Genomic DNA, 144179 nt, shown 5'->3' on the forward strand with positions numbered 1-144179 from the left:
GCACAGTGCTCTTGAGATGTTTAAAACTTGGGAAATCTTTTAGTATCCAAATCCGGCTTTAAACTTCACCACAACAGTATCTCAGACCTGCCTGGTGTGTTCCTTGGTCTTCATGACGCTCTCTGCACTTGAAACAGAACCCTGAGACTATCACAGAGAAGGTGCATTTATACGGAAACTTGATTACACACAGGTGGATTCTATTTATCATTACCAATCATTTAGGACAACATTGGATCATTCAGAGATCCTCACTGAACTTCTGGAGTGAGTTTGCTACACTGAAAGTAAAGGGGGCCGAATAATATTGCACGCCCCACTTTTCAGTTTTTAATTTGTTAAAAAAGTTTAAAATATCCACTAAATTTCGTTCCACTTCACGATTGTGTCCCACTTGTTGATTCTTCCCCAAAAAATTAGAATTTTATATCTTTATGTTTGAAGCCAGAAATGTGGCAAAAGGTAGAAAAATTCAAGGGGGCCAAATACTTTCACAATGCACTTTAAATACAAAAAAAGAAATAAAAGTCTAGGCTGACCAGGTTGAAGCACGGGTACAGAACACCTCGATCTATGTAATCCTTACCCATCTGTGGTGAGTTGGGCATCCATGAAAAGTCGTGTTGTATCTGCAAAAAATATTCATAAAAGTGCAGAGTAACTTCCATATTAGTGACAAATGCAACCCTGTATAGGGGAATAAATGCATTACAGGCTCTAATAGTGATTCTTCCCCCAGAGATCTTCAGCAGGGTTATAGGATGGGTGAAAGTCTGTTAATACGGGCGTATTTCTGAATTTGGTGAACTGACAGGCGTAACTCATAGTGGACGCCACATATGTAGGACTGCTGTTACAACTGTTCCAAAGAAAAATAAAGTTCTCCTGTTAAACTGCAATTTCTGCATCATTCTTAAAGACAATCTACCTTACATTTATATCATACCTGCCAACTCTTCAGAAAAAAGGGAAGAGCTTTTGAGCTGCAAACAAATCTCCCAAACACATGTCAAATCCTCTAGGGCAAAGTTTTATTCCATTGATGGTGAATGGTAAAGACAAATATACAGTAAACTGCTTTAATCCCTTCATGCCATTTTCCGTTTTTGCGTTTTAATTTTTTGCTCCCCTTCTTCCCAGACCATAACATGTATAGGTTCTTTTTTATTTAAGTGGTAAAAAAAATCCAAAGTTTGTTAAAAAAAAAATGGCGCCATATTCCAAGACCTGTAGCGTCTCAATTTTTCAGGATCTGGGGCCAGATGGAGCTTATTTTTGTTGCGCGCCGTGCTGATGTTTTTATTGATACCATTTTGGGGTAGATCCGATGTTTTGATTACCTGTTATTGCATTTTATTGCAATGTTGCAGTGACCAAAAGAATATAATTCTCGCGTATATATTTGATTTTTTTTTTATTGTTTTATTTTGAATGGGGCGAAAAACTTTTATTTAAACTTTTATATTTTTTAAATTTTTTTATTTATTTTTACTTTTTGCATGCTTCAATAGTCTCCATAGGAGACTAGAAGCTGCACTTGTATGATCTGCTGTGTTGTGCTACACACAGGCTATCATCACAGCAGAAATGCTCACTTGCTATGAGCACCGACTGCTGGGCGGCGCTCATAACAATCTGGCAATGACAGCCACAGGGGTCTCCTGCAGTCCCCAGGTTGTCATGCCAACCCATCAGCAACCCAAGATCATGTGACAGAGTCGCTTATGGGCGGAGCCAACAACGTGCTTCCGGTAAGCGCAAGTTAAATGCCTCTGTCAGAGATTGACAGCGGCATTTAACTAGTTAACAGTTGCGGGTAGATTGTGATTCCACCCGCGGCTGTTGCAGGCACATGTCAGCTGTATAGATCGCCGGAGCCCGCATGAAACAGGGGAATATGACATGTGTCGTACTATTACGGCACACGTCATAAAGGGGTTAAGCACCATATATATATATATATATATATATATATATATATATATATATGTGTGTATTTATGTGTACATGTACATATATAAATGATGGAAAGAGTAAAACTAAACTACAAAAGGTTGTCTTCATATAGTTTTATAGTGATCAAATTTGAGACTATAATGATGTTTAGCTAGATGCCAAATTTAAACTTCTAGAACAGATGGGTTTTCCATCCAGGCAAATACAAGTACAAACCAAAACTAACAAGTGAATAGGTATTATTTCCCCCTCATTTATAATTCTGCTGCACTAAGATTAATTTAAAAGCTTGTTTCCCCACTCGGTGTAAATTCCCTTTGGGTGGATTTTATTTTATACACATTGTAATGGTATGCTTTTTCTTTTCTAATTAGCAACTATCTTCTGGATATAATCAGTACATCTCCCAAATTTATGTACATATTTGCAGTCCATTTATACATATTGTTTATATATTAACAAAAATTGACTCTGAAATATCTAGAACACATTAGGATTTACCGCTTTGTCTAAATTAACCTGATAAAGAAATATACATATGACTAAACACCATGAATCAATATTTAGAATTCATGACCTATTTTGAATGAAAAAAAATAATAATATAAAAATGTATTACTTTTGTAGGTGCTTTGCAAATTGAAAGACGCCATATGCAACATTAATGATTCAGACACCATCAATTAGAGGCTTAATATATGTTGTGTCCTGGTAAAAAAAAAAATGGTGATTCTGTCAGAAGGCTTTTGATATTTAATCTGAAAGGAGCATAATGTAGGGACAGAGGGCCTGATTCCAGGGATGTATCACTTGTTTCGCGGCTTGCTGTAGTCTCAATACAATCAATAATTTATCAGCAGGACATTATCACTGACAATGCACAGTGTCACGTACACTCTTCCAAGGTGTGTCTACAAGGGTTAATTTATCTCCTCTCACTCAATCCAGCACTCAACCTCTGTTACAAGCTATAAAGTAAATATAAATCACACCCCCAACACAGACTACACAACACGGATATGGATATGCAATACACTGCCACCACTCATCAAAAACACGGGGTGAGGAGTCCCTGAAATATATTGCTGTCAGACAATCAAAAAAAGGCCACACACTCTCTAAAAGGCTATGGATTCTTTAGAGCATACAAGGATCGAACTTAAAGATTTTAAGCTTTAATTTAAAAATACAATGCTTACAATAAAAAGATAGAAAAAAGGTAAAAATAAAATAACACAAATATGCAAAACAGTTATAAAATAAAAAAAAGGAGAAATAACAGACATACCTAAGCTTTTCCATCTACAGTTATCTTCTGTTTCCTTGAGGGAAGGAGAAATGAATTATGCATCACAATCAACAGACGCTGATCCCCACATGTGAATAACTTTCTTTTGTGCAACCCAGCTTTTATATGCTTAACCCTTGCTTGATTTTCCAGGATTGGACTAATTAAAAATTGCTGTTTGTGACTGGACGGTGGGCTAATTTAGGGGCCAGGGCCTTGCATTTCAAATATCCTGTGGCTCAAGCTACAGTATATAGGAACTTGGCCAATTCATGTGTACTCGGCAGCCACGGTAAGGCTTTCTCGTTACCAGGAGCCTACCTAATGTGAATCCTCTCTTAGAAACTAAAGTCTGCATGTGTATGAGAAGGTAATATCCTGCTGGAATGGGCCAATTTATGACATAAGATTTCTAAGTTATTTCTATTTTCTAGAGCAGTAATGCAATTCAAATTTCAAATATTTCATGTTTGCATATTTAGAGTTGCAGAGTGCTACTTTATTTGTTAGTTATATATGGAGATGGCTACTCTTAATAAGCACCTGTAGAAACCTGTTCTGTTTTGGAAGTGACAATCAGTCTTTTGATATTTGTATACATAGGCTTTCTGATTGAGCACTTCTTCCCTAGGAGTCAGATGGTTAATTAGAGCAGGATCTTACCTTTACAAACATAAGCAGAATTTAGTCTCTAAGAGAGGATTCACATCAGATAGGTTCCTGGCAATGAGAAACGCCTTACCGTGTCTAACGGGTACACATGAATTGGTCAATTTATGCGCTAAGATTTCTCAGTTATTTCTATTTTCTACAGCAGTAATGCAATTCAAGCTTCATATATTTCATGTTTGCATAGTCAGCGTTGCAGAGTGCTACTTTATTTGGTAATTGTATTTGGTGTTTGGTTCTTAATAGCCCTGGTCTTATTCTAAAATTATAGCATTATTCTGAATTTTTGGAAAGACTGAGAAACGGTCTGTTTTTCCTAGGCTCGTGGATTAATAATATTTTGAACCCTTTACTCAAGGTGTACCTTTTAATATGGATGGTCCCTAACCACTAAATATCCTACTTCTCTATGTGTCAAACCAGGCCTCATCTGAATGGGGAGTAAAAAGGATACCATCCATATTAAAAGGTACACCTTGATGTGGTTGGATGGCTCTTTGATCAAAAATTGCTAAGTAGTGCGAATTTACCCTAGTTCTAACCTAAACCTAGTCATAACCCAAACCCTAGTCCTAATCCTAGTCCTAAACCTAAATCTAGTTCTAATTCTAGTCTTAATTCTAACTACAAACCTCATCCTAAACCTAACCTTTGTCTTACTACTAGTTAGGGCCTGTGCACATGATCGATTATATCGGATGAATACTATCTGTGGTTTTCACAGATAGCACTTGTACCCATGATATTCTATGGGGCTGTGCACGTCTGATTTTTTTCATCAGACCAAGTTGTCAGAGGAAAAAATCAAAGACATATCCGATTTTGATCTGAGTGTTGGATTAAAATCTCCAATGCAATGAAAACCATGAGACCTTATTCGGATGACATCCAAGTGCGATCCAATTTTCATGGACTGACAGAATGCAGAAATTTTTTTTTCCTCTCCACCTCCAAGTAAAACTGATGTCATTCTGATCAGAATAATTGTAGCGTTTTTCTCAGATGGAGAGAAAATGGTTGTGTGCACTTACACTTAGGGTTACAAAAAGTATGAAAAATTCTAAATTTGTTATAATTTTATTTTGTTTTTCAAGGACAGCTCTCCCAGTAGGTCCCTATCTCATCTCTCACAAAATTACAAATGAGAAGAAAGGCAACGAACTGTGCAAGAACACAATGCAGTCTTTGAAAGCTCGGTCTCTGCAGGTAGTGCCTCTGCAGAGTGCAGCAGTTGAGATGAGTTTGTCATCAGTTCCTGCACTTTGCAGTGGGAGCTCCCAGGATGACAAAGCTTTTAGTATAAGGAAGTTAGCTTTGTCAACCTCCTCTTATGCTTCAAAGACTGTTATTTTTTTAATGGGGGCACCATTTGTAATAGCTGTAACATGCCAAAATATTTAATTTTCATGATTTCTGCAGTTTTAACAGTAGGGTATGTGGTGGCACATCGCCTTTGACCGCAATATATATTTACTTTCGAATCTGTACTTACCACCCTTACATCTGTCTGAGATGTTTTAGTGAATCCTGTATTGAGCAGGGGGTTGGACATAATGACCCTGGAGGTCCCTTCCAACTCTAACAAAAAAAAAATTCTAGCACTAGTCCTAAACCTAACCCTAAGTCTAATTCTAGTCCTAATTCTAACTATAAACTCCATCCTAAACCTAACCTTTGTCTTACTACTAGTTAGGGCTCGTGTACATGATTGATTATATCGGATAAGTGCTATCTGCCACTTAACAAAGACAGAAACATGATACGCAAATACCCTGCAATAAATAAAGAAATAAACAGCAATACCGCATGAAAATAATATAGGGTACTTCGTTAACATAATTTTGATCAAAATAATGCAAAAGCCATCCCACCTCGCCACGGTGACCCTATTTGGGACAGTCCTAACTCTAATATTTAAAACCTTACTGTTTGTCAAGTGACATGCATGTGGATAAAGGCTGAGAGACTGCATGCTCAACAATTTATATTCCAGTTAATTTCTTTAGTTCTTTTTCAGTTAAGTGTGCACAAGTGCATATAAAGGTGTGGCCTGCCTTTTCCTTGAGCTGGAAAGTCTATTCATCTTGCTCCCCATGTTTGTATGTCCACTAGCTGGGCTCTCAGACCTTATCCACATGCATGTCACTTGACAAACGAGGTTTTAAATATTAGAGTTAGGACAGTCCCAAATAGGCTCATCGGGATGTGGTGGAGTGACTTTTGCATTATTTTGATCAAAATTAAGTTAACTAAGTACCCTTTTTTATGTTTCGCCACCTGTCTACACAGAGATGTTCAGTGAACAAACACACTCCTACCATTGTATTCTATGGCCCTATCGGAAATTCGTCTGATTCAGTTGGACTCCTCGGGACGCCTTGCTGAAACGCAATGTGAACGAGCCTAAGTTTATCCGCATAAAGTACTTTCGGCTATGTATTTCTATGGATGAAAGAGCATTCTCGATATCTGACTTCAGCCTCTATTTTGTATCATTTCAAAGGTAGCAATCAGTAGACTGGAATAGTCTAGTCGCTAATAAATCAATACTGCAGAAATGTGGGATAAAATTACACGAATATTAGAAATAGACCAAGTTAAAACAAAGATATTCTTCTATGTTGATATATGTTCTAAAGTATAATATATATATATATATATATATATATATATATATATAAAAAATAAAAGTTTAAATATCTTTTTAGATATTATCAGTGCATCATTATTATTAGAACTAGAAAGGTTTTGATTATTATAGTATTAACTGTCCTTGGTATTTAGTATCATCCAACTTTTATGATGGTGGCCTGTGGACTAGGTCAGCTCCAGGATTGCCATTTGTCCATAAATTACTGTACAGTGATTTAATGTCCATAACAAAATGTGATATAGCTATGATTTTTTTTAAGCTGGAGGAGCTTGTACGGGTAATTGTGATAGTAATTATCTTAATTTCACATCAGTCCTTTGGGCTATAGATTTATATATATAAAAAAAATTGGTTTTACATCATTTTTGGATAAGCTTTTCAGAAAAAATATAAAATCTGGTTGACAACTCTGGTCAGTTTCACATGTTTTCTGACGTGTAAGTGTGGCACCCCAGGGGTCTGGTTTCCACAGTAACAAGCAATGTTATGTCTGAGAGCAGGTGGGAGGTCTCTTGGCCAGGGATCCTGTGCATGCCACACCTCCTGCCCAGTCTTGGGAGGGGAAGACCTTCCCCTATATAAACCCGGGGCTGAAGCAGGGTTAGTCAGTCAAGGAGAGTAGAGACAAGAAACAGTCACAGGAAGAAACAGCAGAAGCTCAGTGGGAGCAATACTACTACAAGTCAGGGGCTGGCAGCTGCAGAGCTCGCCCTGACTGAGAAGCTTTCTTACCGGACCCGGCGTCCGAGGCTGTGGGGACTAACTCTTACCCAGCAGCAGAAGCCGACCGGCAGGGGATTTCAGGTCCTCAGGCCCAGAAACCCGAAGGCACGGTCACACGCGTGGGACCAGCACCGCCATCGTGGAGCGGAAGCCATTAGAAGGCCCCGAGTCACCGGCCATACGGGTGAGCACCACACGGTACACTCAGGGACGTGGGCTACTTATATCCGCTTCTAGCAAGGTAGCCAGAAGAGTACAGTCAGTTTGGGAGGCCTACAACTCCGCCTGGCCAGGGGAGATCCCATCTGCTCAAGGACTGACCAGGCCCCGTTCACTAGCAAGTACTCCGGGAGGGTCTATCGTTGTTACCAGTAAAGACCCTGAATTACACCGCACCGTCTCTGAGTGGTTCCTGCTACCCCCATCATCCACATCTGCTGCCCTGAGGCCATACCCCTCCCGTTGGGGGTTATACCATCTACGCTGCACCATCCATCCACCGGCCTCAGCGGACTGTCCTGCAGCGGCAGCTCCATAGCTGCATTCAACGGGTGGCGTAGTCGTCCAACATCTACCGCTAAAACAGCGCCACTTAGTCTGACTCCCTGGGCACGGACCGGATCACCGCCACGAGACTACAACCCTCAACAGATCCGGCTCCGGGTAAGCTCCCGTGTGCGCAACGCAGCGCGACACAGGCCCAGGGGCGCGTCAACTTTGGCATAGTCGGCAGGATTTCGTGCCCGCAACCACCGGGTACTGCGTGCCTGAAAAAGAGACTTTTAAAACTTACCATCCGTGAAGTTTTCCCGCCATCGGTGAAGATTCCCGCCATCCGGTGCCATTTTCAGCCTTCTTCCCGCCATCTGTGAAGATTCCCGCCATCCGGCGCCATCTTCAGCCTTCTTCCCGCCATCCGTGGAGTTTTCCCGCCGTTGGACGCCATCTTGAGGACGCCGCGCGGGAAGAAGAGGGGCGTGGACTCCGAAAGCGTGCGAGAACTGAAGCCCCGCCTCAGGTACGGACGTTGCGTAAGGTCCTGGAAGGAGCCCAGCAGACGCCGACGTCACCGGAGCGTGACGGAAGGTCCTCAACCCTGACGATCTACTGCGGAGCCGCGGCCTACGGAACAGGATCATCGCAAGGTAGGCCACGGTCCACTAGGGGGGAGGAAGATGTCGGATGCGGAGGAGAGCTTCATTGCCTCAACCCCCGCCAGCGCCACCGCTGCTGCAGTTATGCCCTTCACCATGCCCTATATCCCGGGAGCAGCTTGGCTACCCCAGTACTCAGGGGAGTCACATACCCTGCATGACTTTAGAGAAAAGCTGGATAGCCTCTTCCAGGTGTACCCCCTCACAGAAGAGCAAAAAGTGAGCATCCTGGTGGCCCAACTAACCGGGGCAGCCAAAAGGGAAGTAAAATCCTGGCCACCTGGGATACTAACCCGGCTGAAGGATACCTTTGATACCCGCACTTCAGCCGAGATTAAGCTTAGATTCTACGGGTGCAAGCAGCGAGCGCATGAGAGTATAAGGGACTATGCACTAAACCTACAAGAGGCCCTGAGGGCCATTAAGCAGACCGACCCTGATGGAGTGGGAAACGAGGACAGGCTGTTGACCGAACAATTTATAGAGGGACTATATTGTAATGCCCACCGAACCCAGTTGCGGGCGATGGTCTTACAGGATCCCCATCTGGGCTTTGCACAGTTCAAGGACAGAGCCATCCGGGTGCTCCGAGAACCGGCACCGGGTGGCGTTGTGACCCACAGGCGCCCAGCTATCACTTACCACCAGGAGGCGGCGCCCTTGTCGGCAGGGCCTGTGGGAGCTGATGCGCAGGCTTTGGACAATGACCCGGCTCCAGACCTACACCATCAGGTCCAAGAGCTAGCTAAGAGCGTTGCTGCGCTAACCCGAACTGTGCAGTCTTTACAGGTTTCCACCCCAGGGAAGATCCAGCTGGCATCCGGACCGGAGGACATCCCGTGGCGTCGACCAAGGAGGACCCCACCGGCCAGAGGAAGACCCAGTGACCGATACAGCGAAGACGGACGACCCATCTGCCGCCGCTGCAATCAACCCGGACATATGGCAAGGTACTGTTCTTTAAACGGGCACAACCTGGGGTAGAGGGCCAACCCCCAGGAAAAAGATCACCAGGCCCATCGAACTGGCGCGACAGATATGTGGGAGGACGTCCAGTCTTGCCTGTGGTACTGGATGGCATTCCCATGAGTGCCCTACTGGACACCGGGTCACAGGTCACCACCATCCCGTACGTGCTCTTTAAGCAGTACTGGAATGACTCGGATATTACCCGCTACCCTGACGACGACTTGAGTATCATCGCCAGCAATGGCCAGCCCGTGCCACAGATCGGATTTAAAGAGGTGACCATCAAAATCGGTAGAGTCGAACTGGCAGCACAGGGACTGATCATTGTAGATATTGACAAACATGAGAGTCACCCAAAAATAACTCTAGGAACTAATGTAATTGAAAATTGTCTTGCAGAGGTGATTTTCCTTTTACAGCAGGTTGCCAAGAACGCCAGCTCCGGAGAGCAGCGGGTGCTCCAGAAAGAGATCCGGGCACTGATGCGACGGCAACAGGTGGAACTCTCCGGCGGTGAGATTGGTAGCGTAAGAATGTGTGACCCTTTTCCTATTGCCATGCCCCAAAAAGTGAAATGATGATTTGGTGCCGGGCAGCTATTGGTCTGAGAGGTAGAGATTACCAGGCAATGGTAGAACCAGTTTAATCAGACAGTAGGCCCACCATCTTGACAGCACGGGGGGTGGTTAATGTACGCCATGGGAGGGTGCCCGTTCGCATAATCAATATCGGGAAGAGGGAAGTGTACCTGCCCCGGTATGCCACGCTAGCCAAATTATATACCATTAACCAAAATGCTATACAATCTGTGGAACCCTTGCCTCCATCTCACCCGGAGGAAGGTAACGGCTCTAAGAAAACAATGGAGGACTGGTGTCAGCAACTACATTTGGGTACTGACTCCACTCCCTTACATCAGAAACAGGGAGTCTATCGGGTGGTTCAAGAGTACGAGAGAGTGTTTAGTAAACACCCGTTAGACTTCGGGCGAGTCAAGGGGGTAGAACACCACATCCCCACGGGAGACCATCCTCCCATAAAAGAGAGGTATCGACCCGTACCCCCTGCACACTACCAACACGCCAAGGGGATGCTTAGAGACATGAAGGAGGCTGGGGCGATCAGGGATAGCTGTAGCCCCTGGGCAGCTCCACTAGTCTTAGTCAGAAAAAAAGACAACACCATGAGGATGTGTGTAGATTACCGGAAAATCAACCGTATCACACACAAGGATGCGTACCCCTTACCAAGGATAGAGGAGTCATTGGCTGCTCTAAGATCTGCTAACTTCTTCTCTACCTTGGATCTCACTAGCGGGTACTGGCAGGTTCCTGTAGCAGAGGCGGACCGGGAGAAGACCGCATTCACCACCCCGATGGGACTTAGCGAGTTCACCTGCATGCCGTTCGGACTCTGCAACGCACCAGGAACCTTCCAACGACTAATGGAGTGTTGTCTGGGCCACAGAAACTTCGAGACGGTCCTGTTGTACCTGGACGATGTCATCGTATATTCCAAGACGTATGAGGACCACCTGAAACACCTGGCGGAAGTGTTCGAAGCTCTGGCGAGTTACGGCTTAAAGGTGAAACCCTCCAAGTGTCACCTCCTGAAACCAAAGGTGCAGTACCTGGGACACATGGTGAGCGCTGACGGAGTGGCTCCCGACCCTGATAAGATCACTGCAATTAAGGAATGGCCAAGCCCCTCCAGCGTAAAGGAAGTGCGGCAGTTCCTCGGGTTGGTAGGCTACTACCGAAGGTTTATTCCCGGTTTCACCAAAAAGGCAGCACCTATGCAGGACCTCCTGATAGGCCAGTCCCGGAAGGCCAAGAACCAGAAGCCGCCCTTCAAATGGGAGGAGCTGGAAGAAGAGTCCTTCCGCCAGCTGAAGATGGCCCTCACGGGGGACGAAATCCTGGCGTACCCGGATTATAGCCAGCCCTTTATCCTCTACACCAACGCCAGTAACATCGGGCTAGGAGCCGTACTGTCCCAGATCCAGCAGGGGAAGGAACGAGTAATCGCCTACGCCAGCCGAAAGCTGCGACCCACCGAAAGGAACCCCGAGAATTACAGCTCATTTAAGCTAGAGTTCCTGGCCGTAGTATGGGCAGTCACCGAGCGCTTTAAGCATTACCTCGCTTCTTCCCGGTTCACCGTGTACACGGATAACAACCCGTTGACACACCTGGACACGGCAAAACTCGGTGCCCTGGAGCAGAGGTGGATGGCCCGTCTGTCCAACTACGAGTTCACAATCAAATACCGGGCCGGACGCTCCATTACCAACGCGGACGCCCTGTCCAGGATGCCCAACCTGCCGGACGAAGGAGAAGATCCGGAGGGACTGGAAGAAGTTGAACTCCCTGCGTTCCACCGTCATGGGACTATCCAGTACTCCCACCGGGTAAGGAGTAAGCAGGCTGCTACGTTGAACCCCTTACCTCACTACAACTGGGCGGAAACGCAAGACAGCGACCCTGCCGTCCGACTGGTGAAGGAGATGCTGACTCGCCCGGAGGCTTGCCTTGAACCAGACGCTCCGGAGGAAGCCAAACAACTATGGGCAGAGAGGAGTCGACTGTTCCTTTACAAGGGGAAGTTGTGCCGCAGAATGGTTAACTCCCGGACGCATGAACTACTCTGGCAAGTAATGGTGCCACGAAGAGACGCAGCCATGGTGATGGAGGCATACCACGACGGAGCTGGACACTTCGGGTGGAAGAAGCTGGAGTTCCTGCTGCGCGAGCGATTCCACTGGGTAGGCATGAGGGGAACCATTGAGAAGTGGTGCAGAGACTGTGGCCCGTGCAACCTAAGAAGGAAGGACCGTGCCAGCCAGAAGACTCCCCTGCAGTCCATCGTCACCCGGCAGCCGTTGGAACTGGTAGCCTTGGATCATGTAAAACTGACCCCAAGCAGAAGTGGCTACGTCTACGCACTAACCATCGTGGATCACTACTCCCGGTTCTTGGTTGTCGTCCCCGTCAAGGACTTAACAGCTCGAACAGCAGCGAGAGCCTTCCAGCAGCATTTCTGCCGTCCACACGGGTACCCGGACCAAGTGTTGACAGACCAGGGACCTGCCTTTGAAGCGGAGGTCTTCCAAGAATTCTGCACTCTGTATGGCTGCCGGAAGATAAGGACGACACCCTATCATCCGCAAACTAATGGACTTTGTGAGAAAATGAACCAGGTGGTAATGGATCTTCTGAAAACGTTGCCCCTGGAAGAACGCAGTCTGTGGCCTGAGAAGCTGCCCGATCTGGTGGACCTATACAACCACATCCCGGTAGGTTCCACCAACTGTACCCCGGCTTACCTAATGAGGGCAAGACCTGGTAAGTTACCTGTTGACCTGGAAATGGGAGTCCTGACACCCGAGGACACTTCACCAGAAGCAGACTGGGACACAGAGAGGCAGCAGCAGTACCGGAGAGTACAGGAGAGCGTGGAGCGAAGTCTCTGTCAGGCTAGGGAAAGACAAGAGAAAACTTACAACCAGTATGCTCCCGCTGTTCCCCTGGTACCCGGAGAGCAGGTCTTGAAGAGGAAGAGACGGCTCCACAAGTTGGACGACCAGTGGGAGAAGGACCCGTACACCGTACTGCCCTCAAGCCACGAGAACCCGAAGGTTTGTACCATCAGTAAAGACGGAGGGGAAACTACAGCCATTGTATCCCGGGACCACCTGAAGAAGTGTCCCGAACAACTGAGGAACCCTGAAGAGGAACAAGAAGACCATCGACCCGTAGAGGAAAGGGAAGATATGGTTAGTACTGTGCTCGGGGACTTCCCTCGGTCTTGGACTCAAGTCGATGGTGCGGTTGTGGTACCCGTACTCACCTTCCTCCAACCAGCATCCCAAGCACCTACGGAGCAACAGGTAGAGCTGGAAGAACAGCCGGTCCAGGAGGCAGAAGACCCCACACCCGCAGACCAGGAGGATCAACCCTCTGCTTGCAGTGAGCCTGCCATATCCCTAGTGAGCCAAAGAGCCGGTAGACAGCTGCCCAGTTTACCCTTGACAGCTCCTACACCCTGTAGTTCAGGGCTAGACAGTCAGCTCCGTAGGTCCACTAGGGCCACTAGAGGCCAGTTACCCGCACGCTGGAGGATTTAAAGTGTATAAATTGTTTTATTTATGTTTACCTGTGTATTGTTGCTTGTGTATAATTTTGTGTTTCTAGTTATTTTTAGGAATCCTTGGTGGATCTACCGGGAATCCTTGTACAATTAGTTGGAGCGTAACCCAGGATGGACTAGAGACTGTTAAGGACTCGGGGTAGGACAGACTCCTACCTGGTTACGTCTCCCTGTTTTGGTGAAATGGACACCTTTGTTTCTTCAAAGACTGCACCCGGTTACGGACATGCCGTGACCACCTTTATGTGTTTCTTTATTGTATTGTTATTGTTATATCTTGTTATGTTTTTCTAAAATATGTTTAGTCCCGGAGTACTAAATTTCACTAGGGGGGAATGTGGCACCCCAGGGGTCTGGTTTCCACAGTAACAAGCAATGTTATGTCTGAGAGCAGGTGGGAGGTCTCTTGGCCAGGGATCCTGTGCATGCCACACCTCCTGCCCAGTCTTGGGAGGGGAAGACCTTCCCCTATATAAACCCGGGGCTGAAGCAGGGTTAGTCAGTCAAGGAGAGTAGAGACAAGAAACAGTCACAGGAAGAAACAGCAGAAGCTCAGTGGGAGCAATACTACTACAAGTCAGGGGCTGGCAGCTGCAGAGCTCGCCCTGACTGAGAAGCTTTCTTACCGGACCCGGCGTCCGAGGCTGTGGGGACTAACTCTTACCCAGCAGCAGAAGCCGACCGGCAGGGGATTTCAGGTCCTCAGGCCCAGAAACCCGAAGGCACGGTCACACGCGTGGGACCAGCACCGCCATTGTGGAGCGGAAGCCATTAGAAGGCCCCGAGTCACCGGCCATACGGGTGAGCACCACACGGTACACTCAGGGACGTGGGCTACTTATATCCGCTTCTAGCAAGGTAGCCAGAAGAGTACAGTCAGTTTGGGAGGCCTACAACTCCGCCTGGCCAGGGGAGATCCCATCTGCTCAAGGACTGACCAGGCCCCGTTCACTAGCAAGTACTCCGGGAGGGTCTATCGTTGTTACCAGTAAAGACCCTGAATTACACCGCACCGTCTCTGAGTGGTTCCTGCTACCCCCATCATCCACATCTGCTGCCCTGAGGCCATACCCCTCCCGTTGGGGGTTATACCATCTACGCTGCACCATCCATCCACCGGCCTCAGCGGACTGTCCTGCAGCGGCAGCTCCATAGCTGCATTCAACGGGTGGCGTAGTCGTCCAACATCTACCGCTAAAACAGCGCCACTTAGTCTGACTCCCTGGGCACGGACCGGATCACCGCCACGAGACTACAACCCTCAACAGATCCGGCTCCGGGTAAGCTCCCGCGTGCGCAATGCAGCGCGACACAGGCCCAGGGGCGCGTCATAAGTGAAGCCAGATTGTAACCTAAAGCTCTAGACCTCCAATGCAAAATATGTAAAAGAATCGACCATGTTACATTTATGATAGTATCTTCTTATGCAGTAGGACGGCCTTTTGACCACCTTTGTCACCATGACCCAAGTGCGCCTGCTACCTCTGCACAGCTTACAACAATGCATATTAAAAATATTATATCATGCAAACTGTAAAACATGCAGGAAATTATGGAATAAGTACTAATAACAGAATTTTTAATAAGGTCTTCTTCGCTGCTCTCCTTACACTCATGCTGGGAGGTATATGCATCTTGGGGCCTATAGTAAAGTCATCACTAGAGAATGGTTTAATTGCTTAATCATATAAATTACAGTCACTTAATCATTTTAATCACCATCATCTAATTAGTACAGAGTTATGGCCTCAAAGCTAACCGTTATGCAAATGTTTGCTCCACTCCATGCTATTACCAGCCATATTTCCCAATTCGTGGCTGACAGTGAGGGATGACTGGAAGAAGTGAAGGTCGGTAGTGTTCTCGTTAGTCTGGTAGGATTTGTGCAAATATCACATATGAAAGATTTGATTGGTAATTAATTACTTGTACATTTTCTAATATTCATTAACTAGCAAAACATTGTATAATTTACAGCAAATTGTCGGGTAATATAAAGAGTGGATAATGCAGATCTACAACAGCTGTAGGCTGAGAACCAGATCTCTGAGCAAACACTACCTGAACGTATTTCAAGTATGAATAATAAAATGGCCGCTTTTCCTTCATGGACAATAGTAAGGTTTTCCTACCCAACTGCTTTAGTTTACTCAATTATAAAAATTGTAATTTAGTGACTGTGAATTATTTCCACATTAGTAAAGATGGACAAAAAGAAAAGGTAAAAATAAACATAATTACATGTATGATTAACTTGGACCTTTCATAAATCACAGCATGCAGGGGATAAGCACTTATTGGTAGGTAGTTGGTAACTACCTGCCTGCTCTGCCATGCGACAATCTCTACTGGCTCAGTGAGGTCACAGGCCACTCCAGGCTGCGAGTCTCCTACTTTATGTGATGTCACATTGACAGAGCAGTTCCTTCTCTACCATTCTGCTTTGTCGTTGAGGCGTCACTCTCAATGTCATGTTGATTGACAGCCAGCTAAGCTTAATGCAGCAGGGAGCCGGCAGTCAATCAATATAATGTTGGCAGTGACGCCTCGTCAAAGAGGCAGAGGGAAAGAGACAGAACCACTCTGTCTATGTGTCATGACAGTGAGTAGGAGAATCACCACCAGGAGCATTCTGTGATCGCTCTGTGCCAGGAGAGATTGTCGCACGGCAGAATAGGCAAATAGTTAGCAACTTCTTGCTAATAATTCTTTAGCTTTATAGAAAAAAAAAATAAGTCCCCGAAAACCCATTTGTTCAACATTGGTCAACATTGGTCAGAGTAAAAAAAATTTCTACAAATTCACATTTATCTCAATGAGTAAACATAGTACAACAATGTTTCACTATTGACCCATTACTATGCCTAATGTTAATCATCACTGGGAGCCAGAAACTGGAATGGACACTGTTTATAGGGAATACAGGACAAATATATCTGCAAACTGAAGGTCAACTTTGTAAGTATGCACTTACTAAGGATTCGATAATGGCTATTTTATAGGTGAATTGGCAACCAAAAAGTAATGTAAACCTATTACATGACCAGGAGATAAAGTTACAGGTGCCCAAAAATATAGGGCTACTTTACATACGCATGTGTGCAGTCTGTGCATTTATTAAACTTTTACAAATATTGCGTTTGGATTTTAGTAAAGAAAGTATGCAAAACCTTGTCCAAAATAAAGGTTTTCTTACTTCCCGCTGTTATGGCTGTGTCTGAATATGAGATGCACAAGTCATAGTTTCCCATAAACTAACAATTCATTTGCATATCCTATAAATCCTGAGAATAGACAACCATTGTCCTGAACATCCTGACCACATGAGATTGGGCATTTACACTGTACCAGCAGGAACCCAGGAGGAACCCAGGACCCACTGCACAAGCGTATGGTCTGACAATGGCTCTGAGGATTTTATCCCGGGACCTAACAGTAGTCATAATATTGTTGGCTATCACTTGGAAGTTAAGCGACCTGCCAAGGATTTTCCTTTGGTTTGCAAAGTGAGACTTCCATTACAAGTAAGAAAATAAAAATTAAAGTGTAAATTAGGCAGAGTCTCTAGATTTCCATGTATAATGTTTGTTTTCATGGGTATAATACACAAGAACAGGGCCATAATGTACTGGGGCTATCATCAACTGTTGAGAAATCTGTTTGTCACCAAACACAAGATGCACTGGTCTTGGAGTAAGGAAAAATGACGAGTAAACCAGGCAGAGAATTTCCAATATGTTGTAAATGTGTATGATATTGATTACCATTTCAGATGTTACCATATGACCCAAATAGTAACCTGAACAAAAGATGGATGGCAAACTCAATCCACTCAAAGATTACTTTTCTGTTGTCTTACAATGGACACTGATGCCTAAAACCAGAGGTGGCTTTCCTGTGATCAAGTGAATTAAGTTGACATCTATCAAGTTATTTAGATGTTTTGGGATATTCTAAGTATCTGGAGAGATCATTTTATAGTTTTGCCTCGTTTCACTCTGATCTTTGTAATTTTAGGCCCCAGTTCATTAAGACTGGCATTCTACACGAGTCTCAATGAAGGGGCGTGGTGGAGTAAGAGAATGTAATTCATTAATGAATCGCCTCTCCAGAAATCTTACTCCAGTCAGGGGTCTGGCATAAGGTATGCCACAACTGACCATGAATTAGATGAGTGGCCAGTGCTATGCCCTTGTCCCACCCATGATCTCCTTCTGTAGTGGAGCTGGCTGGGAATGGCTTGAGGAAAATGTAGAGTCCCTGTGGGTGGAGATAAGGGGAGGGGGAAAAAATAAAAAATTACTGATAGGAGTTTGTTATAAGTCTCCAAAAATAATGGAAGTAGCGGAGAATATCCTCGTAAAGCAAATAGATGAAGCAGCGACTCAAGGAGAAGTCATTATTATGGGAGACTTCAACTACCCTGAAATACATTGGGGGACGGAAACATGTAGTTCAAGCAATGGTAATAGGTTTTTGACAACTATGAGAGACAATTACCTTTCACAACTGGTTCAGGACCCAACAAGAAGAGTTGGGGGTCACTTGGGTAATAGTGATCACAAAATAATACGTTTTCATGTAACCTTTAATAAGATGTGTAGTAGAGGGGTTACAAGGACACTAAACTTCAGGAAGGCTAATTTCCAACGGTTAAGAGATGATCTTACTGCAATGAACTGGGACGATATCCTGAGACATAAAGCTACACAAAGCAAATGGGAGACATTTATTAACATCCTAAATAGGACCTGTGCACAATATATACCCTTTGGGAATAAACATGCTAGAAATAGGAGGAAACCACTTTGGCTAAATAGAGCTGTAAGGGGCACAATAAGTGATAAAAAGAAAGCATTTAGAGAACTAAAGCAAGTAGGTAGTGATGAGGCATTAAATAAATATAGAAAATTAAATAAATTATGTAAAAAACAAATCAAGGCAGCAAAGATTGAGGTAGAGAGAATCATTGCCAGAGAAAGTAAAAATAACCCCAAAATATTCTTTAACTACATAAATAGTAAAAAGCTAAAAAATGATAGTGTTGGCCCCCTTAAAAATAGTCTGGGTGAAATGGTGGATGAGGAAAAAGCCAATATGCGAAATGATTTTTTTTCAACCGTATTTACACAGGAAAATCACATGACAGAAAACATGATTAGTGATAACAAAAATTCTCCATTAAATGTCACTTGCTTAACCCAGCAGGAAGTACGGCGGCGTCTAAAAATCACTAAAGTTGACAAATCCCCGGGCCCGGATGGGATTCCCCCCCCCGAGTACTGCAGGAATTAAGTAACGTCATAGATAGACCATTATTTTTAATCTTTAAAGATTCCATAATAACAGGATCTGTACCACAGGACTGGCGTATAGCAAATGTAATGCCAATATTCAAAAAGGGGACAAAAACTGAACTTGGAAATTATAGGCCAGTAAGCTTAACCTCTACTGTGGGTAAAATCCTGGAGGGTTTCCTAAGAGATGCTATACTAGAGTATCTGAAGAAGAATAACCTCATGACCCAATATCAACATGGGTTTACGAGGGACCATTCCTGTCAAACTAATCTGATCAGTTTTTATGAGGAGGCAAGTTCTGGACTAGACCAAGGAAATGCAATGGATGTTGTGTATATGGACTTTTCAAAAGCTTTTGATTCGGTTCCACACAAAAGGTTGATACATAAAATGAGAACAATGGGGATAGGGGAAAATATATGTATGTGGGTTAAGAATTGGCTCAGTGATAGGAAACAAAGGGTGGTTATTAATGGAAAACACTCAGACTGGGTCTCAGTTAACAGTGGGGTACCACAGGGGTCAGTATTGGGCCCCCTTCTTTTTAATATATTTATTAATGACCTTGTAGGGGGCATACAGAGTAATATTTGAATTTTTGCAGATGACACTAAACTCTGCAGGGTAATCAATACAGAGGAGGACAATTTTATATTACAGGAGGATCTATGTAAACTAGAAGCTTGGGCTGATAAATGGCAAATGAGCTTTAATGGGGATAAATGTAAGGTAATGCACTTGGGCAGAGGAAATAAAATGTATAATTATATGCTTAATTGTAAAACACTGGGCAAAACTGTAACTGAAAAAGACCTGGGTGTATTGGTGGACGACAAGCTCACGTTTAGTGGCCAGTGTCGAGCAGCTGCTGCAAAGGCAAATAAAATAATGGGATGCATTAAAAGAGGCATAGATGCTCATGAGGAGAACTTAATTTTACCTCTATACAAGTCATTAGTGCGATCACACTTAGAATACTGTGTACAGTTCTGGTCTCCGGTGTATAAGAAAGACACAGCTGAACTAGAGAGGGTGCAGAGAAGAGCGACCAAGGTTATTAGAGGACTGGGGGGTCTGCAATACCAAGACAGGTTATTACACTTGGGGTTATTTACTGTGGAAAAAAGAAGGCTTAGGGGTGATCTTATTACTATGTACAAGTATATGAGGGGACATTACAAAGACCTTTCTACTGATCTTTGTACTCTGAGGCCAGAGACGGGGACAAGGGGGCATCTTTTACGTCTGGAGGAAAGAAGGTTTAATCATAATCACAGACGCGGATTCTTTACTGTAAGAGCAGTGAAACTATGGAACTCTCTGCCGCATGATGTTGTAATGAGTGATTCACTACTAAAATTTAAGATGGGCATGGATGCCTTTCTTGAAAAGTATAATATTACAGGGTATATATATTGGATTCCTTGATAGGGCGTTGATCCAGGGAACTAGTCTGATTGTCGTATGGAGTCGGGAAGGAATTTTTTTCCCCAATGTGGAGCTTAATGTTTGCCACATGGGTTTTTTTGCCTTCCTCTGGATCAACATGTTAGGCTATGGGTTGAACTAGATGGACTTAGTCTTCCTTCAACCTTAAAAACTATGTTACTATGTTACAAAGTAGCTAAATATTGATGAAACTCCACTTTCCACAAAAACTCAGCAACCTTTTAAAGCATTTTATGGTCTGGCTTAAAAACTTTGATGTATCTGCCCATTAGTCTTCTGTTGTTTAAGTCACATTAAACTATAGAAACCATTATTTAAAGGGGTTTTCCCATGAATACACGAATAAAAGTTAATTTTAATCAATAGATCTTGTAATGATAATAAATTCCACAATTGGATGTGTTTAAATAAAATGTTCCTGTGCCGAGATAATCTTATAAATGTGTACTGCTGTGTACTGTGTAATGGCTGTGTCTGACCGTATACGGAACATGGTCTGATCATACCACAGCTCCTGGGCGAAGACGGGGAGGACGCAAAAGAGTATACAGACATTACAGCACAGGATGATAGCTGATTCTTTCTTTGAAGTTTAAAAACAGGCAGTGAAATGTTTTACCCCACAAAAACAATCAGCTGTGATTCTGTGCTGTAATGTCTGTATATTCTTTTGCTTCCTCCCCTGCCCAGGAGTTGTGGTATGATCAGACAGTATTCAGTACACGGTCAGACTCGGCCATTACACAGAGGAACATTTATAAGATTATCTCAGCACAGGAACATTTTATTTAAACATATCCAATTGTGGAAATTATTATTATTCCAAGATCTATTGATTAAAATGAACTTTCATTCATGGGAAAACCCCTTTAAGCCTGAACCCATCTCTTAGCATTTTCTTCCATCCCATGTCTCCTTTGGGTTTGATGATTAACCTGAGTAAATGGTTTCCCTTGTAATTAGTGAATGTTACTATTGGATGTCAGGAGTGTCCAAGTGATGGACCTTGGGCTATATGTAAACTATGTATAGGAAGCTGTGTTATGGTAATTTGTATCTGAACCTCTGCAGTCAATTTATACAATTCTGCAATGTCCCTATTAGGCTAGATATGGTATATTCATGTATACTATAAAAACATTGAATATGTTAGGCATCAGCTGTACAATGAGAAATAGCAAGTCCAATTTACAAAATTGCTGATTTCTTTGCCATTATGCTCTGCACAATATAAATGACCTTTCCATACTGCTCATTAGAAATGCTATCTCCTGTGCCAGTATTGTACTGTACACTATTGTGCATAGATCACATAATAAATGTGCCTCTTGGAAAATAGTATAGCAGCAGAACGAGTGCTGTAGAGAACGCTGCTATATCTTTTGCCATTTTCCAGATGAAGCCTGAGCTGTGATATAATATTTAAATGAGCCCCCGTATCTCCATGTAACTCATTACTTGACAGCGGCAACTTGAAGTCGCAGATAATTCTGAAGCTGGAAACAGACATTCTGCTTGGTCCTGAGAGGACCTCTTGATCCTCTCTACATTCTTCCCAACATACATCATTAAAATATTCATGAGTAAAGTGATTGCTGAGGGATTGCCAAAGTTAGCATACAACAGCGCTTGATGAATGCTTCAATGAACACAAGGACCCAACACTTCCTTGCTGTCCAAGAGAAGGATAGGGAAGGAATACAAGCACTGAGGCTTATCAGGAGGCAGCACCAGAACTGTAATAGCCCGATGTGCATCTTATTCACACACTGACAGTACAGATGTACACCACTCGTAAGGTGTTAAAACATACACACATGCTTGTGTATGTATATATATATATATATATATATATATATATATATATATATATATATATACACATATATATATTTTATATGTTTTTACAGTACATACATAAATACACTGCTCAAAAAAATAAAGGGAACACTTAAACAACAGAATATAGCTCCAAGTAAATCAAACTTCTGTGAAATCAAACTGTCCACTTAGGAAGCAACACTGATTGACAATCAATTTCACATGCTGTTGTGCAAATGGAATAGACAATAGATGGAAATTATTGGCAATTATCAAGACACCCTCAGTAAAGGAGTGGTTCTGCAGGTGTGGACCACAGACCACATCTCAGTACCAATGCTTTCTGGCTGATGTTTTGGTCACTTTTGAATGTTGGTTGTGCTTTCACATTCGTGGTAGCATAAGACGGACTCTACAACCCACAGAAGTTGCTCAGGTAGTGCAGCTCATCCAGGATGGCACATCAATGCGAGCTGTGGCAAGAAGGTTTGCTGTGTCTGTCAGCGTAGTGTCCAGAGGCTGGAGGCGCTACCAGGAGACAGGCCAGTACACCAGGAGACATGGAGGGGGCCGTAGGAGGACAACAACCCAGCAGCCGGACCGCTACCTCCGCCTTTGTGCAAGAAGGAACAGGAGGAGCACTGCCAGAGCCCTGCAAAATGACCTCCAGAAGGCCACAAATGTGCATCTGTCTGCACAAACGGTTAGAAACCGACTCCATGTGGGTGGTATGAGGTGGTATGAGGGCTTGACGGTCCACAGATGGGGGTTGTGCTCACAGCCCAACACCGTGCAGGACGCTTGGCATTTGCCACAGAACACCAGGATTGGCAAAGTCGCCACTGGCGCCCTGTGCTCTTCACAGATGAAAGCAGGTTCACACTGAGCACATGTGACAGACGTGACAGAGTCTGGAGACGCAGTGGAGAGCGATCTGCTGCCTGCAACATCCTTCAGCATGACCGGTTTGGCAGTGGGTCAGTAATGGTGTGGGGTGGCATTTCTTTGGAGTGCCGCACAGGCCTCCATGTGCTCATCAGAGGTAGCCTGACTGCCATTAGGTACCGAGATGAGATCCTCAGACCCCTTGTGAGACCATATGCTGGTGCGGTTGACCCTGGGTTCCTCCTAATGCAGGACAATGCCAGACCTCATGTGGCTGCAGTGTGTCAGCAGTTCCTGCAGATGAAGGCATTGAAGCTATGGACTGGCCCGTCCGTTCCCCAGACCTGAATCCGATTGAGCACATCTGCGACATCATGTCTCGCTCCATCCACCAATGTCACATTGCACCACACACTGTCCAGGAGTTGGCGGATGCTTTAGTCCAGGTCTGGGAGGAGATCCCACAGGAGACCATCCGCAGCCTCATCAGGAGCATGCCCAGGTGTTGTAGGGAGGCCATACAGGCACGTGGTGGCCACACACAATACTGAGCCTCATTTTGACTAGTTGTAAGGACATTACATCAAAGTTGGATCAGCCTGTAGTGTGTTTTTCCAATTTAATTTTGGGGGTGATTCCAAATCCAGGCCTCCATTGGTTAATACATTTGATTTCCATTGATGATTTGTGTGATTTTGTTGTCAGCACATTCAACTTTGTACAGAACAAAGTTTTCAATGAGAATATTTCATTCATTCAGATCTAGGATGTGTTATTTGAGTGTTCCCTTTATTTTTTTGAGCAGTGTATATATTCCATACATATAACTATGACGCGCCCCTGGGCCTGTGTCGCGCTGCGTTGCGCACGCGGGAGCTTACCCGGAGCCGGATCTGTTGAGGGTTGTAGTCTCGTGGCGGTGATCCGGTCCGTGCCCAGGGAGTCAGACTAAGTGGCGCTGTTTTAGCGGTAGATGTTGGACGACTACGCCACCCGTTGAGTGCAGCCAGGGAGCTGCTGCTGCAGGGCAGACCGCTGAGGCCGGTGGTAGGATTGTGCAGCGTGATAGTATAACCCCCAACGGGAGGGGTATGGCCTCAGGGCAGCCGACGTGGATGATGGGGGTAGCAGGAACCACTCGGAGACGGTACTGTGTAGTTCAGGGTCTTTACTGGTGACAAAGATAGACCCTCCCGGAGTACTGGCTAGCGATTGGGGCCTGGTCAGTCCTTGAGCAGATGGGATCTCCCCTGGCCAGGCGGAGTTGTAGGCCTCCCAAACTAACGATACTCTTCTGGCTACCTTGCTAGAGGCGGGTATAAGTAGCCCACGTCCCTGAGTGTACCGTGTGGTGCTCACCCGTATGGCCGGTGACTCGGGGCCTTCGGGTTTCTGGGCCAGAGGACCTGCAATCCCCTGCCGGTCGGTTTCTGCTGCTGGATAGGAGTTAGTCCCCACAGCCTCGGACTCCGGGTCCGCTGATAACTTCTCAGTCAGGGCAAGCTCTGCAGCTGCCAGCCCCTGACTCCTTGTAACACTGCTCCCACAGAGCTCCTGTTGTTTCTTCCTATATTTGCTTCTTTTCTCTGCTTCTTCTCTACTCACTCACCCTGCCTCAGCCCTAGGTTTATATAGGGGAAGTTCTTCCCCTCCCAGGACTGGGCAGGAGGTGTGGCATGCATAGGATCCCTGACCAAGAGACCTCCCACCTGCTCTCAGACATAACATTGCTGTTACTGTGGAAAACCAGACCCCTGGGGTGCCACATTCCCCCCTAGTGAAATTTAGTACTCCGGGACTAAACATATTTTAGAAAAACATAACAAGATATAACAATAACAATAAAGAAACACATAAAGGTGGTCACGGCATGTCCGTAACCGGGTGCAGTCTTTGAAGAAAGCAAGGTGTCCATTTCACCAAAACAGGGAGACGTAACCAGGTAGGGGTCTGTCCTGCCCCGAGTCCTTAACAGTCTTTAGTCCGTCCTGGGTTACGCTCCAACTATGTACAAAGGATTCCCGGTAAATCCACCAAGGACTCCTAAAAATAACTAGAAACACATAATTATACACAAGCAACAATAAACAGGTAACCACAAATAAAACAATTTATACACTTCAAATCCTCCAACGTGCGGGTAACTGGCCCCTAGTGGCCCTAGTGGACCTACGGAGCTGACTGTCTAGCCCTGAACTACAGGGTGTAGGAGCTGTTAAGGGTAAACTGGGCAGCGGTCTACGGGCCCTTTGGCTCACTAGGGATATGGCAGGCTCACTGCAAGCAGAGGGTTGATCCTCCTGGTCTGCTGGTGTGGGGCCTTCTGCCTCCTGGACCGGCTGTTCTTCCAGCTCTACCTGTTGCTCCGTAGGTGCTCGGGATGCTGGTTGGAGGAAGGTGAGTACGGGTACCACAACTGCACCATTGACTTGAGTCCAAGACCGAGGGAAGTCTCCGAGCACAGTATTAACCATGTCTTCCCTTTCCTCTACGGGTCGAGGGTCTTCTTGTTCCTCTTCAGGGTTCCGTAGCTGTTCGGGACACTTCTTCAGGTGATCCCGGGATACAATGGTTGTGGTTTCCCCTCCGTCTTTACTGATGGTACAGACCTTTGGGTTGTCGTGGCTTGAGGGCAGTACGGTGTACGGGTCCTTCTCCCACTGGTCGTCCAACTTGTGAAGCCGTCTTTTTCTCTTCAAGACCTGCTCTCCGGGTACCAGGGGAACAGCGGGAGCATACTGGTTGTAAGTTTTCTCTTGTCTTTCCCTAGCCTGACAGAGACTTCGCTCCACGCTCTCCTGTACTCTCCGGTACTGCTGCTGCCTCTCTGTGTCCCAGTCTGCTTCTGGTGAAGTGTCCTCAGGTGTCAGGACTCCCATTTCCAGGTCAACAGGTAACTTACCAGGTCTCGCCCTCATTAGGTAAGCCGGGGTACAGTTGGTGGAACCTACCGGGATGTGGTTGTGTAGGTCCACCAGATCGGGCAGCTTCTCAGGCCACAGACTGCGTTCTTCCAGGGGCAACATTTTCAGAAGATCCATTACCACCTGGTTCATTTTCTCACAAAGTCCATTAGTTTGCGGATGATAGGGTGTCGTCCTTATCTTCCGGCAGCCATACAGAGTGCAGAATTCTTGGAAGACCTCCGCTTCAAAGGCAGGTCCCTGGTCTGTCAACACTTGGTCCGGGTACCCGTGTGGACGGCAGAAATGCTGCTGGAAGGCTCTCGCTGCTGTTCGAGCTGTTAAGTCCTTGACGGGGACGACAACCAAGAACCGGGAGTAGTGATCCACGATGGTTAGTGCGTAGACGTAGCCACTTCTGCTTGGGGTCAGTTTTACATGATCCAAGGCTACCAGTTCCAACGGCTGCCGGGTGACGATGGACTGCAGGGGAGTCTTCTGGCTGGCACGGTCCTTCCTTCTTAGGTTGCACGGGCCACAGTCTCTGCACCACCTCTCGATGGTTCCCCTCATGCCTACCCAGTGGAACCGCTCGCGCAGCAGGAACTCCAGCTTCTTCCATCCGAAGTGTCCAGCCCGTGGTATGCCTCCATCACCATGGCTGCGTCTCTTCGTGGCACCACTACTTGCCAGATTAGTTCATGCGTCCGGGAGTTAACCATTCTGCGGCACAACTTCCCCTTATAAAGGAACAGTCGACTCTTCTCAGCCCACAGTTGCTTGGCTTCCTCCGGAGCGTCTGGGTCAAGGCGAGCCTCTGGCCGAGTCAGCATCTCCTTCACCAGTCGGACGGCAGGGTCACTGTCTTGCGTTTCCTCCCAGTTGTAGTGAGGCAAGGGGTTAAACGTAGCGGCTTGCTTACTCCTTACCCGGTGGGAATACTGGATAGTCCCATGCCGGTGGAATGCAGGGAGTTCGACTTCTTCCAGTCCCTCTGGATCTTCTCCTACGTCCGGTAGGTTTGGCATCCTGGACAGGGCGTCCGCGTTGGTATTGGAGCGTCCTGCCCGGTATTTGATTGTGAACTCGTAGTTGGACAGACGGGCCATCTATCTCTGCTCTAGGGCACAGAGTCTTGCTGTGTCCAGGTGTGTCAACGGGTTGTTATCCGTGTACACGACGAACCGGGAAGAAGCGAGGTAGTGCTTAAAGCGTTCGGTGACTGACCACACCACTGCCAGGAACTCTAGCTTAAATGAGCTGTAATTCTCAGGGTTTCTCTCGGTGGGTCGCAGTTTTCGGCTGGCATAAGCGATTACTCGTTCTTTCCCCTGCTGGATCTGGGACAGCACGGCTCCGAGCCCGATGTTACTTGCGTCGGTGTAGAGGATAAAGGGCTGGCTGTAATCCGGGTACGCCAGGATTTCATCCCCCGTGAGGGCCATTTTCAGCTGGCGGAAGGACTCCTCTTCCAACTTCTCCCATCTGAAGGGCGGCTTCTGGTTCTTGGCCTTCCAGGACTGGCCTATCATGAGGTCCTGCATAGGAGCTGCCTTTTTGGTGAAACCGGGGATGAACCTGCGGTAGTAGCCTACCAACCCGAGGAACTGCCGCACTTCCTTTACACTGGAGGGACTTGGCCATTCCTTAATTGCGGTGATCTTATCAGGGTCGGGAGCCACTCCGTCAGCGCTCACCACGTGTCCCAGGTACTGCACCTTTGGTTTCAGGAGGTGACACTTGGAGGGTTTCACCTTTAGGCCGTAGCTTGCCGGAGCTTCGAACACTTCCGCCAGGTGTTTCAGGTGGTTATCATAAGTCTTAGAATATACGATGACATCGTCCAGGTACAACAGGACCGTCTCGAAGTTTCTATGGCCCAGACAGCACTCCATTAATCGTTGGAAGGTTCCTGGTGCGTTGCAGAGTCCGAACGGCATGCAGGTAAACTCGCTAAGTCCCATCGGGGTGGTGAATGCGGTCTTCTCCCGGTCCGCCTCTGCTACAGGAACCTGCCAGTACCCACTAGTGAGATCCAAGGTAGAGAAGAAGTTAGCAGATCTTAAAGCAGCCAAAGACTCCTCTATCCTTGGTAAGGGGTACGCATCCTTGTGTGTGATACGGTTGATTTTCCGGTAATCTACACACATCCTCATGGTGTTGTCTTTCTTTTTGACTAAGACTAGTGGAGCTGCCCAGGGGCTACAGCTATCCCTGATCACCCCAGCCTCCTTCATGTCTCTAAGCATCCCCTTGGCGTGTTGGTAGTGTGCAGGGGGTACGGGTCGATACCTCTCTTTTATGGGAGGATGGTCTCCCGTGGGGATGTGGTGTTCTACCCCCTTGACTCGCCCGAAGTCTAACGGGTGTTTACTAAACACTCTCTCGTACTCTTGAACCACCCGATAGACTCCCTGTTTCTGATGTGAGGGAATGGAGTCAGTACCCAAATGTAGTTGCTGACACCAGTCCTCCATTGTTTTCTTAGAGCCGTTACCTTCCTCCGGGTGAGATGGAGGCAAGGGTTCCACAGATTGTATAGCATTTTGGTTAATGGTATATAATTTGGCTAGCGTGGCATACCGGGGCAGGTACACTTCCCTCTTCCCGATATTGATTATGCGAACGGGCACCCTCCCATGGCGTACATTAACCACCCCCCGTGCTGTCAAGATGGTGGGCCTACTGTCTGAGTAAACTGGTTCTACCATTGCCTGGTAATCTCTACCTCTCAGACCAATAGCTGCCCGGCACCAAATCATCATTTCACTTTTTGGGGGCATGGCAATAGGGAAAGGGTCACACATTCTCACGCTACCAATCTCACCGCCGGAGATTTCCACCTGTTGCCGTCGCATCAGTGCCCGGATCTCTTTTTGGAGCACTCGCTGCTCGCCGGAGCTGGCGTTCTTGGCAACCTGCTGTAAAAGGAAAATCACCTCTGCAAGACAATTTTCAATTACATTAGTTCCTAGAGTTATCTTTGGGTGACTCTCGTGTTTGTCAATGTCTACAATGATCAGTCCCTGTGCTGCCAGTTCAACTCTACCAATTTTAATGGTCACCTCTTTAAATCCGATCTGTGGCACGGGCTGACCATTGCTGGCGATGATACTCAAGTCGTCGTCAGGGTAGCGGGTAATATCCGAGTCATTCCAGTACTGCTTGAAGAGCACGTACGGGATGGTGGTGACCTGTGACCCGGTGTCCAGTAGGGCACTCATAGGAATGCCATCCAGTACCACAGGCAAGACTGGACGTCCTCCCACATATTTGTCGCGCCAGTTTGATGGGCCTGATGATCTTTTTCCTAGGGGTTGGCCCTCTACCCTAGGTTGTGCCAGTTTAAAGGACAGTACCTTGCCATATGTCCGGGTTGATTACAGCGGCGGCAGATGGGTCGTCCGTCCTCGTTGTATCGGTCGCTGGGTCTTCCTCTGGCCGGTGGGGTACTCCTTGGTCGACGCCACGGGATGTCCTCCGGTCCGGATGCCAGCTGGATCTTCCCTGGAGTGGAAACCTGTAAAGACTGCACAGTTCGGGTTAGCGCAGCAACGCTTTTAGCTAGCTCTTGGACCTGATGGTGCAGGTCTGGAGCCGAGTCATTGTTCAAAGCCTGCGCATCAGCTCCCACAGGCCCTGCCGACAAGGGCGCCGCCTCCTGGTGGTAGGTGGTAGTGGGGCGTCTGTGGGTCACAACGCCACCTGGTGCCGGTTCTCGGAGCACCCGGATGGCTCTGTCCTTGAACTGTGCAAATCCCAGATGAGGGTCCTGTAAGGCCATTGCCCGCAACTGGGTTCGGTGGGCATTGCAATATAAGCCCTCTATAAATTGTTCAGTTAACAGCCTGTCCTCGTCTCCCACGCCGTCAGGGTCGGTCTGCTTAATGGCTCTCCGGGCCTCTTGTAGGTTCAGGGCATAGTCCCTTATACTCTCATGTGCCCGCTGTTTGCACCCGTAGAATCTAAGCTTGATGTCGGATGAGGTGCGGGTATCAAAGGTGTCCCTCAGCCGGGTTAGTATCCCTGCGACAGTCCTCCCCCCAGGTGGCCAGGACTTTACCTCCCTTTGGGCTGCCCCGGTTAATTGGGCCACCAGGATGCTCACTTTTTGCTCCTCTGTGAGAGGGTACACCTGGAAAAGGCTATCCAGCTTTTCTCTAAAGTCATGCAGGGTATGTGACTCCCCTGAGTACTGGGGTAGCCAGGCTGCCCCCGGGATATAGGGCATGGTGAAAGGCATGACCGCAACAGCGGTGGCGCTGGCGGGGGTTGAAGGGGTGAAGCTCTCCTCCGTATCCGGCATCCTTCTCCCCCCTAGTGGACCGTGGCCTACCTTGCGATGATCCTCTTCCGTAGGCCGCGGCTCCGCAGTGGATCGTCAGGGTTGAGGACCTTCCGTCGCGCTCCTGTGACGTCGGCGTCTGCTGGGCTCCTTCCAGGACCTTACGCAACGTCCGGACGTGAGGCGGGGCTTCAGTTCTCGCGCGCTTTCGGAGTCCACGCCCCTCTTCTTCCCGCGCGGCGTCCTCAAGATGGCGTCCAATGGCGGGAAAACTCCATGTATGGCGGGAAGAAGGCTGAAGATGGCGCCGGATGGCGGGAAAACTCCACCGATGGCGGGAAGGAAGCGGAAGATGGCGCCGGATGGCGGGAATCTTCACCACAGGTAAGTTTGAACAGTCTTTTTCAGGCACGCAGTACCCGGTGGTTGCGGGCACGAAATCCTGCCGACTACGCCAAAAGTTGATGCGCCCCTGGGCCTGTGTCGCGCTGCGTTGCGCACGCGGGAGCTTACCCGGAGCCGGATCTGTTGAGGGTTGTATTCTCGTGGCGGTGATCCGGTCCGTGCCCAGGGAGTCAGACTAAGTGGCGCTGTTTTAGCGGTAGATGTTGGACGACTACGCCACCCGTTGAGTGCAGCCAGGGAGCTGCTGCTGCAGGGCAGACCGCTGAAGCCGGTGGTAGGATTGTGCAGCGTGATAGTATAACCCCCAACGGGAGGGGTATGGCCTCAGGGCAGCCGACGTGGATGATGGGGGTAGCAGGAACCACTCGGAGACGGTACTGTGTAGTTCAGGGTCTTTACTGGTGACAAAGATAGACCCTCCCGGAGTACTGGCTAGCGATTGGGGCCTGGTCAGTCCTTGAGCAGATGGGATCTCCCCTGGCCAGGCGGAGTTGTAGGCCTCCCAAACTAACGATACTCTTCTGGCTACCTTGCTAGAGGCGGGTATAAGTAGCCCACGTCCCTGAGTGTACTGTGTGGTGCTCACCCGTATGGCCGGTGACTCGGGGCCTTCGGGTTTCTGGGCCAGAGGACCTGCAATCCCCTGCCGGTCGGTTTCTGCTGCTGGATAGGAGTTAGTCCCCACAGCCTCGGACTCCGGGTCCGGTGATAACTTCTCAGTCAGGGCGAGCTCTGCAGCTGCCAGCCCCTGACTCCTTGTAACACTGCTCCCACAGAGCTCCTGTTGTTTCTTCCTATATTTGCTTCTTTTCTCTGCTTCTTCTCTACTCACTCACCCTGCCTCAGCCCTAGGTTTATATAGGGGAAGTTCTTCCCCTCCCAGGACTGGGCAGGAGGTGTGGCATGCATAGGATCCCTGACCAAGAGACCTCCCACCTGCTCTCAGACATAACATTGCTGTTACTGTGGAAAACCAGACCCCTGGGGTGCCACAACTACATATATGTAAAGCAATTAACCCCATCCCAACATGGCCAATTTCCATTTTTGTGTTTTAGTTTTTTCCTCCCCTTCTTCCAACAGCCATGACTTTTTTATTTTTCTGTCCACATAGATGTAGGAGAGCTTTGTTTTTTTGTGGGACGAGTTTTATTTTTGAATGACACCATTCATTATACTAATACTGGAAAACAGGAAAAAAAATCCAAGTGCAGTGAAATTGCAAAAACTGTTCTTTGGGAATTGTTTTTACGGTATAGATTGTGTGGTAAAAATCCAAGACCAGTAATGTTTTCATTTTTTGGTCGATAGAGCTGTGTGAGGGCTTATTTTTTTGTGAGGAGTGATGTTTTTATTGATACCATTTTGGGATAGATATTTTTCATTTTGATGACTTCGAACAGCATTTTTTGCAGGATTGCAGCGACAAAAAAAAAATTGCAATTTTGGAATTTAAACTTTTTTTGTTTATGATGTTTACTGATTTGTAAATGATTTTCTGATTTTGATAGATCAGACTTTTATGTATGCAACGATACCACATATGTATATTTTTTAGGATCTTTATTTTAACAGTGGAAATGGGGGTTGACGCGCCCCTGGGCCTGTGTCGCGCAGCGTTGCGCACGCGGGAGCTTACCCGGAGCCGGATCTGTTGAGGGTTGTAGTCTCGTGGCGGTGATCCGGTCCGTGCCCAGGGAGTCAGACTAAGTGGCGCTGTATCAGCGGTAGATGTTGGACGACTACGCCACCCGTTGAGTACAGCTAAGGAGCTGCTGCTGCAGGGCAGACCGCTGAGGCCGGTGGTAGGATTGTGCAGCGTGATAGTATAACCCCCAACGGGAGGGGTATGGCCTCAGGGCAGCCGACGTGGATGATGGGGGTAGCAGGAACCACTCGGAGACGGTACGGTGTAGTTCAGGGTCTTTACTGGTGACAAAGATAGACCCTCCCGGAGTACTGGCTAGCGATTGGGGCCTGGTCAGTCCTTGAGCAGATGGGATCTCCCCTGGCAAGGCGGAGTTGTAGGCCTCCCAAACTAACGATACTCTTCTGGCTACCTTGCTAGAGGCGGGTATAAGTAGCCCTCGTCCCTGAGTGTACCGTGTGGTGCTCACCCATATGGCCGGTGACTCGGGGCCTTCTAGTAGCTTTCGCTCCACGACGGCGGTGCTGGTCCCACGCGTGTGACCGTGCCTTCGGGTTTCTGGGCCAGAGGACCTGCAATCCCCTGCCGGTCGGTTTCTGCTGCTGGATAGGAGTTAGTCCCCACAGCCTCGGACTCCGGGTCCGGGTCCGGTGATAACTTCTCAGTCAGGGCGAGCTCTGCAGCTGCCAGCCCCTGACTCCTTGTAGCACTGCTCCCACAGAGCTCCTGATGTTCTTTTCCTATATCTGCTTCTCTTCTCTACTTCTTCTCTACTCACTAACCCTGCCTCAGCCCTAGGTTTATATAGGGGAAGTTCTTCCCCTCCCAGGACTGGGCAGGAGGTGTGGCAAGCATAGGATCCCTGACCAAGAGACCTCCCACCTGCTCTCAGACGTAATATCTCTATCACTGTGGCAACCAGAACCCTGGGGTGTCACATTCCCCCCTAGTGAAATTTAGTACTCCGGGACTAAACATATTTTTAGAAAAACATAACAAGGTATAAACAATAATAATACAATAAGAAAAACACATAAAGATGGTCACGGCGTGTCCGCAACCGGGTGCAGTTTTTGAAGAAAAGCAAGGTGTCCATTTCACCAAAACAGGGAGACGTAACCAGGTAGGGGTCTGTCCTGCCCCGAGTCCTTAACAGTCTTTAGTCCATTCCTAGGTTACGCTCCAACCATGTACAAAGGATTCCCGGTAAATCCACCAAGGACTCCTATAAATAACTAGAAACACATAATTATACACAAGCAACAAGAAAAACAGGTAACCACAAATAAAACAATTTATACATTTCAAATCCTCCAACGTGCGGGTAACTGGCCTCTAGTGGCCCTAGTGGACCTACGGAGCTGACTGTCTAGCCCTGAACTACAGGGTGTAGGAGCTGTCAAGGGTAAACTGGGCAGCTGTCTACCGGCTCTTTGGCTCACTAGGGGTACGGCAGGCTCACTATAAGCAGAGGGTTGATCCTCCTGTTCTGCTTGTGTGGAGTCTTCTGCCTCCTGGACCGGCTGTTCTTCCAGCTCTACCTGTTGCTCTGTAGGTGCTTGGGATGCTGGTTGGAGGAAGGTGAGTACGGGTACCACAACTGCGCCATTGACTTGAGTCCAAGACCGAGGGAAGTCTCCGAGCACAGTACTAACCATGTCTTCCCTTTCCTCTACGGGTCGAGGGTCTTCTTGTTCCTCTTCAGGGTTCCGTAGCTGTTCGGGACACTTCTTCAGGTGATCCCGGGATACAATGGTTGTGGTTTCCCCTCCGTCTTTACTGATGGTACAGACCTTTGGGTTGTCGTGGCTTGAGGGCAGTACGATGTACGGGTCCTTCTCCCACTGGTCGTCCAACTTGTGGAGCCGCCTTTTCCTCTTCAAGACCTGCTCTCCGGGTACCAGGGGAACAGCGGGAGCATACTGGTTGTAAGTTTTCTCTTGTCTTTCCCTAGCTTGACAGAGACTTCGCTCCACGCTCTCCTGTACTTTCCGGTACTGCTGCTGCCTCTCTGTGTCCCAGTCTGCTTCTGGTGAAGTGTCCTCGGGTGTCAGGACTCCCATCTCCAGGTCAACAGGTAGCTTACCAGGCCTTGCCCTCATCAGGTAAGCCGGGGTACAGTTGGTGGAACCTACCGGGATGTGGTTGTATAGGTCCACCAGATCGGGCAGCTTCTCAGGCCACAGACTGCGTTCTTCCAGGGGCAACATTTTCAGAAGATCCATTACCACCTGGTTCATTTTCTCACAAAGTCCATTAGTTTGCGGAAGATAGGGTGTCGTCCTTATCTTCCGGCAGCCATACAGATTGCAGAATTCCTGGAAGACCTCCGCTTCAAAGGCAGGTCCCTGGTCCGTCAGCACTTGGTCCGGGTACCCGTGTGGACGGCAGAAGTGCTGCTGGAAGGCTCTAGCTGCTGTTCGAGCTGTTAAGTCCTTGACGGGGACGACAACCAAGAACCGGGAGTAGTGATCCACGATGGTTAGTGCGTAAACGTAGCCACTTCTGCTTGGGGTCAGTTTTACATGATCCAAGGCTACCAGTTCCAACGGCTGCCGGGTGACGATGGACTGCAGGGGAGTCTTCTGGCTGGCACGGTCCTTCCTTCTTAGGTTGCACGGGCCACAGTCTCTGCACCACCTCTCGATGGTTCCCCTCATGCCTACCCAGTGGAACCGCCCGCGCAGCAGGAACTCCAGCTTCTTCCATCCGAGGTGTCCAGCCCCGTCGTGGTATGCCTCCATCACCATAGCTGCGTCTCTCCGTGGCACCACTACTTGCCAGATTAGTTCATGCGTCCGGGAGTTAACCATTCTGCGGCACAACTTCCCCTTGTAAAGGAACAGTCGACTCTTCTCAGCCCACAGTTGCTTGGCTTCCTCCGGAGCGTCTGGGTCAAGGCGAGCCTCTGGCCGAGTCAGCATCTCCTTCACCAGTCGGACGGCAGGGTCACTGTCTTGCGTTTCCTCCCAGTTGTAGTGAGGCAAGGGGTTAAACGTAGCGGCTTGCTTACTCCTTACCCGATGGGAATACTGGATAGTCCCATGACGGTGGAACGCGGGGAGTTCAACTTCTTCCAGTCCCTCTGGATCTTCTCCTACGTCCGGTAGGTTTGGCATCCTGGACAGGGCGTCCGCGTTGGTATTGGAGCGTCCTGCCCGGTATTTGATTGTGAACTCGTAGTTGGACAGACGGGCCATCCATCTCTGCTCTAGGGCACAGAGTCTTGCCGTGTCCAGGTGTGTCAACGGGTTGTTATCCGTGTACACGGTGAACCGGGAAGAAGCGAGGTAGTGCTTAAAGCGTTCGGTGACTGCCCACACCACTGCCAGGAACTCTAGCTTAAATGAGCTGTAATTCTCAGGGTTTCTCTCGGTGGGTCGCAGTTTTCGGCTGGCGTAAGCGATTACTCGTTCTTTCCCCTGCTGGATCTGGGACAGCACGGCTCCTAGCCCGATGTTACTTGCGTCGGTGTAGAGGATAAAGGGCTGGTTGTAATCAGGGTACGCCAGGATTTCATCCCCCGTGAGGGCCATCTTCAGCTGGCGGAAGGACTCTTCTTCTAACTTCTCCCATCTGAAGGGTGGCTTCTGGTTCTTGGCCTTCCGGGACTGGCCTATCAGGAGGTCCTGCATAGGAGCTGCCTTTTTGGTGAAACCGGGGATGAATCTGGGGTAATAGCCTACCAACCCGAGGAACTGCCGCACTTCCTTTACACTGGAGGGACTTGGCCATTCCTTAATTGCGGTGATCTTATCAGGGTCGGGAGCCACTCCATCAGCGCTCACCACGTGTCCCAGGTACTGCACCTTTGGTTTCAGGAGGTGACACTTGGAGGGTTTTACCTTTAGGCCGTAGCTTGCCAGAGCTTCGAACACTTCCGCCAGGTGTTTCAGGTGGTCCTCATACGTCTTGGAATATACGATGACATCGTCCAGGTACAACAAGACCGTCTCGAAGTTTCTGTGGCCCAGACAGCACTCCATTAATCGTTGGAAGGTTCCTGGTGCATTGCAGAGTCCGAACGGCATGCAGGTAAACTCGCTAAGTCCCATCGGGGTGGTGAATGCGGTCTTCTCCCGGTCCGCCTCTGCTACAGGAACCTGCCAGTACCCACTAGTGAGATCCAAGGTAGAGAAGAAGTTAGCAGATCTTAAAGCAGCCAAAGACTCCTCTATCCTTGGTAAGGGGTACGCATCCTTGTGTGTGATACGGTTGATTTTCCGGTAATCTACACACATCCTCATGGTGTTGTCTTTCTTTTTGACTAAGACTAGTGGAGCTGCCCAGGGGCTACAGCTATCCCTGATCACCCCAGCCTCCTTCATGTCTCTAAGCATCCCCTTGGCGTGTTGGTAGTGTGCAGGGGGTACGGGTCGATACCTCTCTTTTATGGGAGGATGGTCTCCCGTGGGGATGTGGTGTTCTACCCCCTTGACTCGCCCGAAGTCTAACGGGTGTTTACTAAACACTCTCTCGTACTCTTGAACCACCCGATAGACTCCCTGTTTCTGGTGTGAGGGAGTGGAGTCAGTACCCAAATGTAGTTGCTGACACCAGTCCTCCATTGTATTCTTAGAGCCGTTACCTTCCTCCGGGGAAGATGGAGGCAAGGGTTCTACGGACTGTATGGAATCTTGATTGATGGTATACAATTTGGCTAGCGTGGCATACCGGGGCAGGTACACTTCCCTCTTCCCGATATTTATTATGCGAACGGGCACCCTCCCATGGCATACATTGACCACCCCCGTGCTGTCAAAATGGTGGGCCTACTGTCTGAGTAAACTGGTTCTACCATTGCCTGGTAATCTCTACCTCTCAGACCAATAGCTGCCCGGCACCAAATCATCATTTCACTTTTCGGGGGCATGGCAATAGGGAAAGGGTCACACATTCGCACGCTACCAATCTCACCACCGGAGAGTTCTAGCTGTTGCCGTCGCATCAGTGCCCGGATCTCTTTCTGAAGCACTCGCTGCTGGCCGGAGCTGGCGTTCTTGGCAACCTGCTGTAAAAGGAAAATCACCTCTGCAAGACAATTTTCAATTACATTAGTTCCTAGAGTTATCTTTGGGTGACTCTCGTGTTTGTCAATGTCTACAATGATCAGTCCCTGTGCTGCCAATTCGACTCTACCGATTTTAATGGTCACCTCTTTAAATCCAATCTGTGGCACGGGCTGACCATTGCTGGCGATGATACTCAAGTCGTCGTCAGGGTAGCGGGTGATATCCGAGTCATTCCAGTACTGCTTGAAGAGCACGTACGGGATGGTGGTGACCTGTGACCCGGTGTCCAGTAGGGCACTCATAGGAATGCCATCCAGTACCACGGGTAAGACTGGACGTCCTCCCAAATATTTGTCGCGCCAGTTCGATGGGCCTGGTGATCTTTTTCCTGGGGGTTGGCCCTCTACCCCTGGTTGTGCCAGTTTAAAGGACAGTACCTTGCCATATGTCCAGGTTGATTGCAGCGGCGGCAGATGGGTCGTCCGTCCTCGTTGTATCGGTCGCTGGGTCTTCCTCTGGCCGGTGGGGTCCTCCTTGGTCAACGCCACGGGATGTCCTCCGGTCCGGATGCCAGCTGGATCTTCCCTGGAGTGGAAACCTGTAAAGACTGCACAGTTCGGGTTAGCGCAGCAACGCTTTTAGCTAGCTCTTGGACCTGATGGTGCAGGTCTGGAGCCGGGTCATTGTTCAAAGCCTGCGCATCAGCTCCCACAGGCCCTGCCGACAAGGGCGCCGCCTCCTGGTGGTAAGTGGTAGTGGGGCGTCTGTGGGTCACAACGCCACCTGGTGCCGGTTCTCGGAGCACCCGGATGGCTCTGTCCTTGAACTGTGCAAATCCCAGATGAGGGTCCTGTAAGGCCATTGCCCGCAACTGGGTTCGGTGGGCATTGCAATATAAACCCTCTATAAATTGTTCAGTCAACAGCCTGTCCTCGTCTCCCACGCCGTCAGGGTCGGTCTGCTTAATGGCTCTCAGGGCCTCTTGTAGGTTCAGGGCATAGTCCCTTATACTCTCATGTGCCCGCTGTTTGCACCCGTAGAATCTAAGCTTGATCTCGGCTGAGGTGCGGGTATCAAAGGTGTCCCTCAGCCGGGTTAGTATCCCTGCGACAGTCCTCCCCCCAGGTGGCCAGGACTTTACCTCCCTTTGGGCTGCCCCGGTTAATTGGGCCACCAGGATGCTCACTTTTTGCTCCTCTGTGAGGGGGTACACCTGGAAGAGGCTATCCAGCTTTTCTCTAAAGTCATGCAGGGTATGTGACTCCCCTGAGTACTGGGGTAGCCAGGCTGCCCCCGGGATTTAGGGCATGGTGAAAGGCATGACCGCAACAGCGGTGGTGCTGGCGGGGGTTGAAGCGGTGAAGCTCTCCTCCGTATCCGACATCCTTCTCCCCCCTAGTGGACCGTGGCCTACCTTGCGATGATCCTCTTCCGTAGGCCGCGGCTCCGCAGTGGATCGTCAGGGTTGAGGACCTTCCGCCGCGCTCCTGTGACGTCGGCGTCTGCTGGGCTCCTTCCAGGACCTTACGCAACGTCCGGACGTGAGGCGGGGCTTCAGTTCTCACGCGCTTTCGGAGTCCACGCCCCTCTTCTTCCCGCGCGGCGTCCTCAAGATGGCGTCCAATGGCGGGAAAACTCCACGTGTGGCGGGAAGAAGGCTGAAGATGGCGCCGGATGGCGGGAAAACTCCACCGATGGCGGGAAGGAAGCGGAAGATGGCGCCGGATGGCGGGAATCTTCACCACAGGTAAGTTTGAACAGTCTTTTTCAGGCACGCAGTACCTGGTGGTTGCGGGCACGAAATCCTGCCGACTACGCCAAAAGTTGACGCGCCCCTGGGCCTGTGTCGCGCAGCGTTGCGCACGCGGGAGCTTACCCGGAGCCGGATCTGTTGAGGGTTGTAGTCTCGTGGCGGTGATCCGGTCCGTGCCCAGGGAGTCAGACTAAGTGGCGCTGTATCAGCGGTAGATGTTGGACGACTACGCCACCCGTTGAGTACAGCTAAGGAGCTGCTGCTGCAGGGCAGACCGCTGAGGCCGGTGGTAGGATTGTGCAGCGTGATAGTATAACCCCCAACGGGAGGGGTATGGCCTCAGGGCAGCCGACGTGGATGATGGGGTAGCAGGAACCACTCGGAGACGGTACGGTGTGGTTCAGGGTCTTTACTGGTGACAAAGATAGACCCTCCCGGAGTACTGGCTAGCGATTGGGGCCTGGTCAGTCCTTGAGCAGATGGGATCTCCCCTGGCCAGGCGGAGTTGTAGGCCTCCCAAACTAACAATACTCTTCTGGCTACCTTGCTAGAGGCGGGTATAAGTAGCCCACGTCCCTGAGTGTACCGTGTGGTGCTCACCCGTATGGCCGGTGACTCGGGGCCTTCTAGTAGCTTTCGCTCCACGACGGCGGTGCTGGTCCCACGCGTGTGACCGTGCCTTCGGGTTTCTGGGCCAGAGGACCTGCAATCCCCTGCCGGTCGGTTTCTGCTGCTGGATAGGAGTTAGTCCCCACAGCCTCGGACTCCGGGTCCGGTGATAACTTCTCAGTCAGGGCGAGCTCTGCAGCTGCCAGCCCCTGACTCCTTGTAGCACTGCTCCCACAGAGCTCCTGATGTTCTTTTCCTATATCTGCTTCTCTTCTCTACTTCTTCTCTACTCACTAACCCTGCCTCAGCCCTAGGTTTATATAGGGGAAGTTCTTCCCCTCCCAGGACTGGGCAGGAGGTGTGGCATGCATAGGATCCCTGACCAAGAGACCTCCCACCTGCTCTCAGACGTAATATCTCTATCACTGTGGCAACCAGACCCCTGGGGTGTCACAGGGGTGATTTGAACTTATGTTTTTTTCATATTTTTAAAAACGTTTTCTTTCCTTTTTATTGTACTTATTAGTCTTATTAGTTATTATCTCCTTAGGGCACTTGAACCTACAATCGTGTGATCACTTTTACTATATACAGTAATATCACAGTATTTCTGCATGTAGTAAAAATCACGGTCTCCTTTGAAGCCTGGCCACAGGCTATGTTTCAAAGGAGCTATGTGATGACAGGCACAAAGGTCTTCAATAGACCCTCGGCTGTCAAAGACACCCCTTTGGTGCCCCGCAATTGCGTTACACGGGCGCCAATGGGCACATAGTAGAAAGCGCTCCCATTCTGGCGCTCTGTTAATGCCACTGTCAGAGTTTAACAGCGGCATTTAGCAGGTTAACAGTCGCGGGTAAAGCAGAGCTGTTAGAGGCAGGTCCTGGCTATGTGTCATAACCATTATATTCAAGGTATAAGGCGGTCTCAACCCGTGAGCCTGCTCCAAACACCTGCTGCTGACTTACGTCATACATGTACGGCGGATGTCGGAAAGGGGTTAACAGCATTTGGGCCTCGTTCAGACGTCTGTGATTTTTCATCAAAGCAAAGAAAGGTTCAAGTGTCATTAGTGTTTTGGATCAGAGTTTCATCAATGTTTGGTCAGTGTCAGTTTTTACTATCAGTGATTCATCAGTGATTTTAGTGTATGGAAAAATGAATGTATAAATTACAAATCTTCTCCTTTCCATTATAATGATAATCATGGACAGCACATGGATACCATCAGTGTGCTGTCCCTAATTTTCATGGATCCATAGACTTGTATGGGTGGTAACCCAATGTGGCACCCCAGGAGTCCGGTTGCCACATTGGCATTGCCTCCCTCACAGGGGGTGATCCAATGCCTAGAAGCAAGGAGGGGTCCCCTTATCAGCTAACACCAGCATCCAACACATTTCCTGGCTCCAGACCAGAAGGGGGAGCTCTAACCCGGTTTCAGGGGAGCTTCCCCTTTAAATTGGAGCCTGGAGGCGGGGTTTAAAAAAGTCGGTTGGAGTGAGAAAAGTCAGTTGGAGACAGGAGAGAGACGAGGGAGAACCTTGGGAGGGGAGCTGTGACCAAGCTTGCCCCAGAGAAAAGTGCCAGAAACCGGATACCGGAGTCCATGGTTGTTTGGGTACTGAAGTCCCGGCAGCTAAATCCGGAGGGCAGGAGACTGCAGGTCTCCTGTCCCCACAAAACACTCGGTGGCTCAGCAGCATACTAGAGCCCGGAGCCGCCACGACGAAGCAACGCCTGAAAAAGGCTCGAGCTGCCTGCCATACGGGTGAGGATTTAATAATTGCTCAAGAAAGAGGGCCGCATCATAGCCTTAGGCAGCAGGGCCAAAGAGGACAGCGCAGAAGGAAGGCCTACAACTCCACCTGGCAAGGTGGATCCCCAAATTGCTTCTAGGCTGCCCGAATCTCCATTACTTTCTGTGATCAGTGCCCCGGTCTGCTCCAGCAAACCTCAAGTATAGGTAGAGGAAACCGCCATTCTTGTGTCGTCTGGTCATTATCTGCACCCTCAGTCCTGAACCACAACATCCATCCAATATACTGCCCTGGGGCCTAGCTCTGCCCGTGGAGAGCTGCACTATCTCAGCTGCGTCACCATCAGCCCCAGTGGATCTGAATAGCAGCGGCAGCCCCCTATAACCACACACCACGGGTGGCGTCACAAACCTTTTCCCCTAAACAAACTGTCCTAGTTCTTTTTATTGACCGCCCCGTGACAATCCCAAGGAACCGACCGACCTGGTGGCGAGTACCCCATAGTCCTAGGGGGCGCATCATTTTTGGCATCACAAACAGGATTGTCGTAGCCCGGTATAACCGGGTGCTGTGTGCCATAGACTTTGCTGAACTGTATAATCACGTCATTTGACATCAGCCGAGGGGAAGCAGGAGGCCCCGATCTGGAACCGCTGGGTAAGCGATCCTTCTCGCCTGCAGAGCAGCATACTGATACGCCAGCAGAAACCCAGGACCTGGCTGAGGTTCACTAGGGGGGAAGGAAGATTCCCAACCTAGAAGAGGGCCAGCTGCAGGCGCGGCCGCAGCAACAGTAATGCCTTTATCCATGCCATATATCCCAGGGGCGGCGTGGTTGCTTCAGTACTCAGGAGAGTCGCACACCCTGAGCTAATTTGAGGAGAGACTGCAAAGTGTACCCCCTGTCTGAGGAGCAAAAAGTCAGCATCCTTATAGGTCAGCTAATCGGTGCAGCCCAGAGGGAGGTGAAGTCCTAGCCGGGCAGGGACAAAAGAACTGTTAAGCAAATCCTGGCCAGGTTGAAGGATACCTTTGACACCCACACAGCAGCGGAGATTAAAATGAAGTTCTACGGGTGCAAACAAAGGGTGCAGGACAGTGTACAGGACTATGCTCTAAACCTGCAGGAGGCACTGCGGGCCATTAAACAGGTAGACCCCGACAGTGTGCGAGACGACGACAGATTGCTAACCGAACAGTTTATTGAGTGGCTCCTGTCTAACGCTCACCGGACACAGCTGCCCATTATGGCTCTGCAAAACCCTCATCTAGACTTTGCGCAATTTAAAGACCGGGCCATCCGGGTGCTGCGAGAATGAACCCCAAGTGCCACTGCACCCCTCCGGCGCCCAGCTATCACATACCACCAGGAGGCGGCGTCCTTCTCCCCGGCACCTGTGGAGGCTGAAGCGCAGACCCTAGATAATGACCCCTCTGCAGACCTACGAGCTGACCAAAAGTGTGGCTACAATAACAAAAACCATGCAGGCCATGCAAGTGTCTCCAAAGGAAAGAATCCAGCTGGCTTCCAGTCCAGATGACATTCCGTGGCGACAGCAGAGAAAAATTCCACTGACCAGAGGGAGAGACAGTGATCGCTACGACCAGAAGGGACAACACATCTGCCGCTGTCAAAAGGCGGGGCACATCGCAAGATTCTGCAATTTAAATGAGCAACCTCTGGGGCAGAGGGTCAACCCCCAGGAGTAAAACGACCAGGCCCACAAAGCTGATGAGACAAGTACGTGGGAGGACGACCAGTCCTGCCTGTCGTGCTTGATGGCATCCCGATGAACGCGTTACTGGACACAGGTTCCCAGGTGACAACGATGCCATATATCCTTTTTAAACTGTACTGGGCTGATTCAGACATTACCCGCAGTCCAGATGAACACTTTAACATCTTTGCCAGCAATGGTCAGCCCTTGCCTCAGGTGGGGTATTAAGAGGTGACCATAAAGGTTGGCCGAGTAGAACTGCCATCACAAGGGTTGATTATTGTAGATATTGATCGCCGAGAAAGCCACCCTATGATAACCTTAGGCACAGAGAATTGCATTGGGGAAATTATTGTTTTTTTGCAACAGGTCGCAGAGACTGCCAGTTCTAGTCAGCAGCGAGTTCTGCAGAAGGAGATCAAAGCCCTGATGCAGAGACAACAGGTAGAGCTGTCTGGTGGAGAAGTCGGCAGTATCAGAGTGAGTGATCCATTCCCCATTGCAATACCCCCTAAAAGTGAAATGTTAATATGGTGTCGGTCAGCAATAGGTCTCAGGGGTCAAGATTATCAGGCCCTGGTAGAACCCGTGTACTCTGATAGTAGGCCCACCATCTTGACGGCCAGGGGGGTAGTTGATGTCCACAAGGGAGAGTATCGATACGCATCCTGAATTGTGGGGAGAAAGAGGTCCATTTACCCCGGTATGCCACCCTTGCTAAGCTGTTCACTGTCAGTAACAACACAATAAAGGCAATGGAACCCTTGCCTCAGTCGGAACAGGCGGAGGACAATGGCTCCAAGGGGCAGAAGGAGGATTGGTGTCAGAAGCTACAAGTAGGCACTGACTCCACCCTTTTGCCCCAAAAGCATGGGGTGTACCGGGTGGTCCAAGAATATGAGCGAGTCTTTAGCAAACACCCACTAGACTTTGGACAGGTAAAATGGGTCCAACATCATATCCCTACAGGAGATCATCCGCCCATTAAAGAGAGGTACCGGCCTGTACCCCCAGCTCACTATCAATGTGCCAAGGGAATGTTATGGGAGATGAAGGAGGCTGGGGTGATCAGAGATAGTTGTAGCCCCTCGCCAGCTCCATTAGTCCTCGTTAGAAAGAAAGATGGTACAATGAGGATGTGTGCTGATTATAGGCAGATTAACCGCATTACACATAAGGATGCCTAACCATTACCCAGAATTGAGGAATCATTAGCTGCACTGAGATCCGCTAACTATTTCTCCACTTTAGATCTCACCAGTGGGTATTGGCAGGTTCCCGTGGCAGAGGCGGACAGAGAGAAGACCGCGTTTACGACACCAATAGGCCTCTGCAAGTTCAACTGCATGTCATTGGGGGTCTGCAATGCCCCGGGAACATTCCAGCGGTTAATGGAGTGTTGCCTAGGACACAAAAACTTCGAAACCGTTCTGCTGTACTTGGACGATGTAATTGTTTACTCAAAGACGTACGAAGACCTCCTGGAGCACCTGGCCGAGGTGTTCGAGGCCTTATCCGGTTTTGGCCTGAAAGTAAAGCCATCCAAGTGCCACCTGTTGAAGCCCAAGGTGCAGTACCTAGGCCATGTGGTAAGCGCCGAAGGTGTAGCACCAGACCCTGAAAAAGTCACCGTGATCAAGGACTGGCCAAGACCCTCCACTATCAAGGAATTGCGTCAGTTCCTCTGGCTGGTAGGCTACTACAGGAGATTCATCAAGGGTTTCACAAAGATAGTGGCACCCATGCAGGACCTCTTAGTGGGCCAGTCCAAGAAGGCCAAGAACCTGAATCCTCCGTTCAAGTGGGGTAAAAAAGAAGAAGAATCCTTCACTCGACTGAAGGTGGCTCTTACGGGAGACGAGGTCCTGGCCTACCGCGACTATGGCCAACCCTTTATACTCTATACGGATGCCAGCAACGTGGGACTGGGAGCGGTGCTGTCCCAAGTATAGCAAGGCAGAGAGAGAGTGATTGCCTACGCCAGCAGGAAGCTCCGTCCCACGGAAAGGAAGCCCGACAACTATAGTTACTTCAAGTTGGAGTTTCTAGCCTTAGTCTGGGCTGTAACGGAGTGCTTCAAACACTACCTGGCTTCAGTGAAGTTTACCATTTTCACAGACAATAATCCGCTGACCCACCTTGAAACGGCGAAGCTAGGTGCGCTGGAGCAGTGATGGATGGCCTGGCTGTCCAACTGCGAGTTTACCATCAAGTATCGGGCGGGGCATAAAAATGCTAGTGCTGATGCGCTGTCCAGGATGCCCAACTTGCCAGATGGGGGAGAAGACCCGAAAGAGCTGGAGGGGATAGAGCTACCGGCTTTCCATCGTCACGGGGTGACCCAGTGCTCCCACTATCTGAGGGACAAGCGCTCCGCCAACAGAGAGGCCACGTTTAACCCATTGCCCCACCATGGATGGGCAGAGACGCAGGATAGCGACCCGGCTGTCCACCTAGTAAAGGAGTTGCTGACACAAGCTGACTCGCACCCTGGTCCAAATGCTCCACAGGAGACCCAACAGTTGTGGAAGGAGAAAGGCAAGCTGTTCATCTACGAGGGAAAGCTGTGTCGGAGAAGCATCAACTCCCGGACACACGAACTGGTCTGGCAGGTGGTAGTCCTGAAGCGGAATGCGCCAATGGTCTTAGAGGCATACCACGATGGAGCAGGACACTTCGGGTGGAAGAAGTTGGAAGTCCTGCTACGTGAGCGATTCTACTGGGTTGGCATGAGGAAAGCAATCAAGAGATGGTGTCGAGAATGTGGTCCATGCAACCTGAGACGGAAAGACCTTGATAGCCAGAGGGCTCCCCTGCAGCCCATAGTCACCCAACAACCACTTGAACTGGTAGCCTTGGACCACGTGAAGCTAGCCCCAAGCCGGTCAGGCTATGTTTACGCTCTCACCATAGTAGACCACTACTCCCGGTTCTTAGTAGTAGTGCCAGTGAAGGATCAGACGGCTAAGACGGCAGCCAACACTTTTGTCACCCGCACGGTTACCCTGACCAAGGGCTTACCGACCAAGGCACAGCCTTTGAAGCAGAAGTGTTTCAGGAATTCTGTAACTTGTACGGCTGCAAGAAAGTAAGGATGACACCGTATCATCCCCAGACCAACGGGTTATGCGAGAAAATGAACCAGATAGTAATAAACCTGTTGAAGACGCTGCCCCTTGAACAGTGTAGCCTGTGGTCAGAGAATTTACCGGATTTGGTAGACCTATATAACCACATCCCGGTGAACTCCACCAACTGTACATCCACCTACCTGATGAGGGCAAGACCTGGCAAGTTATCCATTGATTTAGACATGGGAGTTTTAACACCTGAGACGACATCACCAGATGCAGACTGGGAAACGGAGCGGCAGCAACAATACCGCAAGGTGCAAGAATGTGTAGAGAGAAGTTTGTCCCAGATGAGACAGAGGCAGGAAAGAACTTATAATCAGCATGCACCTGCAGTTCCCTTGTCACCTGGAGAACAGATACTCAAAAGGAAGAGACAAGTTCACAAATTAGACGAACAGTGGGAAGTTGAGCCATACACCGTCTTAACTTCAAATTTCGACAACACCAAGGTATGCCTCATCAGTAAAGATGGAGGATAGACTTCGGCGGCAGTCTCAAGAGACCACCTAAAGATATGCCCTGATCAATTGAGACACCAAGAGGAAGACCAAAACAGCCCCCAGCGCACAGAAAAGGTGGAAGAGACGGTCCAAACCATCCTTGGAGAATTTCCCCAGTCTTGGACGCAGGTGAACCAAGCAATCGTGGTACCTGTCCTGACCTTTCCCCAAGTAGCTTTACCAGAAGCCGCAGAGACTCTAAAACAGCTGAGAAACCAGATAGCCCCAGCAACAGATGCCACAACTGCAGTGGAACGAGTAAATCATTCCCCTGCTAGCAGTGAATCTGTCAGTCTCATGGCGAGTTTAGGAGTTCACAGAAGGCAATCTGGTGTACCAGTACTACGTAGGTCCACAAGTAGTGTAGTGAATAGTGCACCCACCAAACCAGCGGTAGACACTAGAGACTCGGGTAGGTCATTAGCAATAACTGTACTGCGTAGATCAACCCGTAGTACCAGATGTCAGCTCCCTACCCGTTATAGGGACTAAAGTGTAATAAGATAATAGTGTATAGTATATTATTGCAACCGTTAAGCATGAGAGCCTACAGAGACTTCCTGTAAGAACTTTTAAGCAATCGTGAGTGTATATAGTTATTATATTTATGGACAAATGGACCACAGGACTAGATGTGGTCAGAACAATATTGAGCAAAGTTAATTGTTAGCCTTGAAAATAAACTGAAGGCGTGGCCGAAAACCAGACCCACCGACAGAGTGCCCTGAAGCCACGCCCAGGGACGATAAACGAAGTGGGTTAAGGCGGTTCCCACCAACCAACCTTCAGGTGCCCCGAAAGAGACAATTCCCGGATAGCGGCGTAAAGAATAAGCGCCGCAATGACTGCTCCCAGTTTTTGTTTGTTTTTTTGTTGTTCTGCAATTTTTGCCTTTTTTGAGACTTTGAAAATTTTTTGGAATATAAATCGTTATTGTTGTTAATTGTTTAGCTCTAAAGGTGTCCTCAGTCCAGGAGTACTGAATTTAACTAGGGGGGAATGTGGCACCCCAGGAGTCCGGTTGCCACATTGGCATTGCCTCCCTCACAGGGGGTGATCCAATGCCTAGAAGCAAGGAGGGGTCCCCTTATCAGGTAACACCAGCATCCAACACATTCCCTGGCTCCAGACCAGAAGGGGGAGCTCTAACCCGGTTTCAGGGGAGCTTCCCCTTTAAATTGGAGCCTGGAGGCGGGGCTTAAAAAAGTCGGTTGGAGTGAGAAAAGTCAGTTGGAGACAGGAGAGAAACAAGGGAGAACCTGGGGAGGGGAGCTGTGACCAAGCTCGCCCCAGAGAAAAACGCCAGAAACCGGACACCGGAGTCCATGGTTGTTTGGGCACTGAAGGCTGCTAAATCTGGAGGGCAGGAGACTGCAGGTCTACTGGCTCCACCAAACACCCGGCGGCTCAGCAGCATACTAGAGCCCTGAGCCGCCACAACGGAGCGACGCCTGAAAAGGGCTTGAGCTGCCTGCCATGAGAATTTAATGATTGTTCAGGAAAGAGGGCCGCAGCATAGCCTTAGGCAGCAGGGCCAAAGAGGACAGCGCAGAAGGAAGGCCTATAACTTCACCTGGCAAGGTGGATCCCCAAATTGCTTCTAGGCTGCCCGGATCTCCATTACCTTCTGTGATCAGTGCCCCAGTCTGCTCCAGCAAACCTCAAGTAAAGGTAGAGGAAACCGCCATTCTTGTGTTGTCTGGTCATTATCTGCACCCTCAGTCCTGAACCACAACATCCATCCAATATACTGCCCTGGGGCCTAGCTCTGCCCGTGGAGAGCTGCACAATCTCAGCTGCGTCACCATCAGCCCCAGTGGATCTGAATAGCAACGGCGGCCCCCTATAGCCGCACACCACGGGTGGCATCACAAAACTTTTCCCCTAAACAAACGGTCCTTGTCCTTTTTATTGACCGCCTAGGGCCCTGGACCAGGTCACGCCCCGGGACAATCCCAAGGAACCGACCAACTTGGTGGCAAGCACCCCATGGTCCTAGGGGGCGCGTCACCCAACCATCAAGATCAACACTTGTATGGGTGGTAACCCAACCATCAAGATCAACACTCATAATCCTTCTCATAATGCTGTATCTGTACCCGGGACTTTCTATTGAGCTAGTACATTACACGTTCTGTAACCCTTCATTTTGGTATTTGGTGGGGTCTCAGGATCAGGATCCATACCCAAACTTTACACAGTCGCAAAATACAGTAACAAGTATGGAACAAATTCCATAAATGTGCATATTTAAAAAAGCCATCCTCTATTGCCTATATGTGCTGTTCCCAGATCTGCAAAGCTATTGGAATAGTGGAAGAGGTAATATAACTTAGCTACTGCAAAATTCGTTAACACTGTTGGTGAGATAAGTGATAGCAATCAATGAGTTTGTAAAAAAGAGAATGATGGCATTAAGTCTGGGCTGCTTTGTGGGGTAGCTACATGGGAAGAGTATGGAGTGGTTGCAGTTTTGCTGCAGGTTATTAACCCCGTCACGACCTTGGACGTACCCAGTATATCATGGTTGGGAAGTCCTTCCCGACCTTGGACGTACTGGGTACGTCCTAGCAATTTTGTGTGCTCAGGAGCTGTGCGTGCACAATCGCCGCCGAGTGTTCAGCTAATATCATAGCTGATACCCGGCTCTCACTACCAGGAGTGGTGTCCACACTGCTCCCGGCAGTTTAACCCTCTAAATCCTGCAATCGATATTGATTGCAGCATTTAGAAGGCAGAGAGAGGGAAGGGGCCCCCTCTGCCTTCCAATCGGCGCCCCTGCAACGTCATCACGGGGACACGATCGTTGCCTTGGTGACCCGACGTTGTTATGACGACATCCAGGTCACCAGGCTCTAGCAAGCCTGTTAGACCATGCTGAGGGTATGGTCTAAGAAGATTGTGTGAGAGCAGAACTGACAGTTAAAATGCATTTATAACAGTGATCAGACTGCAGAAAGTGAAAGTCCCATAATGGGACTAAGTAAATAAATGTAAAAAAATATTTGTTAAAAATTCACAAAATAATAGTACGCGTATATGTTTTTATACATATATATATATATATATACAGTACAGACCAAAAGTTTGGACACATCTCATTTAAAGATTTTTCTGTATTTTCATAACTATGAAAATTGTACATTCACACTGAAGGCATCAAAACTATGAATTAACACATGTGGAATTATATACTTAACAAAAAAGTGTGAAACAGCTGAAAATATGTCTTATATTCTAGGTTCTTCAAAGTAGCCACCTTTTGCTTTAATGACTGCTTTGCACACTCTTGGCATTGTCTTGATGAGCTCCAGTCCCGGTCGCAAGGCCTGATGTCCCCAGGCGCCTTCCAACAACGAGCGCCCGCGGTCCCAACACTACCACCACTGGGGACAGACTTATACAGTCAACTTGCCGGTCCTGAGGGAGAGCCGGTCCCCCTGCTACGCGGATGGGTTCACCCTTGCCATCGGAGGGACCTGTCCGCAGGGGCCAAAGCCCCACTTCCACCGCTCCTGCCCGCTCCGCAGCCAGTCACCATCCCCCAGCTCCCGGATGAAGAGGTCCAGATGGAGTGGGACCAGACCGGGGAGGACCTGATGGGGTTCTCACAGGAGACGCGGGTGGACGCAGCTCGCAGGCGGGAATTCTGTCACCGGGAAATAGAGCAGCTGGAGAAGGAGAAGCGGGCGCAGCGCCAGAGGCAAGAACAGCTACAGGCGCGGAGGAAAAGACCGGACCCGCCGAGACACCCAGGCTGCACGCGGTCCCACAGTCACCGGGATCGTGGTCAGGTTCCACCAGGAGAAGGGGTAGGGGTTCATTCTGGACTCGACGATGGACACCGACCTCTTTGTCAATCGGAGGGATGTGGAGAGTCGCCTGCCCGTGGGTAACTGAAGACGGGATCTGTTCCCAGGGGACCAGGTATTATACACCCGACACCGAGGTCTGCGAGGGTGGTACGCCCTCAATGTTCGGAGGGTGGAGGAGCACCGCTACCCTGAATCCCGCTATGCGGAGGACCCGGATGAGCCTGAAGAGGATGAGGCGCAGGGATACCGCTACTAAAGCGCAGCAATGGAAACTGTATATAGTTACCCGCCAGGGTGAAAAAGTTTCAAGACACGCCGTTTACGGATTATAAAGAGTTTGCTAAAGTTACCCGAAAAGGGTCTGTGAATTATCCGGCTGAGGACTGGGAGCAGCCAACCCTTTTCTATCCGGCTGAGGACTGGGAGCAGCCAACCCTTTTCTATCCGGCTGAGGACTGGGAGCAGCCAAATTTTGTAAATAGTTGCACTTCTTAAGGTGCCCCCTATTGGTTTTATAAATGCCTACCTCAACGGACACCTGAAGGTGTTTGAAAATTTGCACTTAGTAAAATTGCATCTTGTTGGGTGACATGGACACCTGGTCGCGGCAAGGACTGTGACCTGCTAAAGAGACTTCGTCGCAAGAATGCTGCTGAGAATAGTTTTCATTTTCTACTTGAAGAAATGTTTTATATACATATATATGCTGAGAGTTATATGTTTGAAAATTTTATATATATTAAAAAGTAAAGTTTAATAATGCTGAAAGTAACAGGAAAAGTTGTCTCCCATAAAGGGAAAAAGAAAATGTTGAATTGCTTTTATATGGTTCCATTTAAAATGTTTTTGCATGTCTTGCAATCAATTGTCTTTTGCTCTGTTCCAGCCCGCGGACGTGCTGTGATTTACCAGGGGGGAATGTAGCGCCCCGAGGGTTCGGTTGCTACAGAGGTATTGCAGCTCACCCAGAGGTGCGATATCTCACTTCCAGGTAAGGATGGAGTGTGGCTCAGGACCCTAACACCCACATGCATTACACCACATTTCTGGGGGACAGGGCAACAATGCTCCCGGGCGTGAGCACAACTGCCCCTGTCCCTGGCTGGAGTGGGGGGAGGGAACACCTAGAAAGGGGGAACCTGGTAGTGTATGGGTGGGTAGAGTAGATCCTGGGTGCACTGGGTAGAAGGTATATAAGGTGGGCACCATCTTAGATCAGGGTTCAGTTCAGTCAGAGAGAGCAGAGAGAGAAGGAGGCTGGGAGCAGAGGCTCTGCTCCGCAGGCAGGCATAGTCTTAAGGCCTGAGCCTGGAGGAGAAGAAAGTAGAGGAGAGGAATAGAGGAGGCTCCAGGAGTGGAGTGAAGGGACTCCAGGGGTGCGGACCGGCCAGCCGCCACCGCACGCCCGCCGCTACCCAAGTAGGGGGGTCAGGCCGAGAAAGGGAACCGGATCCCTCATCTAGTGGAGGAGAGCAACTACCCTCAGCTAGTAACAGGAGGCCGTGGCATTGCACGTGTTATGGCCCCTCACTACACCCGTTAGGAAGGCACCATATAGGGCCCAGGGAAATGGAACATACTTTTGCCCGCCAAGGCCCGAGGCAGCAGGACAGAAACGTGGTCAATTGTGGGGTACGACGGGCCAGAGAAAGGACACACGAAGGGGGTCCTGAAAAGCATTCCAAAGGTACCTGGGAGTTGGCCGAGCCCCTCACCTGGTGAGCACAGTACGACGTGGGCAGCCATTACCTGCAGGAGTGGCTTGGAGTGTAAAACTGTGAGTAAAGACCCTGGACTGCATCACTGGACTCTGAGTCATTACTGTTGCTCCCGCGCACCATAACCCCCACCATCTGCACTCACTGCCCTGAGGCTATACTCCTCCCGTGGGGAGTTATACTACCCCCTGCTGCGCACACAACATCAGCCTCCGCGGTCTGCCCCGCAGCGGCGGTTCTCAATGACCGCAATCCACGGGTGGCGTTGTCGGACATTTAAACATTAAAACCCAAATAAACAGATCCGCCACTGGTTTGACCACCCTGAGCCACAGGACTGGTTCACTGCCACGGAGACTACAAACCCCAAGCATTACACAGAGACCCGGCTCTGGGTATTCCCACACACACTGCCCAGGGGGCGCGTCATATACGGCAGAGAAATATCGGTATAGTACACAAGGCCCAGGCTGTCCCCTCGTCCTTCACATATGCAAACATGCACACACAGTACGCAGATATGCACACACACACAGAGTACGTAGACATGCACACACACAGAACGCAGACATGCACAAGCACACACACAGTATGAAGATATGCATGCACACACAAAGTATGCAGACATGCACGCACACACACAGTATGCAGACACGCACGCACACACACAGTATGCAGACACGCACGCACACACACATTTTGCAGACATGCGCGCACACAGTATGCAGACATGCGCGCACACGGTATGCAGATGTGCGATCATACACACACGGTACGCAGACATGCGATCACACACAGTACGCAGACATGCAATCACATACAGTACGCAGACATGCGATCACACACACAGTACGCAGACAGACACACACACACGGTACGCAGACATGCGATAACACACACAGTACGCAGACATGCGATCACACACACAGTACGCAGACATGCGATCACACACACAGTACGCAGACATGCGATCACACACACAGTACGCAGACATGCGATCATACACGGTACACAGACATGCGATCACACACGGTACGCAGACATGCGATCACACACGGTACGCAGACATGCGATCACACACGGTACGCAGACATGCGATCACACACGGTACGCAGACATGCGATCACACACGGTACGCAGACATGCGATCACACACGGTACGCAGACATGCGATCACACACGGTACGCAGACATGCGATCACACACACACCGTACACAGACATGCAATCGCATACACAGTACACAGACATGCGATCACACACACAGTACGCAGATATGCACGCGCACACACAGTACGCAGACATGCACACACAGTACGCAGACATGCACACACACAAACACATACACAGATACAGTATGTACACATACAGACATACACACATATTTGAACACATTCTTAAAAACACATAAAACAGACAAATATATATACACAGTCATGCACACACACACACACAAGACACATTAGAAATATATTGAAAATGGGGATTGGGGAATCTGGCGACAAGCCTCACTTACCTGCCCCCGGCCTGTCTCCCGTTCAGCTGTGCAGGGCCGCCGGCATGTGTAATGGCCATCACAGACATGGCCCTGGACCATCAGGGGGGCTCGTTCGTTGTCGGGGCCCTGGACCATCAGGGGGGCCTCCTCACTGTCGGGTCCCCTGGACCATCAGGGGGGCCCCTCACCATCGGGGCCCTGGACCATCAGGGTGATCCCCTCACCGTCAAGGCTCTGGACCATCAGGGGGGTCCCCTCACCGTCTGGGTCTGGGCCGCTCCCCCAACATCTGTACAGCCAGGACCTCATACCAGTGCTGCAGCTTGTCTGCCGGCACTTCCCCAGACTTGGCCGTGCTGTGTGTGGCTGTGTCTGCTAGTAATGACGCGGCAGGGGCGACATACAAGCACAATTAAAGGTGCAGTGTTGCCCCTGCATGTCATTACTACCATACACAACCTCATAGCTCGCAGCTATGTCTGAGGAAGTGCCGGCAATCTAGTTACAGCCTTCAGCGCCGGCGGATCAGGGGGGCAGGAGCGGGGGGGGGCCGATGCAAGGGTGGCGGGAATCCAGATGCAGGTACACGGTGCAGGCGACTGCTATGGAGCCCCCCCGGCTCACGGGCCCCATAGCAGTCGCGTGGCCTGCCGCCATTGGCGGTACGCCACTGGTCCTCGGCTAGTCTGAACGAAGACCTATAGCATAAGGGGAGAGGTCCCTAAAAGAACTAAGGACTGGAACAAAAATGAGACACCTCCTGAACAGAGAAGGTTGTTGCAGAACACAAAAAGACAAACAGACAAAAAGGTACTAGAGGTTCCAGAAGGACCAAGCAAACTGACAGAGATAGGCACAGAAGCACCTGGCTAGCAAAACAGTCAAACACTGAAGTCCAGCACAGCCAAAAGGGCGGAGCTGGAATATATAGGCAGATGGTCACGTGACCGCAAAACATAGGAAGGAAAAAACAAACAGGAGGGTTTCTAACAGTATCAGTGTACTCAGGAGAAAATGCACAACAAATTTTGAGTTCCATTTTCTCCAGCTATCCTTGTGAAAATGAAAAAATTTGGGGCTAAAAACATTTTTGTGGGAAAAACTATTTTTGTTTCATTTTCACAGATCAATGTTGTAAAATTCTGTGAAGCACCTGTGGGTTCAAGGTATTCACCACATGTCTAGATAAATTCATTGAGGCGTCAAGTTTCCAAAATGAGGTCACTTGTTGGGGGTTTCCATTGTTTAAGCACATCAGGGGCTCTCCAAATGCGACATGACACCGGCAGACCATTTCATCAAAGTCTGCATTCCAAAATGTCACTCCTTCCATTCTGAGCCCTGCTCCTTCTTGTGGGTAGATGTTCCGCTGATGGGTATTCCTGGTGGTTGTAAAGGAGGTTGGGAGTGAAGTCCTGGCCAGAGACTAGTGTTTCTCGCGACTCCTCTAGTGAGTCCCTGATGAATGATGAAGGAAACCAATTGATTTCTGATACACATTGGCTTTTGGTCCTATTCGCCTCCTGTACCGGTAGCTATCACGTGTTAACACACTAGTCACAGTCCGGGACTCCACTCCCAACCTCCTCTACATTCACCGGGAATACCCATCAGCAGAACATCTACCCACAAGAAGGAGCAGCTGATCTCCTCACCGCAGATCTGGTAAACCCTGGGAACCAAGCAGCAAGACGGGACTCCGCTCCAGCAGGTAAACCTGTGCCGATTTTTTTCAGCTGATACAAACCCTGCACAAATAATAACCACCCACCTTTTTACCTACCCAGCCAGAGCCGACTCTAGGTTTTCGTGGGCCCCGGGTGAAATAGTCTCAGTAGGCCCCTTTAGCACATACCACGATTCATGATGTACAGATACGGCGGAGAAATATACAGTTAGGTCCATATATATTTGGACAGAGACAACATTTTTCTAATTTTGGTTCTAGACATTACCACAATGAATTTTAAACAAAACAATTCAGATGCAGTTGAAGTTCAGACCTTCAGCTTTCATTTGAGGGTATCCACATTAAAATTGGATGAAGGGTTTAGGAGTTTCAGCTCCTTAACATGTGCCACCCTGTTTTTAAAGGGACCAAAAGTAATTGGACAGATTAAATAATTGTAAATAAAATGTTCATTTCTAGTACTTGGTTGAAAACCCTTTGTTGGCAATGACTGCCTGAAGGCTTGAACTCATGGACATCACCAGACGCTGTGTTTCCTCCTTTTTGATGCTCTGCCAGGCCTTGACTGCGGTGGTTTTCAGTTGCTGTTTGTTTGTGGGCCTTTCTGTCTGAAGTTTAGTCTTTAATAAGTGAAATGCATGCTCAGTTGGGTTGAGATCAGGTGACTGACTTGGCCATTCAAGAATATTCCACTTCTTTGCTTTAATAAACTCCTGGGTTGCTTTGGCTTTATGGTTTGGGTCATTGTCCATCTGTAGTATGAAATGACGACCAATCAGTTTGGCTGCATTTGGCTGGATCTGAGCACACAGTATGGCTCTGAATACATCAGAATTCATTCGGCTGCTTCTGTCCTGTGTCACATCATCAATAAACACTAGTGACCCAGTGCCACTGGCAGCCATTCATGCCCAAGCCATCACACTGCCTCTACCGTGTTTTACAGATGATGTGGTATGCTTTGGATCATGAGCTGTACCACGACTTCGCCATACTTTTCTATTTCCATCATTGTGGTAGAGGTTGATCTTGGTTTCATCTGTCCAAAGAATGTTCTTCCAGAACTGTGCTGGCTTTTTTAGATTTTTTTTTAGCAAAGTCCAATCTAGTCTTTTTATTCTTGATGCTTATGAGTGGCTTGTGACGCGCCCCTGGGCCTGTGTCGCTCTGCGTTGCGCACGCGGGAGCTTACCCAGAGCCGGATCTCTTGAGGGTTGTAGTCTCGTGGCGGTGATCCGGTCCGTGCCCAGGGAGTCAGACTAAGTGGCGCTGTATTAGCGGTAGATGTTGGACGACTACGCCACCCGTTGAGTACAGCTAAGGAGCTGCTGCTGCAGGGCAGACCGCTGAGGCCGGTGGTAGGATTGTGCAGCGTGATAGTATAACCCCCAACGGGAGGGGTATGGCCTCAGGGCAGCCGACGTGGATGATGGGGGTAGCAGGAACCACTCAGAGACGGTACGGTGTAGTTCAGGGTCTTTACTGGTGACAACGATAGACCCTCCCGGAGTACTGGCTAGCGATTGGGGCCTGGTCAGTCCTTGAGCAGATGGGATCTCCCCTGGCCAGGCGGAGTTGTAGGCCTCCCAAACTGACTTTACTCTTCTGGCTACCTTGCTAGAGGCGGGTATAAGTAGCCCACGTCCCTGAGTGTACCGTGTGGTGCTCACCCGTATGGCCGGTGACTCGGGGCCTTCTAGTAGCTTCCGCTCCACGACGGCGGTGCTGGTCCCATGCGTGTGACCGTGCCTTCGGGTTTCTTGGCCAGAGGACCTGAAATCCCCTGCCTGACGGATTCTGCTGCTGGGTAGGAGTTAGTCCCCACAGCCTCGGACTCCGGGTCCGGTAAGAAATCTTCTCAGTCAGGGCGAGCTCTGCAGCTGCCAGCCCCTGACTCTTTGTAACACTGCTCCCACAGAGCTCCTGTTGTTTCTTCCCATAGCTGCTTCTCTTCTCTGTCTCTACTTCTGGCATGGCCCAGGAGCTGGGCCCAGCCGGAGCCACAGCTCCCTGTCAGCCCTCCTGGCTGAACTCTCCCTCTGAACTCTCTAACCCTGCCTCAGCCCCAGGTTTATATAGGGGAAATTCTTCCCCTCCCAGGACTGGGCAGGAGGTGTGGCATGCACAGGATCCCTGACCAAGAGACCTCCCACCTGCTCTCAGACATAACATTGCCGTTACTGTGGAAACCAGACCCCTGGGGTGCCACACTTGCACCGTGCTGTGAACCCTCTGTATTTACTTTCATGCAGTCTTCTCTTTATGGTAGATTTGGATATTGCTACGCCTACCTCCTGGAGAGTGTTGTTCACTTGGTTGGCTGTTGTGAAGGGGTTTCTCTTCACCATGGAGATTATTCTGCGATCATCCACCACTGTTGTCTTCCGTGGGCGCCCAGGTCTTTTTGCATTGATGAGTTCACCAGTGCTTTCTTTCTTTCTCAGGATGTACCAAACTGTAGATTTTGCCACTCCTAATATTGTAGCAATTTCTTGGATGGGTTTTTTCTGTTTTTGCAGTTTAAGGATGGCTTGTTTCATCTGCATGGAGAGCTCCTTTGACCGCATGTTTACTTCACAGCAAACCTTCCAAATGCAAGCACCACACCTCAAATCAACTCCAGGCCTTTTATCTGCTTAATTGAGAATGACATAACCAAGGGATTGCCCACACCTGTCCATGAAATAGCCTTGGAGACTATTGTCCAATTACTTTTGGTCCCTTTAAAAACAGAGTGGCACATGTTAAGGAGCTGAAACTCCTAAACCCTTCATCCAATTTTAATGTGGATACCCTCAAATGAAAGGAGAAAGTTTGAACTTCAACTGCATCTGAATTGTTTTGTTTAAAATTCACTGTGGTAATGTCTAGAGCCAAAATTAGAAAAATGTTGTCTCTGTCCAAATATAAATGGACCTAACTGTAGATATACAACACAGGGCCCAGGCTGTCCCCTCATCCTTCACATATGCAGACATGCACATGCACACACAGTACACAGACATGCGCACGCACACGGTACGCAGACATGTGCATGCACACGGTACGCAGACATGAGCATGCACACGGTACGCAGACATGCACACAGACAGTATACAGACATGCACACACATACACATGGTACACAGATATACACACATACAATACGCAGACACGCACAGATATATACACATACATATTTGAACACATTCTTAAAAACACATATAAAACAGACAGATATATATACACAGTCATACACACTGACATACACAGACATTCACCTCATACATGCGGACACACATTAGAAATATTTTTAATATGGGGATTGGATTGGGGAAGCCTCGCTCAGCTGCCCCCTGGCCTGTGTCCAGTCCAGCTTCTCAGTCATGTGGCTGTGCAGGGCTGCCGGCATGTCACATGGCCCTGGACCATCAGGGGGGCCCTCTCGCCGTCAGGGGCGACACACAGGGGCGACACACAAGCACAAATAAAGGTGCAGTGTCGCCACTGCGTGTAATTACTACCAGACACAGCCGCACAGCGCACAATGCACAGTGCACAGCGCGCAGCCATGTCTGGAAAGTGACAGCACTGGGCGTGATTGGCGGAGCAGCAGCACACTGACCGCACACTGACTGCTGCTGCATGAAGCAGAGCAGGGCTCGGACAGCATCGACGGTCCTGCACAGATGCCTGGGAAGCGGCCCGGGCCCCGACGGCGAGTGGGCCCCCCTGATGGTCCAGGGCCCCAGCACTTGCCCGGGTATGCCGGGTGCTGACGCCGGCCCTGTACAGTGCTATTGAACAAGCCTTGTCCTATTGCTATTGAAGCACGTTGGTCTAGTGCTACTGAGCATAATCTGATCCACTGCTACCACCTAAACTATACAGGTACCCTCATAGCACTCTGTTTTATGTGCCATTGCTTATCCTCTGATACCAGATGCCTTATTCTTTTTTCTTTACCATAGGGGATGGCCTTATATGTGCCAAATTTACAGACCATCTACTTATTAACAGACCACCTACGTCTTAAGATCTACAATTGTTCATCATATACAGTACTAATCCAGTCCATCTGTTTACATGGACTAGAAGTATCATTATCTTCTCTCTATTTTTAGAATTAATATTTTTATAAATAAAAAAATGTTTTAATCACACTCTAATATTCTGCCTCTTATAGCTTTTCCCTAACCTATTAGCCCAGCGCGAATACCTAAATTATTATTTAGATCTCTAAACTAGCATGCGGGGGACTGGAGTATATTTTTGGAGTAAGTTACACCACAAAAGTTTTCATGAATTAGTTGGGCAAGCGTAACCATCCAACACCCGCCCATGCTGCCCCCATAATGGCATAGCTGGGCATGAAAATGTCAAAAGTTGCAATATTTTCGAGCAACTTCAGAGCTGCAAAAAAAATATTGCACCTTATTAAGGCATTTTACTCCAGAATTCTGGCATAAACACCTTAATGAATCGGCATCATTTATTCAATCAGTTATTTATTTTTTTATTTATTTTCTAAGTTTAATTTTCTTTTAATATAGTCTATTTTTTTCATGAAATATCCTTATGTTCTGCTGTGTTTTTATGACATCATGTTTCTATATAGTTGGATCATTTTACCATACTGGAAAAATATACTGCAGTAATCCTTGTCAAACATATGCCTTTCAAATATAAAAAGGCTGAATAGAAACTAAAAACTCTATATGTAATGAAAAAGCCAACCAGCATGTTTCCATTTCTGCTCTTTAATATACTGAGACCAGACTAAAGTAGAACTTAATATACTGGGAGACCACCAGATGTAGTAATGGTCAGAGCTCTGTGCAAACGTGTGAAATGGATATGATTTCTGACATGCCTGGAAAACTCCTTTTGCCAAGTTGTAATTTTATTTTTTATTTTACTACTACTTGGAAAAATTGGATACAGACTCACACTTAACACAGAGACACTTACGATGCCAGGTTTACCAACACGGGAACAGCAAAATATGTACCACCACTAATATCATCACCTTAAGGACTATATCTACCTCTGCAATCTTAATAATTCTTCTAAAATTAAAAAAAGCAATTTTCAAAAAGTTTTCATAAAATATTTTAAGCCATTTTGTGACTACAGCTCCAAGACAGATGTATATATGTGACACCCCAGGGGTCTGGTTGCCACAGTAATAGAGATATTATGTCTGAGAGCAAGTGGGAGGTTTCTCTGGTCAGGAGCCCTAAGCATGCAACACTGCCCACCCAGACCTGGGAGGGGAGGAATCTGCCCTTATAAACTGGGTCTGGGGCGGGATTAGGTTAGACAGAGCCTGCAGAACAAGCAGAGGAGTCAGAGCCTGGAGAGGGAAAGTGAGAACAGGAGCTCTGTAGGAGCAGCAGCTGAAGGCCAGGGGCTGTGAGCAGAGATATAGCTCGCCCTGGCTGAAGTTACTAAAACCGGACACAGGAGTCCGAGGCTGTGGGGACTGATATAAACCCAGCAGCAGAAACCAGCCGGCAGGGGATTCCAGGTCCTCTGGCCATAGAAGCCCAGAGGCTCAGTCACAAAGAAGGGACCAGCGCCGCCATCCAGGAGCGGAGGCTAACAGAAGGCCCCAAGTCACCAGCCATACGGGTGAGCACCACACGGTATACTCAGGGACGTGGGCTACTTGTAACCGCTGACAGCAAGGTAGCCAGGAAGAGTGCAGATAAACGGGGAGGCCTACAACTCCACCTGGCCAGGGGAACTCCTGCTTGCTCGCAGACTGACCAGGCCCCTTATACTAGCCAGTACTCCCGGGAGGGTCTGCCTTGTACCATCAGTAAAGACCCTGAACTGCACCTCACGTCTCTGTGATTCCTTGCCGCACCAGCACCATAAGCACTGGGACCCTCACACCATCACTCCCATCATCTCTCACATTAGCTGCCCTGAGGCAATACTTCTCCCGTGGGGAGTTATCCCATACTCGGCTGCGCAAACAACATCAGCCTCAGCGGTCGGCAGCGCAGCGGCGGTCCCCACTGACTGCAATCCACGGGTGGCGTAGTCGGACATTTGCTATACATTAAGACTGCCACTGGTTTGACCACCCTGGGCACGGACCGGGTCACCGCCACACGGAGACTACAACCCCCAGCATTCTACAACAGGCCCGGTTCCGGGTTCCCCTGCACAACACAGGCCCAGGGGGCGCGTGATATATAAAAGTCAAAACAGACACGAAAAAAACACACTGTGCATAATGAGAGTCATAATTGATTTCCTATGTCTCCTAGTTATTGCTAATGATTGTAGGATCAGACTACATAGGGTTTGTTTGTTGTCTGTTACCATGGAGACACACAGGCCTACATAGGAGCAATAGCCACAAAATGGTAAGTCAATGTTTAACCAAGATTATTTGCAAAGTTGTTTCATTTTAGTTGTTATAGGCCATTAGACATGAATTTTACCAAAGTAGTAGGGGATCCAGCATACATGAGTAGATAAAATAAATGTTTATTACAAAAAATGGTTAAAAACATCTTCATCAGTGTATATTCCATAACAAGATTATGGAAAAAGATCATATAAATTGGCATATGATATGGGAGTTATTATGCGTTTCGAACCTTTGAACACCCTGCTTCTTAGTCAGAACTAGTCATTATAGGAGAAAGATTGTGGTTTTATAGCATCAGGTACAGTATATGGGTGTGGATCAATAACCCCATGTATACCAGATTGGGACACATTCCACTAGACTTAATAAAGCAATAAACAAAATAGTGATATAACGAAAAAAAAAAACTTGGAACCTCCTGTGTGGGATTGATTCTGCCAAGTGCTCTGGTGCACGATGTTTTCTGAGATTGCTGACCGATGAGACCATGAGTTGAATAATTTTTCTCCTCCACTTTATGAGTTTTACAATGTGCATGTGACGCGCCCCTGGGCCTGTGCTGAGTAGCGTTGCGCACGCGGGAGCCTACCCGGAGCCAGATCTGATAGGGGTAGTAGTCTCGTGGCGGTGACCCGGTCCGTGCCCAGGGAGTCAAACTGTGTGGCTGAGTATTAGCAGTAGATGTAGGACGACTACGCCACCCGTTGAATGCAGCTATGGAGCTGCCGCTGCAGGGCAGACCGCTGAGGCCGGTGGTAGGATAGTGCAGCGTAGATGGTATAACCCCCAACGGGAGGGGTATGGCCTCAGGGCAGCCGACGTGGATGATGGGGGTAGCAGGAACCACTCAGAGACGATGCGGTGTAGTTCAGGGTCTTTACTGGTGACAAAGATAGACCCTCCCGGAGTACTGGCTAGCGGTCGGGGCCTGGTCAGTCCTTGAGCAGATGGGATCCCCCTTGGCCAGGCGGAGTTGTAGGCCTCCCCAACTAATCGTACTCTTCTGGCTACCTTGCTAGAGGCGGGTAAAAGTAGCCCACGTCCCTGAGTGTACCGTGTGGTGCTCACCCGTATGGCCGGTGACTCGGGGCCTTCTAGTGGCTTCCGCTCCACGACGGCGGTGCTGGTCCCACGCGTGTGACCGTGCCTTCGGGTTTCTTGGCCAGAGGACCTGAAATCCACTGGCGGGCGGTTTTTGCTGCTGGGTCTGGGTTAATCCCCACAGCCTCGGACTCCGGGTCCGGTAGTAACTCTTCAATCAGGGCGAGCTCTTCAGCTGCCAGCCCCTGATTCCTTTTAGCCTGCTCCCACAGAGCTCCTGATCTTTCTTTCCTATGCTGCTTCTCTTCTTCTCAACTCTTCTCTTCTCACTAACCCTGCCTCAGCCCCAGTTTTATATAGGGGAAGTTCTTCCCCTCCCAGGACTGGGCAGGAGGTGTGGCATGCATAGGATTCCTGACCAAGAGACCTCCCACCTGCTCTCAGACATAACATTGCTATTACTGTGGAGACCAGACCCCTGGGGTGCCACATTCCCCCCTAGTGAATTTTAGTACTCCGGGACTAAACATACTTTTGTAAACATAACAAATTATAAACAAAAACAATGCAATAAAGAAAAACATTAGGATGGTCACGGCGTGTCCGCAACCGGGTGCAGTTTTTCAAGAAAACAAGGGTGTCCATTTCACCAACACAGGGAGACGTAACTGACGCGCCCCTGGGCCTGTGTCGCGCTGCGTTGCGCACGCGGGTGCTTACCCGGAGCCGGATCTGTTGAGGGTTGTAGTCTCGTGGCGGTGACCCGGTCCGTGCCCAGGGAGTCAGACTAAGTGGCGCTGTATCAGCGGTAGATGTAGGACGACTACGCCACCCGTTGAATGCAGCTATGGAGCTGTCGCTGCAGGGCAGACCGCTGAGGCCGGTGGTAGGATAGTGCAGCGTAGATGGTATAACCCCCAACGGGAGGGGTATGGCCTCAGGGCAGCCGACGTGGATGATGGGGGTAGCAGGAACCACTCAGAGACGATGCGGTGTAGTTCAGGGTCTTTACTGGTGACAAAGATAGGCCCTCCCGGAGTACTGGCTAGCGATTGGGGCCTGGTCAGTCCTTGAGCAGATGGGATCTCCCCTGGCCAGGCGGAGTTGTAGGCCTCCCAAACTGACTGTACTCTTCTGGCTACCTTGCTAGAAGCGAGTATAAGTAGCCCACGTCCCTGAGCGTACCGTGTGGTGCTCACCCGTATGGCCGGTGACTCGGGGCCTTCTAGTAGCTTCCGCTCCACGACGGCGGTGCTGGTCCCATGCGTGTGACCGTGCCTTCGGGTTTCTTGGCCAGAGGACCTGAAATCCCCTGCCTGACGGATTCTGCTGCTGGGTAGGAGTTAGTCCCCACAGCCTCGGACTCCGGGTCCGGTGATAACTTCTCAGTCAGGGCGAGCTCTGCAGCTGCCAGCCCCTGACTCCTTGTAACACTGCTCCCACAGAGCTCCTGATGTTCTGTTCCTATATTTGCTTCTTTTCTCTGTCTCTACTTCTTCTCTACTCACCAACCCTGCCTCAGCCCTAGGTTTATATAGGGGAAGTTCTTCCCCTCCCAGGACTGGGCAGGAGGTGTGGCATGCATAGGATCCCTGACCAAGAGACCTCCCACCTGCTCTCAGACGTAATATCTCTATCACTGTGGCAACCAGACCCCTGGGGTGTCACATTCCCCCCTAGTGAAATTTAGTACTCCGGGACTAAACATATTTTTGGAAAAACATAACAAGGTATAACAATAACAATACAATAAAGAAACACATAAAGGTGGTCACGGCATGTCCGTAACCGGGTGCAGTCTTTGAAGAAAGCAAGGTGTCCATTTCACCAAAACAGTGAGACGTAACCAGGTAGGGGTCTGTTCTGCCCCGAGTCCTTAACAGTCTTTAGTCCGTCCTGGGTTACGCTCCAACTATGTACACAGGATTCCCGGTAAATCCACCAAAGACTCCTATAAACAACTAGAAACACATAATTATACACAAGCAACAAGAAAAACAGGTAACCACAAATAAAACAACTTATACATTTCAAATCCTCCAACGTGCGGGTAACTGGCCTCTAGTGGCCCTAGTGGACCTACGGAGCTGACTGTCTAGCCCTGAACTACAGGGTGTAGGAGCTGTCAAGGGTAAACTGGGCAGCTGTCTACCGGCTCTTTGGCTCACTAGGGGTACGGCAGGCTCACTATAAGCAGAGGGTTGATCCTCCTGTTCTGCTTGTGTGGAGTCTTCTGCCTCCTGGACCGGCTGCTCTTCCAGCTCTACCTGTCGCTCCGTAGGTGCTTGGGATGCTGGTTGGAGGAAGGTGAGTACGGGTACCACAACTGCGCCATTGACTTGAGTCCAAGACCGAGGGAAGTCTCCGAGCACAGTACTAACCATGTCTTCCCTTTCCTCTACGGGTCGAGGGTCTTCTTGTTCCTCTTCAGGGTTCCGTAGCTGTTCGGGACACTTCTTCAGGTGATCCCGGGATACAATGGTTGTGGTTTCACCTCCGTCTTTACTGATGGTACAGACCTTTGGGTTGTCGTGGCTTGAGGGCAGTACGGTGTACGGGTCCTTCTCCCACTGGTCGTCCAACTTGTGGAGCCGTCTTTTTCTCTTCAAGACCTGCTCTCCGGGTACCAGGGGAACAGCGGGAGCATACTGGTTGTAAGTTTTCTCTTGTCTTTCCCAAGCCTGACAGAGACTTCGCTCCACGCTCTCCTGTACTCTCCGGTACTGCTGCTGCCTCTCTGTGTCCCAGTCTGCTTCTGGTGAAGTGTCCTCGGGTGTCAGGACTCCCATTTCCAGGTCAACAGGTAACTTACCAGGTCTCGCCCTCATTAGGTAAGCCGGGGTACAGTTGGTGGAACCTACCGGGATGTGGTTGTATAGGTCCACCAGATCGGGCAGCTTCTCAGGCCACAGACCGCGTTCTTCCAGGGGCAACGTTTTCAGAAGATCCATTACCACCTGGTTCATTTTCTCACAAAGTCCATTAGTTTGCGGATGATAGGGTGTCGTCCTTATCTTCCGGCAGCCATACAGAGTGCAGAATTCTTGGAAGACCTCCGCTTCAAAGGCAGGTCCCTGGTCTGTCAATACTTGGTCCGGGTACCCGTGTGGACGGCAGAAATGCTGCTGGAAGGCTCTAGCTGCTGTTCGAGCTGTTAAGTCCTTGACGGGGACGACAACCAAGAACCGGGAGTAGTGATCCACGATGGTTAGTGCGCAGACGTAGCCACTTCTGCTTGGGGTCAGTGTTACATGATCCAAGGCTACCAGTTCCAACGGCTGCCGGGTGACGATGGACTGCAGGGGAGTCTTCTGGCTGGCACGGTCCTTCCTTCTAAGGTTGCACGGGCCACAGTCTCTGCACCACCTCTCGATGGTTCTCCTCATGCCTACCCAGTGGAACCGCTCGCGCAGCAGGAACTCCAGCTTCTTCCATCCGAAGTGTCCAGCCCCGTCGTGGTATGCCTCCATCACCATGGCTGCGTCTCTTCGTGGCACCACTACTTGCCAGATTAGTTCATGCGTCCGGGAGTTAACCATTCTGCGGCACAACTTCCCCTTGTAAAGGAACAGTCTACTCTTTTCTGCCCACAGTTGCTTGGCTTCCTCCGGAGCGTCTGGGTCAAGGCGAGCCTCTGGCCGAGTCAGCATCTCCTTCACCAGCCGGACGGCAGGGTCACTGTCCTGCGTTTCCGCCCAGTTGTAGTGAGGTAAGGGGTTAAGCGTAGCGCCTTGCTTGCTCCTTACCCAATGGGAATACTGGAAAGTCCCATGACGGTGAAACGCGGGGAGTTCAACTTCTTCCAGTCCCTCTGGATCTTCTCCTACGTCCGGTAGGTTTGGCATCCTGGACAGGGCGTCCGCGTTGGTATTGGAGCGTCCTGCCCGGTATTTGATGGTGAACTCGTAGTTGGACAGGCGGGCCATCCATCTCTGCTCTAGGGCACCGAGTCTTGCCGTGTCCAGGTGTGTCAACGGGTTGTTATCCGTGTACACGACGAACCGGGAAGAAGCGAGGTAGTGCTTAAAGCGTTCGGTGACTGCCCACACCACTGCCAGGAACTCTAGCTTAAATGAGCTGTAATTCTCAGGGTTTCTTTCGGTGGGTCGCAGTTTTCGGCTGGCGTAAGCGATTACTCGCTCTTTCCCCTGCTGGATCTGGGACAGCACGGCTCCTAGCCCGATGTTAAATGCGTCGGTGTAGAGGATAAAGGGCTGGCTGTAATCCGGGTACGCCAGGATTTCATCCCCCGTGAGGGCCATCTTCAGCTGGCGGAAGGACTCTTCTTCCAACTTCTCCCATCTGAAGGGTGGCTTCTGGTTCTTGGCCTTCCGGGACTGGCCTATCAGGAGGTCTTGCATAGGAGCTGCCTTTTTGGTGAAACCGGGGATGAACCTGCGGTAGTAGCCTACCAACCCGAGGAACTGCCGCACTTCCTTTACACTGGAGGGAATTGGCCATTCCTTAATTGCGGTGATCTTATCAGGGTCGGGAGCCACTCCGTCAGGGCTCACCACGTGTCCCAGGTACTGCACCTTTGGTTTCAGGAGGTGACACTTGGAGGGTTTCACCTTTAGGCCGTAGCTTGCCAGAGCTTCGAACACTTCCGCCAGGTGTTTCAGGTGGTCCTCATAAGTCTTAGAATATACGATGACATCGTCCAGGTACAACAGGACCGTCTCGAAGTTTCTGTGGCCCAGACAGCACTCCATTAATCGTTGGAAGGTTCCTGGTGCGTTGCAGAGTCCGAACGGCATACAGGTAAACTCGCTAAGTCCCATCGGGGTGGTGAATGCGGTCTTCTCCCGGTCCGCCTCTGCTACAGGAACCTGCCAGTACCCACTAGTGAGATCCAAGGTAGAGAAGAAGTTAGCAGATCTTAAAGCAGCCAAAGACTCCTCTATCCTTGGTAAGGGGTACGCATCCTTGTGTGTGATACGGTTGATTTTCCGGTAATCTACACACATCCTCATGGTGTTGTCTTTCTTTTTGACTAAGACTAGTGGAGCTGCCCAGGGGCTACAGCTATCCCTGATCACCCCAGCCTCCTTCATGTCTCTAAGCATCCCCTTGGCGTGTTGGTAGTGTGCAGGGGGTACGGGTCGATACCTCTCTTTTATGGGAGGATGGTCTCCCGTGGGGATGTGGTGTTCTACCCCCTTAACTCGCCCGAAGTCTAACGGGTGTTTACTAAACACTCTCTCGTACTCTTGAACCACCCGATAGACTCCCTGTTTCTGGTGTGAGGGAGTGGAGTCAGTACCCAAATGTAGTTGCTGACACCAGTCCTCCATTGTTTTCTTAGAGCCGTTACCTTCCTCCGGGTGAGATGGAGGCAAGGGTTCCACAGATTGTATAGCATTTTGGTTAATGGTATATAATTTGGCTAGCGTGGCATACCGGGGTAGGTACACTTCCCTCTTCCCGATATTGATTATGCGAACGGGCACCCTCCCATGACGTACATTAACCACCCCCCGTGCTGTCAAGATGGTGGGCCTACTGTCTGAGTAAACTGGTTCTACCATTGCCTGGTAATCTCTACCTCTCAGACCAATAGCTGCCCGGCACCAAATCATCATTTCACTTTTTGGGGGCATGGCAATAGGGAAAGGATCACACATTCTCACGCTACCAATCTCACCGCCGGAGAGTTCCACCTGTTGCCGTCGCATCAGTGCCCGGATCTCTTTTTGGAGCACTCGCTGCTCGCCGGAGCTGGCGTTCTTGGCAACCTGCTGTAAAAGGAAAATCACCTCTGCAAGACAATTTTCAATTACATTAGTTCCTAGAGTTATCTTTGGGTGACTCTCGTGTTTGTCAATGTCTACAATGATCAGTCCCTGTGCTGCCAGTTCAACTCTACCAATTTTAATGGTCACCTCTTTAAATCCGATCTGTGGCACGGGCTGACCATTGCTGGCGATGATACTCAAATCGTCGTCAGGGTAGCGGGTGATATCCGAGTCATTCCAGTACTGCTTGAAGAGCACGTACGGGATGGTGGTGACCTGTGACCCGGTGTCCAGTAGGGCACTCATAGGAATGCCATCCAGTACCACGGGTAAGACTGGACGTCCTCCCACATATTTGTCGCGCCAGTTCGATGGGCCTGATGATCTTTTTCCTAGGGGTTGGCCCTCTACCCTAGGTTGTGCCAGTTTAAAGGACAGTACCTTGCCATATGTCCGGGTTGATTGCAGCGGCGGCAGATGGGTCGTCCGTCCTCGTTGTATCGGTCGCTGGGTCTTCCTCTGGCCGGTGGGGTCCTCCTTGGTCGACGCCACGGGATGTCCTCCGGTCCGGATGCCAGTTGGATCTTCCCTGGAGTGGAAACCTGTAAAGACCTGCACAGTTCGGGTTAGCGCAGCAACGCTTTTAGCTAGCTCTTGGACCTGATGGTGCAGGTCTGGAGCCGAGTCATTGTTCAAAGCCTGAGCATCAGCTCCCACAGGCCCTGCCGACAAGGGCGCCGCCTCCTGGTGGTAAGTGGTAGTGGGGCGTCTGTGGGTCACAACGCCACCTGGTGCCGGTTCTCGGAGCACCCGGATGGCTCTGTCCTTGAACTGTGCAAATCCCAGATGAGGGTCCTGTAAGGCCATTGCCCGCAACTGGGTTCGGTGGGCATTGCAATATAAACCCTCTATAAATTGTTCAGTTAACAGCCTGTCCTCGTCTCCCACGCCGTCAGGGTCGGTCTGCTTAATGGCTCTCAGGGCTTCTTGTAGGTTTAATGCATAGTCCCTTATACTCTCATGTGCCCGCTGTTTGCACCCGTAGAATCTGAGCTTGATCTCGGCTGAGGTGCGGGTATCAAAGGTGTCCCTCAGCCGGGTTAGTATCCCTGCGACAGTCCTCCCCCCAGGTGGCCAGGACTTTACCTCCCTTTGGGCTGCCCCGGTTAATTGGGCCACCAGGATGCTCACTTTTTGCTCTTCTGTGAGGGGGTACACCTGGAAGAGGCTATCCAGTTTTTCTCTAAAGTCCTGCAGGGTATGTGACTCCCCTGAGTACTGGGGCAGCCAGGCTGCCCCCGGGATATAGGGCATGGTGAAAGGCATGACCGCAACAGCGGTGGCGCTGGCGGGGGTTGGAGCGGTGAAGCTCTCCTCCGTATCCGACATCCTTCTCCCCCCTAGTGGACCGTGGCCTACCTTGCGATGATCCTCTTCCGTAGGCCGCGGCTCCGCAGTGGATCGTCAGGGTTGAGGACCTTCCGTCGCGCTCCTGTGACGTCGGCGTCTGCTGGGCTCCTTCCAGGACCTTACGCAGCGTCCGGACGTGAGGCGGGGCTTCAGTTCTCGCGCGCTTTCGGAGTCCACGCCCCTCTTCTTCCCGTGCGGCGTCTTCAAGATGGCGGCCAACGGCGGGAAAACTCCACGGATGGCGGGAAGAAGGCTGAAGATGGCGCCGGATGGCGGGAAAACCTCACGGATGGCGGGAAGAAGGCTGAAGATGGCGCCGGACGGCGGGAATCTTCACGGATGGCGGGAAGAAGGCTGAAGATGGCGCCGGATGGCGGGAAAACTTCACGGATGGTAAGTTTTAAAAGTCTCTTTTTCAGGCACGCAGTACCCGGTGGTTGCGGGCACGAAATCCTGCTGACTACGCCAAAAGTTGACGCGCCCCTGGGCCTGTGTCGCACTGCGTTGCGCACGCGGGAGCTTACCCGGAGCCGGATCTGTTGAGGGTTGTAGTCTCGTGGCGGTGACCCGGTCCGTGCCCAGGGAGTCAGACTAAGTGGCGCTGTATCAGCGGTAGATGTAGGACGACTACGCCACCCGTGGAATGCAGCTATGGAGCTGCCGCTGCAGGGCAGACCGCTGAGGCCGGTGGTAGGATAGTGCAGCGTAGATGGTATAACCCCCAACGGGAGGGGTATGGCCTCAGGGCAGCCGACGTGGATGATGGGGGTAGCAGGAACCACTCAGAGACGATGCGGTGTAGTTCAGGGTCTTTACTGGTGACAAAGATAGGCCCTCCCGGAGTACTGGCTAGCGATTGGGGCCTGGTCAGTCCTTGAGCAGATGGGATCTCCCCTGGCCAGGCGGAGTTGTAGGCCTCCCAAACTGACTGTACTCTTCTGGCTACCTTGCTATAAGCGAGTATAAGTAGCCCACGTCCCTGAGCGTACCGTGTGGTGCTCACCCGTATGGCCGGTGACTCGGGGCCTTCTAGTAGCTTCCGCTCCACGACGGCGGTGCTGGTCCCATGCGTGTGACCGTGCCTTCGGGTTTCTTGGCCAGAGGACCTGAAATCCCCTGCCTGACGGATTCTGCTGCTGGGTAGGAGTTAGTCCCCACAGCCTCGGACTCCGGGTTCGGTGATAACTTCTCAGTCAGGGCGAGCTCTGCAGCTGCCAGCCCCTGACTCCTTGTAACACTGCTCCCACAGAGCTCCTGATGTTCTGTTCCTATATTTGCTTCTTTTCTCTGTCTCTACTTCTTCTCTACTCACCAACCCTGCCTCAGCCCTAGGTTTATATAGGGGAAGTTCTTCCCCTCCCAGGACTGGGCAGGAGGTGTGGCATGCGTAGGATCCCTGACCAAGAGACCTCCCACCTGCTCTCAGACGTAATATCTCTATCACTGTGGCAACCAGACCCCTGGGGTGTCACATAACCAGGTAGGGGTCTGTCCTGCCCCGAGTCCTTAACAGTCTTTCAGTCCGTCCTGGGTTACGCTCCAACTATATACACAAAGGATTCCCGGTAAATCCACCAAAGACTCCTATAAATAACTAGAAACACAAAATTATACACAAGCAACAATAGACAGGTAAACATTAATAAACAATCTAAACACTTAGATCCTCCAACGTATGGGCAACTGGCCTCTAGTGACCCTAGTGGACCTACGGAGCTGACTCACTGGTCCTGAGCTACAGGGTATAGGAGCTGTCAAGGGTAAACTGGGCAGCCATCTACGGACTCTTTGGCTCACTAGGGGTATGGCAGGCTCACTATAAGCAGAGGGTTGATTCTCCGGGTCTGCTTGTGTAGGGTCTTCTGCCTCCTGGACCGGCTGTTCTTCCAGTTCTACCTGTGTCTCCGTAGGCACTTGGGATGCTGGTTGGAGGAACGTGAGGACGGGTACCACAACAGCACCATTGACTTGAGTCCAAGACCGAGGGAAGTCTCCGAGCACAGTACTAACCATATCTTCCCTTTCCTCTACGGGTCGAGGGTCCTCTTGTTCCTCTTCAGGGTTCCGTAGCTGTTCGGGACACTTCTTTAGGTGATCCCGGGATACAATGGCCGTGGTTTCCCCTCCGTCTTTACTGATTGTACAGATCTTCGGGTTGTCGTGGCTTGAGGGCAGTACGGTGTACGGGTCCTTCTCCCACTGGTCGTCCAACTTGTGGAGCCGTCTTTTCCTCTTCAAGACCTGCTCTCCGGGCACCAGGGGAACAGCGGGAGCATACTGGTTGTAAGTTTTCTCTTGTCTTTCCCTAGCTTGACAGAGACTTCGCTCCACGCTCTCCTGTACTTTCCGGTACTGCTGCTGCCTCTCTGTGTCCCAGTCTGCTTCTGGTGAAGTGTCCTCGGGTGTCAGGACTCCCATCTCCAGATCAACAGGAAGCTTACCAGGTCTTGCCCTCATTAGGTAAGCCGGGGTACAGTTGGTGGAACCTACAGGGATGTGGTTGTATAGGTCCACCAGGTCGGGCAGCTTCTCAGGCCACAGACTGCGTTCCTCCAGGGGCAATGTTTTCAGGAGATCTATCACCACCTGGTTCATTTTCTCACAAAGTCCATTAGTTTGCGGGTGATAGGGTGTTGTTCTTATCTTCCGGCATCCATACAGGGTGCAGAACTCCTGGAAGACCTCTGCTTCAAAGGCAGGCCCCTGGTCCGTCAGCACCTGCTCCGGGTATCCATGCGGACGGCAGAAGTGCTGCTGGAAGGCTCTAGCTGCTGTGTGAGCCGTTAAGTCCTTGACGGGGACGACAACCAAGAACCGGGAGTAGTGATCCACGATGGTTAACGCGTAGACGTAGCCACTTCTGCTTGGGGTCAGTTTTACATGATCCAAGGCTACCAGTTCCAACGGCTGTCTGGTGATGATGGACCGCAGGGGAGTCTTCTGGCTGGCACGGTCCCTCCTTCTTAAGTTGCATGGGCCACAGTCTCTGCACCACCTCTCGATGGTCCCTCTCATGCCTACCCAATGGAACCGCCCGCGCAGCAGAAACTCCAGCTTCTTCCATCCGAAGTGCCCAGCTCCGTCGTGGTATGCCTCCATCACCATAGCTGCGTCTCTTCTTGGCACCACTACTTGCCAGATTAGTTCATGCGTCCGGGAGTTAACCATTCTGCGGCACAACTTCCCCTTGTAAAGGAACAGTCGACTCTTCTCAGCCCACAGTTGCTTGGCTTCCTCCGGAGCGTCTGGGTCAAGGCGTGCATCTGGCCGAGTCAGCATCTCCTTTACCAGTCGGACGGCAGGGTCACTGTCTTGCGTCTCCGCCCAGTTGTAATGAGGTAACGGGTTGAACGTAGCGGTTTGCTTACTTCTTACACGGTGGGAATACTGGATAGTCCCATGACGGTGGAACGCGGGGAGTTCAACTTCTTCCAGTTCCTCTGAATCTTCCCCTACGTCCGGTAGGTTCGGCATCCTGGACAGGGCGTCCGCGTTGGTATTGGAGCGTCCTGCCCGGTATTTGATTGTAAACTCATAGTTGGACAAGCGGGCCATCCATCTCTGCTCTAGGGCACCGAGTCTTGCAGTGTCCAGGTGTGTCAACGGGTTGTTATCCGTGTACACGGTGAACCGGGAAGCAGCAAGGTAGTGCTTAAAGCGTTCGGTGACTGCCCACACCACTGCCAGCAACTCTAGCTTAAATGAGCTGTAATTCTCAGGGTTTCTTTCGGTGGGTCGCAGTTTTCGGCTGGCGTAAGCAATTACCCGTTCTTTCCCCTGCTGGATCTGGGATAGTACGGCTCCTAGCCCGATGTTACTGGCGTCGGTGTAGAGGATAAAGGGCTGGCTGTAATCCGGGTACGCCAGGATTTCGTCCCCCGTGAGGGCCATCTTCAGCTGGCGGAAGGACTCTTCTTCCAGCTTCTCCCATCTGAAGGGTGGCTTCTGGTTCTTGGCCTTCCTGGACTGGCCTATCAGGAGGTCTTGCATAGGAGCTGCCTTCTTGGTGAAACCGGGTATGAACCTTCGGTAGTAGCCTACCAACCCGAGGAACTGCCTCACTTCCTTTACGCTGGAGGGGCTTGGCCATTCCTTAATTGCTGTGATCTTATCAGGGTCGGGAGCCACTCCGTCAGCACTCACCACGTGTCCCAGGTACTGCACCTTTGGCTTCAGGAGGTGACACTTGGAGGGTTTCACCTTTAGGCCGTAACTTGCCAGAGCTTCGAACACTTCCGCCAGGTGTTTCAGGTGGTCCTCGTAGGTCTTGGAGTAGACGATGACATCGTCCAGGTATAACAGGACCGTCTCAAAGTTCCGGTGTCCCAGACAGCACTCCATCAGTCGCTGGAAGGTTCCTGGTGCGTTGCAGAGTCCAAACGGCATGCAGGTAAACTCGCTAAGTCCCATCGGGGTGGTGAATGCGGTCTTCTCCCGGTCCGCCTCTGCTACAGGAACCTGCCAGTACCCGCTAGTGAGATCCAAGGTGGAGAAGAAGTTAGCAGATTTTAAAGCAGCCAAAGACTCCTCTATTCTTGGTAAGGGGTACGCATCTTTGTGTGTGATACGGTTAATTTTCCGGTAATCTACACACATTCTCATGGTGTTGTCTTTCTTTTTGACTAAGACTAGTGGAGCTGCCCAGGGGCTACAGCTATCCCTGATTACCCCAGCCTCCTTCATGTCTCTAAGCATCCCCTTGGCGTGTTGGTAGTGTGCAGGGGATACGGGTCGATACCTCTCTTTTATGGGAGGATGGTCTCCCGTGGGGATGTGGTGTTCTACCCCCTTGACTCGCCCGAAGTCTAACGGGTGTTTACTAAACACTCTCTCGTACTCTTGAACCACCCGGTAGACTCCCTGTTTCTGGTGGGAGGGAGTGGAGTCAGTACCCAAATGTAGTTGCTGACACCAATCCTCCATTATTTTCGTAGAGCCGTTACCTTCCTCCGGATGAGATGGAGGCAAGGGTTCCACAGACTGTATAGAATTTTGGTTGATAGTATATAATTTGGCTAGCGTAGCATACCGGGGCAGGTATACTTCCCTTTTCCCAATATTTATTATGCGAACGGGTACCCTCCCATGGCGTACATCAACTACCCCCCGGGCTGTCAAAATGGTGGGCCTACTGTCTGAGTAGACTGGCTCTACCATGGCCTGGTAATCTCAACCTCTCAGACCAATAGCTGCCCGGCACCAAATCATCATTTCACTTTTCGGGGGTATGGCAATAGGGAAAGGGTCACACATTCTTACGCTACCAATCTCACCGCCGGAGAGTTCCACTTGTTGCCGTCGCATCAGTGCCCGGATCTCTTTCTGGAGCACTCGCTGCTGGCTGGAGCTGGCGTTCTTGGCGACCTGCTGTAAAATGAAAATCACCTCTGCAAGACAATTTTCAATTACATTAGTTCCTAGAGTTATCTTTGGGTGACTCTCGCGCTTGTCAATGTCCACAATGATCAGTCCCTGTGCTGCCAGTTCGACTCTACCGATTTTAATGGTCATCTCTTTAAATCCGATCTGCGGCACGGGTTGACCATTGCTGGCAATGATACTCAAGTCGTCGTCAGGGTAGCGGGTTATATCCGAGTCATTCCAGTACTGCTTGAAGAGCACGTACGGGATGGTGGTGACCTGTGACCCGGTGTCCAGTAGGGCACTCATAGGAATGCCATCCAGTACCACAGGCAAGACTGGACGTCCTCCCACATATTTGTCGCGCCAGCTCGATGGGCCTGGTGATCTTTTTCCTGGGGGTTGGCCCTCTACCCCAGGTTGTGCCAGTTTAAAGGACAGTACCTTGCCATATGTCCGGGTTGATTGCAGCGGCGGCAGATGGGTTGTCCGTCCTCGTTGTATCGGTCGCTGGGTCTTCCTCTGGCCGGTGGGGTCCTCCTTGGTCGACGCCACGGGATGTCCTCCGGTCCGGATGCCAGCTGGATCTTTCCTGGAGTGGAAACCTGTAAAGACTGCACAGTTCGGGTTAGCGCAGCAACGCTTTTAGCTAGCTCTTGGACCTGATGGTGCAGGTCTGGAGCCGGGTCATTGTTCAAAGCCTGCGCATCAGCCCCCACAGGCCCTGCCGACAAGGGCGCCGCCTCCTGGTGGTAAGTGATAGCTGGGCGCCTGTGGGTCACAACGCCACCCGGTGCCGGTTCTCGGAGCACCCGGATGGCTCTGTCCTTGAACTGTGCAAAGTCCAGATGAGGATCCTGTAAGGCCATTGCCCGCAACTGGGTTTGGTGGGCATTGCAATATAGTCCCTCTATAAATTGTTCGGTCAACAGCCTGTCCTCGTTTCCCACGCCGTCAGGGTCGGTCTGCTTAATGGCTCTCAGGGCCTCTTGTAGGTTTAGTGCATAGTCCCTTATACTCTCATGTGCTCGCTGCTTGCACCCATAGAATCTAAGCTTAATCTCGGCTGAGGTGCGGGTATCAAAGGTGTCCCTCAGCCGGGTTAGTATCCCCGCGACAGTCTTCCTCCCAGGTGGCCAGGACTTTACCTCCCTTTGGGCAGCCCCGGTTAGTTGGGCCACCAGGATGCTCACTTTTTGCTCCTCTGTGAGGGGGTACACCTGGAAGAGGCTATCCAGCTTTTCTTTAAAGTCATTCAGGGTATGTGACTCCCCTGAGTACTGGGGTAGCCAGACTGCTCCCGGGATATAGGGCATGGTGAAAGGCATGACTGCAGCAGCGGTGGCGCTGGCGGGGGTTGAGACAGTGAAGCTCTCCTCCGTATCCGACATCTTTCTCCCCCCTAGTGGACCGTGGCCTACCTTGCGATGATCCTCTTCCGTAGGCCGCGGCTCCGCAGTGGATCGTCAGGGTTGAGGACCTTCCGTCGCGCTCCTGTGACGTCAGCGTCTGCTGGGCTCCTTCCAGGACCTTACGCGACGTCTGGACGTGAGGCGGGGCTTCAGTTCTCGCGCGCTTTTGGAGTCCATGCCCCTCTTCTTCCCGTGCGGCGTCTTCAAGATGGCGTCCAACGGCGGGAAAACTCCACGGAAGGCGGGAAGAAGGCTGAAAATGGCGCCGGATGGCGGGAATCTTCACCGATGGCGGGAAGAAGGCTGAAGATGGCGCCGGATGGCGGGAATCTTCACCACTGGTAAGTTTGAACAGTCTTTTTCAGGCACGCAGTACCCGGTGGTTGCGGGCACGAAATCCTGCCGACTACGCCAAAAGCTGACGCGCCCCTGGGCCTGTGCTGAGTAGCGTTGCGCACGCGGGAGCCTACCCGGAGCCAGATCTGATAGGGGTAGTAGTCTCGTGGCGGTGACCCGGTCCGTGCCCAGGGAGTCAAACTGTGTGGCTGAGTATTAGCAGTAGATGTAGGACGACTACGCCACCCGTTGAATGCAGCTATGGAGCTGCCGCTGCAGGGCAGACCGCTGAGGCCGGTGGTAGGATAGTGCAGCGTAGATGGTATAACCCCCAACGGGAGGGGTATGGCCTCAGGGCAGCCGACGTGGATGATGGGGGTAGCAGGAACCACTCAGAGACGATGCGGTGTAGTTCAGGGTCTTTACTGGTGACAAAGATAGACCCTCCCGGAGTACTGGCTAGCGGTCGGGGCCTGGTCAGTCCTTGAGCAGATGGGATCCCCCTTGGCCAGGCGGAGTTGTAGGCCTCCCCAACTAATCGTACTCTTCTGGCTACCTTGCTAGAGGCGGGTAAAAGTAGCCCACGTCCCTGAGTGTACCGTGTGGTGCTCACCGTATGGCTGGTGACTCGGGGCCTTCTAGTGGCTTCCGCTCCACGACGGCGGTGCTGGTCCCACGCGTGTGACCGTGCCTTCGGGTTTCTTGGCCAGAGGACCTGAAATCCCCTGCCGGGCGGTTTCTGCTGCTGGGTCTGGGTTAATCCCCACAGCCTCGGACTCCGGGTCCGGTAGTAACTCTTCAATCAGGGCGAGCTCTTCAGCTGCCAGCCCCTGATTCCTTTTAGCCTGCTCCCACAGAGCTCCTGATCTTTCTTTCCTATGCTGCTTCTCTTCTTCTCAACTCTTCTCTTCTCACTAACCCTGCCTCAGCCCCAGTTTTATATAGGGGAAGTTCTTCCCCTCCCAGGACTGGGCAGGAGGTGTGGCATGCATAGGATTCCTGACCAAGAGACCTCCCACCTGCTCTCAGACATAACATTGCTATTACTGTGGAGACCAGACCCCTGGGGTGCCACACATGCAGTCCGATCTGTGGACAGCATGGCATAGAGTAGACTGATATATAGATTTAACATAGTAGCATAGTAACATAGTTTTTAAGGTTGAAGGAAGACTAAGTCCATCTAGTTCAACCCATAGCCTAACATGTTGATCCAGAGGAAGGCAAAAAAAAAACATGTGGCAAACATTAAGCTCCACATTGGAGAAAAAATTCCTTCCCGACTCCATATGACAATCAGACTAGTTCCCTGGATCAACGCCCTATCAAGGAATCTAGTATTTATAACCTGCAATTTTATAATTATCAAGAAAGGCATCCATGCCCTTCTTAAATTTTAACAGTGAATCACTCATTACAACATCATGCGGCAGAGAGCTCCATAGTCTCACTGCTCTTACAATAAAGAATCCCCGTCTGTGATTATGATTAAACCTCCTTTCCTCCAGACGTAGAAGATGCCCCCTTGTCCCCGTCTCAGGCCTCAGAGTAAAAAGATCAGTAGAAAGGTCTTTGTACTGTCCCCTCATATACTTGTACATAGTAACAAGATCACCCCTAAGCCTTCTTTTTTCCACAGTAAATAACCCCAAGTGTAATAACCTGTCTTGGTATTGCAGACCCCCCAGTCCTCTAATAACCTTGGTCGCTCTTCTCTGCACCCGCTCTAGTTCAGCTATGTCTTTCTTATACACCGGAGACCAGAACTGTACACAGTATTCCTAGTGTGGTCGCACTAGTGACTTGTATGGAGGTAAAATTATGTTCTCCTCATGAGCATCTATGCCTCTTTTAATGCATCCCATTATTTTATTTGCCTTTGCAGCAGCTGCCTGACACTGGGCACTAAACGTGAGCTTGTCGTCCACCAATACACCCAGGTCTTTTTCAGTTACAGTTTTGCCCAGTGTTTTACAATTAAGCATATAATTATACATTTTATTTCCTCTGCCCAAGTGCATTACCTTACATTTATCCCCATTAAAGCTCATTTGCCATTTATCAGCCCAAGCTTCTAGTTTACATAGATCCTCCTGTAATATAAAATTGTCCTCCTCTGTATTGATTACCCTGCAGAGTTTAGTGTCATCTGCAAATATTGAAATATTACTCTGTATGCCCCCTACAAGGTCATTAATAAATATGTTAAAAAGAAGGGGGCCCAATACTGACCCCTGTGGTACCCCACTGTTAACTGAGACCCAGTCTGAGTGTTTTCCATTAATAACCACCCTTTGTTTCCTATCACTGAGCCAATTCTTAACCCACATACATATATTTTCCCCTATCCCCATTGTTCTCATTTTATGTATCAACCTTTTGTGTGGAACCGTATCAAAGCTTTTGAAAAGTTCATATACACAACATCCACTGCATTTCCTTGGTCCAGTCCAGAACTTGCCTCCTCATAAAAACTGATCAGATTAGTTTGACAGAAACGGTCCCTCGTAAACCCATGTTGATATTGGGTCATGAGGTTATTCTTCTTCAGATACTCTATTATAGCATCTCTTAGGAAACCCTCCAGGATTTTACCCACAGTAGAGATTAAGCTTACTGGCCTATAATTTCCAAGTTCAGTTTTTGTCCCCTTTTTGAATATTGGCACTACATTTGCTATACGCCAGTCCTGTGGTACAGACCCTGTTATTATGGAATCTTTAAAGATTAAAAATAATGGTCTATCTATGACGTTACTTAATTCCTACAGTACTCGCGGGTGTATCACATCTGGGCCCGGGGATTTGTCAACTTTAGTGATTTTTAGACGCCGCCGTACTTCCGGCTGGGTTAAGCAAGTGACATTTAATGGAGAATTTTTGTTATCACTAATCATGTTTTCGGTCATGCGATTTTCTTGTGTACATATGGTTGAAAAAAAATCATTTAGCATATTGGCTTTTCCTCATCCTCATCCACCATTTCACCCAGACTATTTTTAAGGGGGCCAACACTATCATTTTTTAGTTTTTTACTATTTATGTAGTTAAAGAATATTTTGGGGTTATTTTTACTTTCTCTGGCAATGATTCTCTCTGCCTCAATCTTTGCTGCCTTGATTTGTTTTTTACATAATTTATTTAATTTTCTATATTTATTTAATGCCTCATCACTACCTACTTGCTTTAGTTCTCTAAATGCTTTCTTTTTGTCACTTATTGCGCCCCTTACAGCTCTATTTAACCACAGTGGTTTCCTCCTATTTCTAGCATGTTTATTCCCATAGGGTATATATTGTGCACAGGTCCTATTCAGGATGCTAATAAATGTCTCCCATTTGCTTTGTGTAGCTTTATGTCTCAGGATATCGTCCCAGTTTATTGCACTAAGATCATCTCTCAACCGTTGGAAATTTGCCTTCCTGAAGTTTAGTGTCCTTGTAACCCCTCTACTACACATCTTACTAAAGGTTACATGAAAACGTATTATTTTGTGATCACTATTACCCAAGTGACCCCCAACTCGTATATTTGATATGCGGTCTGGCCTATTGGTTAATATTAGGTCTAGCAGTGCCCCCCTTCTTGTTGGGTCCTGAACCAGTTGTGAAAGGTAATTGTCTCTCATAGTTGTCAAAAACCTATTACCTTTGCTTGAACTACATGCTTCTGTCCCCCAATGTATTTCAGGGTAGTTGAAGTCTCCCATAATAATGACTATTCCTTGAGTCGCTGCTTCATCTATTTGCTTTACGAGGATATTCTCCGCTACTTCCATTATTTTTGGAGACTTATAACAAACCCCTATCAGTAATTTATTATTTTTTCCCCCTCCCCTTATCTCCACCCACAGGGACTCTACATTTTCATTTGATTCACATATATCCTCCCGCAAGACAGGTTTTAAGGATGATTTTACATATAAACACCCCCTCCCCCTTGCTTGTTTGTACGGTCATTTCTGAACAGACTATAGCCCTGTAAATTAACTGCCCAGTCATGGCTCTCATCCAGCCACGTCTCAGATATCCCTACCATGTCATAATTATTTTCCAACAAAATTAATTCTAATTCCTCCATTTTGTTGGTGAGGCTTCTGGCATTAGTGTACATGCATTTTATGTATCTCTCTGTACCTCTATTCCTTCTTACTTTATTGACTGCTCTAACCCCACCCCCAATTTCTTTATTTGTGCCCAGGTCACTATCTGCACCATCTTCCCCACCTATAAAATGAATACCCTCCCCCCCAAATCCCTAGTTTAAACACTCCTCCAACCTTCTAGCCATTTTCTCCCCCAGCACAGCTGCACCCTCCCCATTAAGGTGCAGCCGGTCCCTAGCGTAGAGTCTGTAGCCAACTGAGAAGTCGGCCCAGTTCTCCAGGAACCCAAATCCCTCCTTCCTACACCAGTTCTTGAGCCACTTATTTATCTCCCTAATCTCCCATTGCCTCTCTGGCGTGGTACCGGTAGTATTTCAGAGAATACCACCTTGGAGGTCCTTGCTTTCAGCTTGCAGCCTAATTCCCTGAAATCATCTTTAAGGACCTTCCACCTACCTTTAACTTTGTCATTTGTGCCAATGTGCACCATGACCGCTGGGTCCTCACCAGCCCCTCCCAGTAATTTGTCAGAAAAGATTCAGTAGAACTTGTATATTATTCATTGAATTCCCTGTTTTTTTAGTATGCATACGAGTCCAGTAGTTGGCCCTATTCGTGATTGACAGTTATTGCTAGATGCACAGTAATAAAGGGAAGACTATAAATTACTTAATAGGACTGCCCACAGGACTCATTTTAAATTCAACTTTATATGAGAATGTCAAACTGGGTTAATTACGGGTGATGAGCGAGCATTGCTCGATACTCGATCGAGTATAAGGGTGCTTGGGTACGCTCATTACTCTATCGAGCCCGGCCAGCTCGATTCTAGTACTGAGCACTCGAGCATTTTACTGCTGGCTCGCTCATCACTATTAACTATATGAAAAAGAGCTTTGAATAGTCAAATTTTATTCAGGAGGTAAATTTGTACTATCGATAGAAAGCAGCACCCAGCTATCTCAAGTTTCAGAATAATCCAGTTGCCAATGTTTAAAGGGAATTTTGGAACTTTAAAAAAAACATGATATAACTCCATAAAATACCAAAAAAGGTGACTTCTTGTTTTATTATTATCTCCAGATTTCTAAAAAAATGTAAAATCACTGTATTATTGGTAGTTTGCTGTAGTGAGGCTCATGGAATACAACTTGAACGTTAGTGCTTTCATAAAGGGTTCATGAGATGACCCCCAAAAACATATGCACAGTAAACCTTTTTTTTAAAAAAAATGGACTAATCCGTGCTTTGTTTCTTTGATACTGAAAAAAATTCACAATGGAGTTACATACGAGTCATGGTGTGTGAAAACACCAGTGGACACTGTGATGTATGCTGTAACTGGTTGTCTCCCAACTTATGCTACTTATGAAAACAGGGATAACTAAATAAAATATTAAAAAACAATATGATGGATTTTTCACAGATTTTTTTTGCTATAGGAAAATACATTTTTAAGGGAATATGGAAGTTTTATTTCTGAAACATGACTACTCCATGATCATAGGATATGCAAAACCATCCTTATTGAAAAAATGATCAACTATGGAATGAACAAGGCAACTGTTAGGTGGATTCATAACTGGCTTAGTGATTGGACCCAAAGAATGGTCATAAATGGTTGCCCATCCAGTTGGAAGAATGTCTGAAGTGGGGTACCACAAGGCTCTGTCCGGGCCCTGTGTCGTTCAACATCTTTATCAATGATTTAGATGAAGGAATTGAAAGCTGATTAAATTTGTGATAACACATACTGTAGCTAGAAAGGATAGCTAATACTAGAGAAGAGAGAGAGGATTCAAAAAGATCTAAACAAAAATGTAACTGTGGGCAGCAACTAACAGAATGGTTTTTAACAAGGAGAAATGCAAAGTCCTATATCTGGGCAATTAAACTGAAAAAAGCATACAGAATGGGAGGAATAGGACTAAGCAACAGCACATGTGAAAAAGACTTGGGTATATTAATAGATCACAGACTGAACATGAGTCAACAGTGTGATGCAGCAGCAAAAAAAAGGCAAACACAGTTCTGGGATGTATTAAGAGAAGCATACAGTCTAGATCATGTGAAGTAATTATCCCCCTCGATTCCTCCTTGGTCAGACCTCATCTGGAATACTGTGTCCAGTTCTGGGCACCATATCTAGAGGTGGTGAATTCTCCTTCAATGGAAGTCTTCATACAGAGGCCGAACAGACATCTGTCCTAGACGGTTTAGTGAATCCTGCATTGAGCAGGGGGTTGGACCAGATGACCCTGGTGGTCCCTTCCAACTCTAATATTCTATGATTCTATGAAAATATTGCAACTAAACCCAATTCAAGAAAATAATCTTTTTTGTAGTTTTTTTTTAATCATGTAGCCAATCATATTGTCCTTAACAACTGAATAAAGTCTCAAATCAATCTATTTTCTAAGAATACCTAGATTTTTACCTCTTAACACAATAAATTGGAGTTATTGTTTTTACTGTATGGTTGATATTTTTAAAGGGCATTAACCCTGCTCACAGCCTTATTGATTGTTCATTATAATGGGATTATTGCCAGCAATAAGATTAATCCAAGAGGCTTTGGCCAGATAATAGTAAAAAAAGGTTTCTTGTTCCTGTAAAAGTGCTATTAGGAAGTGTTTCCGTCAGCAGATAACATCTATTAACATACCATTATGCATCTTTTACATAGGAAATGTCAACATGAGAGGATTAAAATAATTTCTTTGCATTTAGTTTCCAATTGACTGACCAAGTTTTCAAGCGTCCATCAGGAAGATGTTTCTTTTTTTGATGATTATATTGTTCTTTTTGAGAAAAAAAATTAAAACAAGGACCATCAATTTCAATAGTTACACAGTATAGTGGAAAAAAAGATATATGACCATTATATTGGTTCTCCATTTCAGACTTCCTTGACAATGAGCTGATCAGAAAGTGTCACACTGCTGGAACCCCCAAAAATCACCTGAGATCAGTGGTTAAATGTGATTCAATTTCCCTGCAGTGTCACCACAAAGTAAATGAACCCTTTCTAGACATACGATGTACAGTTATGTCATATTCCCGATCCCTGACTTCCCCATTAAAAATAAAGAAATAAAAGACAAAAATACACCTATTTGGTACCACTGCATTCGTAAAAATCCGATCTTTTAAAATATAAAATAAATTAATCTAATCAGTATCAGGCGTAATGAAAAAAAAATGAAAACTTCAAAATTACGTTTACTCGGCCTCTGCAACACTGCAATAAAATGTAATAAGAGATGATCAAAGCTTCGTATGTACTCCAAAATTGAATAAATAAAACAAAAGCTCAGTTCACAAAAAATAAGTCTTCAAACAGCCCCATCAACCAAAAATTGACAAAAGTTAAGGGTCTCAGAAAATGGTGACACAATCAAAAAAAAATTACAAATTCCCCCAAAAAATCACTGTTTAAAAAAAACTATGTATATTTGGAATCTGCATAATAGTGCTGACCTGGAAAATCAGATTTCAGTTTCACCATATAGTGAACATGGTAAAATTAAAAAAAAGCAACATCACATTGTGTACTTTTTTTGCAGTTTTGACGCACTTGTTTTTTTCCCACTTTCCAGTGCATTACATGATTAAATGGTGTCAATCAAAAGTACACTTCATCCTGCCAAAAAACAAGCCCTCATATGGCTATGTCGATGGAAAAATAAAAATGTTATAGGTCTTGGAAGAAGGGGAGGAAAAGATGAAAATGAAAAATTGGAAACTTCAGCGGCGGTAAGGGGTAAAAGGAATTGTCCACATTTGGAGACTTTTTTTTTACATAAATACATGCATCCGGAGCTAAAAATCATTTTCAATTGGGTTTCATGAAAACAATTTGCACATTCAACTTTGATATGGTCTGTGGTCATAAGCCAGCTGAGAGGAGCTAAAAAAAAATATAAAATAGCTGCAAACTCCCAGTCAAATAGTCAGAATGAGCCCACTTTAAGATTCTCAGTCAAGTTATTCTGTAGTCAGCAATAGACAGTACAACACAATGGCGACAGAGAGCAAACGGAGCAAATTTTTTAATGAAACCCAGCTGCAAAATTGATTTTTAGTCCAAAATGTATGCATCTAGGTAAAGAAAATTGTCTACAAAACTTTGTGAACAAAACTTTAAAGGGAATCTGTCAGCAGGATATCACCCCATAAACCATATGTGCATTTAGCTCTTGCAAAGACATACACTAAGCTAACCAACTCATTCTTCCATTACTAAGATATTGGTATTGGAATTGCGGTTTGATTTAAAGGGAACCTGTCACCAGGTTTGTCCCATATGAGATAAGGCCAATACCTTACAGTCCTGATATACAGTACAGACCAAAAGTTTGGACACACCTTCTCATTTAAAGATTTTTCTGTATTTTCATGACTATGAAAATTGTACATTCTCACTGAAGGCATCAAAACTATGAATTAACACATGTGGAATTATATAGTTAACAAAAAAGTGTGAAACAACTGAAAATATGTCTTATATTCTAGGTTCTTCAAAGTAGCCACCTTTTGCTTTGATGACTGCTTTGCACACTCTTGGCATTCTCTTGATGAGCTTCAAGAGGTAGTCACCGGAAATGGTTTTCACTTCACAGGTGTGCCCTGTCAGGTTTAATAAGTGGGATTTCTTGCCTTATAAATGGGGTTGGGACCATCAGTTGTGTTGTGCAGAAGTCTGGGGGATACACAGCTGATAGTCCTACTGAATAGACTGTTAGAATTTGGTCTGTGGTCAAACTTTTGGTCTGTACTGTACAGCATTCAATAATGCTGTATATATGCCCCCAATCCGTCTTGCAAGACAAGAAAAAGACCGTTTATAATATTCACCTGCGGGCGGTCAAGTCCGATGGCGTTGCTGTCTTGGTGTGGTGCCTCCCTTCTTCTTGCAATGCCATCCTCCTCTCTTCTGCTTCATATGGATGACGCGTCCTGCATCATCCACACAGTGTCCCCGACAGGGCAGAAAAAAGTACGCCTGCAAAGGAGCGTGATGCCGGGGGACACTGTGTGGAAGAGGTAGGAGGCATCATCCACACGAAGCAAGAAGGAGGACGGCATAGCAAGAAGAGAGGAGGCGCAAGACCGAGACCAGTGATGCCAATTGGACCGGACCGCCCCATAGGTGAGTATTATAAAAGGTGTTTTTCTTGTCTTGCAGGCCAGATTGGAGTCATACAGTGCCTACAAGTAGTATTCAACCCCCTGCAGATTTAGCTGGTTTGATAAGATGCAAATAAGTTAGAGCCTTCAAACTGCAAATGAGAGTAGGTTTTATGAACAGAAGCATAAATCTTACAAACCAAAAAGTTATGTTGCTCAGTTGAATTTTATTAAATTTTAAACATAAAAGTGTGGGTCAATTATTATTCAACCCCTATGTTTAATATTTTGTGGAATAACCCTTGTTTGCAATTACAGCTAATAATCGTCTTTTATAAGACCTGATCAGGCCGGCACAGGTCTGTGGAGTTATCTTGGCCCACTCCTCCATGCAGATCTTCTCCAAGTTATCTAGGTTCTTTGGGTGTCTCATGTGGACTTTATTCTTGAGCTCCTTCCACAAGTTTTCAATTGGGTTAAGGTCAGGAGACTGACTAGGCCACTCCAACACCTTGACTTTTTCCCTCTTGAACCAGGCCTTGGTTTTCTTGGCTGTGTGCTTTGGGTCGTTGTCTTGTTGGAAGATGAAATTACGACCCATCTTAAGATCCTTGATGGAGGAGCGGAGGTTCTTGGCCAAAATCTCCAGGTAGGCCGTGCTATCCATCTTCCCATGGATGCGGACCAGATGGCCAGGCCCCTTGGCAGAGAAACAGCCCCACAGCATGATGCTGCCACCACCATGCTTGACTGTAGGGATGGTATTCTTGGGGTCGTATGCAGTGCCATCCAGTCTCCAAACGTCACGTGTGTGGTTGGCACCAAAGATCTCGATCTTGGTCTCATCAGACCATAGAACCTTGAACCAGTCTGTCTCAGAGTCCTCCAAGTGATCAAGAGCAAACTGTAGACGAGCCTTGACATGACGCTTTGAAAGTAAAGGTACCTTACGGGCTCGTCTGGAACGGAGACCATTGCGGTGGAGTATGTTACTTATGGTATTGACTGAAACCAATGTCCCCACTGCCATGAGATCTTCCCGGAGCTCCTTCCTTGTTGTCCTTGGGTTAGCCTTGACTCTTCGGACAAGCCTGGCCTCGGCACGGGAGGACACTTTCAAAGGCTGTCCTGGCCGTGGAAGGCTAACAGTAGTTCCATAAGCCTTCCACTTACGGATGATGCTCCCAACAGTGGAGACAGGTAGGCCCAACTCCTTGGAAAGGGTTTTGTACCCCTTACCAGCCTTGTGACCCTCCACGATCTTGTCTCTGATGGCCTTGGAATGCTCCTTTGTCTTTCCCATGTTGACCATGTCTGAGTGCTGTTCACAAGTTTGGGGAGGGTCTTAAATAGTCAGAAAAGGCTGGCAAAAGAGATCTTTAATCCACACATGTGAAGCTCATTATTCCTGGTGCCTGAACTACTTCTTAATACTTTTGGGGGACCAAACAGAATTCTTGTGGTTTGAGGGGTTGAATAATAAATGACACTCTGAATTAACTTTTAACGTTTTTTTTAAAAAAATAAATAAATAAATAAAATTTGCTGCAGTGCATTTCCCACTTCCAGGCTGATCTGCAGTACAAATGTGACAATGCCAAGTTAATTCCGCATGTGTCAACCAGCTAAATCTGCAGGGGGTTGAATACTACTTGTAGGCACTGTATATACAGCATATTAGAATACTGTATATCAGGGCTGAAAGGTGATGGCCGTATCTCACATGGGACAAACCTGGTGACAGGTTCCCTTTAAAGCAGGAAATGTTAGTTAAGCAGGATAACCCAGTGCCGGACAGAAAATTGATCCGGAGTGACAAAAGCTTGGGAAGAATTTTCAAGTGCCAAAAAAACTTCAACCTAATTTGCATATTCATGCAAACACAGATTTCTTGGTAACATACAGATAGGCTATGTAATGGTATTGCTGGACAAATCTTTGCAAGAGCTACATGCGCATATAAAGAGTTTGTAGGGTGAAATCCTGCTGACTAGAGATGAGCGAATCAATCCATGGAGGATTGAATTAGAATCAAATTTTCTGAAATCCTCAGTTCCACACAAATTCAAACAATCTGCCATTTGATTCCTAAAGACTGACAAAAAAAGAAAGCCTGATGCCTGTTCACAAATACTGCACCTCAGTCAGTGGGCTGATGGCATCTGGCACGGCAGCAAGGGCTTCCCCATGATTACCTGCAGCAATCTGATCACATGGTTTAGCACAGCCAATCAGGGAGGCTATCACAGACAATATAAAACATCCCTATGACCAAAGAATACCATTTTATGCCTGTATCGTGTTGGGATAGGAGAGCTCAGAGCACACAGTGTAGGGATAGGGATAGAAAAAGGCCTAATCTAATTGTGGTGTAAAACTTCAATGCAGATGTACCCAATTGAAAATGGGAGTGATGGTCTCACTCTGAGAATAGAAATTCAACATTCAACTGCTCAGAGTGTGACTGTGAATCAATATATTACTTACACATAGTGCCAGAAAGCAACTACTCAATGCAGATTTTGGCACTAAATCCAAAGTCTAAATTTAAGTCTTCTTTCTGTATGTAACTGAAAATGCACTCCCCATTTTTCGACACATGCCTTTTTTTTTAAAGAGAAATCTCCCTATTCCTGAATTACAAAACACAAGCACTTATCCACTAAAGGTGTATGTGTTTAAAATAATTATTTGAGCCCGCTTCATTGCTCCAATAGTCTGTTAGATTTGTACACAAGTTTGGTGGTGTGAAGTAATTCTTCCTATATTTTCTGTTACCATCTTATTTTGTAAAGCCACATGGCCTTTTTTTTCTTCACCTATAAGATAAAAGATTTCTCTTTATTTTTTGGAATACCTGTTTCAATTGTGTACTGTAGATACCGTACACACCACGACCATACTCCAGTTGTTGCAACATGTTTGTTACTGGTCGTGAACCAAAGTATAGCAACTTCACACTTAGCATTTTAAGGTTTATTAACTTATTTTCATTTTGGCTGAACGTCATTATTTAAATAAAAAAAAAATGTAAAACAAAAAAAAAACAACAGGTAAAGTTTTACAACAGTTTGGCTAGTTGCATTTAAGAATTGTAGGCGCCACAACAATACTGCATAATACAGGAGACTGCAGGTGTTAGAACCCTCCTGTTTGTTTTTCCATCTTGTGTTTTGCGGTCACGTGACCACCTGCCTTTATATTCCAGCTCCGCCCTCCTGGCTGTGCTGGACTTCAGTGTTTGACTGTTTCTCTAGCCAGGTGCTTCTGTGCCATTCTCTGTCAGTTTGTTTGGTCCTTCTGGAACCTCTAGTACCTTTTTGTCTGTTTGTCTTTTTAAACTTTTAAACTTCTCTGTTTAGGAGGTGTCCCATTTTTTGTCTCAGTCCTTAGTTCTTTTAGGGACCCCTCCCCTTATGCTATAGGTCTTCGCTCAGACTAGCCGAGGACTAAGGCGGGTCTGTTCGCTAGGAACAGGCAGCCCACTACATCGTAGAGATTCAGCTTAGTCTTACTGTAGGGACAGTTTTCCCCTATCTTTCCTTAGTACTTGTTGCAGATCATAACAGGTAGTCCAGCCCAAAAAAAAAATAAAAGGAAAGAAATTCGGGGATCAGTATGGTTTCCATCCAGGATTTGGCTCAACGCCTGCAGGGATTGTCTTTGGAGGTAGCCAAGTTCCAACAACATGTGAGTAGCTGTTCTGGAGCGCATTTTGTGGAACCCAAGGTAGGACTGCCTGATGTTTTTTATGGTAAACAGCAAGATTTTTTTTCCTTTAAAAATGCTTGTTTGTTATATTTTCGTTTGAGACCAAGGTCCTCTTGGAATGAATCACAGCGTATTGATTTTATTATGTCACTTTTGCGCAAAGAACCACAGGGGTGGGTCTTTTCTCTTCAACCTAATGATCCATGTTTAAGGTCTGTAGAAGAATTTTTTTCTGCTATGGGACTATTATATGATGATCCTGATCGAGTCTCATCTGCTGAGGCAGAACTCAGGCGTTTGAATCAGGGGTCAAGTGATGTTGAAAATTATTGCACGCACTTCAGAAGATGGGCCTCGGAAGTTAGATGAAATGATCCTGCTCTGAAATGTCTACTTCTTGCTGGTCTGAGTGAAAGGGTTAAGGATTTGCTAATTGCATTCCCCGCACCTGAGACTCTTCAGGATGCCATGCAATTAGCTGTTTGTGTGGATAGGAGACTGAGATTTAGACAGAATGAGGTAAAGACTTCTGTAATGCCAGGTCCTAGTCCCCAGAAAATCTGCTCTGTCGGCGGAGAACCGATGGAGGTTGGGGCGAAGTCGCTCCCATCTCAGGAAAGAGACCGGAGGTTCGCCGAAGGATTGAGTCTTTATTGTGGTAAAGCTAACCATTTGATTAAGCATTGTGAGCTTGTTTACGCTCTGCAGGAGTATTTCTTTCTGGGAGTACTACTTTGCAGGAAAATTTGATTAAATTTCAGGTATTTGTGGATTGTGGTTCAACACTTAATGTGATTGATAAAGGGCTTTTGGAAAAACTTTAATTGAAATCCAAACCTTTGTCATCACCTATTTCTGTGATTGCAATTGATAACACTCCCTTGAAATGCATTACTCAAAAGGTTGCTGCATTTCCCCTCATTATCAGTGGAGTTCACCAAGAAATTTTGGACTTGGTTGTATTAGATAATTTACCCTCTCCGGTCGTTTTAGGTTTGCCTTGGTTAAAACTGCACAATCCTTTGCTGGACTGGTCTACTAATGTGATTAAGCCTTGGAGTCCAAAGTGTTATGATAAATGTTGTAATGGTCGCATTGTGGCTGTGGAAAAAGGGGAATTACCTGTACCTATTCAAGATTTTTGGAGGGTTTTTTCAGAGGAGTCGTCGCAAGTTTTACCTCCTCATAGGGATTATGATTGCGCCATTGAGTTTGTTCCTGGAGCTACTCTTCCCAAAAGTCGCTTGTTTAATCTGACTATCCCTGAAAGAAAGGAGTTGGAGGAGTACATACAGACTAGCCTGGCTGCTGATCACATTAGACCTTCTAAGTGTGGCAGTTGGATTTTTCTTTGTTAAAAAAAAGGACGGGGGTTTACGTTCATGTCTGGATTTTCGTGAAATTAATAAGACTACCGTACGCAATTCCTACCCATTGCCGTTAATTCCTGACTTGTTTAACCAGTTGGTGGGGGCCAAGTGGTTCTCTAAAATTGATCTCCGGGGGGCATACAATTTGCTATGAGTGAAGGAGGGTGATGAATGGAAAACTGCTTTTAACACTCCGGTAGGTCATTTTGAGAATCTGGTGATGCCTTTTGGTCTTACCAATGCACCTGCATTTTTTCAGAACCTTATTAATGACATCCTGAGACCTTTGATTGGTAAGAATGTGGTTGTGTATTTGGGTGACATTTTGATTTATTCACCAGATCTACAGTCATGGCCAAAAGTTTTGAGAATGACACCAAAATTATATTTTCACATGATCTGCTGGCCTCTGGTTTTTATTAGTGTTTGTCTGATGTTTATATCACATACAGAAATATAATTGTAATCAAATTATGAGTACCAATAGGTTATACTGACAGTTAGAATGAGTTAATGCAGCAAGTCAATATTTGCAGTGTTGCCCCTTCTTCTTCAAGACCTCTGTAATTCTCCCTGGCATGCTCTCAATCAACTTTTGGACCAAATCCTGACTGATAGCAGTCCATTCTTGCATAATCAATGCTTGCATTTTGCCAGAATTTGTTGGTTTTTGTTTGTCCACCCGTCTCTTGATGATTGACCACAAGTTCTCAATGGGATTAAGATCTGGGGAGTTTCCAGGCCATGGACCCAAAATCTCTATTTTTTGTTCCATGAGCCATTTTGTTATCACCTTTGCTTTATGGCAAGGTGCTCCATCATGCTGGAAAAGGCATTTTTGGGCGCCAAACTGCTCTTGGACAGTTGGGAGAAGTTGCTCTTGGAGGACATTCTGGTACCATTCTTTATTCATGGCTGTGTTTTTAGGCAAGACTGTGAGTGAGCCGATTCCCTTGGCTGAGAAGCAACCCCACACATGAATGGTTTCAGGATGCTTTACAGTTGGCATGAGACAAGATTGGTGGTAGCGCTCACCTCTTCTTCTCCAAATAAGCTGTTTTCCAGATGTCCCAAACAATCGAAAAGGGGATTCATCAGAGAAAATGACTTTGCCCCAGTCCTCAGCAGTCCACTCCCTGTACCTTTTGCAGAATATCAGTCGGTCCCTGATGTTTTTTCTGGAGAGAAGAGGCTTCTTTGCTGCCCTCCTTGAAACCAGCCCTTGCTCAAAGAGTCTCCGCCTCACAGTGCGTGCAGAAGCACTCACACCAGCCTGCTGCCATTCCTGAGCAAGCTCGGCACTGCTGGTAGTCCGATCTCGCAGCTGAAACAGTTTTAAGATACGGTCCTGGCGCTTGCTGGTCTTTCTTGGGCGCCCTGGAGCCTTTTTGACAACAATGGAAGCTCTCTCCTTGAAGTTCTTGATGATGCGATAGATTGTTGACTGAGGTGCAATCTTTGTAGCTGCGATACTCTTCCCTGTTAGGCCATTTTTGTGCAGTGCAATGATCGCTGCACGTGTTTCTTTAGAGATAACCATGGTTAACTGAAGAGAAACAATGATACCAAGAACCAGCCTCCTTTTAAAGTGTCCAGTGATGTCATTCTTACTTAATCATGACTGATTGATCGCCAGCCCTGTCCTCATCAACACCCACACCTGTGTTAATGGATCAATCACTAAAACGATGTTAGCTGCTCCTTTTAAGGCAGGACTGCAATGATGTTGAAATGTGTTTTTGGGGGTTAAAGTTCATTTTCTGGGCAAATATTGACTTTGCAAGTACAGTAATTGCTGTTAAGCTGATCACTCTTTGACATTCAGGAGTATATGCAAATTGCCATTACAAAAAATGAAGCAGTAAACGTTGGAAAAATTACTATTTGTCTCATTCTCAATACTTTTGGCCATGACTGTAGAGTCCCATTGGCAGAGTGTACGTGAAGTTTTGCAGTTATTGAGTGATAATTCAGTCTTTGTTAAGCTGGAGAAATGTGAGTTCACTGTGCAGAAAATTAGTTTTTTGGGCTACATTGTCTCCAGCAAGGGCTTTGAGATGGACCCGGTGAAGGTTCAGGCTGTGCAGGAATGGCCTAGGCCTATTGGTTTGAAATCTATACAGAGATTTTTGGGTTTTGCCAATTATTACAGGAAATTCATTAAGAATTTTTCTGTAATTGTTAAGCCTCTAACCGATCTCACCAGGAAAGGTGCGAATACGGTCCAGTGGATTACTGAGGCCATTGAAGCGTTTGAGTATCTCAAAGAGAGGTTCAGTTCTGCCCCTATCCTTATGCAGCCTGATGAGACCAAGCCTTTTTTGGTCTAGGTCGATGCTTCATCAGTGGGGGTGGGAGCAGTTTTGTCTCAGGAGAACAAGGATGGAGTACGGCGAATATGAAATTTCTCGTATCCTGAATTCTAGATGGCATAGATGGAGATTACAGTATCTTGTCTCCTGGATGGGTTTCAGTCCCGAAGATAACTCCTGGGTAAGGGCGGATGATGTCTCTGCTCCTAGGCTTGTTAGAGCTTTCCACAGGAGGTTTCCGGATAACCCCGGGCCTGGAGGATCTGGAGGATCCTCATAAAAGAGGGGGTACTTTTAGAACCCTCCTGTTTGTTTTTCCATCTTGTGTTTTGCGGTCACGTGACCACCTGCCTTTATATTCCAGCTCCGCCCTCCTGGCTGTGCTGGACTTCAGTGTTTGACTGTTTCTCTAGCCAGGTGCTTCTGTGCCTTTCTCTGTCAGTTTGTTTGGTCCTTCTGGGACCTCTAGTACCTTTTTGTCTGTTTGTCTTTTTGTGTTCTGCAACAACTTCTCTGTTTAGGAGGTGTCCCATTTTTTGTCCCAGTCCTTAGTTCTTTTAGGGACCCCTCCCCTTATGCTATAGGTCTTCGTTCAGACTAGCCGAGGACTAAGGCGGGTCTGTTTGCTAGGAACAGGCAGCCCGCTACATCGTAGGGATTCAGCTTAGTCTTACTGTAGCGACAGCTTTCACCTATCTTTCCTCAGTACTTGTTGCAGATCATAACTGTAGGCTACTCTCTGGACCTGTCTTTGTGCTGTAAAGTGCATTGCACTATAGATACCTACAGAAGCAACTATGGTCAAGGACAATACAAGAGTTTTACAGCTCACTGAGTGAATGTTTTCAGCAGCAGCGTTGCACCACCACATCAGGGACAGGTGGAGAGGCCTCTGCGAATGGGAGCTACGTCTGTTTCCACCGCCAAGTGGCAGTTATCTGTTTCTTCATACACCAAATCCAGATATTGCTCAACTGACATTACCTTATTCCCAACAAGCACAGGGCTCATAGTTGATTACACACACACGTCTTCATGCTTTTAACTCATGCAAGGCAAAGTGCTGCCAAGCAGTTTTATAGTTTGAAAGCATGGGGGAGAAAAGCCACATGACGGAAGGGTTGCTGCTGTGCATTATGAGGCAACTCGCTTTCTGGCTGGCTCTATATGAACTGCAAACTGGAATTGTCATGAGCAACAATGCACAGAAAATTCTGCCTGCCTAACAGACAGACAAAATAACTCATGCTCCATGCATAATCCACGTCCTGAATTTAACACTGAAAGATTTTTTTTGTAAATATACAGGCATGAGAAAGGTGGTGGCAATGGCCAGAAGAGAGTCATCCTATTTCCATAGGTCTTATGTTGCAAAGCACGCCCACCTGACTTTGCAAAAAAAAAAGCTGCCAGAACATTTCTGGGTTTGCAATGTTGCCACCCACCTTAATTCAATGCTATATTTGCTGCAGCGCTTGTGCGAACAGTGTAAGGCAGTGACAGATTACATTAATCAGCAAACAGGAGCATGGGTAACTTTGAGGTCTGACTTTGGTAGCTAATGAGAGATGCAGATGCATTTAGTCTACTGAAGCCCTTTGAAGAGGCATTAACATTTGTTAATAGGGACACTTGTGGAATCAGCACTGTAATCCAGCTACTAATTATCGTGGAAAAAATACTCACCAGCTTGCAAGTGAGAAAATAAGAACACAAATTTGCACATGTTCAATGCTGCACTGTGTCTGATGGGGACCCTCAAGGTTCATGCCATATGCTGCAAGATTTGGAGGAGGAACAGGTGGAAGTGGAAGAGGTAAAAGGCAAAAGAAAGGGACAGAGCAGACAGTCGGTGCAAAATTGATGATGTCTACGATGCTGGCCATGACAAACAATCGCTGCAGTTGGATTACGATAATAAAACAACGGGTCATGCTATTGAGCATAACAAGCTGTATGCTGCAATGCTTGTGGGAGGACAGGTGTATGGATAACATGACAATTGCAAGCCCATTCTTTTTGACCCACACAATAAACACAAAATGAGGTAAGTTTTCCAGCTTCCAAAAGGGAGTGTGAATTTGCCTACTTTCTCTAAGCTCTGTTACCTGCTCTGCAAAGCTTTCATCAAGCAAACGCCTGCTGCCTGAGCGACTGGCCAGCAGACTCTTATGCAATCCACATGAACACAACGTTTCTGCACCTGTGCCAACAATAGGGTTACTACAAGTATATTTTACAAGATGACCAGATGTTTTTTCTTCAATTGCAACAACCTGGCACACTTAAGCAAACACAGATGCACTGATTGAACAACCAAGTTCAGTCATATCTAGACTATATCCTTTCTCAAGCAGTTACCTTGAGCCCTGATCCAATGGATTTCTGGGTCACTAAATTGGACCAGTGTCAAGATCTGTCCCAGTTTGCCATGAGAGTACTGTCATGTCCAGTCTCCAGTGTCATATCAGAGAGGGAATTCAGTGCAGCCGGTGGATTTGTTACAGCAAAGCGGACAAGGTTATCTGCCACATACATGGAAAACCTAACATTTGTCAAAAGGAATCCAACATGGATCAGTGCAGACTTTCATGCACAGATGGATGATGCTAATGGTTATATCAGCGATATCATTTGGCTGCTTGCCTGTCCCTTGACTGTCATCTACACCATTCAGTTGATACCAGTGCCAATGGACCTCACTTTACCAGGCATTAACTCCCTGTCTATTATGCCTTCTATACTGAAGTACTGATGATTCCTGGGCTGCCATTGTTCATCCTAAACTGCCAAGAATTTTGCGGCCTGCACCATCCTTTCTACTATGCTTCCTCTGCTGCAGCAACTGCACATGCCCGCCGCACATCTCCTGGCTAGCCACTATGTTTCATTGTTCTAGACTGTACTGCTGCAGACAAGATTGCCATTGCTGGCCCTAAACTGCTAAGCATCTCTTTGCCTGCCCCGTCCTAACTCTCTATCATGCTGCTGCCACTGTGTTTTATAGTGCTAGACAATACTATTGATGCTGGGAAACATTCATGTTTTTGTACCATCAAGAAACAGCCCTCAAAATAGGGTTAATTTTTGAAAAGGTTTGGTAAAAACAAGGCATAACTTCTTCATGTTCAAAACAGTACTCCTGATTTGACTCCAGAAAAAAAGAGGAAAGTTTTTGTAAGGCTTAATAAAAAAAATTGCCTAATCATTTTGTGGTTTGCAAACCAGTTGTGCACCCCAAAAAAGGGAACTTTTTTCACTTGTAATTGAGAGTCTATTACTTCTTCATATTCAAAACAGTACGGTACACCTGTTTTGTCTCCCTAATTAATGGGATACATTTTAGATAGTTATAATGAAAAATCTATTGCAAAGTCTGATACTTTGTGTTGTTAAATATACTGTTGGATACCTCTTGTTTCCTCTAGCCAGATAAGTTGAAGTTATTTGCACATTAAAAAGGATGTATTTGCATTACAGTGCTCAAAATGTGATCAATTAACTCTAAGGGGAACTCACAGTATTCTACGCATATTTTCCAGGCAATTACAGACATTTTAATTATGCAGTTCGAGTGAATTTATTCACCGCAATTCAAGATTATGGGGAAAATTCAGAGAAGTCAGCAAATTCGTATTTCAAATGATCTGCTCATCTCTACTGCTGACAAATTCCACTTAACCATTACACAGTCCACAGTCCAAATCAATGAGATGTCTGTGTAACGCTGGAATGGATACATTCTCCAGAGAAAGAGAAGCTGTTTGTACTTAAGCTTTGCTTAGGTCAAGAGATGATGATGCATAACAGAAGTTCAACTTTCCCCTCTTTCTTACCTGGATGTATGAAAATGTGTTTTTCTAAACTGAATAATCTCGTTATATTCAACTAGGAGAGGAGACAGGACGATGATCCGAATTTGTAAGTTCCTAATCCCAATCAGAGACTTAAAATTCTAGGTTTTGTAATAACAGAAAACCAGGTTAGCATTTTATAAAAATTCATTTAAATGTTCAAATTATATTTTCCTTCTTCCATCCAGGTCAAGTTTCCAGACACATCAACGTTCTTCATTGGTAGCTTGTAAAATGTACAGAGCCTAGTGCTTACTACATTGTAAAGATCACCAAAGAACTATAGACAAAATTAAATTTATAACTAAGTACAACTAATAGATCAGAAAACCAGTGGCCGGTTTTATCAACAAATTTGAACTGCAAAGGCCAAATCCCAGTTTGGTCTCTCTTGTGCATGTCAGTCCCGCTGCCCAATTATTTTTGCTTCTTTCATTCATTATTTGAAATTGAGGTCCTGCATGATGTTACTCTCCCACCAAATTATATTAACCTTTTAATAAAAAATTATAACTTTTATTTTTTTGTGTTGCAATTTTTCTCATTATGTCCTACAGAATATTTCTTCAAATCTATTTAAATGAGCAAAGTGCTATTGTCCTAATGACCTAATATTCTCAACATTACAGGAAAAAAGGTTGTCAGGTATTTTCAAAAGGTTGCCCAACAGTAGGGTTTGTTATAAGAAAATAAAGCAATCATTATGACCTGTTGAATACCCCACTGCTCCAGGGTCACCATTCCAGTGATCCATGCCTATTCTACAAAGGTGATCTCACAACAATTAGTGATGTAACTGACTCGCTCCCTGGGCCGAGGGGCACCCTGAACCGGGCTTCTGGGGGTTGTAGTATCCGTGGCGGTGACCCGGTCCCGTGGCTCAGGGTGGTCAGGCAATGGCGGTATTTTGTGGGTTTTAGGTTAATTGTTCGACTACGCCACCCGTGGATTGCGGTCAGCGTGTACCGCCGCTGTGAGGCAGTCCGCTGAGGCTGGAGTGGTGTGCGCAGCAAAAGATGGGATAACTCCCCACGGGAGGAGTATGGCCTCAGGGCAGGGAATGTGGATGATGGGAGTGATGGTGCGCGGGCGTCCCAGCACTAGTAGTGCTGGTGCGGTGATGAGCAGGAACGACTCAGAGTCTTTGCAGTGCAGTTCAGGGTCTTCACTAGTGTTGAGCCACCCCCGTAGTGTTCGAGTTCGGTTCGGTTCGTCAAACACCCGTGTGTTCGCCGAACTGTTCGTCGAACACCTTCGAACACCGTTAAAACCAATGGCAGGCAAACAAAAACACATAGAAACACATAGAAAACACCTTCAAAGGTGTCCAAAAGCTGACAAACTGCTCAGAAGACACAACTAACACATGGAAAAGTGAAAAGTACATATAGTCATGCGAAAAGAAAAGAGGTGGAGGAGTAAAAGGAGGGGGAGACACAGATATAGGCATGTCATGCCCTTCTGAAATCCAAAAAGTGAGAAGCCGACACGTTCAGTCCGCTCCTGCCCGTGCCACCTCCGCGTCGCCGGGTTTGTGCCAGAGCCGCGGTGAACCCTGACGGCCAGCCCCCCTCTCCCAATACTGGTGCCTGTCCGCTGGTGGGTCGAGCGAGCCCCCCTGTGGTGGAGGCAGCTCTAAGCTTTTTAATTTAAATTGTCTCTCTAATTTGAATGAATACACTTTAAATCCATTTACAAGTATCTATTGGAGGGCAAGTCTCATGCCAGCAGCCACGTAATTCCAGCTCCAGTAGCGTCCACTAAAGCTGCTGCAGTTAAAAAGCTTTTATAAGGATCGAGCTCGGCTGTCCACCGCAAGGCATCCTACTGCCAGTCCCAGCCCCTATGCCTTGGGGTGCCTCCTGATGCTCTTCACTGAGTATCCCGTGGTCCCGAAGCATTTCCTTTGAAAAAATTAAGTGTCCAAACTACAGGTGGTGTAGCTTGCTTAACAGCCGGGATAATCCGCTGACTAGCAGACACTGCTACTAGGCACAAAGTATTTCCTGGGCTAGATGCAGTTAAAAATTTGTAATTAGATACTCTCGTTGGATGCTGAGAAAGCATTCCATAGAGTCTCCTGGCACGCCATATATGATTCTCTTAAAAAGCTTGGGGTAGGGGTCTAGGGGACCCTTTTATAGCCAAAATCACGGCCCTGTATCGCAATACGTCACCTAGGCTGAAGATAAATGGAACTGTAGCACCCTGAGGGCTCGGTTGCTACAGAGGTATTGCACCTCACCCAGAGGTGTGATATCTCACTCTCAGGTAAGGATGTAGTGTGGATCAGGACCCGACACCTGCATGCATTACACCACATTGCCGTGGGGCAGGGCGACCAATATGCCCCTGAGATGGGCACGACAGTCCCCGTCCCTGGCTGGAGTGGGGGGAGGGAACACTGAGGAAGGGGAACCCTGTAGTGCAGGAGCAGGGAGGAAGCAGTTCCTGGGTGCATTGAGAAGGGAGTATAAAAGGTGGGCACCATCTTAGTTTGGTGCAGAGAAGTCTGAGCAGAAGTGGCAGGGAGCAGGGGCTCTGCATGAGCTCTGCTCCGGAGGCGGGCCTAGTAACAGAGGCCCAGGCCTGGAAGAGGGAGAAGGAAGGAAGAGGAGCGGAGAAGGCTCCAGGAACGAGGAACGAAGGGATCCCAGGGGTGCGGACGGGCGAGTCGCCACCGCACGCCCGAATCCACCTGCGTGGAGGGGTCAGGCCAAAGGGGGAGACCGGTCCCCGAAACTAGTGGAGGCAGGAAACGACCCTCAGCTAGAAACAGGAGGCTGTGACATTTTATGTGGCGCAGCCCCTCGCTACACCCGCTAGGAAGGCACCACATAGGGTCAGGGAAACTGGCGCCAAGTTTACCAAGAGGAGGCCCGAGGCATCCGGACAGAAGGGTTGGTAAGAAAGGCCAGACAAAGGACACACAAAGGGGGTCCTGTGAAGCGCTCCAAAGTTATCTGGGAGTTGTCTGAGCCCCTCACCTGGTGAGCACAGTACGACGTGGGCAGCCGTTACCTGCAGACGTGGTCTGGATAATAAGAACTGTGAGTAAAGGCCCTGGACTGCATCACTGACTCCGTGTCGTTACTGCTGCTGCCCTGCACCATCACCCCCATCCTCCGCATACACTGCCCTGAGGCTATACTCCTCCCGTGGGGAGTTATGCTACGCTCTGCTGCACCCACAACACCAGCCTCAGCGGTCTGCCCTGGAGCGGCGGTTCACTCTGACCGCAATCCACGGGTGGCGTAGTCGGACATTTAAACATCAAAACCACATAAATAGTTCCGCCACTGGTTTGACCGCCCTGAGCCACGGAACCGGGTCGCCGCCACGGAGACTACAACCACCAGCATCCACCAAAAAGGGTCCGGTTCCGGGTGTCCCAAGGCCCAGGGGGCGCGTCAGAACATTTTCATCACCTTTCACAATCACCAATGGGACAAGGCAGGGATGTTCTCTGTCCCCTCTCTTATACATCCTAGTGACGGAGCACCTGCTCTCATCAATTCGCCATAACCCCAATATTAGGTGGATTGAGGTGGGAGGCACCGAGTACAAGTGCTCTCTATTTGCTGATGATGTCCTAGTATATATCACTCAATCACATATATCCATCCATGCTGTTATGGCTGAAATAGATCACTTTGTTACATGGTCAAATTTTAAAATCAATGCAGCGAAGTCTGAGGCCCTCGATGTCTCCCTCCCCAAATCCATATAGGATTCCATCCAGTCCAACTTTCCCTTTGCCTGGCCCTCACAGGGTATCAAATACTTAGGAATTCCTATTCATAGAGACCTCTCCCATCTATGTTATCTTAATTTTGGGCCCTTTATTGAACAACTCCATACAGACCACGGTTGGCAAGTTAGAACTGTAAGATTCACTACGTGAACCACTGGTGTTTTGTGGAAAAGCACATGTACACTGTGTTCCAAATTATTATGCAAAAAGTGTTTAGGAGTGATAAGGGAAGAATTTGTTTGTCAGTTAAACTCATTGATGGTGATGTGTGTCAGGGCTCTTTATATCACTGTAAGCAATTGCAGACACCTGTGCTAATTAGTTTGGCAGGTGTGTCCAATGAAAGGCAAGACTACTTAAGAAGGCTGTCTCACATTATTAAGCAGCCTACATTTTCTGCCAAAATGGGAAAGAAAAAGGATGTGTCGGCTGCTGAGAAGCAACAAATTGTGAAGTGTTTAGGTCAAGGCATGACTACAATCAACATTGTGCGATGATCAGGATGAAGTGTCTTGGCAATCAAGAAGTATGTAGCTGATTCACAGTACACACGTGTGCGTGCTGATAAGGGCAAATTGAGGACTCTTTCCTACAGGCAATTACGTCAGGTTGAAAGAGCAGTGGCAAAAAAGCCTTGTCATAGCAGCAGACAAGTTTTTGAAGCTGCTGGTGCCTCCAACGTCCCCCGAACAACAAGATGCAGGGTCCTTCAGAGGTTTGCAGCTGTGCATACGCCATCCTGTCGACCTCCTCTATCCACTTCACACAAGCAGAAACGGCTCCAGTGGGCCAAACATTACATGAAGACTGATTTCAAAACTGTTTTGTTCACGGATGAGTGCCGTGCAGCGCTCGATGGTCCAGATGGATGGAGTGGAGGATGGCTGGTTGATGGACACCCCACGCAAACACGGCTACAGCGCCAACAAGGAGGAGGTGGAGTAATGTTTTGGGCTGGAATCATGGGGAGAGAGATTGTCGGCCCCTTTAGGATCCCTGAAGGCGCTAAAGATGAACTCCATAATGTATGTGGATTTTCTCAAACAGCACTTCCTGCCATGGTTGAAGAAGAAGAACCGTGTATTTCACAGCAAGATCATTTTTTTGCATGATAATGCACCATCTCATGCTGCACATAAAACATCTGCATCTCTGGCTGATATGGGCATAAAAGGGGACAAACGTATGGTGTGACCCCCATGCTCCCCTGACCTCTATCTCATTCAGAACCTTTGGAGCATCATTAAAAGGAGTGTCTATGATGGCGGGAGGCAGTTCACATCTAAGCAACAGCTCTGGGAGGGTATTCTGTCCTCATGCAAAACAATTGAAGCAGAAACCATCCAAAACCTGACAAATTCAATGGACGAGAGAGTTCAGAAGCTCCTTTCGAACAAGGGGTCCTATGTGAAAATGTAACATCACCTAGAATAAAGTTTTGAGTTGAAAACTGTTTGATTTCAGTTTCTAACAACCTGCTAATGCTTATAATTTCAAAAATGACCATTTTTTTGGTCTTTATTAAAATGAAAAGGTTGATCGAAAAGTTTGGGGGATCTAAGAGTGTGGCAACCCAGTAGTCATGATTACTTCGAATTCTGACAATATGAGGGTCATGCTGCAGGTAGTGCAGCAAGAAGGCACTTTTGTGTCTTGCGCATCTCGGAGCCCCAAAATTATTTTCCGGGCTAGATGCAGCTAAAAATTATTATTAATTTTAAATCTGGTGAAGCTTTAGTATAGATGGCCTAATAGGATCAGTGCTGCACACTGCTACAAAGCCCAAATTATTTTCCAGTCAAGTTACAGATAAACATGATTAGTAATTTTAAATCTGGTGGAGCTTATTATAGATGGCCTAATAGAATCAGTGCTGCACACTGCTACAAAGCCCAAAATTATTTTCCAGCCAAGATACAGATAAACATGATTAGTAATTTGAAAGCTTAAAACGGTTGGTAGGGCGATTTTAACCAATCATCAAGCTTTTACTCTCCCCAGGATGACACAGGGGTAGAAAAGTCGTTTCGGATCCATGATTTGTCTTTATGAACGTGAGTCTGTCTACATTATCAGTGGAGAGCCGCGTGCGCTTATCTGTCAGCACACCACCAGCAGCGCTGAACACACGTTCAGACAGAACGCTGGCTGCGGGGCATGACAAGATCTCCAAGGCGTAAGTGGCTAGCTCCGGCCATTTATCCAGATTGGAAGCCCAAAAAGAGCAAGGGTCCAGTGACACAGTCATGGCTTCAATGTTTACTTGGAGATACTCCTGTACCATCGTCTCTAGGCGTTGACTATGTGTCAGACTTCTTGTCTCCTGTGGCCTTGCAAAGGATGGGCTAAAAAAGTGATGAAATGATTCCGCAAAATTGATGTTACCAGCAGATACTGTGGTTCTGTTACGGTTTGAGTGCTGAACACTTGACGGTCCCACGGTTGGCAAGTTGGAACTGTGAGATTCACTACGTGCACCACTGGTATTTTGTGGAAAAGCACATGTAAGATTCTGCAACAGTCTCTGCTGATACTCCTGCATGCGTGCATCCCTTTCTATGGCAGGAATAATTTCTGCAAATTTACTTTTGTACCGGGGATCTAACAGTGTGGCAACCCAGTAGTCAGGATTATTTCTAATTCTCACAATTCGAGGGTCATGTTGCAGGTAGTGCAGCAAGAAGGCACTCATGTGTGTTGCGCATCCAGGAGCACCAAGTCCCTGTTGTGTTGGTGGCGAGGTAACAATCATGCTTCCTTCCTCTGTCCTCTCCCCCCAACCTCGCACAACAGAAATGTGATCAAGGTCTCCCTCATCTGATGAGTCTTCCATCAGTTCGTCCTCCACTTGTTCCTGGGCTCCTGCACCTTCCTCACTAGTTTGGCTGCTACCATGCGCCCTGGTAAAACCATCTCCCCCACCCTCACATGCCTGCCGCCTTGGTGCTGCCGACCGTCTGGACCTTGCAGATGTTAGCCCTTCCGCATACAACTCCTCCTCCTCTACTTCCTCCACCTCCTCTTGTGCCACCACCTGACTCCGAATTCTGTTTAACATGTGCTCCAGCATGTAAATCACCGGAATAGTCATGCTGATAATGGCATCGTCAGCACTAAACATCTTCATCGCCATTTCAAAACTGTGCAGAAGGGTGCATAGGTCCCTGATCTGAGACCACTCCTCCAGCGTGATTTGCCCCACCTCTGGATCTCGTTGGCCCAGGCTATACGTCAGAACGTATTGCACCAGGGCTTGTCGGTGCTGCCACAGTCGCTGCAACATGTGCAGAGTTGAATTCCACCGGGTAGGCACATCGCATTTTAGCCGGTGAAGTGGCAGGCCCAACGACTTCTGTAGAGATGTAAGTCGCTGAGCTGCGGGATGCGAACGGCGGAAGTGAGCACACAGCGACCGTGCCCTCTGCAGAAGGCCATCTAGTCTGGGATAGTGGGCTAAAAATTGCTGGACAACCAGGTTCAACACGTGAGCCATACAAGGCACGTGTGTGACATTGCCCCGGCGAAGGGCCGCACCCAGGATTGCAGCATTGTCGCACACGGCCTTCCCTGGTTTCAGGTCCAGTGGAGACAACCATTCATGAAATTGGTTCTCCAGAGCTGACCACAACTCCTCAGCTGTGTGACTCACATTTCCCAGACATTTCAATGTAAAAACCGCCTGATGACGTTGAGCCCTACTGCCAGCATAGTAAGGAGGTGTGCAGGATCCCTTCTGCGCAGTTAGAAAGCTTGTGGCATGACCAGACAGGCTTTGGGTGCAGGTGGAAGACCAAGAGGAGGTTGAGGAGGCAGAAGCAGTGGAGGAACTTTGACATAAAGAGGATTGACGCACAACTCGTGGGAACGGCAAGACTTGGACAGCAGCCCCTTGTCCTGCTGTCACCATAGTTACCCAGTGCCCAGTCAGCGACATGTAACGCCCCTGTCCATGCCTACTCGTCCAAGTGTCTGTGGTGAAATGCACCCTGTCACACACAGAGTTTCTCAAAGAAGCGGTGATGTTGTGTGCGACATGCTGGTGGAGCGCAGGCACACCTTTCTTTGAGAAGTAGTGCCGACTGGGCATCTGGTACTGGGGCACTGCGACGGACATAAGGTCTCGAAAATCCTCTGTGTCCACCAGGCGGAAAGGCAGCATTTCTGTAGCCAAGAGCTTGCAGATGGTGAAATTCAACCTCTTAGCTTTCTCATGGCTAAGAGGAAATGGTCTTTTACTTGTCCACATCTGAGGGACCGAGGGCTGGCTATTGTGCTTAGATGGGGTTGATAAGGGTGTCCCCGGCAAACTGCCGGTCTGTGAGGAAGATGCAGGCGGACATGTTAGGTTGCCTTGATCCAAAGGTGGTGCTATCTATGTCGGACAGCGCTCAACACCAGCTGGTGTTACCACCTCCAAAGAAAATGATGACCTGCCAATCACGCTGGCTGTTGCGGGTAAAGAGGTGGCAGGTCTGCGCCCCAAAACAGGTGTGACTGCTGTCCCCCCAGTCACATAGGATGAAGAGGCCGCGATGCACAAGATATGGCAGACGGTGGTTGGCCCGGCTGGCTAGGCCGCATTGTAGCACACTGAGCTTCCCACTGCAACTTATGCTTCATGTCCATGCGCCGGTTCATGCATGAAGTACTCAAACTATGTATTTTTTGGCCTCTACTTAGCTTTTGCTGACAAATGTTACAGATAACACGAGTTGGGTCATCTTTATCGATCTGAAAAAATGCCCAGGCTATGCAAGGCTTAGCACCCATGCGACCTGAAGAGCCACCACGACTTGTGGTGAGAGGCAGAGTTGTGTTTGAGGATGCAGTTGTTGACGTGCTTCCAGTACTACGTCTCTGTCCAGGAAGGCGCAACCTGACCTCGTCGTCACTAGCATCTTCCTCCTCCTCCTCTGCTGACCTCATCTCTTGGCTGACTGTGGGTTGACAGTAAGTGGGATCTCCAACCTCATCATCATCACCCTGTGCGTTATCACACCCGTCGTCCTCAGAGCCAACCTGTTCCTGCCCTGACAAAAAACTAAAGTTGTCGCTCCAATCAGGTATTTGAGTCTTATCATCGTCTTCCTCATTGTCTCCACCAACAGGAGTTACAGTTTGGGAATGAGGGTCTACATTATGGTCAGAACCTTCTGCGTCTGGTCCTGGATCCGACTCATAAAGATTCTGGGCATCAGTGCAGATCATTTCCTCGTCTGGATTCACAGAAGCGCTGGAGTCGACCTCTGATTCCCAGACTATAGTATGAGTAAACAGCTCTGCAGACTCAACCATCTGTTCTACCTCATACTCAGACGGGCAGCTGGAGATTTGGGAGCTGTGAGGAAGCAAGTGCGATTGGGGTGACACCTTTGAGGACTGGAGTATTTGTGATGTTGAAGTTGATGTGGAGGAGAGCCCACTTAAAGGAGCACTTGATATCCGTTGAAGCATCTGCTGTTTTTGTGCCTCATCTGGAATTTGTAGCGATTGGCGTGGCCGTAAGAAAGGGATCTTATCACATTGTCCGCTAAAAGAAGTAGACCTTTTAGTTTGGCTGGAAGATGGTCTTTCTTCTGCAGATGTTACTGTTGCTTTAACACCTACCCCACGGACACAACCTTTTTTCCCCTTCCCAACACGCCTATTCCCCTTTCCACCAGCAGCAGGCCTTTTTCCACTCATTTTGGTGGTTAACTAATTCACAACTCTGGAGTTGTTTGCACAAAAAAACAATGGATGGGAACCGAGCAGAGCTGAGTGGCCAAACTGTGGTATTAGGCCAAAACTATTGGCTGGGTTAGATGCAGAAAAAAATTATATTCAATTTGCAACCTGATGGAGGTCAGTATAGATGGACTAATAGAACAAGTCCCACACACAGCTAGAAGCCCAAATATTTTTCAGAGGTAGATGCAGAAAAATTTTTTATTCAGTTTGCAACCTGATGGAGGTCTGTATAGATGGATTAATAGAACAAGTCCCACACACAGCTACAAGCCCAATATTTTTTCAGAGGTAGATGCAGAAAAAAAATATATTCAGTTTGCAACCTGATGGAGGTCAGTATAGATGGACTAATAGAGAAAGTCCCACACACTGCTAGAAGGCCAAATATTTTTTCAGAGCTAGATGCAGACAAAAAATTATTTTGAATTTGCAACCTGATGGAGGTCTGTATAGGTGGACTAATAGAAGAAGTCCCACACACTGCTAGAAGGCCAAATATTTTTTCAGAGCTAGATGCAGAAAAAAATTATATTCAGTTTGCAACCTGATGGAGGTCTGTATAGATGGATTAATAGAACAAGTCCCACACACAGCTAGAAGCCCAAATATTTTTTCAGAGGTAGATGCAGATAAAAATTATTTTTAATTTGCAACCTGATGGAGGTCAGTATAGATGGACTAATAGAGAAAGTCCCACACACTGCTAGAAGGCCAAATATTTTTTCAGAGCTAGATGCAGATAAACATTATTTTTAATTTGCAACCTGATGGAGGTCAGTATAGATGGACTAATAGAACAAGTCCCACACACAGCTAGAAGCCCAAATATTTTTTCAGAGGTACTGTAGATGCAGATAAAAATTATTTTTAATTTGCAACCTGATGGAGGTCAGTATAGATGGACTAATACAACAAGTCCCACACACAGCTAGAAGCCCAATATTTTTTCAGAGGTAGATGCAGAAAAAAATATATTCAGTTTGCAACCTGATGGAGGTCAGTATAGATGGACTAATAGAGAAAGTCCCACACACTGCTAGAAGGCCAAATATTTTTTCAGAGCTAGATGCAGATAAAAATTATATTCAATTTGCAACCTGATGGAGGTCAGTATAGATGGACTAATAGAGAAAGTCCCACACTCTGCTAGAAGGCCAAATATTTTTTCAGAGCTAGATGCAGATAAAAATTATATTCAATTTGCAACCTGATGGAGGTCAGTATAGATGGACTAATAGAACAAGTCCCACACACAGCTAGAAGCCCAAATATTTTTTCAGAGGTACTGTAGATGCAGATAAAAATTATTTTTAATTTGCAACCTGATGGAGGTCAGTATAGATGGACTAATAGAGAAAGTCCCACACACTGCTAGAAGGCCAAATATTTTTTCAGAGGTAGATGCAGAAAAAAAATATATTCAGTTTGCAACCTGATGGAGGTCAGTATAGATGGACTAATAGAGAAAGTCCCACACAATGCTAGAAGGCCAAATATTTTTTCAGAGCTAGATGCAGACAAAAAATTTTTTTGAATTTGCAACCTGATGGAGGTCAGTATAGGTGGACTAATAGAACAAGTCCCACACACTGCTAGAAGGCCAAATATTTTTTCAGAGGTAGATGCAGAAAAAAAATATATTCAGTTTACAACCTGATGGAGGTCAGTATAGATGGACTAATAGAGAAAGTCCCACACACTGCTAGAAGGCCACATATTATCGAACATAACCTCGAACAGCCGAATTTTTCTCAAATTGTTCGTGTTCGCCGAACGGCTCGAACACCGCCCAAAACAGCTCGAATTTGAGATTGGCGAACAGTTCGAGTAGAACAACGCTCATCTCTAGTCTTTACTGGTGATATTAAAGCAGACCCTCCCGGGAGTACTGGCCAGCATAAGGGGCCTGGTCGGTCTGCGAGCAAACAGGAGTTCCCCTGGCCAGGTGGAGTTGTAGGCCTCCCCGTCTATCTGCACTCTTTCTGGCTACCTTGCTGTAAGCGGGTAGAAGTAGCCCACGTCCCTGAGTATACCGTGTGGTGCTCACCCGTATGGCTGGTGACTTGGGGCCTTCAGTTAGCCTCCGCTCCTGGATGGCGGTGCTGGTCCCTTCCTTGTGACTGAGCCTCCGGGATTCTATGGCCAGAGGACCTGGAATCCCCTGCCGACTGGTTTCTGCTGCTGGGTGGATATCAGTCCCCATAGCCTCGGACTCCGGTGTCCGGTTATCAGATTCTTCTGCCAGGGCGAGCTATATCTCTGCTTAGCTTCCAGCCCCTGGTCTTCTGCTCCTAGCTCCTACAGAGCTCCTGCTGTAACTTTCCCTCTCCAGGCTCTGACTCCCAGACTCTGACTCTCCTAATCCCGCCCTAGACCCAGTTTATAAGGGCAGATTCCTCCCCTCCCAGGTCTGGGCGGGAGGTGTTGCATGCTTAGGGCTCCTGACCAGAGAAACCTCCCACCTGCTCTCAGACGTAATATTTCTATTACTGTGGCAACCAGACCCCTGGGGTGCCACATAACCACTGCAGCCAATTACTGGCCTCAGCAGTGACACATACATGTATGACTTGTGATCTTTCCAGGAATTGGTTGTGGCGGCCACATGACCAATGGACATGGCATGATTACTGCAGAACACATGGGGATCATTGAAATTTCATCACTGGTCGGAGGGAGATTGAACAGGTACGTAATATTTCCATTACTTAATGCAATTTTGTCGTTTTGGAAATCTTTATGTAGATCAATTTAAGATGACAATGGTACTGGAAAGTTTGTGAATCCTTCAGAATGTTTCATATTTCTGCATATATTTTACCTAAAACTACATTACATTTTCACAAAAGTCCTAAAAGTAGATAAAGAGAGCCATATCAAACAAATGGGTCAAAAATATTGGAGTTTGGCATGTACACTGCTCAAAAAAAATAAAGGGAACACTTAAACAACAGAATATAACTCCAAGTAAATCAAAGTTCTGTGAAATCAAACTGTCCACTTAGGAAGCAACACTGATTGACAATCAATTTCACATGCTGTTGTGCAAATGGAATAGACAATAGATGGAAATTATTGACAATTATCAAGACACCCTCAATAAAGGAGTGGTTCTGTAGGTGGGGACCACAGACCACATCTCAGTACCAATCATTTCTGGCTGATGTTTTGGTCACTTTTGAATGTTGGTTGTGCTTTCACATTCGTGGTAGCATGAGCCGGACTCTACAACCCACAGAAGTTGCTCAGGAAGTGCAGCTCATCCAGGATGGCACATCAATGCGAGCTGTGGCAAGAAGGTTTGCTGTGTCTGTCAGCATAGTGTCCAGAGGCTGGAGGCGCTACCAGGAGACAGGCCAGTACACAAGGAAATGTGGAGGGGGCCATAAGAGGGCAACAACCCAGCAGCAGGACCGCTTCTTCCGCCTTTGTGCAAGGAGGAACAGGAGGAGCACTGCCAGAGCCCTGCAAAATGACCTCCAGCAGGCCACAAATGTGCATGTGTCTGCACAAATGGTTAGAAACCGACTCCATGAGGTTGGTATGAGGGCCCGACGTCCACAGATGGGGGTTGTGCTCACAGCCCAACACCGTGCAGGACGCTTGCCATTTGCCACAGAACACCAGGATTGGCAAAGTCGCCACTGGTGCCCTGTGCTCTTCCACAGATGAAAGAAGGTTCACACTGAGCTCATGTGACAGACGTGACAGAGTCTGGAGATGCTGTGGAGAGCGATCCGCTGCCTGCAACATCCTTCAGCAAGACGGGTTTGGCAGTGGGTCAGTAATGGTGTGGAGTGGCATTTCTTTGGAGGGCCGCACAGCCCTCCATGTGCTCGCCAGAGGTAGCCTGACTGCCATTAGGTACCGAGATGAGATCCTCAGACCCCTTGTGAGACCATATGCTGGTGCTTTTGGCCCTGGGTTCCTCCTAATGCAGGACAATGCCAGACCTCATGTGGCTGGAGTTTATCAGCAGTTCCTGCAAGATGAAGGCATTGAAGCTATGGACTGGCCCGCCCGTTCCCCAGACCTGAATCCGATTGATCACATCTGGGACATCATGTCTCGCTCCATCTACCAACGTCACGTTGCACCACAGACTGTCCAGGAGTTGGCGGATGCTTTAGTCCAGGTCTGGGAGGAGATCCCACAGGAGACCATCCGCAACCTCATCAGGAGCATGCTCAGGCGTTGTAGGGAGGTCATACAGGCACGTGGAGGCCACACACAATGCTGAGCCTCATTTTGACTTATTTTAAGGACATTACATCAAAGTTGTATCAGCCTGTAGTGTGTTTTTCCACTTTAATTTTGGGGGTGACTCCAAATCCAGGCCTCCATTGGTTAATAAATTTGATTTCCATTGATGATTTTTATGTGATTTTGTTGTCAGCACATTCAACTTTGTACAGAACAAAGTATTCAATGAGAATATTTCATTCATTCAGATCTAGGATGTGTTATTTGAGTGTTCCCTTTATTTTTTTGAGCAGTGTATTTCATGGAGGGAATTTATCCAATATGACATGTCAATGAGTGACAAAAGTATGTGAACCTTCACATTCAATATAATAATCTTAATAATCTTTTTGTTTCTACAGCGCCAACATATTCTGCAGTGCTTTACAATTCAGACAATTTACAGACATTATGGGCACTGTCCCCATTAGGGCTCACAATCTAGATTCCCTATCAGTATGTCTTTGGCGTGTGGGAGGAATCCGGAGACCTCGGAGGAAACCCACGCAGGCACAGGGAGAACATACAAACTCTGTTGTGACCAAATATCTGTTGTGACCAACTTTTGCAGTAATAACTGCATGTTTCTAAATGTTTCCAGTAATTGTTGATTAGTCCTGCACATTGGCTTGAGGAATCTTAGCCTATTATTCCCAATCAAATAGCTTCAAACTTTATTATTCTCTAACCATTCTCTTGCAGAATGACTTGTGTGCTTAGGGACATAGTTTTGCTGCATGACCCACATTCTCTTGAGATTCAACTCATGGACGTATATTCAGACATTTTACTCTAGAATTTGCTAGTATCATTAAAAAATCATTGTTCCAAGTCATCCTTGCCCAGATGCAGAAAAACAAGCCCAGAATATGATACTACCACCACCATGTTTCCCAGATGGTATGATATTTTTATGCTGTAATTCAGTGTTTTTCTTTCTATAAAACATAATGCTTCACAATTAAACTAAATAGCTCTATTTTGGTCTCATGTGTCCATAAACCATTGTTCCAGTAGTATTCTGGCTTGCCCAGATGATTTTTAGCAAACTGCACGTATGCAGCAATGTTATCTTCGGAGAGCAATGGCTTCCTTCTTCCTTCCATGCACATATTGTAGTTCAGTATCCTTCTGATGGTGTAAACATGAACATTAGCTAATGTGACAGAGGCCTTTAGTTGCTTGAAGGTTACCTTGGGTTCGTTTGTGAACTCGCAGACTATTATAAGCCTTGCTTTTGAAATGATCTTTATTGACCGACCACTCCTGTGGGGGGTAATAATGGCCTTGAATTTCTACCATTTATTTATATACAATTTATCTGACTGTGGATTGGTGGAGTCCAAACTCTTTAGGGCCTTATGAGCTTCAAAAATTCATCTTCTCAGGTAATCAGAAATCTTTTTTGTTAGTGCTATGATACAATTACACAAGTGTGCTGTGAATATCACATTTTAATAGATCCCTGATTCTTAAATAAAACTGGTCACCCACTCACTCATGATTGTCATCCTATTGATTGAAAACACAGGGCCCTAATTTTATCTTCAAATTATTTGCTAATTTTAAAAGTTCACATACTTTTGCCACTCACAGACATCTGATATTGGATAATTTTCCACATTTAAAAATATGGTAAAGTCTGATCTTTTTAATCCGTTGTTTTATTTGGTTCTTTTTATCTGCTTTTAGTATTTGTGTGAAAATCTGAGATAGTTTTGGGTCAAATTTATGCAGAATTATGGAAGATTGTGAAGGGTTCATAAACTGTCAAGCACTACTGTATCCAAAAATAAAGGTACATAAGAAATAGATAACTAATTTGGTAATTGTATAGTAACAATTTAATTTTCCTACTTATCCTCTAAAATATTCTGACATTTCTTATACCCCTTCACTTTTACTTTAAATTGCACAGTCTATATTTGCAATTTAGTGAATCTACTGAAGGCCTAAAGCTTCTAATCTTACTACACAAATTTCTTTTTTCCTGCATTTTAGTGAAGTGATCATGTACTTTCTCCGATCTCTTTCCTTTGCTATTCAAAGGTGATTTTCCCACTGAGGAAGTCTTTAAGAAGATTTGTTGCTGTGTATTTTCATAACTAAGGCTAATTATCCCTTTACTGGTAGGTGTGATGTCTGCTACACTACTTATTGCTGCAGGCTTAGGAATAGACTATTTAACGCCTCCGGGACCAGAGATGCGTCTGCAGTTCCCACACAAAGACTTGTTTTCTTCATATCAAGTCTTCTGCCTTCGGGCTACGGTATTAGCTACAAGCAACTTGGGAGTCTCTAATATTACCACAGGAAATGTATATATCTCATCCTATTACTGTCTGTATCTTCTTTATGCTTCAGTGAGTTTTTTTTCTTGTCCCAGCAGGGAAACTGCCTGGTAGAAGGTGTGCTGGTTTCTTAGCTAAGTCTATAATTAGGTCCCTATCTGATTTAATCAGAAGCTAACCTTGTCCCTAGTTATACTGAAATCTTTACAAATATTTTCTGATTGATGCCCCACTGGGACAACTTGGTTGTGCACTGATTTTATGTTCCTTACATTATATATATCTGGAGGCAATGTCACTTTTTACGGAACACATCAAGTACAATTGTTTTTTTACTAGAATTGTGCCTTTGGAAAGTATGGCTGAAGAGTGAAAAATGTACTGTCATATAATATGTTATATTCAAATACAATATTATTCTATCAAACTGTACATTTTTGTAAATGGTAAAATATGAAATATGACAATGTTCTTATAAAATTTCTTAAGACTTTTTTTATTGTACACAATTGACAATTATTTTACATACACTACCGTTCAAAAGTTTGGGGTCACCCAGACAATTTTGTGTTTTCCGTGAACTCATACCTTTATTTATCAAATGAGTTGCCAAATGATTAGAAAATATAGTCCAGACATTGACAAGGTTAGAAATAATGATTTTTATTTGAAAGAATAATTTTCTCCTTGAAACTTTGCTTTCGTCACAGAATGCTCCCTTTGCAGCAGTTACAGCATTGCAGACCTTTGGCTTCTAGCTGTTAATTTGCTGAGGTAATCTTGAGAAATTTCACCCCATGCTTCCTGAAGCCCCTCCCACAAGTTGGATTGGCTTGATGGGCACTTTTTGCGTACCATACGGTCAAGCTGCTCCCACAACAGCTCAATGGGGTTGAGATCTGGTGACTGCGCTGACCACTCCATTACAGATAGAATACCAGCTGCCTGCTTCTTCCCTAAATAGATCATGCATGATTTGGAGGTGTGCTTTGGGTCACTGTCCTGTTGTAGGATGAAATTGGCTCCAATCAAGCGCTGTCCACAAGGTATGGCATGACGTTTCAAAATGGAGTGCTAGCCTTCCTTATTCAAAATCCCATTTACCTTGTACAAATCTCCCACTTTACCAGCACCAAAGCAACCCCAGACCATCACATTACCTCCACCATGCTTGACAGAAGGCATCAGGCATTCTTCCAGCATCTTTTCAGTTGTTCTGCATCTCATAAATGTTCTTCTGTATGATCCAAACACCTCAAACTTTGTTTCGTCTGTCCATAAAACTGTTTTCCAATCTTCCTCTGTCCAATGTCTGTGTTCTTTTGCCCATATTAATCTTTTCCTTTTATTAGCCAGTCTCAGATATGGCTTTTTCTTTGCCACTTTGCCCTGAAGGCTAGCATTCTGGAGTCGCCTCTTCACTGTAGACGTTGACACTGGCGTTTTGCGTGTACTATTTAATGAAGCTGCCAGTTGAGGAGCTGTGAGGCGTCGATTTCTCAAACTAGAGACTCTAATGTACTTGTCTTGTTGCTCAGTTGTGCAGCGGGACCTCCCACTTCTCTTTCTACTCTGGTTAGAGCCTGTTTGTGCTCTCCTCTGAAGGGACTAGTACACACCGTTGTAGGAAATCTTCAGTTTCTTGGCAACTTCTCGCATGGAATAGCCTTCATTTCTAAGAACAAAAATAGACTGTCGAGTTTCACATAAAAGTTCTCTTTTTTCTGGTCATTTTGAGAGTTTCATAGAACAAACAAATGTAATGCTCCAAATTCTCAACTAGCTCAAAGGAAGGTCAATTTTATAGCTTCTCAAATCAGTCAAACCGTTTTCAACTGGCCTAACATACTTGTGCTAGGGTTATCTAGCGTTTTTTAAACATCCATTAGCCTTCTTACACAGTTAGCAAACACAATGTACCATTAAAACACTGGAGTGGCGGTTGTTGGAAATGGGCCTCTATACACCTATGTAGATATTGCAAAAGAAACAAGACGTTTGCAGCTAGAATAGTCATTTACCACATTAACAATGTATAGAGTGTATTTCTGATTCATTTAATGTTAGCTTCATTGAAGAAAAATGTGCTTTTCTTTCAAAAATAATGAAATTTCTAAATGACTCCAAACTTTTGAACGGTAGTGTATATTGACAAAAAAATAGAATGTTCAAATCCTGTCAGAATGCTAAAAGATGAATTAAGGTATGTCTTTGTGATTGTCCGAGAAATCTAAATGACGACTCAATTTTCATTTCTGGGACTCTTTTTGTACACATTTGGTTTGAGAGAAAAAATATTTGAAATTAATTTTCAAAATAAGTACACCAGCTTCATCAGTTCCAAAACATCTATTTAATAATAAAGTATGCAGTTTGTATTGTATTGTGAAATTTAGTGGCTGATTCACTTCAAGATCAAATAGATTTTTGGGTTGTGTTTGGTATTGGGACTCATCCCTCATTTACGTAAACGAGGCTGAATTTTAATAACAAAGTTTATGGACAGACAGTTTTTTTTTTTTCTTTTCTTGGACAACCCTGTTTAGCCATGAAAATTAGCAAACGTACAGTAATATCCTTATAGCCACACAAACATCTTCAGCCAAACTAAATACTGGTAGAATCCATGTTGTTCTTTGGATTGCATAAAATATATATTGAGTCATAGGAATACATGAAGAGATTTTCCCACTAAATACATTTATCACCAACCCACAGGGGTCTGACCCATGAGAATTCAATACTTACAAGAAGGGTCAATGACTAACAGAACAGTTCCTACATCAATTCCTCATAAATTAAAGTGAGCCTTGGTCATACATGTGCACTACAGCTCCATTCACAGTGATCATAAAAGTATCACCTTTCCTGTGAATAGTTGATAATTGTTTATAATGGGAAAATAGTCTTAACCAAGAAAGATGAAAGATAGATAGATAGATAGATAGATAGATAGATAGATAGATAGATAGATAGAATAAATTTGTAGCATACGTGTCCAAGAAAAATCGGGGTTACCCGGCAGATAGTGCTCAAAATGATCTAATTGTGAGAGCCTAAGTAACTTCATTTTATAAGTATATAGTCTATACAGCAGAAATGCGCTTCAGAAATGTGTACTTTCAATGTTCAACATATCTTAGCTTGCTCAGAGTGCAGTTGTATTTGTTTGCTTGTATACTATTGTAGTGCAGTCACAACAATCTGCATCTGTACAATTATTGGATTTTGCCGGGAGGTGCTGATCAATTTATTTATTTTTTTATAGTGTACATTTGGGGTCAAGTGACTTTCTCATATTTGTCTGAGCCGTCCTCTCATCTGTCCAAGACGGGTTTAATTAAAGCTATATCCTACCTAACCTGTAAAATTGTAGATTTAGGCCTAAGGCTGAGTTTTTCAAGCATTTTTGCCATGGAATTTCCGCAGCAAAAGTGCTTAAAAAACGCTTGGTAATACGTGCCCCATGGTCCCCAATGATAATCCACATGTGCTGTGCACATGCTGCGGAAATTTCCGCTGCGGATTATCATTGCGGAAAAATACGCAGCATGTCCATTAATTTTGCGGATACGCAGCGTAATTGCCGACATTGACTTGCATTAAAACGCATACTATTCGTGTCAGCACATTTGCACACACGGATATTATGCGATTCTATGTGCGGATGGTACCCAGGTCTGGAGAAGAGGAGACTCTCCCCAAGACCCAGGTACCATTGAACCTGTTAAAAAAAAGAATTTAAAATAAAAAATAAAGATTATACTTACCTTCCGATGGCCCCCAGTATTTTCTCCGCTCCGTCTGGTTTGTTGTATGGGTCGCAGTGGTGTGAAAGGACCTGCCATGACGTCATTTAGTCATGTGACAGGTCACACGACCACTGACGTCGGTGGCGCGTGACCTGTCACATGACTAAATGACGTCACCGCAGGTCCTTCACACCACTGCGACCCATACAACAGACCAGACAGAGCGGAGAAAATACCGGTGGCCATCGGAAGGTAAGTATAATCTTTATTTTTTATTTTTTACCATTCTTATTCTTTTTTTTAACTATTAACTTGGTCACACTATATAAATCCATGCCGGTTGCATGGATTTATATAGTGTGACCAAGTTGTCAAGCACTTTTCAAGTGATGCTAAAATCGCTTGGAAAAGCGCTTGATAACCCGCATGCAGAAATGCATGCAAAAACGCTTGACAAACGCTTCTACCTGGCAGGAAAAACACATGTAAAATCCGCATGCATTTTTCCTGCCAGGGAGAAGCGTAAAAAATATGCAGCATTTCTGCATCGTGGGCACTTAGCCTAAGAAAGGTAAGTCTGATTTTGTATAATCCCATCTAAAAAGTGGTTGCCTTGTCATTAGCAGATGGGCTCATAAAATTTTATCAAACTGTGCACTAAAAGCCTCAATTTTATAAGTATAGACAATACAGCTGTAATGCGATTCAAAATTCATATATTTACTTTAGTGTGCACAGTGCCGGTGTCACCAACCGGCGCACCTGGGCAAGTGCCATCTCAGTGACGTCATGAGTTTCCATCAGTTGCACGTTCAAGGCAGCTGCTAGCTTCAGTAGAGTATGCTGCGCGGTGGGGGAGAGGATGGGAGGTGATTCCTTTTATTTTTTTTAAAATAAGTGAGTACACTGTGGCCATACTACTACATGGATGACTATGGGCTTTGCATTATACTGTATGGATAACAATGGGCTGTGCATTATACTACATAGATGACTATGGGCTGTGTATTATGCTATATGAAGGACTATGGGTTGTGCATTATATATGGAGGTGCATTATACTATATGGAGGAATATAGGCTATGCATTATACTATATGAATGACTGTGCTGTGGGCCATGCATTATATTATATCAAGGATATGGGCAGTGTATTATACTAATATGTAGGACTATGGGCTGTGCATTGTATATGAAGGTGTACCATACTATATAGAGGAAAAAGGAGGACTATGGGGGGTACATTATATTATATGGATGACTATGGGCTGTGCATTATATATGGAAGTCTATGGGCTGAAAATTATACTATATGGAAGACTATGGGCTGTGCATTATACTACTGTATATGGAGGACTATGGGCTGTGCATTATTCTACACTGTGTTCCAAATTATTATGCAAATAATATTTTCTCAGATTTTCCCAAATTACCTATATGAATTGCAGTCATTGTAATTTTCCAGTCAAATAACTATTAGAGTACAATTGAAAGGTTTTTGTACAAACTGCCTATGATAACAGTATATTTTTAAAAAAATAAAAAACTCAAACTGCACTCAAAATGCATGTTCCAAATTATTATGCACAGCAGAGTTTTCAACCTTTTCATTTTAATAAAGAACAAAAAAAATGGTCATTTTTGAAATTATAAGCATTAGCATGTTATTACAAACTGAAATCAAACAGTTTTCAACTCAAAACTTTATTCTAGGTGATGTTACATTTGCACATAGGACCCCTTGTTCGAAAGGAGCTTCTGAACTCTCTCGTCCATTGAATTTGTCAGGTTTTGGATGGTTTCTGCTTTAATTGTTTTGCATGAGGACAGAATACCCTCCCAGAGCTGTTGCTTAGATGTGAACTGCCTCCCGCCATCATAGACACTCCTTTTGATGATGCTCCAGAGGTTCTCAATGGGGTTGAGGTCAGGGGAGAATGGGTGCCACACCATAAGTTTGTCCCCTTTTATGCCCATAGCAGCCAGAGATGCAGATGTGTTATGTGCAGCATGAGACGGGGCATTATCATGCATGAAATGATCTCGATGGTCCAGATGGATGGAGTGGAGGATGGCTGGTTGATGGACACCCCATGCAAACACGGCTACGGCGCTAACAAGGAGGAGGTGGAGTAATGTTTTGGGCTGGAATCATGGGGAGAGAGATTGTCTGCCCTTTTAGGTTCCCTGAAGGGGTAAAGATGAACTCCATAATGTATGTTGAGTTTCTCAAACAGCACTTCTTTCCATGGTTCAAGAAGAAGAACCGTGCATTCCGCAGCAAGATCATTTTCATGCATGATAATGCCCCGTCTTATGCTGCGCATAACACATCTGCATCTCTGGCTGCTATGTATATGTAAGGTATTGTAGAATTTACAACAGATATCGCTCATCTAATGTGTAATGCAGCGGCTTGCAGCATTACTGTAATGGTCCAGGGTGTGTTTTGGCTGACCATGTACCTCCCCCTCAGGTGACTGATCACATGACTGTGACATCAGCACAGGTCCTGTGCACACAGAAGGTCTGATCACATGACTGTGACATCAGCACAGATCCTGTGTGTGCACTGGAGGATATATAAACCCTGGTAGTTTTGAGACAGTGTGAATGGCGTGAGGTCTGTTCCTGTGTGTGGGACACCATTAGCCTGGAGAGGCTTAGTGAGGCCTAGAGATGCCTGGTGAAGCCTGGTGAAGCCTGAAAGGCAGAGGCTGGATCCTTATGTGTAAGCGATGCCAGTAGCCTTGGAGGGCAAGAGGCTTGGAAGACAAGAGTCCTGAAAGGCAGAGGCTGGATCCTGTGTGTGTAAGAGATGCCAGTAGCCTTTGAAGGTACGAGGGCTGGAGACCCCCATCTGGGAAGCCGTAAAGCCTCAGCGGTGGCAGAACAAATCTGACTGAAGCAGCTACGACCCGGCAAAGGTAAAAACACTACTTGATGTGGACATTTATATTGTTACCTTGCTGAAGGCTGTATCGGGAGCCAAGTGGACATATCTGTCACTGGAAAGGCTCTTGGACATTATATGTGTAATATATCGGCGAGCCACTGAGTTGGACTCGGTTATAAGCTGTTATGAAGTATAATAAACTGCTGGATTGTGAAATACTGGAAAACATGGCTGGTGTGCTTTAATTGACCCGATGCAGCGAGTGTTCCCCCAGCATGATGACTAGCGCTGCCTTACAAATGTAAGAAGTGAAATTTTTGGCACTGTACTATACCTATATTTCTCTGCTGTATCTGTGCATCATGAATCGTGGTATGTGTTAAAGGGGCCCACTGAGACTCTTTCACTCAGGGCCCACAAAAACCTGGATTCGGCCCTGAGTGTGCAGTTGTATTTGTTTGCTTGTATACTATTAGTGCACTCACAGCTACTTGCACTTGTATATCTATGTTGCTAGGAGGTGCTTTTTCAATGAATCTTTTTGAAGATAGGTAGATACATATACACATGCATACTAGAAAGATAAGACATATGTGGCACCCCAGGGGTCTGGTCTCCACATAATAGCAATATTATGTCTGAGAGCAGGTGGGAGGTCTCTTGGTCAGGGATCTTATGCATGCCACACCTCCTGCCCAGTCCTGGGAGGGGAAGAACTTCCCCTATATAAACCTGGGGCTGAGGCAGGGTGGAGAGAGAGAGAGAACAAGAGTAGAGAAGAGAAGCAGCATAGGAAGAAACAACAGGAGCTCTGTGGGAGCAGTGCTACAAGGAGTCAGGGGCTGGCAGCTGCAGAGCTCGCCCTGACTGAGAAGTTATCACCGGACCCGGAGTCCGAGGCTGTGGGGACTAATCCTTACCCAGCAGCAGAAACCGACCGGCAGGGGATTGCAGGTCCTCTGGCCCAGAAACCCGAAGGCACGGTCACACGCGTGGGACCAGCAACGCCATCGTGGAGCGGAAGCCATTAGAAGGCCCCGAGTCACCGGCCATACGGGTGAGCACCACACGGTACACTCAGGGACGTGGGCTACTTTTACCCGCCTCTAGCAAGGTAGCCAGAAGAGTACAGTTAGCTGGGAAGGCCTACAACTCCGCCTGGCCAGGGGAGATCCCATCTGCTCAAGGACTGACCAGGCCCCGATCGCTAGCAAGTACTCCGGGAGGGTCTATCTTTGTCACCAGTAAAGACCCTGAACTACACGCATCGTCTCTGAGTGGTTCCTGCTACCCCCCTCATCCACTTCGGCTGCCCTGAGGCCATACCCCTCCCGTTGGGGGTTATACCATCCCCGCTGCACGATCCTTCCACCGGCCTCAGCGGTCTGCCCTGCAGCGGCAGCTCCAAAGCTGCATTCAACGGGTGGCGTAGTCATCCAACATCTACTGCTAATAGACTCGCCACTTAGTTTGACTCCCTGGGCACGGACCGGGTCACCGCCACGAGACTACTACCCCCATCTGATCCGGCTCCGGGTAAGCCCCCGTGCACGCGATGCCGCACGACACAGAAGGCCCAGGGGCGCGTCACATAGATACAGAGAAAAGATATATAGATTTTCAATTCCTTTGGATTTTGTCACTGTGTAACTACATAGTGTCCTAGTGGATACTAAACTGAATGGGGGCGTGAAGACTCCTTACAGCTCCGTGTTGAGGAGCTATAGGCACTCCCTATGACGTGGTTTGTTGCCTTCTTATGCAGCCAGATTACAGAGGTTTTTCCTCATAGAAGTGGTGCTTCTAGGGAAAAATACCATGCCAGAAAGAAAATGATACAATGTACTGGTTACTATTTAAAAGCCTCATTTTTAGTGAAATAACATTATCTTGCCCAATAAGATTCTATGGAGCCGACATATTTCATAGCACTTTATATTCATTGAGGTAAATGACAAGTAATCACAACAAGCAAAAATGCAAAAGGAAAAATGTCTCAAAGCATGAGAGCTTACAGTATTAGAAACACAATAGCTGGCAGAAGTGCTTCCTCCATATGCCTACATTCACCATTCATGTGCTGCTTTGTGGTGTTTCTGTTGTTATAGAGCAATTCCTGCTAATTTGATTCTTTTAATGAAGCAACATGAGAATACTACTTAGGTAAAAATTGTAGAACAGCCTTTTGAGCTTCCACAGCTTTCCCACTCATCTGCCCTATGAAGCTTAGACAACCTTTATATGAATTACAAATAATGCTTTATTGGTTCATTAACATGCAGATATATTGTTGACAAGACATTCCCAATGGATCAATACAACGTATTACAATTCATCTACAGTTATATGAGCCATTTTCGATTCAATTGCTTATATGTTATATCTTGACCTAGCTTAGTTCTATTAGATATTTGCGTAGCATGACCGTTAATTATCATAAATAAGTGAACCGTCCCTATACAGATTTGTCACAGGTAACCTTGTATTAGGTCAAAAGGATTCTGACTTTTGCCTCATTGGAGCCTATTTAGTATTAAAGGGGTTTTCCACTACTTAGATATTGATAACATATCCTAATATCAGATCACTGGGGGTCCGATACCTACAACTTCAATAGAAGCTGAGCAGCAGACCCCGTGATTGGCCACTGTACAGAATAAGTATTTGTAAAGTTCAAGCTGCTTACATCTGTGCAGCAAACAGATGAACAATGGGAGTGCCAAATATCGGATTCCCACTGATCTAATATTGATGACTAGTGTTGAGCGACCATGCTCGACACTGCTCGGTACTTGCCCGAGCATCTCACTACTCAGGATGTTTGGCGAGCACCGAGCATTTCCGGGTGACTCGGGCGGGAGCTCGGGTCTCCTCCCTGCATGTTTGGCGCTCTTTACAGAGCCCATGAACATGCAGGGATTGCCAGCCAGTCACTGTAATGCCGCAGACATGTTGGCTGTGGGCATTACAGTGATTGGCTGGCCGCACAGCGTCACCTCGAGTATTAAAAACCGGGCGCCGCCATCTTGGACACAGTCGCTCTGGATCAGATGGTGTAGGGAGAGTGCTGCTGAGTTAGGGAGAGATTTATACTGCTAAATAAGTAGTGTAGGGTCTCTAAAGCCTTCAAAATCAAACAAATAGTCCTTCTCAGGACTAATATCCATCCCAGATATCAGGCAGGCAGGCAGGCAGGCTGTATAAGAGACACAGTGGTTATACTAGCAAACACTGCATTACAGTCCTGTGTGCTGCTTTTCAAATTGCTAGACTTAGCCCCAGGTCTCAGGGGCCAGGAAAAATACTTTTTTTTTTCATCTAAATCCTCTTTTTTTTTTCCCTCAGTCAGACTGTACAAATACCAGTCTTATTAACCTTTTGGTATCCCCCCCCCCCCCCCCAAAAAAAAAAAAATTGAGTGTGTCTGTGAGTGTTCAGACACAAATATATCAGTTTAAAAGAGTCTGGTGTAGGCCAGATAACTAGAACTGTGGTTTTGCAGTTCCACGGTTCAAATCTCTGTATTATCCACTTTTTTGCCTTTTTTCCATAAAAAAAAACATTTTGAGTATCTCGCTGACTGTTCAGACACAAATATATCTGTTTAAAAGATTCTGGTGTAGGCCAGATAACTAGAACTGTGGTTTTGCAGTTCCACGGTTCAAATCTCTGTATTATCCACATTTTTGCCTTTTTTCCATAAAAAAAAGACATTTCGAGTATCTCGCTGACTGTTCAGACACAAATATATCTGTTTAAAAGATTCTGGTGTAGGCCAGATAACTAGAACTGTGGTTTTCCTCTTCCACGGTTCAAATCTGGGTGTAATCCACCTTTTTGCATTAAAAAAACATTTTGAGTGTCTCGCTGACTGTTCAGACACAAGTATATCTGTTTAAAAGATTCTGGTGTAGGCCATAAAACTAGAACTGTGGTTTTGCAGTTCCACGGTTCAAATCTCTGTATTATCCACTTTTTTGCCTTTTTTTCAATAAAAAAAACATTTTGAGTGTCTTGCTGACTGTTCAGACACAAATATACAGTCATATGAAAAAGTTTGGGCACCCCTATTAATCTTAAGCTTAATGTTTTATAAAAATTGGTGTTTTTGCAACAGCTATTTCAGTTTGATATATGTAATAACTGTTGGACACAGTAATGTTTCTGCCTTGAAATGAGGTTTATTGTGCTAACAGAAAATGTGCAATCTGCATTCAAACAAAATTTGACCTGTGCATAAGTATGGGCACCCTTATCATTTTCTTGTTTTAAATACTCCTGCCTACTTTTTACTGACTTACTAAAGCACTTTTTTTGGTTTTGTAACCTCATTGAGCTTTGAACTTTATAGCCAGGTGTATGCAATCATGAGAAAAGCTACTTAAAGTGGCCACTTGCAAGTTGTTCTCCTGTTTGAATCTCCTCTGAAGAGTGGCATCATGGGCTCCTCAAAACAACTGTCAAATGATCTGAAAACAAAGATTATTCAACATAGTTGTTCAGGGGAAGGATACAAAAAGCTGTCTCAGAGATTTAACCTGTCAGTTTCCACTGTGAGGAACATAGTAAGGAAATGGAAGAACATAGGGACAGTTCTTGTTAAGGCCAGAAGTGTCAGGACAAGAAAAACATCAGAAAGGCAGAGAAGAAGAATGGTGAGATCAGTCAAGGACAATCCTCAGACCACCTCCAGAGAGCTGCAGCATCAACTTGCTGCAGATGGTGTCACTGTGCATCAGTCAACTATACAACGCACTTTGCACAAGGAGAAGCTGTATGGGAGAGTGATGCGAAAGAAGCCGTTTCTGCAAGTACGCACAAACAGAGTCGGCTGAGGTATGCAAAAGCACATTTGAAGAAGCCTATTTCTTTTTGGAAGAAGGTCCTGTGGACTGATGAAACCAAGATTGAGTTGTTTGGTCATACAAAAAGGCGTTATGCATGGTGGCAAAAAAACACAGCATTCCAAGAAAAACACTTGCTACCCACAGTAAAATTTGGTGGAGGTTCCATCATGCTTTGGGGCTGTGTGGTCAATGCCGGCACTGGGAATCTTGTTAAAGTTGAGGGACGCATGGATTCCACTCAGTATCAGCAGATTCTTGGCAATAGTGTTCAAGAATCAGTGATAAAGTTGAAGTTACGCAGTGGATGGATCTTTCAGCAAGACAATGATCCAAAACACCGCTCCAAATCTACTCAGGCATTCATGCAGAGGAACAATTACAATGTTCTGGAATGGCCATCCCAGTCCCCAGACCTGAATATCATTGAACATCTGTGGGATCATTTGAAGAGGGCTGTCCATGCTCGGCGACCATCAAACTTTACTGAACTGGAATTGTTTTGTAAAGAGGAATGGTCAAAAATACCTTCATCCAGGATCCAGGAACTCATTAAAAGCTACAGGAAGCGACTAGAGGCTGTTATTTTTGCAAAAGGAGGATCTACTAAATATTAATGTCACTTTTCTGGTGAGGTGCCCATACTTATGCACCTGTCAAATTTTGTTTGAATGCAGATTGCACATTTTCTGTTAGTACAATAAACCTCATTTCAAGGCAGAAACATTACTGTATCCAACAGTTATTACATATATCAAACTGAAATAGCTGTTGCAAAAACACCAATTTTTATAAAACATTAAGCTTAAGATTAATAGGGGTGCCCAAACTTTTTCATATGACTGTATCTGTTTAAAAGAGTCTGTTGTAGGCCAGATAACTAGAACTGTGGTTTTGCAGTTCCACAGTTCAAATCTCTGTATTATCCACTTTTTTGCATTTTTTCCATAAAAAAAAAACATTTTGAGTGTCTCGCTGACTGTTCAGACACAAACATATCTGTTTAAAAGATTTTGGTGTAGGCCAGATAACTAGAACTGTGGTTTTGCAGTTCCACGGTTCAAATCTCTGTATTATCCACATTTTTGCCTTTTTTCCATAAAAAAAAACATTTCGAGTATCTCGCTGACTGTTCAGACACAAATATATCTGTTTAAAAGATTCTGGTGTAGGCCAGATAACTAGAACTGTGGATTTCCTCTTCCACGGTTCAAATCTGGGTGTAATCCACCTTTTTGCATAAAAAAAACATTTTGAGTGTCTCGCTGACTGTTCAGACACAAATATATCTGTTTAAAAGAGTCTGGTGTAGGCCAGATAACTAGAACTGTGGTTTTCCTCTTCCACGGTTCAAAACTCCTTTTTATTACCCTTTTGCCATTGATAGTGCGAGTGTAAGCTATTTTATTTAATTTACAATGGGCAAGGCGCGTGGCAAGGGACATGGAACTGGACGTTCTGGTGATGGTGCGTGCAGAGGACGGGGCCATGGCCAAGGTGAAAATGTGCCACAACCAACAGCCACATCTTCTCGCTCCCAGTTCTTGACCGAATTACTAGGGAAGCACACAACAGCACCACTATTGCAAACTGATCAGTGTGAACGGGTTATTAATTGGATAGCAGATAATACTTCCACTCACCTGGGCACCACCACCTCCGGTCTGTCTTCCACACGGTCAAGTGCTAGTAGCCGTGAGTCTCGACTGCATACTCCTCCTCACCCTGATGCTCCTTCCTCCCACCATGCCGAGTGCTGTCAGACAGCAACTGATCCCACAGTTGGACACTCTGAAGAGCTGTTCACTGGTCCATTTCCATATTTGGGCCCCTCGCCTGCTCCACTTGAAGTGGTGGAAGAGGAGATCCCATGTAGCGATGGCCAAATATTTGAACAGCCACGGCTACAGGAAGGCGACGCTGGCAATTTGTCACAAGAGGTGGACGATGATGAGACACAATTGCCACAAAGTGAGGAGGAGGACCGTGGTGCAGAAGTGGAAGAGGAGGAGTTGGTGGATGATCTAGTAACTGACCCAACGTGGCAGGAGGACACGCAGAGCGAGGGCAGCAGCACACAGGGGGAGGGAGGCAGAGTACCCCAACAGGCAGGAAGAAGCAGTGTGGTGGCCGCAGACAGAAGGCGGGCAACCGTTCCCCGTAACACCAACACGAGGGACATTGCCATTACAACCGGTAGGTCTTCCAGAGTCTGTAATTTTTTTAAAGACTCTGCTGATAACCCCAAAAAGGCCATTTCTACCACCTGCCAGGCCAGCATCAGCAGGGGTGACAAAACTACCAGCCTGACCACCACCAGCATGATCAGGCACATGTCAGCAAAGCACCCGACTTTGTGGGGCGACCCCCAGGGTCCACGACCAGTGTCAGCGGGTGTCACCACTGCTTCTTCCGCTGTTGTGTGTGTAAGAGAACCCCCTGTTGTGCGTGCAAGGCAATCCCCTGACCATACTGCATGCAAAGATGCCCCCTCCTCTCAGTCTTCACTTGTTATGGCAGTTTCTCAAGAAACAGCATCAACGTCCATGTCCACATCCCACCGCAGCGTTCAATTGTCCATATCCCAGACCGTTGAATGAAAGCGCAAATTCAGAGCCAACGCCCCACAGGCCACAGTCTTAAATTCGCACATTTCACGACTGCTTGCGTTGGAAATGCTGCCTTTTAGGCTGGTGGAGACGGAATCCTTCCGCAACCTTATGGCGGTGGCCGTCCCTCGGTACTCGGTCCCCAGCCAACACTAGTTTGCCCAGTGTGCCATCCCTGCACTACACAAGCACGTGTCCCAAAACATTTGCCGTGCCCTCAACAACGCAGTTACAGGAAGAGTCCACCTGACAACGGACATGTGGACAAGTGCTTGTGGCCAGGGATGGTACATCTCCCTGACGGCACACTGGGTAAACATAGTGGAAGCCGGGACCCATTCGGACCTTGGGACAGAACACATCCTCCCCACACCGAGGATTGCGGGCCCTATGTCAGTCAGAGTTGCCCCCACAGTGTACAGCTCCTGCGCATCATCCTCCTCTTCCTCCTCCTCATGTTCAGCCTCCATCTCAGATATCATCACATCAGTTACAAGCTGGAAACACTGCAGTACTGCCTCAGCCAAGCGGCAACAGGCTGTGCTGAAACTCAGCTTAGGTGATAATCCTCACACAGCTTGTGAGTTGTGGACAGCTGTGAAAGAGCAGGCAGATCTGTGGCTGAGACCGCTGAACCTACATCCAGGCATGGTCGTGTATGACAATGGCCGTAACCTGGTGGCGGCTCTGATGCGAGGCGAGATCACACACGTACCATGCCTGGCTCATGTGCTTAACCTCGTGGTTCAGCGGTTTCTTAAATCGTACCCCGAGTTGCCAGATCTGCTCGTCAAAGTTGCCTGTCAGCTCATTTTCGGAAGTCGGCTACAGCTTCCACCGCCCTTGCTGTGTTGCAGCAGCGTTTGCAGCTTCCGGCACACCGACTGGTGTGTGATGTCCCCACACGTTGGAACTCTACCCTCCACATGTTGCAAAGGATTTGTGAGCAGAAGAGAGCAGTTGTGGAGTACCAGCTGCAACAAGGCCGTCGATATTCAGGTCAGACTCCACACATAAGACCTCAGGAGTGGACCTGAATGTCTGACATATGTACCATCCGGGAAAACTTTTAGGAGTCCACCAAGATTGTGAGTGGCGATGAAGCCATCATTAGCGTCAGCATCCCACTTGTCTGTATTTTGCAACGCTCTCTGCAGAGAATTAAAGAGGAGGCATTGCAGCCAGAGTATGATGAGATGGATCAAGAAGCCATAGCGGGCGATTACACACAGCCCAGCCTCATCTCATCCCAACGTGCATTGGGGGACAATGAGGGAGAGGAGGAGGAGGAAGAAGAACAGGAGCTGGTATCATGCGCTGTAGACAGTAGTACCTGTACAACTGTCATACCGTTGGTTCAGCGTGGGTGGCCTGAGGACAGGGGGGAGGAGGAGAAGGAGGAGAGCATGGTCAGTCATCATCTTGGTGAGGACACGGAAGTCTTGCCCATTACCAGTCTGGCACGCATGGCTGACTTTATGTTACGCTGCCTTAACTGTGACTCTCGCGTTGTCAAAATGTTGGGTGACAGTCACTACTGGTTGGTGACACTTTTAGACCCCCGCTACAAGGAGAACTGTCACTCTCTTATTCCTGAGGTGGAGAGGTCTACAAAAATGGGGCAGTACCAGAAGGCCCTTGCTGCAAAACTGTTAAAAAAATTCCCATCTGAACACGCTAGCGGCAGAGGTCACAGTTCGTTGCCCAACCAAGGCATACAGGCGAGAGAGACGCAACTCCAATCCAGCAGAGGCAGGGGAACACTGTCAAAGTTCTGGGACAGTTTTCTGAGACCCGCCCAGCTTACACGCCCTGAGGCGCGGAGTAGACTCACAAGGAGTGGAAAGTTTCAAAAGATGGTGAGGGAGTACCTTGCCGACCGTACCAGCGTCCTCTGTGATTCCTCTGTGCCTTTTAATTATTGGGTATCCAAGCTGGACACTTGGAATGAACTCGCTCTGTATGCCTTGGAGGTCCTGGCTTGCCCTGCCACTAGCGTGTTATCGGAGCGTGTTTTTAGTGCCGCTGGGGGAATTATAACTGATAAGCGCACTCGCCTGTCAACTGACAATGCTGACAAGCTGACCCTTATCAAAATGAACAAGGGCTGGATTGGGCCAGACTTCTCATCACCACCAAATGACAGCAGAGTAACAGAAAGTCAAATCCACTGTGTTATTTTGGGAGGTGTATTCCCATGCACCGCTTCACACCCACACATGGGTATACGCTTCCTCATTTCAGCTGTTTTTTGCTCTTCTCCTTATCCTCAGCCTCCACCACCACTATACCTCCAGGGTGACCATGGTCCATGTTGCCAGCATTGCAAGTTCCTCCATCCTTATTTTTGGCAGCTTTTGCTTGGAAGGCATACGCAAAGACTATGGGAGACCCACTCCCCAATAATGGGAATAATGTTTTTAATATGCTGTACTGCATGGCTCTTGTAAGGGGCATTACAAGTTCCTCCGTCCTAATTTTTGGCAGCTTTTGCTTGGAAGGCATAGGCAAAGACTATGGGAGATCCACTCCCCAATAATGGGAATAATGTTTTTAATATGCTGTACTGCATGGCTCTTGTAAGGGGCATTAAAACCGTCTTGTTAAGCTACTGTGACCTCCACGTCTCTTCCAAGGGGCATTAAAACTGTCTTGTTAAACCACTCTGAACTCCACATCTCTTCCAAGGGGCATTAAAATTGTCTTGTTAAGCTACTGTGACCTCCACGTCTCTTCCAAGGGGCATTAAAACCATCTTGTTAAACCACTCTGACCTCCACGTCTCTTGCAATGGGCATTAAAACCGTCTTGTTAAGCTACTGTGACCTCCACGTCTCTTCCAAGGGGCATTAAAACCGTCTTGTTAAACCACTCCGACCTCCATGTCTCTTCCAAGGGGCATTAAAACCATCTTGGTAAGCCACTCAGAACTCTACGTCTCTTCCCAGGGGCATTAAAACCATCTTGTTAAGCTACTGTGACCTCCACGTCTCTTCCAAGGGGCATTAAAACCGTCTTGTTAAACCACTCTGAACTCGACGTCTCTTCCCAGGGGCATTAAAACCATTTTGTTAAGCTACTGTGACCTCCAAGTCTCTTCCAAGGGGCATTAAAACCGTCTTGTTAAGCTACTGTGACCTCCATGCCTCTTGCAGGGGCATTAAAACCATCTTCTTAAGCTACTGTGACCTCCACGTCTCTTCCAAGGGCCATTAAAACCGTCTTGTTAAACCACTCTGACCTCCACGTCTCTTCCAAGGGGCATTAAAAGCGTCTTGTTAAGCTACTGTGACCTCCACGTCTCTTCCAAGGGGCATTAAAACAGTCTTGTTAAATCACTCTGACCTCCATGTCTTTTCCAAGGGGCATTGAAACCATCTTGTTAAGCTACTGTGACCTCCACGTCTCTTGCAAGGGGCATTAAAACTGTCTTGCTAAACCACTCTGAACTCCACGTCTCTTAGAAGGGGCATTAAAACCATCTTGTTAAGTTACTGTGACCTCCACGTCTCTTCCAAGGGGCATTAAAACCATCTTGTTAAACCACTCTGAACTCCACAGTTCTTCCAAGGGGCATTGAAATGTTGTTTTTAATTACCTCTAACCTCCACGACTCTTCCAACGGGCATTGCATTTCCTCCTAATTTTAGTCAGCTTTTGCTTTTCAATGCATAGGCGAACACTAAGGGAGACCCACTCCCCAATAATGGGTAGAAGGTTTTTAGTACGCTGTAATCCACGTCTGTTTCAAGGGGCATTGCAGTTCCTCATAATTTTTGGAAAGTCTTCCATTCACTGCATAGGCCAACAGTGTACAGGAGACCCAGTTGCTATAAATGGAAAAAATGGTTTAGTTAAGGCCCTCTGACCTCCATGTCACTTCCAAGGGGCATTAGAGTGCCTCGAAATTTTTGGTAGGCATTGCACTCACTGTATGCCCTATAACTGTGTAGCCAAACCGCTCCTTTTGGTACAGAAGCATATCCTACAAGACATGTGTGGTTGACTGGCCTGATATTGATGTGAATGGTCCCTGCTCCTCCTGCTCTTTCTCCTTTGCCACCACCTCATCCATCATTCATCACCTGAAGCTTTGTTTTAATGGGAGTCATAGAACTGGGATAGTAGCAGGAAAACATCCAGCAATCCTCGGAGGAGGTAGAATATGCGCCAAAACGCTGACCACCTCAGGCCTAGCCACTACTACATACATGCGCTTGCATTCCAAGGAACAGAAAGCTAAGGAGATGGATGGCCTCATGATCATGAATAATTTACTCGTTGTGTAGGAGGCCGACCACTGCTGCTGTCTACCTTCTGAACTTTGTGTTGAAGCCTGATTGACCCAGGACCCGCAATCCTCTATGTCTGGAGGACGTGTTGCATTCCAGTGTCCAACTGTATCCAGGCTTCCACAATATTAACCCAGTGGGAAGGAGTCAGTGAGATGGACCATCCCTGGCCACATTCAATTGTTTGTGGTTAGGCTGTCCTTCCCACTAAATGCACTGGGGAGGGAACAGGTAATGTTTTGGTATTGGCGCTTGTGTATAAGGCGCATAGGGACAAATAGGGGCGGCTGGGGACCATTTATGGACACCCGGCCGCCCCCAGGCAGCTGGGGACCGTGTGTGGGCACCCGGCCGGGGGGCGGCTGGGGACTGAGTATGGACACCCAGCCGCCCCCTGGCGGCTGGGGACCAAGCGTGGACACCCGGCCGCTGGGGACTAAGTATGGATACCAGGCCGCCGACGCAGCCATGACATGGTGGCCAGATTCCGCCTCCACATGCCTAAAAGACCCAATTTAAAGTGCAAGCAAGCAAGCAGTATGGTATTGCAGCCTGGGGGTGGGTGGGTGGCAGGCTGAATACTTACGCTTGCATTGCAAGGAATGGGGGAGGTATAATTGAACACTGCCCTGGGACAAGGACTTGCACGGGGATAGTTGCAAATCTTCATCTTCTGATGCGACAAGCATCACTTCTGATGGGCACACTTTTAGGCAGTGACCTGGGTGTCAGAGATGCTTCCAGGGGTCTTCCCCATGCTGTTCCCATGTCTTTTCAGCACTGTATGCATGTGTCACACAGCACATGGGCAGATAAGATTGTATAATGTTAAAATTACATTTCCCGGTGAATGCATTTGTCACGGTTGAAAGCAATACAAAAGTGCAAAAACACATAAAAAATGCTACTTGTGAACATAGCCCAAGGTGTGGAGGAGTATTTTTGTTTTTGGTTATTTATTTTACCTTATACACAAGTCTTTACCCTGGAAAGGATGTTCCTTAACATATTTCACAGGAAAGCAGTTTCAGTTTAGTTTTTGAACGTTTTATTGTGAACCCGTAAAAGTGGTTTAATACCTCTGACCACGTTGTTGACAGCAGTGACCTGGGGGTCAGAAATGCTTCCTGGGGCTATCCCCATGCTGTCCCCATGTCATTTGAGCACTGTCACTATCGTTTTGGACACTTTTTAGGCTTTCTACATACTGCCGGGGGTGCCGCCGCAAAAATGCTTGGGTCTCCCTTAGACTAACATTGGGCTTGTTGCTCGGTGAGCTCGGCCCGAGCTTCGAGCACCCGAGCATTTTAGTGCTCGCTCAACACTATTGATGACCCATCCTAAGAATTGATCAATATTGAAGTAGTGGACAAACCTTTAATGTTACTCCAAATTTTTGGTACACATCATTTTACACAAATCCCATTGAACATCTGTGGAGAGATCTTAAAATTGCTGCTGCGAGAAGGCACCCTTCAAATATGAGAGACCTGGAGCAGTTTGCAAAAAAAAGAGTGGTCCAAAATTCCAGTTGAGATGTGTAAGAAGCTTATTGATGGTTATAGGAAGCGATTGATTGCAGTTATTTATTCCAAAGGGTTTTCAGCCAAATATTAAGTTGAGGGTGCCAACAATTTTGTCCTGCCCATTTCTGGAGTTTTGTGTGAAATTGTGTCCAATTTGCATTTTTTATCTGTTTTTTTGTGCTGTTCCAATACACACAAAGGAAATAAACATGTGTATAACAAAACATGTGTAATTGCAATAATTTTCTGGGAGAAATATTTCATTTTACATATATACATATCTGTAAATATTATCTAATAAAATAATGGTAATATCAGCTTACCTGACAACAGTATCTTCAGTCGACCTACCATCTCAAGATAGCGCATAGGAAAAAAAAGGTCCATGTTAAAAAAAAAAAGCAGGAAACTTGCAAAATTTTAAATAGTATGCAGCAACACATCAAATGAATAAGAGTAAACTTAAAAAAGTTTCTTCTTTATTTCATGTAGTTAAATACAAAATATAAAGGTAATCAATCCCAGAAGACTGGCCCATACAATTCGAACAGTAATGTTCTCCATCATAGCAATGTCTCAAATGCAGTCACTCCATTAAATAGATAGGAAAGGAAATGACATTATGGACCCCCTCATGTGTATAAAATGCAACAATTGAATACTTGGGAACCTCCCAATAAACACAAAAATTTCAAGAGAATAAAAAAAACTAAAAAAAAACCAAACATACCAACATTATTAACACATTTATGTGGGAAATAGACTTGTGAGTCTGCAAATAGCGAATATACATTAGATCTGTTCTGATATTCATATCCATGGTGGACTTGTATCCAATTTAAGTATCCAAAAAGCCTCACATATATATTTATCAAGTGAAATTATCCCCACCACGTTTAGGTGCAAAAACTTTCTCCAATACTGTTACTTTCAATATACTAACATCACTATGATGTACATTAATAAAATGTCGGGAAACAGCTGACAAACTTCGTGTTTCTCCTGCTGTGTTTTTAAAGGAAATGAAATAAAGAGAAGATTTTTAAGAGGACGGGGAGTGCCACCTTTTTCTATTTCTAATAAACTTTGTGTTTTGGACATCATATATACAGTGGGGAAATTAACCTATGGTTATATATTATTCATTAACTTATTGCAAGATTATACATGTACGTTGTTTTACATTTTTATCACTATGTTCACAGTGGCAACGCAATTAGAACTTGGTTGATTAGAAGTTAAAATAAATGGTGCAACCCATAGTGATTTGTGTATCCACACATATATGAGATGATGATATATACAGTGGGGAAAATAAGTCTTTGATACACTGCCGATTTTGCAAGTTTTCCCACCTACAAAGAATGGAGAGGTCTGTAATTTTTATTGTATGTACACTTCAACTGTGAGAGACAGAATCTAAAAAGAAAAACCAGAAAATCACATTGCATGATTTTTAAATAATTAAGTTGTATTTTATTGCATGAAATAAGTATTTGATACAATAGAAAAACAGAAGTAAATATTTGGTACAGAAACCTTTGTTTGAAATTACAGAGGTTAGACGTTTCCTGGAGTTCTTGACCAAGTTTGCACACACTGCAGCAGGGACATTGGCCCACTCCTCCATACAGATCTTCTCCAGATCTTTCAGGTTTCGGGGCTGTCACTGGGCAACATAGAGTTTCAGCTCCCTCCAAAGATTTTCAATTGAGTTCAGGTCTGGAGACTGGCTAAGCCACTCCAGGACCTTGAAATACTTCTTACGGAGCAACTCCTTAGTTACCCTGGCTGTGTGTTTCGGGTCATTGTCATGCTGGAAAACTCAGCCTTGACCCATCTTCAATGCTCTTACTGAGGGAAGGAGATTGTTGGCCAAAATCTTGCAATACATGACCCCCATCCATTCTCCCTTCAATATTGTGCAGTCATCCTGTCCCCTTTGCAGAAAAGCACACCCAAAGTATGATGTTTCCCCCACCATGCTTCACGGTTGGGATGGTGTTCTTAGGGTTGTACTCATCCTTCTTCTTCCTCCAAACAGGGCAAGTGGAGTTGATGCTAAAAAGTAATATTTTGGTCTCATCTGACCACATGACCTTCTCCCATGCCTCCTCAGGATCATCCAGATGGTCACTGGCAAACTGAAAACAGGCCTGTATAAAAGGGAAGAATGGCACTCCGATATAATAGGCGCACGGATAGGGTCCCACTCCTCAAACTTCAAATAAAAATGGAATCCGGCACTCTTTGCATGATTTTATTCAGATTCTAGTAGTGTGTACAGCTAAAAACAACATTTCGGTCAAGTCGACCTCCTTCGGATTACACACTAGTGATCTATATACACGTATGTGGAATAGCGATTCCGGATGTTTCAGAATTCAAAAAGCAGTCCACTGGTTCCAGGATACAGGGGCATAGCTTCATGTGCTGCTGCGCAGTTATCATGAAGAATACGGTACGTACTTGTCCCCTGTGTGGAACCAGGAGTCTGTGTTGTGGGGCAACCTCAGTTGCTATGAATGTCCACATGGACATTCATAGCAACTGAGGTCGTCCCACAACACAGACTGTGATAAAGTAATATAGGGAAAGAATAAGATATGTGTTGGAATAGAATAAGGTTAGATAGGAACCAGAGGTTCAGGATAGGGGGGCACTGTAGTGCAAGGAATAGGTAGAAATCATAGTTATTGGGTTTAAGGACTTTCCTAAGTGGGAGGAGTAAAAGGTTATAAGTAAGACAAACACTTCCTGTTTGGGCAGATAGGATAGTAGAGTTGTGTAAGTTGTAACTTTTAAGCTTGTGCAGGAGGTACAATTGAGTAAGAGATGGAGTTCAGGGACCTGGGGGATGAAGGTCAGCAGACATGCAGCGAGAGGAAGAGAGAGAAGAGGGCAGCATGTTGAAAGAGGAAGCAGATAACGGTGAGGAAACTTCCCTAAACGTCTGGGGCCTATGGCCTGGAGAAGGCATGGAGGAGCCAGCCTTACTTACTTCCCAAGAAGGGAATGCAACTATAGATAGTAGAACAGTGTTCCTTGAAACTGAGGTACCTTGTGAGTCACACCAGGTGGAAAAGGAGTCAGAGAAGAGAGGGACAGATAAGGAGGCTAAAACTGTGATGGATGTATCACAAAGTGCTGTGTCTATGACCAAAACTGAACTGATGAAAAAGTTGTTTTGATGAAAAAGAAGTCTGAAAGTGATTGTCGGCCTGCAGCTGTATCTGGAATCCTGAAGCTGATGGGAGCCTTCAGGAAAACCATGAGTGTTGTGCAGTACACACAGACCACAAGGCAGACTGGACATTATCTTTTATTTGTGGGGAGTCAGGGTGTGATAGCACAGAAGCAGCCCCTCACTACAACTACCACCCTGCACCCCACACAAAATTGGCGTTGTTGGCATGATCATGATTCCTCATTTCAGAAAGCGGAGGAACCCCCGGTACGGCAAAGATGGCAGCTGTTAGAGACAGGGCTGTGGAGTCGGAGTCTGTGCCTATTTTGGTGAAGTTGGAGTCGGTCCATTTTATACTTCTAAAATATATAATAAATTGGGTACAGTACTTCAATGCAGTTTGAGGGGAATATTTTTTCATAAGAATTTGGGAAAGTTATGAAATGTCCTATACATGTCTGTCCTATTCCTGATCTAAGGTCTAGAATTTTAGCTGAGATGAATCTGTGCTACAGTAAATGTATCACTTAAACATGAGCCATGTATGAAGGAGTCGGAGTCATGGAGTCGGTGTCATGGAAATTGAGGAGTCGAAGTCGGAGGTTTGGCTTACCGTCTCCACAGGCCAGGTTAGAGACACTAAAATGGTGGATGATGGCGCGGAGGCTGGCAATAGCTCTGCCTGACGTGGGTGTCCTGCAAGTAAAACGGCACAAAAATCCGTCTGGCGAGGGGCTGCTGCTGTTCTCCCACAAGTATTCCTCTTATTTGGTGCGCCACCAAGTATTCCTCTTATTTTCTGTTTTAACTGTATGATCGCAAGGGCCAATTAATAATCAATACTACCTCCTCTGCTAGAAACAAATTTTCACCGATCTGTCAATAACTTTTTGAGTTTCATGGATACATATTTCCTCATTATGTCAACAATATTCTAATAGCTAGGGTAGAATTTTGGTAGAAAAAATGAACACATGTTTTCTTTCTTCAGATATATTTGTTTTTCTTATATGATAGATTTAGTTGAGTTGTTTTAGAAATAGCAATACATTTAGAGCTTTTCAAAAAGACTGGATGGATACCATCATTGTAATAAACGTAGAGCAATATCGGAACATTCTCACTCATAGCCATCAAGGGTGGAGCAACGTATGCAAGGAGGTATTGATAAATCGTTAGACTTAAATATTTCTGCAGACAAAAATAAATCCATTTGCTACAGAAACAAGTATTAACTTTGACAGGTTATGTAATTTTCAAATTGTGATTAAGAAAAGTTAACCATGTCAGGTGAAGATTGCAATTTCAACAAAAACGTTCCGAACGCATCTTGGTTTTGCTGGATAATGCACTCACCTACAAATTTCGTACTGCCCTGCAAAAACTCAATAAAATTGGCTTTGAAATTGTCAAAGTGCCGCCATATTCTCCTGATTTGGCCCCATCAGGTCATTATTAGTGTTGAGCGAATGTGCTTGGATAAGGTGTTATCCGAGCACGCTTGAGTCTTAACGGAGTGTCTTCTGCAAGCTCGTTAATTATGTTTGCGTCGCCGTGGTTGCAGTTTATGATAAATTACATGGCAAATGATGCTGTCATAGTTTGCAGAGTAGGATAACAATTTTTTTTCTAGGCTAGGTCAACAATACATCAATATCCCCTCATGTTTATGTATGTACAGTTGAAACCAGAAGTTTGCATGCACTATATAAAAAGACAGATCTGCATGTTTTTCTCAATATCCGACATGAAATCAGAATAAACCTTTCCTGTTTTAGGTCAATTAGGATTACCATCATTTTTAATATTTGCCAAATGCCAGAATAATGAGAGAGAGGGAATGTTTTAATGTGTAAAAAAAGAGAACAGGGCGCAATGGGTGACTCAGTAATAAATATGTAGGGGGGTGTGGGAATGACTACTAACCTTATGGAGTTGTGCACCTCTGCACAACCCCAGTGTAAAGCTCCACAGGCTGCGCTCCGTTCGTTGCTGTCATCTGCTTTCAGCGGTGTTCACAGATCCTGATCTCACGATGGTGAGTCATTTTTAATATTTGCCAAATGCCAGAATAATGAGAGAGAGAGAATGTTTTAAGGCATTTTTATTACTTACTGCAAAGTCAAAAGTTTATATATACTAAGATTACTATGCCTTTAAACAATTCTAGACTGCTCATATGATGATGTCATGTGTTTGGAAGCTTCTGTCAATACGCACAGTGAAAAGAGTACTGTATCAACATGGGCTGAAAGGCCACTCTGCCAGGAAGAAGCCATTACTCCAAAAGAAACATAAAAAAGCCAGATTAATGTTTGCAAATGCACACAGGAACAAAGACCATCATTTTTAGAGACATGTCCTGTGGTCTGTTGAAACTAAAATTTTACTTTTTGGAGGAAAAAGGGAGAAGCTTGGAAGCCTAAAAACACCATCCCAACTGTGAAATACGGGGGTGGCAGCATCATGTTGTGGGGTTGTGTTGCTGCAGGAGGGACTGGTGCACTTCACAAAATAGATGGCATCATGAGAAAAGAAGATTATGTGGCAATACTGAAGCAACATCTCAAGACATCAGCCAGGAAGTTAAAGCTTGGGCGGAAATGGGTCTTCCCAATGGACAATGACCTGAAGCATACTGCCAAAATGGTAACAAAGCGGCTTAAGGATAACTAAGTCAATGTTTTGGAGTGGCCATCACAAAGCCCTGATCTCAATCCTATTGAAAATGTATGGGCAAAGCTGAAAAGGCAGGTGCGATCAAGGCGACCTACAAACCTGGATCAGTTACACCAGTTTTGTCAGGAGGAATGGGCCCAAATTCCGACCAACTATTGTGAGAAGCTTATGGAAGGATATCCCAAGCGTTTGACCCAAGTCATTCAGTATAAGGGCAATGGCACCAAATACTAATGAAATGGATGTAAACTTTTGAATTTGCAGTAAGTAATAAAAATGCCTTAAAACATTCCCTAAAAATCAGTGAATGTAAATAGCGGTATCAGAGTGCCAATAACAGGGCAAAAATGAAATTAAAAAGACTGATTTATTAACACACACAACGCGTTTCGGTGGACAAGGCCACCTTCATCAGGTCCCGCTATTTACATTCACTGATTGTTTCTTTTCCCCTGGTTGGGGTGCGGTAGAGCTGCCTCCATTTACCTGTTCATCCACCTGTGGGATGAAGATAATTGAGTAGTCATTACCTTGGTTTCCAAGCGCGCTGCCCTAACCCCTCTGGAACACTGCCGGGAGTGGTGGTGAAGCTGGGCGTCCATCTCGGCGGTAAGCGCAACTAACCTGATCACGTGACTCACCATCGCGAGATCAGGATCTGTGAACGCTGCTGAAAGCAGAGGACCGCCACGAACGGAGCGCAGCCTGTGGAGCTTTACACTGGGGTTGTGCAGAGGTGCACAACTCCATAAGGTTAGTTGCCATTCTCACACCCCCTACATATTTATTACTGAGTCACCCATTGCGCCCTGTTCTCTTTTTTTACACATTAAAACATTCCCTCTCTCTCATTATTCTGGCATTTGGCAAATATTAAAAATTATGGTAATCCTAATTGACCGAAAACGGGAAAGGTTTATTTTGATTTCATGTCGGATATTGAGAAAAACATGCATATGTGTCTTTTTATATAGTGTATGTAAACTTCTGGTTTCAACTGTACATGTACAGTATATAGATATGTACATACATATACAGCACTGTTCAAAGTTTCAGAAAGATGTAGAAAAAATGCTGTAAGGCTATGTGCCCACGATGCAGAAATGCTCTTGATTTTTCCTGAGCATTTCTGCATCTCCCAGGTAGAAAAAACGCATGTGGATTGTACATGCGTTTTTCCTGCCAGGGACATGTGGATGTGAAACGTTTTGATCATGAGATTTCGCATGAGGGTTATCAAGCGCTTTTCCAAGCGATTTTAGCATCACTTGGAAAGTGCTTGACAACTTGGTCATGCAACCGGCATGGATTTATATAGTGTGACCAAGTTAGTTAAAAAAAAGAATAAAAATGGTAAAAAATAATAAAAAAAACATTATACTCACCTTCCAATGGCCCCCGATCTCCTTATCAGATTCGTCCGGTCTTCCCGGTGTCTCGTGGTTGTGTATAAGGACCTTCCATGACGTCATTTAGTCATGTGACAGGTCACGTGAACGACAACGTCAGAGGTCACGTGACCCGTCACATGACTAAATGACGTCATGGCAGGTCCTTTTAGACCATCACGAGCTGCCGAGGAGTCAGGACGCATCGCTATGAAGACCGGGGGCCATCAGAAGGTGAATATAATGTATATTTTTTATTTTAATTCTTTTTTTTTTACTGGTACTATGGTACCCGGGTCTGGAGGAGAGTCTCCTCTTCTCCAGACCCGGGTACCATCCGCACATTGTATCGCTTAATATCCGCATGTGCACATGTAGTCATGCGGATATTAAGCAATTCAGTGCAAGTCAATGGCGGCGAAAATGCCGGCTTCCGCAAAATAATTGGTAGTGCTGCGGATTTTTCCGCAATGATAATCCGCAGAGGAAATTTCCGCAGGATGTGCACAGCACAAGCGGATTATCATTGGGGAACATGGCAGGCCTTCTACCAAGCGTTTTTTAAGCGCTTCTGCAGCGGAATTGCCGCTGCAGAAACGCTTAAAAAACGCATAGTGGGCACACAGCCTAAAGTAAGAATGCATTAAAAAACAAAAGTGTTAATAGTTAATATTCAACAATTGACAAAATGCAAAGTGAGTAAACATAGGAAACAAGAAGAACAAATCAATATTTGGTGTGACCATCCTTTGCCTTCAAAATAGCATCAGTTCTAGATACGCTTACATACAGTTTTTGAAGGAACTCAGGAGGGAGGTTGATCACAAAGCCTTCAGTCTCTTCATGTAAGTGAACTTATCTCATACTTGGCAGGTAATGGCTGTGTGTTACAGCTAGCAACTGCCCCTAATAATAGCGGGTGGTGCGAAGCGCTGCCTGCGAATGTTAGTCTGTTAAATGCTGCTGGCAAACTCTGACAGCGGCCTTTAAAGCACACTGGCATGAGGGTGCATCATTCTAAGTGTCCATCAGTATGCCCGTGACATGACCGCAGGTCGCCGATGGGTTGCTATGAAAGCTGAGGAGTCTATTGAACACCTTTGTGCTTGCCATTACGGTGCTCCCTTGAAACCCAGTCAGTGGCTGGGCTCTAAAGGAGACCATGATTTTTACTATATACAGCAATGCTAAGAACAGTGAAAAGTTAAAAAAAAGTTTTAAAAATATGAAAAAAAAACCCATAGCAGTTCAAATAACACCAGTAAAAATAAAGATAATAAAAAAAATTGTAAAAATACACATATGTGCTATCTCAGCATTCAGAAAAGTATGATCTATCAAAGTATAATAGTTAACCCAAACAGTAAACACCATAAACGGAAAAAATTTTAGCAACACCAAAATTACTTTCTTTTTGGTCACTGCTATGGCACTAAAAATGCTGTAACAAGCGATCAAAATGTCATATCCATCACAAAATGGTATCAGTAAAAACTTCGTCCTTTCCTGCAAATAATAAGCCACCAAACAGCTCCATCGACCCATAAATGAAAATGTTACAGGTCTCAGAAAATGGCGACACATCCAAAATTTTATTTTAAAACTTCAGATTTTTTTTCTCGACTAAAATAGCAAAAAAACTGGACATGTTTGGTATGACCGTAATTGCACTGATGAGGAGAATCATATTGTGAGGCATTTTTACCACAAAATATACACTGCAAAAACAATTGCCAAAAAACAGAATTTTTTTTTCACAATTTCTCCCCACTTGGAATTTTTTTCTCGTTTTCCAGTACATCATGTGGTAAAATGAATGGTGTCATTCAAAAGTACAACTCATCCCGCAAGAAACAAGCCCTCATATGTCTATGTGGACAGAAAAATAAAAAAGTTATGACTCTGGGAAGAAGGGGAGGAAAAAACGGAAACGCAGAAAAATTATTTATGTTGTAGATCTAACCGAACGCATTTTACAGCTAAATTTCACAAGTATATTTTTCTTTTAATTGGGACCATGTACTATTTGCAGTCTTCAGTAAAATTAACTAGTATGTAGCCATGGAAAATAAAAGGCAGAGCTGCTTCATCTGTTAACCTAATTAAAATCTACACGTTTGATGTCTGGTACAAAGTGAAACTTTACAGGCAAGCAAATGGAAGCTGTGGCCAATAAAACCACACTTCATTCTAACATCCTACCTGGTGGAGCAGAAAGACTCTAGAGCGAAACTTACCGACAAATATTTAGTAAGTTCCCTATGCTGCTCCCCATGAAATTATTAAGAATTTCACAAGTTGTGAAGTTATATGCACGCGTTTTGTTAACCAAAACCTAAAACGTGTTCTTATTTTGATATGTAAATTGCCTCTTCAGAGAGAAAGAGGACTTGAACTCTATAGCGCCACCTATTGGAAGTAGCAATCCTACAAGTCACAATCAACCCTTTAACGAGTCGTGCAATATGACTTAGGATAAAAGCCAAATCAGAATCTCAATTTGCAGACACGGTGTTTCGGGCTGTTGGCCATCGTCAGTGCAAAGTATGAGAACTGATTTGGCTAGGTGAGAGGCTCTGGAGTAGCTTGGTCGATTGTGAATTGTAGGATGGCTGCTTCCAATAGGGGGTGCTATAGCGTTCAAGTCTTCTTTCTCTCTAAAGAGGCAATTTTCAAATTACATTTCCCAGAGGAGCATTGCACGGTGAATAAGCCTCTTTACCGTGGCATGCCAGAGCCGGTATGACACTTTCCACAAGGAGAAACGTTACCCGTTAGACCTTATTTTGATATTAAAGGGAACCTGTCACATCCTAGTAGCTATGTAAACTGCCCCCATTGGCTTGTTAGTGATGCAATGTGCATCACTAACAAGCTGTTTTCATGAAAATCGGTGGTAGGATAATGATGTTATAACATTATATATACTTTGTCTTACCTGCTCGTATTCAGTCATTGGGGTGTGATTCTCAGATTAAGTTATGGGCGGGCGCCGCGTTCAGTCAGCGCTGGCGCCGCCCATGACATTTGAATACTGCTCCTGGCAAGCGCTAGGTTTGTGGGGCGCATGCGCATTTGCACACATCGGGCCGCTGGTCCGGCGCGTGCTCACTGAGACTGTGTGATTACCAGCTTCAGTGCGCATGCACTGTGATCTGTGGCTCCCGACGCGTGCGCAGTCAATGTATCGTGCGGTCACCACATGCGCAAGTGACACTGCAGCGGTGACCACACGATACATTGACGTTTTACATAGAAAACACATTAAAAAGATAATCTTTAATATATATCATTTAAAACCTGGCCTCACCACAAGTACTAAATAACATGAAAAAAGACATAAAAAGTGAATGTGTGATCCAAATCTATTTATATACTATCCTG

This window comes from Phyllobates terribilis, unplaced genomic scaffold (assembly GCF_046119375.1).
Source record: "Phyllobates terribilis strain yellow unplaced genomic scaffold, ASM4611937v1 Scaffold_4__5_contigs__length_816908805, whole genome shotgun sequence".
Classification (NCBI taxonomy): Eukaryota; Metazoa; Chordata; class Amphibia; order Anura; family Dendrobatidae; genus Phyllobates; species Phyllobates terribilis.